Genomic DNA, 144,179 nt, shown 5'->3' on the forward strand with positions numbered 1-144,179 from the left:
TTTGGTTCAAGGCTCAGTGCACATGAGTGGAATCGAAAGGACAAGGAGAAAATCAATTTGCAGAAAGATGTTCAGGTTTATGTTCAAGACTTGAACAAGTTCGTGGTTTTGACAGCAAGGCTTTGTTGTTGGTAAGTTCACGAGGAGTAAGATATGAAGTAACACGACTTCAATGAGGAGTTGAGCTTGACACTTGGAGTGTAGCAGCTGGGTTAACAACTCAAGACAATGGATGAAGGTGATGGAAATTCAGAATGACAATGGGATTGTCACATACCCTTCATCAAGCATGATGTCTATTTTTCATTGATGGGGCTAAGTGGATTTAAGTGTTTAATCTACAGCAGTTGTGGTGTATAAGTGTAAGCTTATGCAGGTTTCAAGAAGATCATGAGAGGACTTCAAGCTAAGCTTAAGGTGGAGCTGAGAGAAGTGAGAAGAGATAAGAGAAGACATGAAGATGCAGAGGATAAGCAGATTTGCTCAAGTTTCAAGAGGTGTCGAGTACAAAGGAAGGGTTATGGACTTGGACCAGACAGGTGGAGATTTGTGAGGTTTGGTCAAGCCCATCGGACTTGTTCATCGGCTGGGCCGAGTTGCACAAGTTACGCGTGGACAACCTATGGGCCTAATCGATAAAGCCCATTAGGTTAAGTGCTGACAATACAAAGAAGGAGAGATCACGACAGAGATCTCTAAGCCAAGCTTCTGGGAGGCACGAGCCTCAAGCATCCAGGAAGGCTTCTATGGCATCTCTTAGATAGATAGAGTAAGCTAGAGATGATTTGTTGTTCTAGGCTTAGCTCTTAGCCATGTACTCTTATTATCTCTTTATACTCTCCAGGGTTTGCATACCCAGGAACAGAGAGAGAGTTATGATCTTGTAAACCACATCGGAGGTGTTTTCCGATACTTCATAGTGGATGTTATGGATCCTGGATCCACCCCAGATGTAGTATGCTGCGGCCGCGAACTGGGTGAAAAATTCTTGAGTCATGAACAAGGATTGAATCAATGGGAAAGATCAAAGGGACCAGGGGATTGTACGAATCCTATAACAAAGTTCTTGTTAGAGTTGTGATTGACTCTATAAGTGGTATCAGAAAAACCATGAATTCCGCAACACCTTATTATAATAAGCAGGATGAAATTTCTATAACACATAAATTATGAATTAATTTTTGTTCTTAAACGTTTGTTTCTTAAATTCACTGGTGTTTTCTTCTTATGTTTGCCACTTAAATATCTTAAAAATTTAATATAAATAGTTACTATTGAGAAATAGTATATTTGAAATAATTTTTATTAAGATAAAATGTTTATATTTTCTCCTAACATAAGTTTAACTGTTTATACAAATTGTGTTATTAAATTTAAAATTTAAAATTTTATTTTAAAAATTATATTATTAAAAGTAGTTTAAACTAATGGATTTTAGAGATTTATGATGATTCTAAAGTATTTTGGTACAACTTTTTATTAAAAATAAAAATTTAAAATCAGATGATTGTGTTTATAGTATTTTTACTAAATCCTACTTTTCTAGTTCATTCAAAATCATCTAAAAACTCATTAAAATCAAATATTCAGAAATACTATATTAAATACATTCTTCTCTTGATCAAAACTAAAAGACAAATAAGTTATGTTTGCCATCCAAAATAGTTCAATATGAATCATGAAAAAAGAGCAAATTTACTGAAAATTGACCAAAAGAACAAAGTGCTATGTCCACACCAATCTGTGGGAAAACATTTACAAATGAAAAATAAGACAAAAACCAAACTAAATAACAAACTTTTAAAACAAACTACCACAGAAAAATTTACATCTAATTAAAATATATAAAAATCAGGCCATGGCTAATAGAATAAAATAAATGTAATGATAATAGTAATCAGATATAATACATATAAGTTACTGATATAATATATGGAGTCGCCCTTTATGAAAACTGACATAACACACCATATACATGATTTTCATCCAATATTATAGCGAGCTTTGTAGACTCCTGTTATTGCTAGTCATTTAATCTCTTGATTTGCAAATCTTGTTCTGCTTTATCCCCTATTTGTTTCAAGATCATAAAAGTAAAATAAATATGTATATATATGATCAAAGTATTATATAATTTACATGTAACAATACTATTATATTTAACATTAATCAGGGTTTTTGGTTTATTCGGTTTGATCTATTTATATGTCAAACCATATTCATATACTGCAGTTTTAAAAACATAACATCCATTTAATTATTCGGTATTACAAAATTAAAATCACTTTCCATTTCAGTTTGATTTTAGTTGGTCTGATTTTACCAGATTGAAGCTCTAAAATTGTGTTTAAGAAAAAGAAAAGAACAATTCTAGTTTCACCAAGATTATTCATTTAAATGTAGGTCTCCTAAATTTGAAATAATTTATTTTTGTAAATAGAGAATAAACAAACTTTAATATTTCAAAAATTTTGATTACGTATTTTTTATTTCCTCTAATATATTATATTCTAATCCCAAGCTTTTGGGTAAGAAGACGAATGATTCCATATAGTTTTGAAACATTTGTGTTATATAAAGTGAGAGGAGACTGTTGTCTCGGGCCACTCCTTCCCCATCCGTTTTCGCAGTCAGTCACAGCGTTCTGGCCAACACCCGCAAGTCTGTAGGCTTCCGCAAATGATTTTTTCAGTGCATTTTCCCAAGCAGTTCGGAACCTAGCCAAAGCGATATCATAATTCTTATTGCAAACACTGATCCGTCTCCTCCCATTAGGACCACTGTATTGTCGACTGACACTGTTAATATGGGTCTTTGCGTCATTCACTTGGATAGTTGACAGTGTTATCTGATAAAATTTCCAATCATAAAACAAAGCTTTCATCTATTTATATATCGTCTATTATTATACTAGTCACTAACTAAATAAAATAAATAATATACGCAATCCTTAATTGATATGAAGACATATGAAAATATAAAACATTACCGCAATAACAAGCACGTCTCCGAGATCTCTTGCGGCTTCTATTCGTGGATCTGAATCGAGTTGGTTCACGCAGAACGCGGCATCAGTCGTCTCTCTGCACAAGTTTTGAATGTCACTTTTTGGAATCGCGTTTGTTACCGAAAACGCGGACAAAAGGAACCATGTAAGCAAACAAATGTAATTTATCTTCATTGTGGGCACGTTGAGACAAAGTGGTGTTGGGTGTGTTTTCTTGGGTTTTAGTTTCTTTTTTATTTTTTATTAAAGAAAATTGAAACTTAAAAATGATAATGATATTGTATGAATTAGATTCCTTGATAGATTAGAAAACTATGAATCATCTATCTGCTAAAAGACAGCATATATATATATATATATATATATATATATATATATACCATTGGTTTTGCTTTCTTTATTTATCATGTAACTGGTAATATGCATGGAGTGAAACACCTCAACCTACAGAGCTTTTAATGAGTTTGAATGATTTTATTCCATAAGTTTTATCATCTTTATAGTTGATTTTCTTTTAATTTTCAATTCTGTCAAGAAATTTAGTTGTTTTCCCATTTTTCCATTCTTCTCCATAATTGTTTTTTTCCTGTTTTGGCAAGGTATCTATACTATTAAAAGATAATCTGTTTCAAAAAATCTACTTAAAATAGTTGTTGCACCCTTTTATTTTTTAGTCCAACTTATATAACATATAACCAAATTTATTATAACAACCAAATGTAATACTAAGAGTAGTATCATGCGTATCTTTTTTTGTGGCGGCATGCATATCTTACGTATCTCACCAAAATCTTGCTCTAATATTTTAGGAAATATTCTTTACAAAAAAAATTTTTAGGAAATATATTAATATTCTGACTGTTATATAGTTGTTTACTTTTTAGAAAATTAATGTGACATATCTGGTCTATCATAAACATGTCTCTCTAGATATCATGGTCTAACAAGTAACGTGGAACTGAGATTTTGTGTATGTCGATATGTAACGTTTAATTTGCATTCAAATGAATCAGTCCAAATCATAAAGTTTTTTAGACTCCCTAATAATATAATTGTACAACATTATACTATATTTTCTTTTATCACACATTAGTATATTAGATATATATTTAGTTAACACATGCGGTAATATAATATTCAATATCAAATTGTGCTATCAATCAAATTTTCACTGTTTGGCTTTTCTAAAATGTTGGTTAGGTAATTTCAAATACATGAATAATAGTGGGACAATCCGTCCCGTAGACCTCACTGTCTCTTAGACACCAGGTTCATAGCACTGCACCGCACCGACCCTAATCCCTCACCGTGGGAAGAACCGTCTCCATATCCACCGGTAGGTTATTGGTGCGCTTGACGTTACTCGAACCCAAAACCTCACTCTTTAACAACTTTTCACAAGACAAGATATCACCAATTAATTGACCTGCAGTTTTGTGCGCTTAACATGAAGAGAACTCACGAAATTGGTGACAGCTTGTTTTGTGGAGAGTTGTTAAAGGATGAGGTCTTAGGTTCGAGTAACGCCAAGCGCATCAATAACCTACCGGTAGATGTTAAGGCGTTTCCTCCCACGGTGAAGGGTTATGATCGGTGCATTGCAGCGCTGTGAGCATGGAATCCATGGGACAGTGAGGTCCACGGGACAAGTTGTCACAATAAAAGTCAATTTTTTGTGACAACCTGTCCCGTGGACCTCACTGTAGCGCTGTGAACCTGGATCTAAGGGACAGTGAGGTCCACGGAACAGGTTGTCATCAAAATATTTTGAATTCTAAAACTAATTTTGATTGTGTATATTTTTATTAACCTATCCTGGATTGTTTCAGTTACAATAAAATAATAATATTTAATATATTGAAATAAACAGATGTTAAAATCAAAAATTTAAAGTTTGACTATCACCTTATATAAATATCTTATATAATACCAATTTTTATAAAAATGAAATCAGATTTCTAAAATGGTATCAAATATATATATACATATATATATATATATATATATATGTATGTATATAATGATATTTATTTAAATATTCTAAGTTTCTCAAATTTTGTAACCATAATATTTTTATACCAGAAATAGATTCAGAAATATTTATTTAATTCAAATATGTACTTATTTATCATATATACTTGAAAGAAATCAGATTTCCTAAACCATATAAATTATATAACTACTTCTTAACATACCATTAATTATTCCAATCGTACTATTGTTACTCAACATTTCATGTGATATTATTTTTCTAAAAATATTTTATCACACAACGTTATGCTCACGATAACATTGTATAACATATTTTGTGTTCAATAGTGACATATTTTATGACATAGCAGATGTTTTGCTGCTACGAAGACCGTGTCACAATTGTTCCGTAGGTTACATTCAGACTATTAAACATCGATTATTAAATTGAGTTATCATATATCATATAACATATTACTGTATACTATATCTTCTTAGATTATATGGTTCCAATTATTTACAAAATCAAATTTTATAAAAAAATAGTTTAGCGAACAATTTTTTTTAAATTATATATATTACATTAAATTATTTTTATAAAAAATATTTATAATAAAAATTGTTATTTAAGATAAGTTTAAAAACTGTAAAAATCTTATAAATATATACTATTAAATTACCTAAAACACTGTCGAGTAATTTTAAGTCTCACCAAACACAAAAAAATGTAAATTTTATAAAATGCACACAAAATATAATAAGAGAGAGTAAGTGTAGGCATTCGTTTGGGTCAGGTACCGATCAGTTTTTCTTCTGGTACAGATCTTTCGAATTCTAGACATTTAGATCTACGTAGGTGTTTGATTTTTTTTGTTTAGGTTCGTGCCGGTTTCTTTCGGGTTTGGATGAATAATTAAGATACATGTAAGCTACATGTAATTTTTGGATACCTAAAAGGTCCATATCGGTTCAGATATTAGGATCCAAAAAATATTTGAAGTATCCGAAAACTCCAAAAATACATAAACACACAAAATATCAAAATATTCAATACTCAAAATAACCCGAAATTGACCCGAAATCTGACACGATAAACCAAAAGTACCCAAATTTATCTAAATATCCAAAATATTTTTAGTTTTTTGATATTTTACTGAATACCGAAACCCAAAACTTAAAAATAATAATTATGATACGAAAATATATCTGAAATATCCAGATATATCTAATATACACAAATGTTAATTTATGTACTTTGGATATCCGATCTGGTCTCAGGTAAGATTCATACTCGAATAGAGATCCGCATATCAAAAAACTATTTAATAGATATTTTGCCTTGGATTCGGATCCAAACCAATATCAATGCATTGTTAGTCTGTTTATATCTTTTTAGTTCGATTTTAATCAGAAAACAAAATCTGCGCTTTTAAGCACGGGTCAAAATCTAGTTAACTATTTACAAAGGCACTGTTGAAAATTAAACAATAATTAAATCGTTTCAATAGAAGTAGTGTTGAATTTGGCCTTGAAACTTATATGAATAAATTAAATTCAATGTATTCAAAATGTTGAATGTATTCATAATGTTGAATGTATTCAAAATGTTGAATGTATTCATAATATTGAATGTATTGTGTGTATGTACACAAAATGTTAAATATGTTAATTAAATGTGTACGTAGGAGTAGGGCTGAGCATATCGGTTTAGTTTTGGATTCGGTTTGATTTAGTTAATTTGGATTTTATAAAACTCAATCCAATTAAAACCAAAGTAGCTTCAGTTTGGATTCGGTTTGGGTTTGGTTTGGTTTTGATTTAGTTTGGTTTACTTTATTATGGTTTAGTTTGGTTTGGTGTAGTTTGGGTATGCGAATTATAAAAGATCTAGTGTAAATATAAACTTTGTTAGCTAAAAAATCCATAACTAAAAGTAAAAAAACAATGTATCTAAAAACTAAAAGTACCAAACAATAATTTTGTTACATAATTTTACCTTTACACAATGGATATTGGAAAAGAACAAGACGACTACGATCTAGATGCTTATAGTTTTTAGGTTTTGTTTTGAGTACAATCTTTAGGTATTAAGATTAAAGAATATATACAATAACATTATTTGAATCATATTTGGAATTTTTTAAAAATATATGGAAGTTAAAAAATGGAAAACAAAACTTTAACTAAAATTTACAATAATATATATATATATATATATATTAAAAATATATTGGGTCATTGGTTTGGTTCGGTTTTTGTTCGGTTTAAACCCAAACCAAACCAAACCATTCAGGTTGAGTAGAACACGAACCAATTGGGTTATATAAATAACACGGTTTGGTTTTGGTCGGTTTAATTTCAGTTGGGTCGCTTCGGTTCGGTTCGGTTTTTGGACTTTTTCCCACTCCTACGGTAGGAGAGTGTGATGAAAAGAAATTTTTTTTTTTGCTGAAATTTTAAATTGATTATCAACAAAAGAAAAAAATTACAGACCACTGAGGTTTATGCTTTCATAATTTGAAACAGAATATTGAAGGAAACAGAGAGCTACTTATGAAGAAACAGTCCTTTGCAGCCATCGCTGCATTATGTCACTGTAGTAGGCTGGCTTTCGTTAGCGAAGAGAAGATATCCTATTCCTTATGGTCTTATCGATGAATCGGACCATCTGGGATGGACTAAGAGGATCACCCTGGTGGCGCCTATTGTTCCTCTCTCGCCATATACTGTGAATTGTAGCTTGGAGAATAAGCTTAAGGAGGCATGTATCGATCTCCTTCCTGCGTGGTGAAAGGAGCGAAGCAATAGTGATAGACCAGTCTGGATTCACTCGAGGTCCCAGCAGAAACTCTGCGAGATCATACCACACCACAAAAGAGTAAGAACAAGCGAAGAACAGATGGTCGCGAGTCTCGTCTGGTTCGCCACATAGTATGCATGGTTGGATACATTCCCAAGCTCTGGTTCTTGCTCCCGTCGCCAGTCTATCTTGAAAAGCCAGCCAAGTTATAAATGAAAACCGCGGAATGCCCTGTTTGAACCAGACCACTCTGCTCCAGTTAAGCATCAGGTGATGGGTTCGAAGCTGTTCCCATGTTTCCTTACTAGAAAAGTTCGGACTGTAATTTTCTTCCCCTTGACGCCATAGACGACGATCATCGGCTGCGTCTTCCTCTGGAGCAGGAACAGAGTTGATGCAAGCCATCATTGCCCGTAGGTGACGGCCACGACATTGACGTATGTTCCATTGTCCACCAGAAGCCGCTTCCGAGACCGTCGTATAGCGGGAAATACCTAGGACCTATGTGCCATAATCACCTGCAATGCTTAAAAGTCTTCCAACACTCAGCCAGTTATCAAACCAAAACAGAGTGTTCTTGCCATTTCCAATCTCAGACCGGAGAAAAGATGATGCTTGGTCCCTAAGCTTCAGAAGCTTCCGCCATATCCATGATCCTGCTGACTTGTCACTTACATCCCACAAGCTCCGAGAGCGAACTAAGGTAAACTCAGGTCTATGCTCTTCTGATTCAGAAAACCAAACCGGAGGCATAGAATCGACATAAAAGATAGCAGAATGGGAACATCTAGCACCTCGTGCCAGCTTGTCCACCACAAGATTATGTACCCTCAAAATATGTCGGATCTTGAAGGTAGTGAAGAAAGTCTTACTGTGCTGGAATTCCTCCAAATGTGTAGAAAAAGCTGGTCATTCTCCAGGCGATGACACCATCTTCACCAGTTGAGAATAATCAGTTGCAAAAACTAGTCTGAGAAATTGAGAGTCTTCATGCACTCCATAACCCATATCAAAGCTTCACATTCGGCATGCAAAGCATATAAGCTTCTTCGGAAATTCATAGCTCCCATAATTTTCTCGTTTGAACTATTTGTCGCGCAGAACCAAACCTATCTTGAGAACTTATGTTGTGCCTTACATGCTCCATCAACAAAACAGATTCTTGAGACCTCTGATGAAAGCCAATCAGCATGCTTGTTAATTGTCTGATGTCGATCAGGAGTCAACTGTTGGGCTTCTACCCACACCCTTGCCTCCACCTCCGCCATCCTAAGGATTTCATGCGGATCGCATGATCTGTTTGTATAAATCTTATTGTTCATATTCTTCCAGATGTACCAAAAAATCCAGGAAAAAAACCAAAATCATAATCCTTTGGTAGTTTCCAAAAAAAAAAGATAATCTATATTATAGAAAACTGAGGACCATGGAAAAAAAACCTGGGGCTGAAGGTATTTTCGACAGAGTCCATGTTTGCAGGGCCGATAGACATTCAAAAAGAACATGGTTAATTGATTCTTCCTCGGATTCAGTAGTAGTTTGTTTTGGCTTCTCAGGCATATGAGGGGAAACAAATGGGTCTACAAGGTTTCACGGTTGCAGAGGTAATGATTTGTTTGAGCAGAGGTTGAGCAGGAATTCTTTGCGTCGAAAGTCTTCTTAGCAGGTTGAGCTAAGCGGCGGGTTCTGTTGGCAACAGCAGCGGTTCAGAGAGATGTTCAAGGAAAGGTGTTCAATCAGATTGTTACAAAGAAATTCTCAGGATAAGGAGTTAGTGTCTACAGGCTGTTGAGGCTGGTTGAGGATTTTGAGTCAAAGGGCTTCTGGTGTGAGGCAGTGACGATTCAGGTTCTGCAAGAGCTTCAAGTAAGCATCGACATCAGCTAGAAATTCTGGAGAAGAAGAATCAGTAGATTTGTAGTCACAATCACATGATTATTTCAAGAGTGACGAACCAGGGATGATGCTGAAAGATAGGCATTGTCAAGGAAAGAAGCAGATGGCGTTTGTATGTGATAGGCAAAGACAACGTCAGAGACAGAGGAAGAAAGGTTCACAGTGGAAAATCTTAATGCACGTGATGGTTTCAGGTCTATGAAATCATGATGAGAGACTTGCAAGGGATGCAGTGGTTGTTGGCAAGAAAGGGAAGACTCGCGCAAGCTGCAGCAGAACAGCTGCACAGGTGGGCGTGTTCGTGATCAGAGTGTTGGAGATTGATTTGAGTCGTTTGGGATGGATGATATCTCAAGGAAATACAGACTCATCTTAAGTCAAAGCTAGGCTTATGGAGAAGGAATCAAAGGTCGTCAATCTCACAGTCACAAGGACTGATGGTTTTCAGAGATCACAAGGAATTGAGGTTATCTTTGCGAAAGATGATCAACGGATCTTGCAGCTGCACAGGTTGGTTGTCGTGTGACAACAAAGTGTCAAAACCGAGGTGATTTGTTTTGGGTCAGTTAAAGTCAGTCTCGTGGGTGCATAAGAGGCTAGATTTCTGGCTATGAGAAGAAAGTCAGAGGAGTCACCAAGTCAGGATGGCAGTAATAGGTTGTACTTCCACGAAGAAGCAACTAGAGCAAAGGCACAAAGTGTGTAAAACCCTACACAAGGGTATGTTGGAGCAAATGGTTATTTGTGGTAACAACATGTAGAAGCTTTAGTGAGGTCGTGTGAGTGACATGAAGAAACCTAAAGATAAAAGGCGATTCAAGGTTAGACTTAGCTTGAAGATTCTGGTCAAAGGCAGAGGAAAATGCGCAGGCAGAATCGGGTTGAACAGGTTGTTACGACTGGTTATAATCCTGAGGATAAAGGGTATGAGACAACAGTCATCAACACTTGTTCAAGAAGCAGAAAGTCGCTATCACAGCTAGGAGAAGCGTGTGTGAGTTATACCTTAGAGGAATCATCGAGGATGTCTGAGTCGGAAATTCAAGATGAGTAGACTCAGAGGAGAAGTCAGGGACGCTGATCTGGTGTCACGACCACAATGGTCAAGGTGGAGCTCTCAGATAAGAATTGAAGCTCAAAGGCAAAAGAAGAAATTTGCAGACTTGACGAGGTCGGAACTTCATGCTTGAACATGTTATGGTTCGAGTATAGTTACAGCTGAAGAAACTCGCCATGAGTTCGAGTTTGACACGACAACAGCTGTAAGGGAATATCTCAGGAGCATCACAGGCGTGGATGATGAGAGATATGTTTAAAGGCCGACAGGAACATTGAACAGTTGCAGAAACTTAGTTACAGAGACATGGTACTTCTAAAGGGTTATCTGATTCAGGTGGAGCCACTGAGATTATATAAGGATTGATGCATCAGGGATATATATAATCTGATTCCAGGTGGAGTGAGTCACTGGTTTAGAAGATGTCTTGATTGGTTCAGCTGAAAGGTAGAAGTTTCGGGTTAGGAACTTTGTCAGCTCAAGGGAGTAAGAGCTGAAGGGAAAGGTTATATCCATGATAAGGGGCTTGTGGATATGTTCAGAATGTCAAGGCCAGGAGTGTCAGGATCAGTTAACAAGTACAAAGCGCATCAGAAGGAGATTTGTAAGAGGAGTCTTACATAAGGGAACTTGTAGGCGAGACAAGTAAATCGGCATATGTATCAGGAATACACTGCTGTGAGGTTGATACATAGGACCACGAAATCTGAGCCGATTATGATGCAGGATAACACGTGGTGAGGTACTTGGTTAATCTGAAGGGAAGTAAATATCAAGAGATACTGAAATATTGAGCAGTGAAGATGAAGAATGGTGAGATGAAGCAGAGTAAAAATTGTTAGAAGACATTGCAGGGATTGCAGGAAAGTGTCATACAGTTTATCCATCTCAGGAAGGGTAGGACTTGTTCTCCAAAAGCAGGCTCATCTTAAGCTCAAGACATGGAACTGAAAGAAGCTTCATGAAAGTCTAAATGCAAGGAAAAGCCGATTGCATTTAAGGGAACAGAACAAGTGTAGTTCTGGATATATGGTTGCATCATAGAAGAGAGGAAGTTTCCTCAAGGAAGTCCATTGGCTAATGGCAGGTTCAATGACTAGCAGGCGTGTTCAAGTCGTTGATGGTGATGCACAGGTTTCGGCATTGGAGACATCTCAGTACAAGAAAGGTATTGAGGAAAGTAATTCACAGCTGAGTAAAGGAGGGATATCAGGCATTCTAGATAAGATATCACAGGCAGCTAGTGAGGAGAGCCAAGGCGTATCATGGTGAAGATGGTATGAAGCTCAGTTCATTTAACTAACAGTGGGGTCTAAATCTGTTAGTGGGGGTTCTGTAGTTGCAGAGCAGGTTGATCAGATGGTGGAGCAAAGATGTTTGTGTCGAAAGTCTTCCTAATCAGGTGGTGTTAGGCGGCGTGTCCTGCTTGTGCAGCGGTACAAAGTGATGCTCAAGTGCAGTCTGTTCAAGAACATCAAGGGTAAGTCAAAGACTGTTTCAGAGATATGGAGCACGAGTGACTTCAAGGGTTTGCGGTTGATTTAAGGAGGATTATGTGGTAGCAATGTTTGTTAACAACATAAAGGATGAACCAAGGTTGTGTCAAAAGTCTGTCCAGCAGTGATGGTTGGATGGCGGGTCCTGTTCAGAGTAACAGCGGTACAAAACGTGTTCAAGGCTGGAGTGTTTAAACAAGTAGAGAATCAGAGGTTGTTTCAGGTTTGAAGCATATATGGTTCGAAGGTAGTTGCACAGAATTCAGGTAATTTTGGTTCGAGGCTCAGTGCACATGAGTGGAATCGAAAGGACAAGGAGAAAATCAATTTGCAGAAAGATGTTCAGGTTTATGTTCAAGACTTGAACAAGTTCGTGGTTTTGACAGCAAGGCTTTGTTGTTGGTAAGTTCACGAGGAGTAAGATATAAAGTAACACGACTTCAATGAGGAGTTGAGCTTGACACTTGGAGTGTAGCAGCTGGGTTAACAACTCAAGACAATGGATGAAGGTGATGGAAATTCAGAATGACAATGGGATTGTCACATACCCTTCATCAAGCATGATGTCTATTTTTCATTGATGGGGCTAAGTGGATTTAAGTGTTTAATCTACAGCAGTTGTGGTGTATAAGTGTAAGCTTATGCAGGTTTCAAGAAGATCATGAGAGGACTTCAAGCTAAGCTCAAGGTGGAGCTGAGAGAAGTGAGAAGAGATAAGAGAAGACATGAAGATGCAGAGGATGAGCAGATTTGCTCAAGTTTCAAGAGGTGTCGAGTACAAAGGAAGGGTTATGGACTTGGACCAGACAGGTGGAGATTTGTGAGGTTTGGTCAAGCCCATCGGACTTATTCATCGGCTGGGCCGAGTTGCACAAGTTATGCGTGGACAACCTATGGGCCTAATCGATAAAGCCCATTAGGTTAAGTGCTGACAATACAAAGAAGGAGAGATCACGACAGAGATCTCTAAGCCAAGCTTCTGGGAGGCAAGAGCCTCAAGCATCCAGGAAGGCTTCTATGGCATCTCTTAGAGAGATAGAGTAAGCTAGAGATGATTTGTTGTTCTAGGCTTAGCTCTTAGCCATGTACTCTTATTATCTCTTTATACTCTCCAGGGTTTGCATACCCAGGAACAGAGAGAGAGTTATGATCTTGTAAACCACATCGGAGGTGTTTTCCGATACTTCATAGTGGATGTTGTGGATCCTGGATCCACCCCAGATGTAGTGTGCTGCGGCCGCGAACTGGGTGAAAAATTCTTGAGTCATGAACAAGGATTGAATCAATGGGAAAGATCAAAGGGACCAGGGGATTGTACGAATCCTACAACAAAGTTCTTGTTAGAGTTGTGATTGACTCTACAAGTGGTATCAGAAAAACCATGAATTCCGCAACACCTTATTATAATAAGCAGGATGAAATTTCTATAACACATAAATTATGAATTAATTTTTGTTCTTAAACGTTTGTTTCTTAAATTCACTGGTGTTTTCTTCTTATGTTTGCCACTTAAATATCTTAAAAATTTAATATAAATAGTTACTATTGAGAAATAGTATATTTGAAATAATTTTTATTAAGATAAAATGTTTATATTTTCTCCTAACATAAGTTTAACTGTTTATACAAATTGTGTTATTAAATTTAAAATTTAAAATTTTATTTTAAAAATTATATTATTAAAAGTAGTTTAAACTAATGGATTTTAGAGATTTATGATGATTCTAAAGTATTTTGGTACAACTTTTTATTAAAAATAAAAATTTAAAATCAGATGATTGTGTTTATAGTATTTTTACTAAATCCTACTTTTCTAGTTCATTCAAAATCATCTAAAAACTCATTAAAATCAAATATTCAGAAATACTATATTGAATACATTCTTCTCTTGATCAAAACTAAAAGACAAATAAGTTATGTTTGCCATCCAAAATAGTTCAATATGAATCATGAAAAAAGAGCAAATTTACTGAAAATTGACCAAAAGAACAAAGTGCTACGTCCACACCAATCTCTGGGAAAACATTTACAAATGAAAAATAAGACAAAAACCAAACTAAATAACAAACTTTTAAAATAAACTACCACAGAAAAATTTACATCTAATTAAAATATATAAAAATCAGGCCATGGCTAATAGAATAAAATAAATGTAATGATAATAGTAATCAGATATAATACATATAAGTTACTGATATAATATATGGAGTCGCCCTTTATGAAAACTGACATAACACACCATATACATGATTTTCATCCAATATTATAGCGAGCTTTGTAGACTCCTGTTATTGCTAGTCATTTAATCTCTTGATTTGCAAATCTTGTTCTGCTTTATCCCCTATTTGTTTCAAGATCATAAAAGTAAAATAAATATGTATATATATGATCAAAGTATTATATAATTTACATGTAACAATACTATTATATTTAACATTAATCAGGGTTTTTGGTTTATTCGGTTTGATCGATTTATATGTCAAACCATATTCATATACTGCAGTTTTAAAAACATAACATCCATTTAATTATTCGGTATTACAAAATTAAAATCACTTTCCATTTCAGTTTGATTTTAGTTGGTCTGATTTTACCAGATTGAAGCTCTAAAATTGTGTTTAAGAAAAAGAAAAGAACAATTCTAGTTTCACCAAGATTATTCATTTAAATGTAGGTCTCCTAAATTTGAAATAATTTATTTTTGTAAATAGAGAATAAACAAACTTTAATATTTCAAAAAATTTGATTACGTATTTTTTATTTCCTCTAATATATTATATTCTAATCCCAAGCTTTTGGGTAAGAAGACGAATGATTCCATATAGTTTTGAAACATTTGTGTTATATAAAGTGAGAGGAGACTGTTGTCTCGGGCCACTCCTTCCCCATCCGTTTTCGCAGTCAGTCACAGCGTTCTGGCCAACACCCGCAAGTCTGTAGGCTTCCGCAAATGATTTTTTCAGTGCATTTTCCCAAGCAGTTCGGAACCTAGCCAAAGCGATATCATAATTCTTATTGCAAACACTGATCCGTCTCCTCCCATTAGGACCACTGTATTGTCGACTGACACTGTTAATATGGGTCTTTGCGTCATTCACTTGGATAGTTGACAGTGTTATCTGATAAAATTTCCAATCATAAAACAAAGCTTTCATCTATTTATATATCGTCTATTATTATACTAGTCACTAACTAAATAAAATAAATAATATACGCAATCCTTAATTGATATGAAGACATATGAAAATATAAAACATTACCGCAATAACAAGCACGTCTCCGAGATCTCTTGCGGCTTCTATTCGTGGATCTGAATCGAGTTGGTTCACGCAGAACGCGGCATCAGTCGTCTCTCTGCACAAGTTTTGAATGTCACTTTTTGGAATCGCGTTTGTTACCGAAAACGCGGACAAAAGGAACCATGTAAGCAAACAAATGTAATTTATCTTCATTGTGGGCACGTTGAGACAAAGTGGTGTTGGGTGTGTTTTCTTGGGTTTTAGTTTCTTTTTTATTTTTTATTAAAGAAAATTGAAACTTAAAAATGATAATGATATTGTATGAATTAGATTCCTTGATAGATTAGAAAACTATGAATCATCTATCTGCTAAAAGACAGCATATATATATATATACACACCATTGGTTTTGCTTTCTTTATTTATCATGTAACTGGTAATATGCATGGAGTGAAACACCTCAACCTACAGAGCTTTTAATGAGTTTGAATGATTTTATTCCATAAGTTTTATCATCTTTATAGTTGATTTTCTTTTAATTTTCAATTCTGTCAAGAAATTTAATTGTTTTCCCATTTTTCCATTCTTTTCCATAATTGTTTTTTTCCTGTTTTGGCAAGGTATCTATACTATTAAAAGATAATCAGTTTCAAAAAATCTACTTAAAATAGTTGTTGCACCCTTTTATTTTTTAGTCCAACTTATATAACATATAACCAAATTTATTATAACAACCAAATGTAATACTACGAGTAGTATCATGCGTATCTTTTTTTGTGGCGGCATGCATATCTTACGTATCTCACCAAAATCTTGCTCTAATATTTTAGGAAATATTCTTTACAAAAAAAATTTTTTAGGAAATATATTAATAATCTGACTGTTATATAGTTGTTTACTTTTTAGAAAATTTATGTGACATATCTGGTCTATCATAAACATGTCTCTCTAGATATCATGGTCTAACAAGTAACGTGGAACTGAGATTTTGTGTATGTCGATATGTAACGTTTAATTTGCATTCAAATGAATTAGTCCTAATCATAAAGTTTTTTAGACTCCCTAATAATATAATTGTACAACATTATACTATATTTTCTTTTATCACACATTAGTATATTAGATATATATTTAGTTAACACATGCGGTAATATAATATTCAATATCAAATTGTGCTATCAATCAAATTTTCACTGTTTGGCTTTTCTAAAATGTTGGTTAGGTAATTTCAAATACATGAATAGTAGTGGGACAATCCGTCCCGTAGACCTCACTGTCTCTTAGACTCCAGGTTCATAGCACTGCACCGCACCGACCCTAATCCCTCACCGTGGGAAGAACCGTCTCCATATCCACCGGTAGGTTATTGGTGCGCTTGACGTTACTCGAACCCAAAACCTCACTCTTTAACAACTTTTCACAAGACAAGATATCACCAATTAATTGACCTGCAGTTTTGTGCGCTTAACATGAAGAGAACTCACGAAATTGGTGACAGCTTGTTTTGTGGAGAGTTGTTAAAGGATGAGGTCTTAGATTCGAGTAACGCCAAGCGCATCAATAACCTACCGGTAGATGTTGAGGCGTTTCCTCCCACGGTGAAGGGTTATGATCGGTGCATTGCAGCGCTGTGAGCATGGAATCCATGGGACAGTGAGGTCCACGGGACAAGTTGTCACAATAAAAATCAATTTTTTGTGACAACCTGACCCGTGGACCTCACTGTAGTGCTGTAAACCTGGATCTAAGGGACAGTGAGGTCCACGGAACAGGTTGTCATCAAAATATTTTGAATTCTAAAACTAATTTTGATTGTGTATATTTTATTAACCTATCCTGGAGTTTTTTCAGTTACAATAAAATAATAATATTTAATATATTGAAATAAACAGATGTTAAAATCAAAAATTTAAAGTTTGACTATCACCTTATATAAATATCTTATATAATACCAATTTTTATAAAAATGAAATCAGATTTCTAAAATGGTATCAAATATATATATACATATATATATGTATATAATGATATTTATTTAAATATTCTAAGTTTCTCAAATTTTGTAACCATAATATTTTTATACCAGAAATAGATTCAGAAATATTTATTTAATTCAAATATGTACTTATTTATCATATATACTTGAAAGAAATCAGATTTCCTAAACCATATAAATTATATAACTACTTTTTAACATACCATTAATTATTCCAATCGTACTATTGTTACTCAACATTTCATGTGATATTATTTTTCTAAAAATATTTTATCACACAACGTTATGCTCACGATAACATTGTATAACATATTTTGTGTTCAATAGTGACATATTTTATGACATAATGTAGGGTTATTACACGATAAAGTTATATAATATATTTTTATGTTCAAAAGTAACTTCAGATGTTTTGCTGCTACGAAGACCGTGTCACAATTGTTCCGTAGGTTACATTCGGACTTTTAAACATCGATTATTAAAATGAGTTATCATATATCATATAACATATTACTGTATACTATATCTTCTTAGATTATATGGTTCCAAATATTTACAAAATCAAATTTTATAAAAAAATAGTTTAGCGAACAATTTTTTTTAAAATTATATATATTACATTAAATTATTTTTATAAAAAATATTTATAATAAAAATTGTTATTTAAGATAAGTTTAAAAACTGTAAAAATCTTATAAATATATACTATTAAATTACCTAAAACACTGTCGAGTAATTTTAAGTCTCACCAAACACAATAAATGTAAATTTTATAAAATGCACACAAAATATAATAAGAGAGAGTAAGTGTAGGCATTCGTTTGGGTCAGGTACCGATCAGTTTTTCTTCTGGTACAGATCTTTCGAATTCTAGACATTTAGATCTACGTAGGTGTTTGATTTTTTTTGTTTAGGTTCGTGCCGGTTTCTTTCGGGTTTGGATGAATAATTAAGATACATGTAAGCTACATGTAATTTTTGGATACCTAAAAGGTCCATATCGGTTCAGATATTAGGATCCAAAAAATATTTGAAGTATCCGAAAACTCCAAAAATACATAAACACACAAAATATCAAAATATTCAATACTCAAAATAACCCGAAATTGACCCGAAATCTGACACGATAACCCAAAAGTACCCAAAATTTATCTAAATATCCAAAATATTTTTAGTTTTTTGATATTTTACTGAATACCGAAACCCAAAACTTAAAAATAATAATTATGATACGAAAATATATCTGAAATATCCAGATATATCTAATATACACAAATGTTAATTTATGTACTTTGGATATCCGATCTGGTCTCAGGTAAGATCCAGACTCGAATAGAGATCCGCATATCAAAAAACTATTTAATAGATATTTTGCCTTGGATTCGGATCCAAACCAATATCAATGCATTGTTAGTCTGTTTATATCTTTTTAGTTCGATTTTAATCAGAAAACAAAATCTGCGCTTTTAAGCGCGGGTAAAAATCTAGTTAACTAGTTACAAAGGCACTGTTGAAAATTAAACAATAATTAAATCGTTTCAATAGAAGTAGTGTTGAATTTGGCCTTGAAACTTATATGAATAAATTAAATTCAATGTATTCAAAATGTTGAATGTATTCATAATGTTGAATGTATTCAAAATGTTGAATGTATTCATAATATTGAATGTATTGTGTGTATGTACACAAAATGTTAAATATGTTAATTAAATGTGTACGTAGGAGTAGGGCTGAGCATATCGGTTTAGTTTTGGATTCGGTTTGATTTAGTTAATTTGGATTTTATAAAACTCAATCCAATTAAAACCAAAGTAGCTTCAGTTTGGATTCGGTTTGGGTTTGGTTTGGTTTTGATTTAGTTTGGTTTACTTTATTATGGTTTAGTTTGGTTTGGTGTAGTTTGGGTATGCGAATTATAAAAGATCTAGTGTAAATATAAAATTTGTTAGCTAAAAAATCCATAACTAAAAGTAAAAAAACAATGTATCTAAAAACTAAAAGTACCAAACAATAATTTTGTTACATAATTTTACCTTTACACAATGGATATTGGAAAAGAACAAGACAACTACGATCTAGATGCTTATAGTTTTTAGGTTTTGTTTTGAGTACAATCTTTAGGTATTAAGATTAAAGAATATATACAATAACATTATTTGAATCATATTTGGAATTTTTTAAAAATATATGGAAGTTAAAAAATGGAAAACAAAACTTTAATTAAAATTTACAATATATATATATATATATATATATATTAAAAATATATTGGGTCATTGGTTTGGTTCGGTTTTTGTTCGGTTTAAACCCAAACCAAACCAAACCATTCAGGTTGAGTAGAACACGAACCAATTGGGTTATATAAATAACACGGTTTGGTTTTGGTCGGTTTAATTTCAGTTGGGTCGCTTCGGTTCGGTTCGGTTTGGACTTTTTCCCACTCCTACGGTAGGAGAGTGTGATGAAAAGAATATTTTTTTTTGCTGAAATTTTAAATTGATTATCAACAAAAGAAAAAAATTACAGACCACTGAGGTTTATGCTTTCATAATTTGAAACAGAATATTGAAGCAAACAGAGAGCTACTTATGAAGAAACAGTCCTTTGCAGCCATCGCTGCATCATGTCACTGTAGTAGGCTGGCTTTCGGTAGCGAAGAGAAGATATCCTATTCCTTATGGTCTTATCGATGAATCGGACCATCTGGGATGGACTAAGAGGATCACCCTGGTGGCGCCTATTGTTCCTCTCTCGCCATATACTGTGAATTGTAGCTTGGAGAATAAGCTTAAGGAGGCATGTATTGATCTCCTTCCTGCGTGGTGAAAGGAGCGAAGCAATAGTGATAGACCAGTCTGGATTCACTCGAGGTCCCAGCAGAAACTCTGCGAGATCATACCACACCACAAAAGAGTAAGGACAAGCGAAGAACAGATGGTCGCGAGTCTCGTCTGGTTCGCCACATAGTATGCATGGTTGGATACATTCCCAATCTCTGGTTCTTGCTCCCGTCGCCAGTCTATCTTGAAAAGCCAGCCAAGTTATAAATGAAAACCGCGGAATGCCCTGTTTGAACCAGACCACTCTGCTCCAGTTAAGCATCAGGTGATGGGTTCGAAGCTGTTCCCATGTTTCCTTACTAGAAAAGTTCGGACTGTAATTTTCTTCCCCTTGACGCCATAGACGACGATCATCGGCTGCGTCTTCCTCTGGAGCAGGAACAGAGTTGATGCAAGCCATCATTGCCCGTAGGTGACGGCCACGACATTGACGTATGTTCCATTGTCCACCAGAAGCCGCTTCCGAGACCGTCGTATAGCGGGAAATACCTAGGACCTATGTGCCATAATCACCTGCAATGCTTAAAAGTCTTCCAACACTCAGCCAGTTATCAAACCAAAACAGAGTGTTCTTGCCATTTCCAATCTCAGACCGGAGAAAAGATGATGCTTGGTCCCTAAGCTTCAGAAGCTTCCGCCATATCCATGATCCTGCTGACTTGTCACTTACATCCCACAAGCTCCGAGAGCGAACTAAGGTAAACTCAGGTCTATGCTCTTCTGATTCAGAAAACCAAACCGGAGGCATAGAATCGACATAAAAGATAGCAGAATGGGAACATCTAGCACCTCGTGCCAGCTTGTCCACCACAAGATTATGTACCCTCAAAATATGTCGGATCTTGAAGGTAGTGAAGAAAGTCTTACTGTGCTGGAATTCCTCCAAATGTGTAGAAAAAGCTGGTCATTCTCCAGGCGATGACACCATCTTCACCAGTTGAGAATAATCAGTTGCAAAAACTAGTCTGAGAAATTGAGAGTCTTCATGCACTCCATAACCCATATCAAAGCTTCACATTCGGCATGCAAAGCATATAAGCTTCTTCGGAAATTCATAGCTCCCATAATTTTCTCGTTTGAACCATTTGTCGCGCAGAACCAAACCTATCTTGAGAACTTATGTTGTGCCTTACATGCTCCATCAACAAAACAGATTCTTGAGACCTCTGATGAAAGCCAATCAGCATGCTTGTTAACTGTCTGATGTCGATCAGGAGTCAACTGTTGGGCTTCTACCCACACCCTTGCCTCCACCTCCGCCATCCTAAGGATTTCATGCGGATCGCATGATCTGTTTGTATAAATCTTATTGTTCATATTCTTCCAGATGTACCAAAAAATCCAGGAAAAAAACCAAAATCATAATCTTTTGGTAGTTTCCAAAAAAAAAAGATAATCTATATTATAGAAAACTGAGGACCATGGAAAAAAAACCCGGGGCTGAAGGTATTTTCGACAGAGTCCATGTTTGCAGGGCCGATAGACATTCAAAAAGAACATGGTTAATTGATTCTTCCTCGGCTCCACACAAACTGCATCGTAGATCACAATCTATACCTCTTGACCGCAATTTTTTTGCAACCGGGATAATCTCCTTAATAAGTCGCCAAATAAAATGTCTCAATTTTGGGGGACTTCCAGCTTCCCGGTGAAGCTTAATAATGGATTAATATCTGGTCCCAATGTTACTTCTTGAAGGACTCTATCTGGAAATTGTGATTCCACTTTATAACCTGATTTAACAGTATATTTACCGGTATATGTAAACGCCCAGCCATAAGAATCTGGTCTGCGAGACGGCTAATTGCAAGCCCTGTAATGATAGTGACATCTTCAGGGAGAATGTATGCATTAAGCAAATCGACGTTCAAGAAAAAGTAACCAGATCAATGAAATATTCCACCTTTAGAGAATTAGGTGAGACCTGAGATTGAATTTTTGGGGTTGCTGACCTCGAGCGAGGAGCAGGAAGCCACAGATCATTCCATACTGAGATAGGTTTTCCATTTCACACTCTTTTAATTAGTTCTTTTTTAACCAGAGATCTGGCTGAGCAGATGCATCTCCAACCATAAGATGGTGAGTAAGATCTGTAAGGATCCAAAGGATCTGTATTCCTAAAATATTGACCTTTAATTTTTTTTAAAAACAAACAGTCTGGTTTGTCTATTAATCGCCATAGTTGTTTTGTTAATAATGCCATATTTAAATCTTGAAGATCTCGAAAGCTCAAACCCCCTTCATCCTTATTTTTGAACACTTTGTCCTAAGAAAGCCAATGAAGTCTTTTCTTGTTACCACTTCCGTCCCACCAAAAATGAGCAATTGCCCCTGTGGTTTTCTTTGTAACCGATTTTAATAATCGATAACAAGACATCACACGGTTTGACATTGCAGTAGCTATCATAACTTCTTTTCCTCCTTGATAAGGACTCTGACTGTCCAACTATTAATCTTTTGGTTAATCCTCTCATTCACATAACCAAAAACATGTACCTTATATCCTCCTAGACTCACCGGTATACCCAAATAGCTACCCATTCCTCTCAACGTATTGATTCCTAACTCAACTTTTATGTCTGATCTGATTCCTAACTGAGTCCTCTAGAATAAACTATTTATAGGAGAAAAATAGGTTTATATAGTTTTAAGATTCTTCATATGATGCACATCAAATAAATAATAATTAAAATAAAAAAAAAAAAAAAATTAAAATAAAAATTTACAGTTTTTTGTAAATGAAAATTCTAAAATAATCATTTAAAAATTATGTTTCGTTTATTACTTACTTTAGTTTTTTTATGTGGGTATTATTTGGTTAAATGAAAATCATATATATAATGCAACACTTTTATATGAGACTCGCATAACCAAACAAGTCTAAAAAAAATCAGATTTTGATCAGTGAAATACAAAAAACCACGTTTTGAGTGCTGTGTATTTTTTATGGCCTTCTACTGAACTCGGCATCATATAAGCGAATCCAGTTTGTACAGAAGCCCAAAGGTTATAGAATTTTTAAGTCTCTAGGACACTTTTGTCTTTAAAATTTCATGTTAGGACATTATTCCTGGTGGCACACTTCTTACTTGTGCAATATCTACATACCCTCTATATTAACTACAGTCTCTCCTAGCTCTAACATCTCACTTTCGCAACTACAAGAATTTTATGTTTTTTTCTTTTAAAAATAAATCCATAAAGCAAACATTTTTTTGAGTTTTCGAAACAGACCCTTTATTCTCTCTCCATCTTTATTTCAAAATTCAGATTCAGTTTCCACATTTCTTTCCTAACCCTAATTCTGGAACCCTAGTCTCCTTCATCTTCAATTTCGTAATATGCATGATTCCAGAGGTCTCGCCGCGAGTTTGATCTCTCTCCTAACCCTAATTCCTCTCTCATCACCTTTATCCTGCTTTCATTTTCGCCCATTTCCATCGCTCCGTGTAACGATGAAGAAATATTCCCCACCGGGAAACGATATCAGAGGTTTTGTTCTCATCTCGGGCGTAACAACAGAGAAGGGGTGGTAACGGAGAGGTTCGTGGAGCTAATGATGTCGTCTGGTTTGATCTGCAATGAGTCAGTGAGGTGGGTTACGCTCGAGAGAGCAAGAGCAACAATGGCGAAATTTGATTTGTTGCAACTGTGGTCCTTCGCGTTTTGGTTATTCACGCTTTCACCCCAAAATTCTTCAAATGTACTTTATGGCTCTCTTCATTTAGCCACAAACTTTTAATTGTATATTCAAGACCCTTTAAAATGCAAATAAACATATATATATATATATTTTTTTTTTTTTTGATCAAATTTTTTTAAAGGGGTGCAACACGAGGACTTCCCGGGAGGTCACCCATCCTAATACTACTCTCGCCCAAGCACGCTTAACAGCGGAGTTCTGATGGGATCCGGTGCATTAGTGCTGGTATGATCGCACCCAAACATATATATATATATATATGTATCCAAATTTTATGTTCATGTCTACATCCTTTTAAATGTATAATTCAATCCCTTATGCTCGTGAGAGTTAGAGCAAGAATGTCTTTTTCGTTTACAAATTTTATGTCCATGTCCACATCTTTAACATTAACACTTTTTACCATACAAATATGTCTATGCCTTTTCCATTTACACATTTATATCTATGTCCACATATCTAACGTCCACACTTTTAGCATCCATATCCATCCATTTTATTTATGGGTTGATATATAAAATATATATAGAAAATTAAATAGAACAAAATAATAAAAGTATATATAATCAAATAAATATATATATATATATATATATATCACTTTATTATAGTAAAAAATTGTCATATATATTTAAATAAAAAATAGAAAACAAAACATTAATTTAGAAAATAATAGTGTCCACATCCACAAAACACATGTCCAATAAATTATAATTTTAAAATTTAGTTAGACATTAAGGTATAAAATATATGTATATGGATATCAAAATAATAAGTAAAAAGAAACATGTTTCTATACGGTTATTATATATTTATTTACATATCAGAAATTGAATTAATGAATAAAATTAATATGATGGAGATAAATAAAGTATAGATGATTATATCTCCATGATCTCGTTTACTTTCTTTTTCCATTCAACTACATATAAATTAGTTCTTTTATAAAATTATGATAATAACTTCAAAAAGGCAATAAAAAAAAACTAGCATTGGTCCCCACAAACTAAACGGAAAAGAAACAACTTTGCTTACTTTCTCAGTATACACAAATGAAAGTTATTTCTGTTTAAAAATAGGACAAATAAGAGAAAAATGCATCGCCAGCAACATGTGCCTTAAGTTGTCAAAAAAGTCAATAAGTTGTCAAAAATGTCAAGGAAGTGTCTCATATAGTAATGCACTCAAAGTTATATTGAATCGTTTAAACTTCATGTATACACCGAAGCACACATCCTAATTGTGTATTCTTCTTTTTCTATCCCACCCAGGGTTCTCCCACTATATGACTTAACTCACACCATTAATGTTCAAAATGTTTTGTTTATATCATAGTGCAAAAGTCAAAAGTAATAACCAAAACGGAAAGATGTTCAAATAGTTTACACTTACCGGAAAGCGACAAGGCGTTACCTATATTTTTTGAAAATATTACATTTAGAGGCAGTTTATGCGCTTATTTTACACTGTGAAACAGTTTATGATACTAAAATATTTTTTTCATAACTAAACCTATTTCCTAGTTATAAACTAACTAGATAAGTTTGTAATTAATTGATATCACTCTAATTAACTTAACATCTGATTTGTGCGTACATTTAGTCACATCTCTTCTTTCAAATAAAATAAAGTGGGTCACATGTATCTTCTTTGTTCATTTCCTTTTCTTGAGTTATATATATTTTTTTTGTAAAATGAATGTTGTTTTTCGAGAACTTTTTTTCAGAAAATGTGTTTGTAGTCAGTATCTTTATTATTCAATCTATCTTTTGATATCTGTCACGCTATAATTCTGTGGTGGTTGATTCAAGCTTCGATCTTGGTATTTATGTCTTCTCGCATTGATGTACTCTCTTTTTGGGCAACATGATACTCTCTCATTATATGTCCTCTTATTTCTCAACCTTTATCTTTTTTCCATCTCTAATCCAAAGACTTTTCCATGGAAGTCGAAACTTTTCTCGGAGAGCTCCAATTCATCTCCTCCCCGATGTATTCATGCTTTGAAACTCTCATTGAACTCTTTATCTCCACCGCAGTACTCCTCTCTCACTCATGACTATCCTTCAACGTTCAAGCTCTCTCGCTCAATGGATACACCTCTGCCTCGACACGATTCAAAGCCGTGGAACTGGTTCTAAAGCTCTGGAATTGTCATTCCTTTGCTCCTTTTTGTCACAGCCATCACCTGTGAGAAGTTCGATAGCAACAATGGCCAACTTTGGCATTTTTTTAATCTGGTCCCTCATTTTGTATAATTTGTTTTGACCCAATACTTATATTCTGGCGCAACAAAAAGTAGGGTAAAAAGCATATGGTCCCACCAAAGTAGAGTAAATTTTCTCCTTTTTTTGTTGGGTGAAAACATTATCGCCATGTGATAACAAAAACATATTTACTCAAAATATGGAGTGTCCAGTGTCAAAAGTTTTACTTCAATTATCGCTCAGCTTTTACCAATCACAGTGATTATGAATTTGTTGTACATATGTACCTTTGTAAATGATATGTCCATGTGGACAGCAAAGTATGTGTACACCTATAAGAATCATTTTCACCAACACACATATCAGCCATGATCATGATGTAGTTTTCTTGTGGCATTTTTATACAATTGTGATATAATTTCTTTGAATTTTAGTAGGCGTAATAATATATACAAGTTTGTGTGAATTAGATTATTGTACATGTGCATATTTATTGCATAATGTTTACATAAGGTTAACTAAACATAGTAAAAATAGTTTTTAGAGTTTACAAAAAAAAAAATAGTTTCTAGAGTGTTCACGAGTACAAAAAAAACTGAACAAGACAGGTATACACGTGTATAACAAATATGATAGGTTTCAGGTGTACAACAAAATATGTAAATAATTTTTATGGGATCCACCACAATTATTTTATAAATATGAGAAACAACTGATTATATTCTCCGGCCATACGAAGATCACCTAGCAAAAACTCTCTCTCCTCTATCTCTCACTAAAACTCTCTCGTCCACAGATCTCTCCGGCTCAACCTCCGACGTGTGCGGTTACTTTTTGCCGTCGGAGGGTTCATCTTTCTCCCTGATCTCTTTTTTTCTTTTGCTCCCTCTACTCCCATCTCCTCTCCCTTCGATATGTCGGTTGCTCTGGCGGCAGAGCCTCACTAGTGACGGTTCCGCGGCTCGTTCCGGTGACTCGCTTGGCTTTCTGGTGTAACCACGAGTTTGGAGAGGAGGAGGCGAGTTTAGGGGGTCGGCTTTTAGAACTTTTGAAGGATTCCGTTTTCATCTAGGGTTATCCTTCTGTCGACACGGTGGCGCGTGGCGGCGATGAACCGCCCCTTCTTCCAGATCCGGCTCAAGGTCTTTCAGATCTGTTCAGGGTTGGTTTGCGTGTGGTGTGCTGTCGGACTTAGGCTCAAGGTGCTCCTCGGTGTCTTGGATACTCTTGACCTCTGTTCCGGCGCAGTGAGAGCTCCGGAGGGTTTGTCTACCTCGGAGGAGCGTGTTTAGCCGGTGGTTTTTCCAACGTGTGTTGGTGCCTCTGGTGGTTGGCGCCCTGAGATACGATGAGTTGCGGGTTGAAGTGGTCGTCTATGGCCGGTTCAGAGCAGCTCAGGCGGTCTCTCTCCCATCGGTTCTCTCTACCTTGGTTTCGGCTCCAGTCTCCATTGAATCTCAGCCGGCTTCTTCAATGGTTCAGCTCTTGTTTCTCTCAGATATGGATGTTCTGTTGTCACCAGAGGATCCTCTTAGCGTAGCAGTGTGAAGTTACCGTGTTTCGGTTCTCGAAACCGGCAAGTGGCGAGGTGGTTTAGGGTCGAGTTGTCTCCGAGCTTCATCTTCTTCGGTGACACCGCTTGGAGGCACATCACATCCCGATGTCTATGGTGGTTGTTTAACTTCCTGGACAGTGTTGTTTCTCTAATTTTGTGTAGGCTTAAGAGCTCAGACGGGTGTCGTTTCAGCTGCTGTTTCGGGTTCGACTTGTTCGTCTCGTTCGTGTTGGTGTTGTCATTTGTCGTTTGTTGTTTGTGTGTTGTCGTTCGTATGTTTGTTTTTTGTTTTGTTTTGTTGTTTTTGTGTTTTTTAGCATCCTGAGTGCTTAAGAGTAAGCAGTTACTTCTGCTAGGACGAGAGTGGGATCCAACTCCCTTACTGGATTAACCTGGAATGAAGGTAACGAGGGAAGGAACCGGAGTTGCGCCCACAACTTGGCCGTCTGTCCGATGACTCAAAGTTTTCATCACAATGGTTGTACCAATTTTGCTCAAATCCTAGTATGTCTGTAACTGCTTAATGTCCATTTGGGAAGATAAATAAAATTTAATTCAAAAAAAAAAAAAAAAAAAAAAAATATTCTCCGGCCATGCATAAAAAAGATTGGATTTTATACGAAGAGAAGGGGACGAGAATGTGAAGTTTCTCGGAAAAAATGCAAAGAAAACAAAGTGGAGACGAAGGAGAAGGGTGTGAGATTGATGTAGCAAGTTGGATTCGGTCCATGGGGCCCATTTATTATTTATCCTTTTCTGTTTTTCACCATTTTTTTTACTTTTTACCAAATAAAGATACTGTAAAAATCTTAATATAGATTTTAGTTCCCCTACGTGACAGACTAGTCAAATGAGCTGGGGTCCACCATTAATGTTTAAATAATCTCTCCGTTTCATAAAGAATGTCACTTAGACACTTTTTACACATATTAAGAAACTCATTAAAATGCATTTATGTTTTCATTAATATCACATATCTAACCAATAGTATTTTAGATAAATAGTTTTATTTATAAGATCAATCTATTTTACAATTAATTTTGAGCTGAAAGAATGTATAAATTGCATTGGTGAAATAAGAAAAATGAGCTAAAATGACACTTAATATAAAACAGAGGGAGTATTAAAAATCCAAACAAACAAAAACGGGTTGACTCCGTATAACTCCATGCAGACCCGTAGACCCTATCTATTCCTACCCATACTACACACCTCCTGACTAAACCCCATGATAGTATAAAATTCTTCACAAAACCTATATATCTTCAAAGATCCCCTTCTTTAATCGCGATTATGAACTCAATTTTTAAGATCTAAATCACGATACATGAACAGTGAGTACCCAGTAAATTCGCCCAAGCCCTACCTAATTAAACCAAACCCGATCCAAATTAATACACACAGGCAAAAGAAAAAGGAAATTGTAAATTGATTTGGGGGAAATTATAGGGTTTCTGAGGCAGAGTAATTTGGGAGACTGTGTAAGAGACGAGACTGAGAGACATGAAAGAGATACATCTGGATACCATGGAGAATAATGAGCTTCAACTTGCTCTAGAAACAGAGACAAGTGAAAATTTCAGTCCAAAAAAGGCAGAGAGAGCTGATTGAGAGAGGTGAGAGAGGTCCATCTCGGGTTCCATGGAAGAGGAGCTTCAAATTCGTCCAGAGACAGAGACAGAGGGAGGCGATGGAGAGAGGCAGTGCCGGTCTGGAATTCTTCGGCGCCTAAAGCGCAACTAAAATATTAATGCCCTTTAACAATAATAATTTTATGCTGATTTTTATATCAAACAATTTTCTTTTTAAAACCCCTGATATGTTGATCTATCATATTGATAGAATAATGATTCTAAAACGTTCACAAGCATTTAACATGTTCCTTAGACTACAGTCACTACACCTATCCCTTAGCTGATTTTTAACCCCTTCTACAAACGAATTAGTAACTAGAAAAACTTTGTGCACAATTTTTTATATCTATCTATACTATTAAAGTACAAGCACATTTGGATTTTTACTCTGTTTACCCCTATTAAAGAGACTTTCTTTTGTATTTATTAATGACATTTTGGACATTTTGCATTGGTTTCTTTTTTAATTGTTTTTGGTTTGTCATTAACCACCGGTTTCCTAATTCAATTTTGGTATGTGATTATTCCGTGTTTGATACTGCATCATTTTAATATTTTTCCAACCGGACATGTTTGAAACTGCATCGTTTTTTCTCAAACTATTTAATGGTTTGGTTTTAAACCGCTTTTTACTAAAAATAATCCCAACTATCTAACAAAAATTATTTATAAAAAATAAAAATTGTTTATTGGTTCAACCAGTGGTTCAACCAGTAACTGGATTTCGATTTTAGTAGTTTTTATTGGATTTATAAATTTTGTTTTTTTTTTCTCAAACCCGAACTGAATTTATCTTTGATCAACCGGTAATCCGTTCAACAGCAGGTCTCAATCGAATTTCAAAACACCGATCAAAACTATAAAACTGTTATGTTGATTTATATTTAAAATATCTAATTCAAAATTATAAACCTAAAAATACATGTATAATATAGTTTTACCGAACATAAATCTGGATATAAAATACATATATGAGACGGATTATATAAATACATATACAAGACGGATTATATAAATGTGATTATATAAAATTTTCACCAAAAGCGCGGGTCAAAATATAGTAATAACTTAAATTTTTTTAACACTAAAAAAAACAGAGCAATGCATTAAAAGAATAAGGAAGAAGAGAGAAGAGGAAATATGAGTATTCTCTCGTAAATGGCATCGATTTGGAAAAACAAATTAGTTGACTTTTTCTTGTTATATGACGATCATTTAATACAATATAAAAAGGATACTAATATTATCAATTAAGGAATGAAATCAATCATATTCTTTCAGTTATTATAAGAAAAGGGGAAACAATGCACACACAGGTTTTGAACCTTGCATAGTTAGTCAACTTAAAAATATTTCAAACCACTAGACCTGAAAGAGTAATACATATTAGCGCCCCTAAAATAGACATATTGTCTGGTAGCTAAAGCCCAAGCTTTATAGGCTTTACCCCAGGGCCGAGTCTGGAGAGAGGAGAAAGAGCTCCCTGTCGGGTTCCATGTCAAAGAACTTATTCTCAAGACCATGAAGAGGTCGGACTGACACAACCAACTGAAAAACTAGTTATGTGTACAAGAGGCTTTTGTGTTTTAGATTCATGTATAGTCTTTTATGCTTATGTAAGACTTTTGTGGTTTAGACAACTCTAAGACTTATTATGTATTTGTGGCTTTTGTGTTGTAGACATATTGGTCCAAATGCAAACACATCAAGATGAATTTATGTTCCAAACACACACAATACAAATTCATTATTTAAAGATAACCAAAACCGTAAAAGAAATTCATGTTCCGAACCCGTGGCAGATCTAGAAGAACTTTTAATCGGGGGCACAACTACAAACTTTTAAATTAGACGGGGGCACTATCATAGAATTTGAACTAATTATTTCAAAAAAACTCAAGATTTGAACTGAATGCTTAAACAAAATCAAAAATTAGTCGGGGCACGTGACCCCGTACGCCGTAAGCTACATCCGCCCTTGTTCCGAACACATGATATACTCAAACTCAAACACATGTTACCACTCGTCTCTTCTTCTTCAGTTAGAAGTTAGAACACAAATAGAATTGTCAAATGGTCCGTCCATAGCTGATAGCTCAACTGGGATTGTCCAATTGGACCATTTCAATTATGGGCAATATTAGGTGGTCTATATTGGACAATGGTCCAAACAAATGTCCAAGACCAATAGAGACCATGTCCATTAGACATGTCCATCAGCACCTATTAGTATTTATCAATATTTTTTTTTATTTTGAAAATACATTTTCTCTTCAAAATTACAAAATTATTTTTTTCTCGCCAAAACTATAAAACTATATTTTTCTGCCACAATCGAGAAATCATGTTTTCCCACCAAAACCGAAAAATCACGTTTTCCCACCAAAAAATAGGGGTGAATGTGAAAAGAATTGATCAAAGTTACTGGATGAAGCAGCAAAGAAGGGAGATATAGGATATCATCCAAAGTGTAAGAACATTGATCTTACACATTTATGTTTTGCTGATGATCTAATGATCTTTGCTGATGGAACAAGAAGATCGATAGAGGGGATTCTTAATGTCTTTGAGAAGTTTGATAAGATGAGTGGGCTCAAGATCAGTAGAGAAAAATCTGTTTTATTTATGGCTGGCTCGGATCAGAGAAGAGAGGATACTCTAAGGCAATTCAGCTTTGCTACTGGGAAGCTCCCTGTCCGGTACCTAGGATTACCACTTTTGACTAAGCACATGACTGTAACCGACTTTCTACCATTGGTTGAGAAGATCAGGAAAAAAAATTGGTTCATGGAGAGGTCGATTTCTTTCGTTTGCAGGTAGATTACAGCTTATAAATTCGGTCATTCGAAGCCTTACAAACTTCTGGATGGCTGCATTCAGGCTACCTAGTGGATGCATCAAAGAAATTGACAGAATCTGTTCGGCTTTCCTTTGGTCAGGACCAGATTTAAATGGAAAAAAAGCTAAAGTCTCCTGGGTAGATGTTTGCAAGATGAAACAGGAAGGAGGTTTAGGATTGAGACCGTTGAAAGAGGTTAATCAAGTGAGTTGTCTCAAGCTCATTTGGAGAATTCTATCTGCAAAATCGCTTTGGGTGAATTGGATAAAAGTCTATCTCATCAGAAAAGGATCGATTTGGATGATAAAAGACAACACTCAAAATGGGTCTTGGATGTGGAGGAAAATTCTCAAGAGTAGAGAAAGAGCAAAGGAGTTCTATAAAGTTGAGGTTCGAAATGGTAAGAAAGCTTCTTTTTGGCATGAGAAGTGGAACTCGCTAGGATGCTTGAAGGATCTGGTTCGAGAGGGAAGCCATATTGATATGGGTATCTCTATTCAAGCCACAGTGGAGGAATGCTTGAATCATAGAAAGAGAAATCACAGAGTGCAAGTGCTGAATAAAATAGAAATGGAGATTGAGAAGTTTAAAGAATGCTGTATACAAGAAGATGATATCTCGTTGTAGAGAAATGAAAAAGGCAGATTCAAGAGAAAATTCTCCACAAAAGAGACTTGGCTATGTATCAGAGAGAAGCATATTCTGTGTAGCTGGTACAAGGCTATTTGGTTTAAGCATGCGACACCAAAATTTGCTTTTGTCACTTGGATTGCTATGCGTGGGAGGTTAGCAACAGGTGATAGGATGCAGAGCTGGAGCGCAAATGTGGATGCATCCTGTATTCTGTGCAATGAGCCGTTGGAGACCATAACACACTTGTTTTTTGACTGCTCTTACTCAACACAGGTATGGGAAGCTCTTATGAAAGGGGTAATGAGGGATCAATACACGATAAGCTGGGAAAGAATTGTAAGACTTATCACGGATAATGCTAGATGGAGCAGAATACAGATGTTCATTGTGAGATATGCATTTCAACTAGTAGTCCACACAATTTGGAGGGAGCGTAATAGAAGGAGGCATGGTGAGCCTGCTATTGTTGCAACAGCTCTGATTCGAAGGTTGGATAAGATGATGAGGAACCAATTCACTGTAGTACACAGAAGAGGTGATAAGGAGCTTGGGGAGGGCATGACTAAGTGGTTTGAAACAAGAGAAACCATTTAGTGTTTTGAGAAGAAAGAATTGGGAAGGAAGAAGAAAAAAGTGCATCTTTTCTTTTTGGCTTAAGTTTTTTGTATAAAAAAATTAAAAAAGGACAATCATTGTAACAAGGTTTTTCTTTTTGAATTAAATTTAACATTCAATTCAAAAAAAAAAAAGAATTGGTCTCTGGATAGTTTGGTTAAGAGGTGGATAGTACAAGTGGGAATAGATAAGGTTTACTAGTCTACAGGGGATTATATGCAGTCAACCATACATGGGCAAATTAATCTGGACCCGAAAACCCGAATCGGAATCGATCCGAAAATATCCAACTAAAAACCGAACCGAAAATTTACAAGTACCTATTGGGGCCAAAAAAATCTCTACCTAAAAGAATCGGAACCGAAAAAACCGACTCGAATAGACCCGAAAAGAACCGATTCATATCCGACTTAAAGATATGTATATCCAAAACTATAATTTTTTGTTCTATTTTATATATTTTATTTTATGGTTTAGTTAAAATATACTTTTATTAATAATCTTTGTTATTGTTTTGTAACATTTTTAAGTAATATGAAGTTTTAAATGTAAAATTTAGAGTTAAAATTTTTTATTTTAATTATTAATAATTTATTTAAGTTATTTTGTAAAAGTTTAGATATATATGAAAAATTTGACTAAATTTAACAGAATTTGGATATTTTATGTCTTTTTAGGATCTTAAATACCCAAACCCGACCAGGACCCGATAGGGACCCAGACATTATGAGTATCTATATAAAAACTGAAGTACACATTGAGACTGTTTGGAAACATGAATAGTAGTCTAAATTAAAATTGTTTTGAAACATGGATAACAATATTACATTAATTGCATTTCCATATTTTACTTAATTTAACAATTTCATTAATTATATTACTTTAACAATAATTCACATCATTAATTATATTACCATAATAATAATAGTGCAGATTTTTATTTATTAATTAATCAATATAAACTTGTGCCAATTATAAAATCAATATAAAGTTATGTTTAGTTTGTTTTATTAAAATATTTTTTTATTTTAGTTTCAATTCATTGGAAAATTACGTAGTCAAAAACATAATTCAAAGACATGTTTTTGTGAATAAAATAATAACTTAAAATTAAAATAATAAAAATGTGTTACTTTTACTGTCACTTAAATTTTCACTCCATATAATAATTTACTAAATAAAAGAACTTTATTTCACTTAATGTAGCCAAATACATAGAAAAAGTTTTTTTTTTAATTAAAATCAGTTAGGCATGAACATTTGTTATAAATTTAGGTACAAGTTGTTCTTTTCGGGTATTGTTTTTGGATTTAAAATTAGGTCTGTTTTAATATTATAAATTTATGTAAGTATTTGAGTTGGATCCTTTTGGATCTGGATGAGTTCGGTTTTGATGTATAGAAACCTAAAAATATCTAAATAACCGATATATCTAAAACAGATTCGGATAGTGTATCAAGATAACCATATTACCCGGTTCGGTCCACGTCTTTTGAATATAATTAGTTATATTACATGACATCTTAAACATATAGCAATATTTATGAAAAATAGATAAACAAAGATGTAAGAATTAATATCCGCACTGGTGTGCGATTAATATCTAGTTATATTTGAATTTTAATTATAAATTCGAACAGATCCGGATTCGAAAAATACCGATTCGAACCCGAACCAAAAATTTACAAATATCTATATGGGTCCAAATGTCTAGGACCCAAAAAATTCAGACCTGAAATGAACCGATCCGAATCCGGCCAAAGACCCAAACGCCCAGAACTAGAGTCAACCCTAACAAAAACAGCCTAACTAAACGTTACAGTATCGATTACTTTTTTTAGGGGCATGTTAAGAATTCACACATAAACTACCCTAGTAGTACTAAATAAAATTTATAAACTGACCTGCAAGGTAAATTACTCTATTTTTTCCGCTGTCCATTACAGGGACCATCAACATTTCTTCTAATACAATAACCATGGAGTATATGATTAGGTAAGAAAACGTAGCTACAGTTTGTTCAGCCAGGAACTCGAAACTAAAGAGAGCTTTCTACAATAAGAAAAAAAAGTCCAAAGAAACAACATTAAAGTATATTATATCATTACAAATGATGATTAGAAGAATCAAGTATGTTAAAAACAACCTAGTTTTAACTAGGTTCCCTTTTTTTTATTATTTCCACTCTTTCGTCAATATCAAAATGAAGTCATTAATCAAGTTCAAGACTCTTTTTCATCGCTTCGTAGACCATATACGTAATGCTTGCAGCAGGAACAACCTTAAGAAGATTCGGTAGAAGCCCTTTGTAGAGTGCTTTGTACCCTTCTTCACTTATTGTCCTCCTGAATACTCCAGACATCGACGTCCTTGTTCGCTCCGCTTGCATTCTGCTAGACAGAAACATATATTAAATATATTGAAAAAAAAAAACACTTCAAAACGCACTCAAGAACTGATCTATGTTTCTCTATGCAGGAAAAGCAAATGGGCACTGGAATTGATTTACCTTGTTCTAACAACCTGTAAAGGATAAACACAGGTTGCTCCAAGAGCTCCTGAGATGGTTCCACATCCTAGTTGAATGAGCGGACCTGGTTCTGAAGTCCAAACCCGAGCCAAGTTTTATGAGTCTACGTTCAAGTACATTTAGACATGAATGTGAAATAAGGAGATTTACCGGCGTCCTCTTGAAGAATATAGGTCCTGGACAAATCCTTTAATTTCTCATATGCAGCAAGATCGATACCGGCATAAGGAATAATCCCGAGAAGAGAAGGGAAAAGACCTTTGTAGAAGGCACGTGGACCCTCATGAACCAAAATGTCTTTAGTGAGCGTTCCAATCCGAGGACAAGCGGCACCTGCTTGGCTAGTGCAAGTCTGCAACCTAGTTTTCACAAGATCCAGAGGGTATATAGAGGCTTGAGCCACTGCACCAGCCATACCTCCAGCAAAAAGTCTAGCGGTCGTGCCTATATCCGCTTTATCTTCACCCATGTTTTCACCAATAGCGTTCTTGAAAAGTTCATACGCATAGAACTTGATGGCACTCTCTGGGGCTACCTTCACTATATTCAAACCGTTACCACGAAAAAAACCCCGAACCCCGCCCTGATTCCATATCGTCTTTACCGCTTCTCCGATTTTAGCATCTGTTTTCTGAATTTGCAAAAGAACTTTTAAGCGATCTAGAGGTGCAGTTGCAGTCCTCGAAGCCGCACCGGCTATGCCACCTGCAATGAAGTAGTTGCTTCTCTTTACGTGTTTGCTCATTCCTTCGGGGATAACGGCTTGTTCACCAATGTCTACAAGACACACTCTTTCCCAGTGATGGTAAATATTTTCGATGGTGGCTTCGTGAGGATACAACAAAAGAAAATCTCTCCATTCCTCAAACAGTATGATTCCATCGTTGTCCTTGTCAACGTGCTCCACAAAGCGCGCGAGCTCCTCGTCATTTATCTCAATTCCTGCAATACAGAAACACTGTTGTGGCTTATAGGACGAAAACAGAGCTTAACATCTTAAAAGCTTTTATCATTGACTAAATCACTAAACCAGGCAGCCTAAGATAACGAGTACTCCCTCCGTTTCAGATTAATTATTGTTCTAGAGAAAAATAAGCGTGATTTCGATTTTCAATGCAAAATTTATTAATAAGATTCTTCTGTCTATTTTTCTATTGGCTAAAATATGGTTAGGTGTATAGGTAATTGTGTTTTTATCTTGAAAATATATAAAATTACATGTTATATTAAATCTAGAACCACAATTAAAATGAATCGGAGGGAGTAATTAACAATGAAATGTAGGGAATAAAACAGTACCGGCCTTAACGAGTGAATCCCAGAGACCCTCGGGAGAGATGCAACCATTGTGCTCAACATCAATAGCTTGAAAAATTCTATACAGCTCGAGTTCCTTATCATCCATGTACCTACGAAACTCGTGGTAATCCACACGCCCGTCTCGATTGGCATCACAAACCCTAAACAGCTCCTTGGCGTACTTGTAGCCGCTAGGGATTTGAAGCGCGACCAGCCCTTTCTCGATCTGAGCGCAATCCAAGTAGCCAGCATTCTCGGAATCGAAGAAACTGAATAGGCTGCGGATTCGCAAATCGCGCTCCTCCCTCGTCTCGCGGAGTGCTAGAAGAACGTGATCCATGGAAACGGGTCCGGGGGGTTTCTTGAAGGAGCCCTGTTTCGATTTCATTTGCGTGGGTAAACCAACGTGCTCCACCCCATGGTGACTCGACATGATTAGTAATCAAAATTGGAGGTCGTTGATGATCATATATATTCAGATCTACGACGAATGTAATGAATCTGATCTACGATCTCCAAAACGCTTACCCATTTAATAACCGTAACGCAAGGGGGAGGAGGATTATTCGATTCACTCGAATAACGAATAACGAATAACAAGATGTTACTCACCAGCTTCAGGGAGATGTAAATCGAAAGATGGAGAAAGGTAAGAGATATTGACTCAAAAGAACAATGGTGGATTTGTGCTGATGCTTACAGGTGACGCTGAAGGGAAGAAAGAAGACAGGAGAGAGAGAGAGAGAGAGAGAGAGAGAGAGAGAGAGAGAGAGAGAGAGAGAGGTGGAAATGGGAAAAAGGCCAATCTCTCTAACGGTGTGGAGTCGAGATTCGCATTGGATATTCGATTTTTTATGTGATCATTTAACCCTTTTTTTTTTGTTTATTTCATTTTTCTGATTTAAAAATGAAATCTCTTTTTGGGAAACCAAAGTTTAATTTCTTTTATATTCCATTCATAAACTTTTCTTTTATTACTGTAGATGATATAATATCTTTTGGTGATTGTTGACGGATCCAAGGATACTATATTTATCTTGACACACCTCCCGGAGCTTTTGCATTAAATCGGTTCAAATCTTATATACTAAAATAAAAGTTTGACTTATTTGATATATGATCTTTTAGTTTGGATTATTCTTTAGAAAATCATAACTTTAAATATGTGTATTTTTATTCAACTATACATTTTATTTCAAGTTAACATTAAAAAACTTAATTACTTAAAACCAGTAACTTTCTAATATTAAGAAAATCAAAAATGTGTTTAAAAGGATTTTAACAATATCTTAATTTTCAAAAATTATATGTAAATATTTTCACTAATTTTGTGAATAGCTTTGAAATATATTATACACTAATTAATATATTCAGTTATCTTTATATGTAAATTTTTTATTTTTAAGACTCAGACCCTGTTCAACTGATCCAATCACTGTTAGACGGCCGGCCTTGTGGTATTAAATGGTCTCAAATCAAATTTACCATGTTTCCTTGTGGAACAGTTTATAATAAATAAAAGATATTCAGTTATCTTTATATGTAAATTTTTTATTTTTAAGACTCAGACCCTGTTCAACTGGTCCAATCACTGTTAGACGACCGGCCCTGTGGTACTAAATGGTCTCAAATCGAATTTACCATGTTTCCTTGTGGAACAGTTTATAATAAATAAAAGATATTGTGAACAATTATCATTTCTATAGCCATGATTTTCGCAAAGATATTTTGTTTCTGAAAAAAATCAAAACTAATAAACTTGTGGAATACCGAAAGATTAAATACCAGATTTTGTGAAACATACTAACAATAAATCAATTAAATTGACATGTAAAATCGGCCAAGGCAGTTATGATATTTTCCACCGTGATTTATAAAATATTTTCACAATATATACACCTCTATTTTGAAAACTATAGATACTACTTTACAAACTGAATATTCTATTGAATAAACTGCCTACAATATATTTACTTTCTTACAAATTTTATACCTAATGTATCAATTTTTTTTTTGAAATGTTAAATTTATTTATCAACAAAGAAAAAAAAGTTTACAGTACTGAGAATCTGGTAAGATTACAAAACTTGAAAAGAACTTGGAAGAAACAGCATAAACCAGCCACTAATTTCAGTTTCTCTCCAGCCACCGAATCATCATGTTACTATAGAGGGTCACGTTCCTTGAACGTAAAGATGACACTCTGTTTCTAATGGTTTTATCCATAATTCGAATGAGTTCTGCAGTTGTACGATAGGTAGCGTTATGCTTCCTATTGTTTCGTTCGCACCACAATCCATGAATTACTGTTTGGAAAGACAATCGAAGAAGGCACAGATCAGTAACACTACGCCTAGGAGAGAGTAGAGTTGTGACCGTGATATTCCAGTCAGGTGTAGGACGTGGCAAGATGACTCTCATAAGCTCTGTCCAGATGGTATAGGAATATGGACAGGCAAAGAAAAGGTGGTCTCGAGTCTTATTCGGTTCTCCACATAGTCGAGAGGCTTGGTTTTCACCCCACACTCTCATCCGATCCCCTGTTGAAAGTCCGTTACGGAAACTAGCCACACAATGTATCAATTTTTAATATCATACTAGCTCATATTTGCCTTTTTTTAATTCAGAAAATTTATTTGCTAGATATTTTATACATAAATCTAATTATCCAAATGTTGGATTTGTTTATATGATGACCAATAAATTTCAGTCATATAATTTATTGTAGAACACAAAAATAAAATATTCAATGTAATTAAACACATTGTTATTTCTCAAAATGTTATATTACACACATTGCAAATATGTATAATACAACGAAAGATCAAAAATGAAAATTGACCGAGCAGATCCAAAAATCTAATTTGGTAATTATAAGCAAAGAAAATTTTCAATATAGCACGAAAGAAAGTAATAGCAAGAAGTTATTAAGATATGAAAAATCTTGAAAATACTGTCTTTCCTCCAGAACTCCGAGCCAGAATCTCAAGTATCTTTTGGCAATTATAGTGATATTTATGGGTTATCAGCATTACTAAAGTATATTTTTTTGGGAAAATATGAGAGCTTAGAATAAATACTTGATTGATTAAAAAAATCTGAATCTGGTACATTAATAATTCACAGTTTTTTGTATATTATAATTGAAAATTTTTAATAATGAAAAAAGATTTAAGGCAAACAAAAATATTAAGCATATACAACAACTAGTCAACTACTCTGGTGTTGCTAGATTAGATGCTTCATTGGTTAGTGAACAAAAGGAAAAGATGCTTCATTGGTTAATGGCATGCTTCAGCCAAGCTATATGCAGCCACCTATTTAAATTGGAGCTATTAATTATGAAACTAAAAGAAATTAATTTGAAGATTTGATGGACTATTGGTTTTGTCAAAGACAGGAAAAATAGAACTGTTAAATTATATCTAAAAAGGAATTACATATATTTTTTAAATTTCTCACAGTTTTTTCGAATATAATCAATATTTGTCATACTAATAAAAAAAACTAATACAAATTCTATACTAATACTAATACAAATAAATTTTATAAAATTTCTAATTTCATTAAATAATTTTTTGAAAAAAAAATATTTTTGAGCTTCGAAAACACAGTTCAATATAAAAGAATTAATAATTAATCTAACTTATAGGGTAAGGTCTAGGTTTGTAGAACAGAAGAGGTGAAATTAGAGAAACCAAAACAAAGGATTTCAAGAAAGTAAGACATTCAAGTGAGATTTATTAGAGAATATGTAGTTGTGATGATTAAAATTGATAACAATCCATGTATAGAATATGGCATCAAAAATCCTTTACATGTAAGGAATATGACATCAAAACTTCTTTGCATGTAAGAAATATCTTTAGATTTAAAACCTCTGAAATAAGCAAAAATATTTAAAAAAATGAGAAAGCAAAAATTTAGAGAAAATTGAAAAAAATAAGCAAAAACTTAAAAAATTGAAAATAATAAGAAAAAAACGAAGATTATATATTTTATATATATATGGACACCCGTCCGGTCCGGTTCTAGTTTATGTTTATAATATCAAGCTTTAAAGCAATAAAATCCAAACTGCATCAGTTCATTTCGATTTCGCTAACAGGAACTACTCGCGGGGATTTCTTCAGGCGCTTCTTGCAGCCGCAGACTATCACCCTCCATATGAATATCAGCGTGATCACGGTGATCACGCTTCCTATAATGGCCCAGCCTCCCGCGGTGATTACTCAGGAAACATTAGGTGGAGTATCATTGACCGTCATCTGATCATTTAAAAGAGCAAAGTTAGTAATTTTTTAAGAAATAAAAACAACATTTAAGATTTATATAGATTAAAAGTTTTTAGAAACAATAAAAATAAATTGTTATCTATTATTATTACGTTAACAAAAAAATCTATTATTATTGTTTACTAGGATAAAACCTGATGAGATTAAAACGACAAAATCAATATATACATATATATGTATGATTTTTAACTTACACAAAATAATAGATAAAATAATTGACTATATTTAACATGCATTATATTTAGCATGGATAATAACTTACGAAAACTATATCTAAACCCCGAGAAATTAAATTTTATCAGAAATTGTATAAAATCATGGTTGAATTTGGTTAATTTAACGATCAAATAAATGAAGCCCATATTTCATATTTAGCCTAGAAGCCTGGCCATTTTGTAAATAAATAAATACAATTCGTAATCCAGATTTCGTTCCTATGATTTTAACAGATTCGATCATACTTTCGTGTTGACATATTCATTCTACTTGTGAATGTTATGAGTTTCCTAATTTGTGATATCAATTCAACTTCCAGTCTTAGATGAACGTATTTTCATTTTCGGGGATCCTAGATCCACCATGTGGAAGCTCGATGTCCAGTAAATCTGATTATCCAAATGTTGGATTTGTTTATATAATGTCCAATAAATTTCAGTCATATAATTTATTGTAAACACACAAAAAGAAAATATTCAACGTAATTAAACACATTATGGTTTCTCAACAAATATATATAATATTTAATACAACAAAAGATAAAAAAAATGAAAATTGACCAAGCGGGTCAAAAAATCTAGTACAAGTGTTGAAAGGTCCTACGTTTCACACAATGGTTGACGTTGGTACGAATGTATAAAAAGTTCAAACAAAATCAAGGTCTGACTTGAATGATGTCGGTATGTGTTAGTGCAAGATGCAACCACAATTAAGCAATGTTAAAAATAGATCAGAAAAATAATAATACATGTTTTATTAGAAAATTTTACAATATTTTGTTTATTCAGTTTTATTGTATTAACACTCTAATATATGCTATTGAGGATTTCTAACCTATCCAACTTTGTCATTCCCTCGTCACTTACTTTTGGTAACTGTTTTAAGACGATCAAGAACACACTAAGAACTCCATCCTCTCTATAAAATGAGTTATTCTTAGGTTCATTTCTTAATGCTCACCAACCAATAGTATTTTGTTATTTTATATTTAATATTTTTTACAAAAAAACAAAATACTATCAAATTATATTATATTATTAAAATAAAAAGATAAAAATAAATAAAATAGTATATAGTTGCAAAAAAGTCAAAATAATATTCTTTAATGGTGTCAGCAGAATACTAAACTTTGAACCTAAATTCTAAACCCTAAACTCTTGCATAAATCTTAAATTAAAAACACTAAACACTAAATCTTTGATCTTAACTCTTAAACTTAGGTTTTATGGTTTATCCAAAAATTTAGAGTTTAGTGTTTAAGATTTAACTAGGTGATAACCTGCGCGTTGCGCAGGATGAAATAGCTTAACGAAATTATAATTTTAAATATATAAATATTAGAAAGGTAAAAATCATAGACACAAATATTACATATTATTTCATATTAAAAGATTCCACGAAATTTAGGATATATGTAAATAAAGTAAGCTTCAGAGTTTTTTAAATTTTGTGTTATTTGTTTTTTTGTGGTTGAAATATAGTTCGTGGAAGTGAATCTATAAGAAGAACCAAAAACTTATATAAAATTAATGAAATCCGCCATTGGTGGTTTCCTAGTGTACTTCTAATTTTGTTAATAATGATTGGAAAAAAATGATGTGGTAAGAAAATGTGTTGAAGTTGCTGTATGTTTAGGGTTTTAATGATGAAAACAAATAGCCAAAATTATAATAAATATTTACTAATTAATATTTCCAAACTTGCGGTACAATTTAGTTTAAAACTTACCTTAACACATGTTGTTATAAAAAAATGCAGCTATCAAATTACGCAAAATTTGGATCTCGAACTGTATATGGAATTTGTTTCTCAGCGACTATAATTGAGAAAAATTACCTGATCGTTTTAAAAAAATTAATTAATGAAGATTATGAATTGATTCCAAACTTGACTCCAAAATTTGAGATCTGATTGATATGTTTGTAAAATCAATCAATGAATTGAATACTTATTTTGAGTGGAAAGAAAAACATAATCAAAGATTATGCAATGTTTACGGAAATTGAATGTATTTTCCTAAATAACTGTTGATTTTAGTTTTTATTTTAACTGAGACTAATAATTTTGAACATATATGTAGTTTCAAATATTGCATAGTTTTATGATTGGTCGAATCCAAAAATTAAACCATTCCAATATAGTATTTTGTAGTAGGTACATACTTCTTTCATTAGTTTTTCGTCTCACATCGTAAAAGATGATTTATGCATATTTTGATCATGAGCTTCGAAGTATTAAAATATTAAAAAATACTTGAAAACTTGCCTTAACACATGTTGTAATAAAAAATGCAGCTTTCAAACTACGCAAAATTTGAATTTCGAAGTGTATATGGAAATTTGTTTCTCAATGACTATAATTGAGGAAAATTAATTGATTGTTTAAAAAAAATCAATTAGTGAAGATTATGAATTGATTCCAAACTTGACTCCAAAATTTTAGATCTGATTGATACGTTTGTAAAAATAATTAATGAATTGAATATATATTTTAGATAGGAAACAATTACCGTCTTTATTTCGATCAAACATATTGAATTGCATACCAAATTTAGTTTGAAAGAGATTGGGATAGAGTAAAAAATACGTAGATCACATATTATATACGAAGTTTTTATTATAACATATAGATTGATATAAAAAATTTATAATATTAAAAAATAAATTGTAACTAATGACTTTTGTAAAGAATACAATTTTACATAATATATTATATTTTTAAAAACTTACAATTAATTACTATCCAATATTGTTGTATAATAGGAAACAAACTGAGGATTTGGTCAATCTTATTAAATTTAAAAATCTATCGGTGACGATCACATTTATATTTTTAATTTGACGTGATTGACAATTCAAATTTGGTCTTTTACATGTATTAATTTTCGAAACAATACCATAATTAACATATATATATTATTAAGATCATGCATTAGGTCCCCCAAGTAAATTGTGATTGATATTTCTTTTTTTAAACAATATGATTGACAATTCATATTTGATCTTTAAACACCTAAATTAAGTGAATCAATGACCTAATTAACGTTGAAATATATTTTTCCGCTATTGCATTAACGTTGTAAAGAAAATTCATATTTCCTTTTGCCAATAAACAATCAAATAGTATATTGCATTAAGAAATATGGCATTAACAAAACATAGTTATCGATTACTAAACATAGTTATTGATTGCAAAGGAGAAGTAACTGGTATTTAAAAATAATATTGGATCGTCTTATGAATTTTTTTAAAAGTGATTCAAAAGTACAAAGGTACCATTGATAGAGAAATAATATCCCTTTAAATCAAAATACTATCATGCAACTCAATAAGCCACAATGACTCAAACATTTCTATGAAGAAATAAATTTTGGTTTCTCTATAAAAACAATTATGGTAAAGGTGAAGCAATCATTGTTTTAAAAATAATATTGGATTGTTTTATGGCAATTTAAAACAATGATTCAAAAGTACAAAGGTATCATCGATAGAGAAATAATATAATTCAAAACCATATTATAAACTCCTTGTATATATATACTATGTTGCATCTCAGTAAGCCACAATGACTCAAACATTGACAAAGAAATAAAATATGGTTTTTATATAAAAACAGGTTCCAAAGAAATAAATTAGGTTTCTCTATAAATAATAGTTACGTTTTAATACATCGTCGTGATGTAAAAAAAAAATACATCGTCGTGTGAAAACTCATTGTCATATTCGATTTCTATATAGTCCTACAATATATTCTGAAAGTACAATATACCTCAATAATTTATTATGTCTAAAACCATATAATAGACTAAGTAATAAATATATTTCCGAAAATAGTCACACTATTTCATTAATTGTAGACGTTTTAATTGTTGTTTGTCAATAATGAAGAAGATTATAGTATAATAGTCAAGTTATATTATAATGATCAATGGCAAATTTTGTAATTTGTCTAGTTAACAAAGGGTCTTTTAATATATGGTGTGAGAGAGCTTGTGGGATTGACACATAGGAAATGGCACAATTGAAAATAACACATGAACTAAAGGTTAGTTATCAAATGGTCTCCTCAAATAATAAGAAGGAGATGTTAAGTATTTAGAATTTACTATTTTGCAGACAGCATCAAAATACTTAAAAAAATTTTTTTTTAACAACTACCACTAATTCTTATTTATGATTACTTTTTTATTTCAGAAACATAATATAACTTAACCATATTTTGTTTTATTTTTTCAAAGATATTGAATATAAAATAATAAAATAGGGGTTGAACCCAAGAATAACTCTTACTCCCTCCGTTCCTAAAAGATAGTATTTCTAGTATTTTTTCACACATATTAAGAAAACACATTAAATCACTATAATAAATTTATTGTTTTTCGTGATTTTCAATTTTCAACAACTTTTAGCCAATAGTAATCCAATAAAACCAATTTTTTTTTTAAAGTTTGCAATTTTTTCATAGAAAACATAAAACAACCATCTTTTAGAAACAATTTTTTTTTTCAGAACAATTATCTTTTAAGAATGGAGAGAGTATAAAATTAGTTTATGTGTCTATGTTTCTCTATAGATAACACATAGCTGTTTTATAGTAGCTATTGTATAGTTATTCTTTACGTTTCCCAAAATCCTTGTCCAAAACAATATGGATATTGACATATTCATAACAATAAGTGCAATTTTTCTTTTGTTGAAATTATATTTGTTTCTTTTTTTTTAAGTCATAAACTTGCTCTCGAATTTCTTCATCTTTCATTTTCTCCAAGATACACACTTCCTCTCCAAGTCTACACGACTCCAGTTCAACATCTTGACTTTATATTGTCTTTCCGCTCAACACGTCATCTGCGATAGTGACTATTTCAAGGCAGACTATTGACATTTACAAACTGATGCTTGCATCTTCTATCTCCCACTTTTAGCTTTGTGTGCCGATTAAGCACAACATTCTTCTGGCTCAACAACCATGTTCCTCACCTAGAAACTTCCATACTAAATGTGTTTTTCTTTCCCACGAGATATGCACCACCCCATGCTTTTCTCCGCCGTGAGATATGCATTTTAGAACCAGAACATCACCATTCTCTCCCTGCTTGAATGCATACTAGGCTAAAACAAATGCTTAGATTTCAAGACTTATAGACACACCCGTTTGTTTCTTCATGCATAATCATGAGACTGTCCATGCTGCAACAAAATAGATTACAAGTACTGCATCAAGCTTTGACGCACCTGTCAAACTACCTTCCGACCAACTTCTGTTAAGGACATGGCTTACTACATGTGTCGTCTTCTTGATCATGAGCCCATCCACACCCACACTGAGTGCGCACTTCACTTATTACTATTGTCTTGGAGTGATTTCACTAACACCCTCCTAATAATCATCTTGTATCACTTTCTGGTGCACTTCAATCTCCTTCCCCTTTGTTCCATGAACAACTCCTTATTCTGACTCCAGACTTGATGCTTATTGATTCTCTTCAAGATCACTCATGCATCCTTTTTATGATGTCTCATCCTTGATCTCATCAAGTAAGCCACTCTTGGCTAATAACAACTCTTCAACCCTCTTGGTTTTAATGAACGTCGTGTTCACCTTCTTGGCCATGTTTCTGCTCTTCTCATGAGAAAAATAGTCCCAATTTCTTGTGTCCAACCTTCCCACAAACCAACAGCACAATCGATGTTGTTTCTTGTTTTGCTTGACACAGTTGATGATACACTGATTAGTCTCCTTCTTTGTACCGGATGCACAACCATGTTTCAGAACCTCTTGTCTAACATTCATATTGTTGCACTATGTACCACCTTTGTCTTGTTACTCGCAGCTATACGCTGTATAACTTCTTGTCGTACTCTTTGTCGTACGTCCTGATGTACTTCCCAACGCACTTCTTTGGCTCCACTTTTTGATATGCTCCTTTGCAAGAAATGTGACAGCCCCTTATGATGTACTTCCTTAGTACTCTCAGCTCGTAGATATCTCATTACCTAGTTCACCTTGGCTGGTTGTCCCATTGAGGGTATCTTATCCAAGTCCTTGGTTCCACTATTGAGCATCATGTCCGCTTGAAATTCTCAGCCGAATCATTTTCCAACATCACTGCTCTCTCTCTCGTTCACCAATGGCAACTTTCCTCAGTTTGCTAACCTCATGTTCAAGGGATGCCGCAAGTTCTTCAGACAGTTCTTCAATCAGCTCACTTTCTTTTTTGAGACACATCTTGCTCAGATGACTGCAATGAAACTTCTTTTCCCTTATTTGAGTTTGGCCATTAAAATAGTATATGTTTAACACCTCTACACTCAGACAACTTGAATTCCCTTCGTTGTGTTATATGACAGTTAACCCTCATATGACCAAAGTCTTCACACTCGTAACACTTGAGAGATTCTCTTCTTCTGTCACGACCGCCTCCCTTTAATGATCATACTGATTCCTCCCACTAGAGTGATTCATCATCTTACCAAAATTCCTAGCCAATATACCAATATCATCTTCAAGCTTCTGAAGTTTATCATTATCTTTGTCAGTTACAAGCGTTATACTCCTTGGTGTACCACTTGACGTAGAGACCGAGCTATTATTTGTCTCCATATCTTCTACCTTTAGCATACCCACAAGTTTGTCAAACTTAAGATCATCAGTGTTTGTAGTCATCTTCAAGACCGCCTTGTCAGTTACAAACTATGTTGGAACACATCGTAGGAACTTCTTTACAAGCTTCTTCTCCTTGTACTTCTTTCCAAGTACAAATGCTTCATCCGCAATAGCACTAAGTTTGGCACTGAAACTTTCCATATAATCATCATCAGACCATTTGAGATTCCCAAACTACGACCCAAGATGATCCAAACGTGTCCTCTTGACACTCTCATCTGCTTCAAACGAATTCAGCAGGATTTTTCACGCCTCTTTATATGAAGTACTCCCATGAATCAGTTGGAACTGTTCTGTTTTAACGGCTCCAAAAATCACCAAAAACGTCTTTGCATTGAACTTTGATGCATTGCGCTCTGCCTCTGAATAATCCTAATTTGGTTTGGGTTTCTTCCCATCTCATGTAACTATCGTAGGTTTCTCCTAAACCTGGGCATAAAAACTAAGAACTGAAAACCAAACCAGAACCGAACCGATAAACCAAATCTGAAACCGAACCAAAATTCAAAAACAATAGAACGGTTCCTATATTTCTATAACCAAAAAACCAAAACCGAACCGAGAACCGAATGGGTACCCAAATATCTGAAATACAATATATATACCTAAAAATATTAATTATATTTAGTATTAAAAATACCAATATTGTAAACATACTACTTATACACCGAACTATTCAGAAAATTGAAATACTCTAATTTTTTTTATCTATTGCATTTTAAATTATTAAATTATCCTAAGGAACCAAAATACCCGAATAGTTTTTATCCAAAATATTAAAATTTATCTGAATTATCCGATTTATATCCGAAAAAAATCAAAAATCTGTTTTTTACTCTGAACTATCCAAAATTAACAAAAAAATTGGAACCGAACCATAACCAAATTGGAACCAAAAATTTGTTGGATATTAATCGGTTCTTATAATTGTTAATGAACCGACCCGAAACCGAAAAGAACCAAACCGGACCCAAACCAAATTTAATAGATAACCGAACGGTTTCTATATCTCTAGAACCGAAAACCAAAACCGAAAAACCAAAACCGAAAGAACCGAACCAAAAATCAAACGCCCATGCCTAGTTCCTCCCATCCAATATCCACAGCTGTCCACGCATCTTCATTGATTCCTCAAATCAACTTCTTCATACGAGCCTTCCAATGACCATACTGTTCCACATTCAACATGATTGCCTTCTACATAGAGACAATTGTGTCCATCTTCACTTTCAGAATTATATTAATAACTTAGGTGCCCTTCTCTAATATCAATTTTTAGTGTAAGATGCAACCACAATTTAGTAATGGAGAAGATAAATCAGAGAAATAATAATACAAGCAAACACATATGCTTTATTAGAAATCATCTTTAAACAATCTTACAAGACTTTAATTTGTATTCAGCTTTATACGTCTAGTGTTAACACCCTAACACACACTAGTGAAAGATTCCTAATCTATCCAACCTTGTCTCTCCCTCGTCACGTACTTCAGCAACTACTTCGGGACAAACAAGAACACACCAATAGCTTCTCTCTCTATAAAATCAGCATTTGTGTATTTGTCTCTCTATAGACGATGACTCATAGCTATTCTATAGTTATTCTTCACGTTTCCCAAAACCATTTTATAAAATAACATGGATATAGACATCTTCCAAAACAATAAGTGCAATTTTCATTTTTGTTAGAATTGCATTTATTCTTTTTATTTAAGTCATAAACTTGTTCATCAAGTTTATTCATCTTTCATTTTCTCCAAGATACACAACTCCTCTCCAAGTTTACACGATTCCATTTCAGCATCTAAACTCCACATGGTCTTCACCACTCAACACATTATCTGTGTCAGCGACTACGTCAGCGACTATTTCAAGACAGACTATTGACATCTACAAATTGTTGTTTGCAGTAGGAACGACAGTGTTTTGGAATGGATTACAAAAGAAGATAAAAATTCGACTATATATTGAGAAGACTTAGATCAATTCACAATTACACATAAGTCGGCACAAAACTAGAGTTTACAAAACATTATTGTTCTTGTCGAGTTCATCACACCTTTACAATTTCACAGTCTTTTCTTTCTGTAATCGTTTTCGATCATACAAAAAACGTCATTCAAATAATTCGACCATCGAATTCATGTATTCACCTCATATGTATCGAATTCATATTAAAATCGCCTCACCCATGTCAATCTTTGGTATCTCAATGCCTTTTGCAACTAACTTCAACAAGCATTTCTCATCCCAGATTCCCCACTTAACAAGATATCTTATCATTCATGATATCTTACTATGTCATGTAGTTGCAGAACTTCTCCACATCATCCGTACAGTAGGCTCGTATCTCGGACTCCATCTTGGAGACACATTGGGCACAAGAGGGCCTCACACGGGTAGTTACAGTTTTAAGCATATGAAAGAGAGCCGTTTTCTCTGATTCCAATGCCACAATCTTTACCTTGGAAACCTCAATTTCCTTGGCCATAACTATTAGCTACTTTTTCGCGGCGTTCAACTCGATAAGGCTTGACTCCTTTCAATAGACACTTTCTCAGCACGTCAATCTTGTTATTCCAGAGACATAATAAATTTAACTGATGGAACCAAACCAGTGTTTTTAAAACCGAACCAGCGAGCGAACCGGAAATATTTTGGGTCAGGGGTCAATATGGTTCGACCTGGTTCGATTGAGTTCGACCGTGTTTGATGTACTAAAATGAATTTAATAATGTTTTGTATATAATATACATACTTTAACAAATAAATTTAGAAAATAGCAAACTGAAATTTAATAAAAGTAATAAAACAATCTAATAGTTCAAATCTAAATCAATAGAAAAAAATACATTTAAAGTTTACTTTTCCAGGTTTTTATCACTATAAATCTTTATCATCTTTTAAAAAAATTATATACACATTGTGACGGTTGTTGATTTTCTATGTTTGAATTTGATGGAAGTAGAATTTCTTGATCATTCTCTTCCATTGCTTAGTACACTGCAAAAATTTTGCAGAGAACATCAAAGATACAAACGTAAGTTTTCAATTATTAATTTCACCCAGAAAGACAATACCTTGAGAAGTATAAAATACCTTGTGAACGTCATAGACTTAAAAAGAAAAAAAATGTCAAAGACAAAAATACTTTGAGTTGTAGTTTGTCATAAATCCTATTTTTATTTTGAAAAGAACAAATTATTTTATTAACAAAATTTTGTTTTTTATACGAACCATGGTTTAACCGGGTTGTTGGGTCACCGGTTCACGGGTTTTTAACGGTTCAATATGGGTTTTTAATTGGTTCAGTTTTGATTGGATTTTGGTATTAACCCAACCCGGCTTGGTGTTCGGTTCGCAGTTGAACCCGGTCCTACTGCCGAATTCGGTCCTGGTTTAAAAACACTGAACCAAACCAAATACCCGAATTTCCAAACATATGATCGATGTTGATCCTTTATACATTTAAAGTTTAATCCTTTAAGCTTAAAGCTATGTTCTTGCTTCCCAACATCATTGATGTCTCTCTGTTTCTTTATTTGGTTGTTGACGGAACTGGGACGATTCTGTATGTAACAACTGCTGGTTTACAAGTTCTTCATGACAATAATACTATCCACCGTGATTCAAAACCTCAAGTGTGTCTAATTTTCATTCCTTTCACTAATCTTCTGTGCAGACTGCAGATTGTGTTATGTGACCTCTGTGTTAAATTATTTACATAAGATTTGAGTATTAAACCGTTATAGAATTACCGAAGTTATCCGAAAAAATGATCTAAAAACAAACCACTGAAGTTATGCGAAAAAACGATCTAAAAACAAACCAAACTACCATTGGCGGTTTGTATCCGGAACCAAACCAAATACCCAAATATCAAAGCCTACTTCTTTACTGTCCAACACTCGTCTCATATCGAAAAACCATCATCACCATAAGTTGAAGTAAGAGGCCAAATACAGAAAAGACAACGATTTCAACAAACAAAATCCCTTGATACCTGTATTTATATATCAAGAACTTCGACAAGCAAGATATCACTGTAATTTTCTATCTCATCCTTACGTCGAAGACGCATTATACGCTGTTACGCTTTATTCATACAATAGTAAAAAGTAACGACTACTCGGCGCGGTATCTATGTTAGATACTTTTTATATAACATATTTTCTTTTTGGAAATTCGTTATTTTCCAAGGTAGTGTTATTTTAATTTTTACTGGTTCCCTGAGATGGGAGCATCACGGCCTCTCTTGAAATCATCCCAGCCTTTGACCCAAGGTTGTCCAGCTTCTGCACGTGTCTCCGGTGCTGCATGCTTGTTCAGATTCGTCATGACTTTCTTGTGCAACGCCAAGAATACCTTTAATCATTACAACCATATGATTGATTTGAAGTCATTGGCTACTTATGCATTCTAAACATTGGAGGATATATCATGAGGGTTGAGCTTACCGGGTTTGAGCTCACTATCTCCGGAGGTTGTTCCTGACCCAGTTAACCATTTCCAAAGATCAGGGTTTTCCTGCACAGAGCCAAAACCACTATTATCAAAAAGAAAAAATTATGTTCAAGAAATTATTTCAGGCCACTATGAATCAAATCATATCATCATCTGCTATTAGCAAATCCATACTATTGTGTATGTTCTCTACAGTGATATTAATACAGTGAATCATTTAACAATTGACAAACATCATTTTTTTTTGACTAAAGGCATAAACAAACATCATTTTGAGATTATAATTATACGAAGTTACAGAAACTCTTATAACATGTATCGCAAAATAATATGCAGCTACATATATACACAAGAGAATTATATCAACAAAACCACATGGAATCAGAGATGTGAAATATCCTGATGATAAAGACATTACCAAATCGAGGACATGAATCAGGGATTTGACGGTGTTCTCGTCCATGGAATTGACATTCTCTTCAACCCAGTTCCCTAAAACAAGATCAAGTTCCAGAAACCCTCGTTGCTTGCTCCTATACAATAATCTATATTCACACACATAACAAAAAGAAAACTCAAATCACCTATACATTTATTTATTCTGAATCCAAAAAAAAAAGAAATTAAGAAGACCTGTTGATCGTAATCCTCTTCTTCTCTTCGGTAGAGAGATCTATATCAAAGTTCTGCGGACTCGACGTGTTCCCGCACAAGAATCTCGCCCCCAGTCCGACTCCATTTCTATAAAAGATCAAAGAAACATAAATATTCGGAATTCCATTTTTCTTAATTGGGTATATTAGAATACCGGAAAATAGGATGTGACTGGGTTGCAGCGGCTGGTATCACGGATCTCCGGTTAACCACCGCGGCGGAGCGGATGATACGGTGGATGTTAATTAGAGCTTTTCGGTTGGCCATTTTGTTTCTGTTATCGATCGTAAAACACTAGTTTTAATTTTGTAGCGAAGAGAATACATATGGATCCATAATGGGCCCTACACTTGCCGTGGACCATGTTTGGAAACTCGCTAGGCGCTATCTGTATGTTCGGGTTGGGCCTAGCGATTAATGAAAAAATCGGAGATTAATCGACGATTAATCGGGGATTAATTTTACGATTTTTAAAAATGTTATGTTATATATAAGTTATATGTGACATTACTGCAAATGAGTTTGCGTGGTCTAGTGGTTAGTCCTCTTAATAAGGACACAGTTGTCGCGGGTTCGAGGGTAGGGTTGGTCTTTTTTGCTGATTTTCGCTCATTTGTCATTAATGAGCGAAAAATTACCAAATTAGCCTTGTTTTTTCTTCAACCTCTGCGACTGTAAACCCTAATGGCCGCCTCTCTGTTTTTTTTTTCACGATTTTCTACTCTTTTACTTGTGTTTTTAACGATTCCTTCTCAGTTATGTTAGATTTTCATTGTGATACATGATTCTAAGCTCAAAATTCAGAAAAAACTTGACTTTTCGTTGTGCCTCCAAATCGCTACGGTGGGAGAACGATCAGCGTTTAACCGCCGAGTAACTGGTCAACACGGCCGCGTTTTTGAACATGACAACTAACCTTTTTTATTCTTTTCGACAAAAATAAAAAACGAAACCTGACCCTAAACCTTGCCTCCGCCTCCATCTCCGGTGATTACTCCGGCCAGTCGTTCGTCCATCTCGGGAACCATCTCGTTCTCGTTTCACTCAGGTTCTCTGCTCTCATCCTCGTTCCTCCTCTTCTTCTTTACTATCTCAGTCAACGGGTATTAGCGATCCTGTGTGTATGTTTGCCTCTTGCTCCTTTGAATTTTGATTTCCTCTTTGCTCCTGCTTTGTCTTTTCTCTCAAGTTTTTCGACTAGTCTCTTAACAAATATTGAAACTTTCTGTACCGATTTGAATCTGTGAGTGTTTTGTTGGTTCAGTAAAAATACTCGACACTAACGATTGGGACTTCGTAATTGTTGTTAGATATCTTTTTTTTTTTTTATTACAAATCTACTTTGTTGGGTTTGTATGTCGTGTGGAAAAGCTTGAACTCGTAGATTCTTTGCTTAGTAACATATATTTTTTTTTCTTGTCTTTGTAGTGGGTTTTCACCTTTGTGGGTGAACAAGGCATTAGAAATGAGTAGTATGTTTCTAGCACGTCGTTTGGTAACTAGATGCTTCTCCTCCCGTCCTCCTCTCCACGTCTGCATTGTTGGCAGTGGACCTGCTGGTTTCTATACTGCCGATAAGGTTCTTCATTCCCTTCCCTCTCTTTTGATTATTTCTTCTTACACTTGTGGCGTTACCACTTACTTTACTTAGGTGAATGTATATGTTTCAGTTTTTATTGATAAACACATATCAAGGTCAATATGTAAATGCTTATGCACAGATAGAGATGCGGTGAATGATTTCGTTTTCCATGTTTCTGAGTGGACAGCGTGTGTGTTTTGATTTTATTAATGCTAAGGTTGTTGGTATGGGGAAGTTCATCAATTAACCTCTGTGTGATTTGATTGGCTGGTGTAATCAGTTATTAAAGGCACACGAAGGAGCACGTATTGATATAATTGATCGATTGCCCACACCTTTCGGTCTTGTTCGGTCTGGTGTTGCCCCTGATCATCCTGAAACTAAGGTACTTCTTGCATTTCATTTCATTTCATGACTTCTTAATCTTGTTTGTTTAGAGAGATTTAGAAACAAACAACATTCTCCAGTGAGGTCATCAACATTGCTATCTTTCTTTCTTTCTTTCTATAGATTGCCATTAATCAGTTTTCTCGCGTCGCACAACACAACCGTTGCGCTTTTTATGGGAATGTAAAGCTTGGTTCCGACCTATCACTTTCTGAGCTGCGGGATTTGTATCACGTGGTAAGTCCTCGTTAAGCTATCTTCTTATGTGATGTAGATTGATCTGTCTGTCATTAATGGCCTTGTAATCAGCTAGGTCATTAGTCATAACATCTACATTCAGCAGCAATTTTATTTTATTTATGTTTCAACTTATTATTGTAAGCATGGTCTGTTCAGGTTGTACTTGCATATGGTGCTGAAAGTGACAAAAATCTTGGCATTCCAGGTGAGGTATGCCCATCAAAAATCTTTCATGTGGCGTGTTTCTGGCATAACTTACTGGGTTTTGGGTTGCTTATACTTGTTACTCATTTACTTTGGTAGAGTTTGGGTGGTATATACTCTGCAAGAGAATTCGTTTGGTGGTATAATGGGCATCCCGACTACAGCAGTTTGAAACCGGACTTGAAAAGCTCTGACACAGCTGTCATTCTTGGCCAGGTACTCTTATATAGTTTATGGTTTGCGATCCTCATTTGTCTAAAGGGGCAATCAAATTCTAAGAGTCAGATTATATTTTTTCTTGCGTGCCACATGTGTCCGAGTAAATATATTTCTCAGGACTTCTCTGACATATGAATCATTCAAATTTAAGGGTAATGTAGCTCTGGATGTTGCTCGGATTCTCTTAAGACCGACAACAGAGTTGGCGTCAACTGATATAGCTACACATGCTCTATCTGCGCTAGAAGAAAGTTCTATAAGGTCCGCAAGTTAGATACTATTGCATTCCATCTTTCTTATAGTTGAGACAACAACCTGTGTGTGGTTCATAATACAAAGTCCTAACGTCTACAGGAAGGTGTATCTTGTTGGAAGACGGGGGCCAGTTCAAGCAGCATTGACTGCTAAAGAGCTTCGAGAAATTCTAGGTATGTTACATATCTTTTGATTGTATTTTTTTTTTCGATAGATCCCACAAAAAAAAATATAACGTAGAAACCAAACTGTGTGAATGGGGAACAATTTGTAACTAATTGATTAAGTGTGGTATGGTGTGTGTGTTGCTGCTGCTTTTGTGAGCGTGTTTGAGTGGAAGTGTAGTTGCATAAAACAATCTTTGTTAGTCGTATATAATTGGAGTGTACAGTATTTTTGATAAATGAGTTCAGAGATTTACTGGTCTCTCCAAGTTGCATCCAAACTTGATATTTATGATAGAATCAGACCTTAGGTTACATTGTTTTTTCTTACACTTAGTTAAGTTAGTTTGCTCCATATTTAATGGGGATTGCTGTGGTGATTGTTTTGCAATTAACTATACATCCTTTTGTATACTAATATGAGACGGTGCATGGCAAAAATACTACTCTTTTGCTAAGGTTTTGTTTGTCTTGACCTTAGGTTATCTTCTTTATGATGTTCAATATATTGTAATGTGTTTTTTGTTGCATCTCTCTACAATGCAGGGATTAAGAACTTGCACATTCGAATAAAGGAAACTGACTTGACTGTAACTCCTGCTGATGAGGTAACCTAATGTCAACCGTTTTATTTCTTTCTGCATTTAGAGAAATTGTAATATCACTTCTATGCCTACTTTCATCGGGATTCCACAAAAATCAGTTCGATCCGTTGTGGTATTTTTATCAACCCATATGATAATTTTTTTTTTCTTCCAAAGGAAGAAATGAAAAACAGTAGAGCCAGGAAGAGGATCTATGAACTGCTGTCAAAGGCAGCAGCAGGAACATCCAAAGGAGACTGTGATCAACGAGAACTTCACTTTGTTTTCTTCCGCCAACCTGAGCGATTCTTAGAGTCAGATGAAAGCAAGGGTCGTGTTTCTGGTGTAAACTTGGAGAAAACCATCCTTGAAAGTAAGTGCACCTCAAGTTGAAACTATATCAGTATAACTTGTTTCTTTTTAGCTCAGCTGTAACGGATAAGTGATCCATATATCTCTTGGTACTTGTAGGTGGTGGAAGCGGAAAGCAAATTGCAGTTGGTACAGGGGAGTTTGAAGATATTAACTGCAGGTAATAAAATATTCATTTACGATGAAAGATTCTCAGTGAACAAATCTTGAATGAAAGCATGCTCGGTTTTTGCAGTATGGTGCTGAAAGCCATTGGTTACAAGTCGGTTCCAATCGACGGTTTACCCTTCGATCACAAGAAAGGTGGGTCTGATATGAATATTGTGTGCGATTAATGTCTATTGAGAAAGGAAAAGAACGATGTGTTCGTCTGATTTTTTTTTTTTGGTCATGTTTTAAGGCATTGTCCCGAATGTAAGAGGTCGAGTGGTTAGTGGAGACATTTCACAGACAGAGCCAGGCTTATACGTATGTGGATGGCTCAAAAGAGGACCAGTAGGCATAATTGCCACAAACCTTTACTGCGCCGAAGAAACAGTGAGCAACACTAAACTTGTCCACTGATGTTCTTAAGCTATAAGATTGGGAGGTTAAGAAAATGTGTTGCAGGTTGGTAGCATAAGCCAAGACATTGAAGAAGAAGAAGAAGGTGTTGTTGGTAAGAGCGAGAAAGCAGGAAGGAAAGGACTGGTGCAGTTGCTTGAGAACAAAATGGTGAAAAAGGTAGACTTTAGTGGGTGGGAGAAGATTGATGCCAAAGAAAAACAAATGGGTATTGAGAGAAATAAACCCAGAGAAAAATTAGTTACATGGGAGGATCTTTTAGCAGCATCATCAGCAGACAGCTAGGATTTTTTAGCATTTATCTGGCTGATTTATTGAATTATTATTTTTTGTCTACAAAATGAATAAGCGACTTAGAACCATTCGGTTAACCCAGTCGGTGGATCTTTAAAACTTGTTTCTTTTGTGTGGCCTCTTATGATTGTTATTGGCACAAGTTCTACAAAATGCTGCAGGTCAGTTACAACGGATCTTTTTATACATTTCATGGAAAAAAAATGTTCTTAGATCAAACCGTAAAGATAGAAAAAGGGAACAAACGTGTTTATTAAACGATGGAAACGGCTCCGTAACCGTCATGCTGAAAGTGATGATTACTTGACACTGTATAATGACTTGAGTTGCTGAGTGATCAACCTGCTGCTGTGAATAGCTGACTGAAGCTCTAGATTCTCCGACCACCATTGCTCTAACCCATGCGCCTCTAGGAACTTCTGCTTCCCTTTTGACATCACAAAAAGCTTTGCTGCCGCTTGAGGAATAGTGTTCACAACAGGACTCTTGTTCTCCTTGTCGTTGTCCACTCCATCCTGGTCTGTGTAGTAACAGCAGATATAGTCACTGTCGTTCACATACAAATGAGGCACCCATTTTCTCAAATCCACAGAAGATTTCTGATTCTGTCCGTAGAAACTCGGTACCCAGTTCCTAAACCCTCCAGAAACACTCCCCGGAGCAGCCTCGGCTTCTTCATTACCATGCTCGTTTCTGGGAGGAAGCATCGACATGAGTCGTTTCCAAGCAACACCAGCTTTCTCACCAATGTTCCTCAAGCTCATAGCTAAAGATATAGAAGGCGGATTAAACAAATGGGCATCAACAAACAGCCCATCTTTAGCCAACGCCTTACCAACTTGCAAAGCAAAACCAGCTCCTAAAGAATGACCAACAACGCAGACGTTACCGCTACCGTATCTCTTGGCTACCGATTCCAGCGCTTGGAGAGCAACGTTGAACCTCACGGAGCCTTTGAGACTCTCCCAAGCTAAAAAACGGAGATCGTCTTGGATGTCACGTCTCATGGTAAGGCTCTTGAGAATCGTTCCTCTCAGCGCAAGCACCGCTTTTGGTGCACCGCTCGGTCTGATGACGACTAAATCGGCCATTGCAGCAGATCTGTCCCATTCGAGAAGAGCTCCGAATATTGATCCGTCTCTCTCGTCGATCAGCGTTTGCGTTAGCTTGTACTTGAAAGGAATCCACCATTTGGGTGCGAGAGCGTTTTGGTCGTCTCGGTTCTCTTGTCTGTCGAGTTCGAGTAAGTAGGCTGCTTGGATAAAACATGCCATGACCGTCCTCTTATAGTTCGGATCCTTCCTACAGATAAATAAAAGAAGAATCGAAACAAGATCTGTAATTAAAACAGATCTAAAGAAGTATCCAAAAAAAAAAAAGAAAAATCGAGAGAGGAATGATACCAACTGGAATTGATAAGATCTCTCCAGTTAGGAGAAGCAACGTTCCTCGGTCCAGAAACGTGAAACGCGTAAGGATGATGATGATCAGCGTCATCTTCCTTCACTACCACCGTCTTCGGAGTAGTCGGCGTGGTAGCCACACCTGATTCAGATTCCGTCATCTCTTCTTCCACCGACGCACAATTCGCCATCAACATTATTATAGAAAAAAACTACACTCTTTGTTTCTTCTTCTTCTTCTGAGTAACTAGAGATTCAGATTAACTCTCTTCCCGGTGAGAAACGGATTCGAGTGATTATTTCAAGCGTTTGAACTGAGATTAGTTGTGGAAAGAGTATGAAATAAATGATTTGAAACGCCTGAGATTTGCGGATCTATCAAACGGTCATCTCCTTTTTGTTGTCGGCTTCTACGTAAATACCATTTGTACCCTCAAACGCTTCTATCGGGGAAGGTTTTCCTTAAGGGGTAGAGTAGGTATGACAATAAATTAATAGACTCCACGTTGGAGTGTGTGGGAAGCCTGAAGTGCAAGCGCGTATGTGTGCTGCTGTCAATGATTTCACCTTTAAGTAATTCTTAATTACGATCCTATTATACCAAGAAAGCTTTTCTTATAACTAGATTTTAAATTAATAATTAGTTTATGTTTTATAATAATTGTAAGTTATTTAAATAGAAATTTATTTAAATATTTTTGTGAAAATGTAGTTAAGATCTGATTTTCTGTTCTTTAATTTATGTCTTTTTTTTATCAAATTACTCTTTTAAAAATTAATTATTTTCTAGCTATTATTGTTTGAACTGACAAAAGTATAAATTATTTTTATAAATATATTTAAAAATTTTTAAATTAATATTTTTATCCTTTTAATAGTATGTAAATTTCTCGATGTATAGAAACTGGTAATACACTACTATAAATATATTTATCATATTTTTTACTTATTATGTTGCTCACTTAATATAATTACTCGTTTATTATTTTTATCGTACATTTTAACCAGACATTAAAGTTATATATCATATGATACTTGATTAATCTAGATAAGATGATGATTAAAAACTATCAATATACTGTTAAATTCATATTGCGTATGATAATATGTATGATAAAAGTAACATATAATAATTATACATTTTACCTATCTTTTTATTTGATAAATTTATTATCATCTCTATATATTATATTATCATACTGATAAAAACATATTGACCATTCTTCCTATTTTTTTTAAATTGATCCAACTTATTAAAGTGCACTTTTACATTTTATTATTACATTATTTATTATTAGCATCATTCTCTAAATAAATTTATTCAACAAAAACTTGTATGAGATCATTTTAGTTTTATGTATTATATGAAGTCCATAGTTTTATCCGTGAATTGAGTTATAGATCTATAAGAAGTTATCAATTGGTTTGCTTTATCTTAATGACATTAATATTTAAAAATATTTTGTAAAATAATTTTTCCTATGTTTGATTACAATATTTGATATCTATTATTTTTTATTTTCAAAATATTGCTTTTGAAATCGTGATATTTTTTAAATTCTGTGTAGATTTTTATATTATGTAACTTCAAATTTTGAACTATATGTGTTTAAATTTCATGTAGCTTTGATTATTAAAATTTGTATACTTAAAAAAAAAATTTAACACAAAAGTATTTATATGTTAAATTTCAAAATTAGTATATATATTAAACTTATTCTTCTAATGAGTTTTAAGATTACTTTAATTTTTCTAGAAATCTCCTATTTTGAAGTAACTATTTTGGGAAAATTGTTTCTAGAAAATAGTATATTTTTGTAATGAGTTGTCATTTTTTTGACTGGTGGTTTTAAACATGTGGACAATTAAATGTAGTTTTATATATAATTGTTTTATATCTGTTTTGAATACTCATAACTTTGGTTTTAATTTTTATTATTTTTAAAATATTATTATTTTATGTTAAATTTTCACATTAGTATATATATCCATTTAGTCTCTTTCATTTTGAAAGATATTTTTCAAGAAAGTTTGAAATCTTATAAAATAGTAAAACTTTGTAGTGATTTAACATTTGTAAATTCTGACATTTTAAAAATAGTAAACATTCTTTTATTGTTCTGATATTTGGGACTTTTGACATTTTAGAAAACAAAAAATTTGTAATAATATGACAGTTTTGATTGGTGGTTTTAAATCTGATGTACGCAATCCAGGTTTTATAACCACATTTTTTATATAATTATTTAACGATATGATGAAATTTTGACAATATTTATAAGCTCACTAATACTTTATATAATTTAAATGATATTATGAAATTTCTTATTTTATACAATGAAACTGTTTTAAATTTTTTTATACTTTAACCATTTTAACATTGATTTACCATCTTATTTTGGCATAAAATGTACTTTAGATTTATTTTTACGAAATTGCTAATGTAATACTTTTGTTAATATTGGTGTTGTCCTATTAATTTTCTATTTACTAGGTTTTTCACTCGCGCTACGCGCGAGTCTGTGTTAATAATATTTTATTCATTTTCAAAAATATAAAAATATAACTAATTTATATAAATTTTGTCTTTATGAAAATATATTAAAAAAACATTTAGTTTTTATTTTTATTTTGTCTATATAAATATACTCTTTACAATCTATATATTATTTGTGAAATAATTTTTGATTATAAGTTCTTTCCTTAAAACTATAAGTTGGACGTTCGATTTCGTTCACATGTTTATTCGGTTTTAGAGTTTTGAGATTAAATATTTAAGTTATACTCGGGTATTTATACAATTTAATTTGAGTTTTGTTCGAATTTTTTGCGGTTTAATTCAGATTATAACCCGTTTAAACTATTTTTAAAATAATTTAAATTCATATACACCTATTCCTAAACAAATTAAAATGAAAACAATATATAATATATAAATTTGAATAATTTATATCAAAATACTTAAGCTTAACATAAAATGGTTTTGGTTGAGTATTTGGATGGAGAATCAATAAAATTTTCAAATATTTGGAGATTTTGAGTATTGTTTAACTACTTTGGATATATATTTTTGATTCTTTTATATATTCTTAGGTGTTTTGGGAAATTTCAAAAAATCTTATCTATTTAGATTTGTTGATATTGAGTCTAAAAATAATTAATACATCTAAATAAATAAATGTAGATTGGATATTTTCGCATATTTGAAATATTTTGGTTGGAGTCAGATTTACTTTTGGTTCTCTATATAGCAAAGTTCTAGATCTGTTCATATTTTAGTAGTTTTGGTTTGAATTCGATATTACTTTTCAGATCGAGTGTGTCTAAGTTATTTGGTTTTAGTTTTTTTGGGTCTTATTAAAATTAGGGCAGTAAATATATTTTAAACTTATAATTATTTATTTTATTTAATATATATTTCGATTATGATTGTGTTTTTCTGATAGCTAATTACAAATCTTATAAGCAGATATCAAAAGTGATGCAAAAAGATAAGAAAAGTTTCTAAATTGGTTTAATGAATATAATTATATATATGATAACAATAGTTTTCGATAAATTTGACATTTTCTCTATTAAATTTTTAGTTTATTATTTCAAATATATTAATTGTTATCGTTCTTTTCACAACAAATGCACTTTGATCCTCTCGATCGATGAGATGATTAAGCTTAGTCAAAAAAAAATATATATATATATATATTAAAATTAATAATCTTATTAAATTTTAGATTGATAATGTCTAAATAAAATTCTTCATACCTTTTGATCAATAAGAAATAACTCCAAACCCATAAGCACATCTTTGTTGATGTTATGTGCTTTCCAAAAGTGAATCACTCTAGCAAAAACTTCATTCTTATTAAAACATTTTCTTAGATCATCAAAAACCAAAGAAGAAGCAGAAGCCACCATCGCATAAATATATCTTTTTTCTTTTCAATATCTCTATTTTTCCCAAAGTAAATCTTGAAAACCTTTGGAACTCTAGACAACTATTTATAGTCATATAATACTTCATTTATTAGAAATTTTTTTCTTTTATATATTAAGTGAATTTCCCTTTTAAATATTTTAGTTTTGTTATATATTTATGTTAATATGACATTTTTATATTCATGCTATATATTCCCCTTTTTTGTTAACTTAACTATTTTCTTTTTATTTTCCATTTTTCTATATCAGTTACCATTTATTTAAATAAGTTGTCAAATTTTAATATTTATTTTTTTAGTTTATGTTATATATATAATATTAATTTCGTTTTAAAAAAAATATTTTTGGAAATATAAACATTTTAAAAATAATAAATTAAAAATCTGAATTTTTTGTTATATATTCATGTTAATATGACATTTTTATATTCATGTTATATATTCCTTTTTTTGTTAACTTAACTATTTTCTTTTTATTTTCCATTTTTCTTTATCAGTTACCATTTATTAAAGTAAGTTTTCAAATTTTAATATTTTTGTTATATATTCATGTTAATATGACATTTTTATATTCATGTTATATATATCCTTTTTGTTAACTTTACTATTTCTTTTTATTTTCCATTTTTATATAGTATAGATTTATTAAAGTAAGTTATCAAATTTTAATATTTATTTTTCTTAGTTTATGTTATATATATACTATTAATTTCGTTTAAATTTTTTTTTGGAAGTATTAACATTTTAAAAATAATAAATTAAAAACTGAAAATGTTAATTTTTTCTAGGTTAAGTTATATATATAATATTACTTTCGTTTTAAAAAAGAATTTGGAAATATTAACATTCTAAAAAAAATTAAATATCTGATTTGTCGTATTTTGATTGGTCGTTTAAAATCCTACGTGGACGCTCTCAATGGCTTATAGCCTCAACTTTTATTCTTCAATACATTTTGATCAATAAGAAATAACTCCAAACCCATAAACACACCCTTATTGATGTTACATGCTTCCCAAAAGTGAATTAGTCTAGCAAGAACTTCATTCTTATTAAAACATTTTCTTAAATCATCAAAAACCAAAGAAGAAGCAGAAGCCACCATTGCGTAAATATATCTTTTTTCTTTTCAATATCTCTCTCTTTCTCAAAGTAAATCTTGAAAACCTTTGGAACTCTAGACAACTATTTATAGTCACATAATACTTCATTTATTAGAAAGTTTCTTCTTTTATATATTAAGTGAATTTTCTTTTTAGATGTTTTAGTTTTTGTTATATATTTATGTTAATATGAAATTTTTATATTCATGCTATATATTCCCCTTTTTTGTTAACTTAACTATTTTATTTTTATTTTCCATTTTTCTATATCAGTTACCATTTATTTAAATAAGTTGTCAAATTTTAATATTTATTTATTTTAGTTTATGTTATATATAATATTAATTTCGTTTTTTTAAAAATATTTTTGGAAATATAAACATTTTAAAAATAATAAATTAAAAATCTGATTTTTTTGTTATATATTCATGTTAATATGACATTTTTATATCCATGTTATATATTCCTTTTTTTTGTTAACTTAACTATTTTCTTTTTATTTTTCATTTTTCTATATCAGTTACCATTTATTAAAGTAAGTTGTCAAATTTTAATATTTTTGTTATATATTCATGTTAATATGACATATAAATTTATGTTATATATAATATTAATTTCGTTTTTTAAAAAAATCTTTTTGGAAATATAAACATTTTAAAAAATAATAAATTAAAAATCTGATTTTTTTGTTATATATTCATGTTAATATGACATTTTTATATTCATGTTATATATTCTTTTTTTTTGTTAACTTAACTATTTTATTTTTATTTTCCATTTTTCTATATCAGTTACCATTTATTAAAGTAAGTTGTCAAATTTTAATATTTTTGTTATACATGTTAATATGACATTTTTATATTCATGTTATATATTCCTTTTTTTGTTAACTTTACTATTTTTTTTTTTATTTTCCATTTATATAGCATAGATTTATTAAATTAAGTTGTCAAATTTTAATATTTATTTTTCTTAGTTTATGTTATATATATATAATATTAATTTCGTTTGTAATTTGTTTTGAAATATTAACATTTTAAAAATAATAAATTTAAAAAACCGAAAATGTTAATATTTTTTTAGGTTAAGTTATATATATATATATATATATATATAATATTACTTATGTTTTAAAAAAAATTGGAAATATTAACATTTAAAAAAAATTAAAAATCTTATTTGTCGTATTTTGATCGGTCGTTTTAAATCCTACGTGGACACTCTCAATGGCTTATAGCCTCAACTCTTATATAGTATAGATTATAAAAGTTAGTATCTTTAAGGAAATTTTAAAATTTTAATACTTATTTTTATTATTTTAATTATATATTATATAACAATTGCGTATTTTATTCTTTTGAAAATATTAACTTTATAAAAAAAATTCTAATAATAGATTTCCATATCTTGATTGATTGTTTTAAATCTTATGTGAACATCATCAACAATGACTTATAGCCTCAATTTTTATATATAAAGTCCAGAATTGAATATTTTGAAATTTTAGAAACATACACATTTTTAATAATTTGACATGTTTTGATTGATGGTTTAAACCTGAAGTAGACAATCTAAATGGCTTATAACATCATAATTACTTATAATCACACTAATAAATTATGTAATTGAAATTATATTAGATTATTTATTTATTTATACATAGCAAATGTTTTAGATGTTTTTGTTACTTTTAACTATTTTATGTTGATTTACTATTTTATTATTGATTTACTATTTTATTTTGACCTAGAATGTACTTTGGATTTATTATACAAACTAGAGAGTAGAGATTAACTCGCACACCCGTGCGAGTGATATGATTTTTTTTTAATAAATTAATATTTTGTTTTTATGATTAGTGTTGTATTTTTTATTTTTCATCACATAATTTTATTGTATAAAATAATTTTAGATTCATATGCATCAGAATCGAATCCGAATCAAATCGAGTGATATGATTATTTTTGGTTATATGATTATTTTTAGCTAGAGTTTAAAATATCCTAACTGAATCACTTAATAAGGCTTTTTAATACAAATATCCGAACCAGTTTCAGGTACATTAATTTTTGGATATTTTTAGATTTCTATACCTCTAAATCGAATCCATCCGGACTTGGGAGGACATACTCGAAACTCATTTAAAATTTTATGATACCCGAATAAAGCTTAATTTCAAAACCAAAAAAAAAACTGATACCCGAAAAATAACTCATACCTGAATGGATATCCGAATGTATTATCTTAAAAAATAAAAATAAAAAAAAACTCTTTGTTGACCATTTTGAATTCTTATCACAAATGGAGCAATTTCATTAAATCATGTCGAATTATTTTCTTATGGATCAAAACTTCTGTATGATAAATTAGTTTATATACTATTTAAAATCTGGTGCTATAGATTTTATACACTTCAATGTTTTTCATATTGAATTTACGTTGGGCTATTACTTATTAAAAATATATGTAAAATAATGTATTTATATATTAATTTATACATTATATAAATGATTCTTTTTATGTGATTTTTAATTTTAGTTATTACTAATAAATAACAAAAATATAACTATATGTATTTAAAACTATATTTTATTCTAAATTTATTAAGTGGATACCTAAAAGTTAAGATTACGTAATTTGATAAAAATATAATAAATGCTAAAAGTTAGGATTACATAGTTTATAAGTGGCATTATATTAATTGTTTTAATTTAAAATTAATTTAGGAAATAATTTGATAAATTAGAAAATATAAAAGATCCATAAATATAGCTTCATTTAATATATCAGTGGCATGAGAGTGTAAATATAATGAAAAACTAAGGGGTAATCTAAGTAATCATATAATTAATAATATTTTGTGCGTACTATTATATAAATAATCACATATACTATATTTTTAAAAGTTTAATGTGAAATATAATAACTATAATTTAAATTGGTATATGAAGTTGGACATTGTATTGTGTTTTTCTTATATATATTGAAAACATTTTTAATAATGGTTATTGGAAAATATTTTAGTAAAAATAAATTTTTGAATATATGCTTATTTTTGAATCGATTTTTGATATAAATCAACTTTATATTATTATTTTGATTTGAAATATGTGTATAAAGAGTAAATTTTATTTTATGATTATTTTAGATAAAAGATAATTTATATAATTAGATTAGCTCATTTTCTTCTATAATAAAGCTGACCCAAATATATAGTTTTTGATAATATAATGGACTTCCAAACTTTCTTAATAACATAAATCAATTTTTTTCTTAATATACTGTTATCCATGTTTTCAAACAACATTATATTTTGTTATATTGTTATTCATGTTTTCAAACAATTTTTTTAAACGACTATTCATGTTTCCAAACAAACCTCTTTTTTAATCTGCTATTTATGTTTTCAAACAATTTTTTTTTTAAGCTACTATCCATATTTTCAAATAAACCTCTTTTTAAATGATATTCATGTTTTCGAACAAACCTTTTTTTATCTGCTATCCATGTTTCTAAACAAATCATTTTTTAAATTACTATTCATGTTTCCAAATAAACATAATTTGTACTTCAGTTTTAATATTATACATAACATGAATATGGCCTTTTATGAGACATCGCACTTGGGTTTAGGGGAGGTCAAACCCATAACATTTAATTACCATTTGACTGATGATTCTATACAATTTTTAATACAAAAAAAATATTCTTATCATTTTACCTGTGTCATTTGACACACTCAATCTCTTAAAGCATCTCCAACCCATAACACTATTTTTGTGTCAAAATTACACTATTTTGTGTCACAATTACACTATTTTAGTGTAATTTCAACATTAAAAAAGTTCAACTCCAACCACAACAAAAAATTTAACACTAAAAGCAATTTATAATATTATATGTATTTATATTTTTATTTGTCATTTATTTATTTATGCATTTTATTAATAAAATAAGTAAATAGTGTTTTAGTAGAATGAATAATGTTTTAGTGTGGTGAATAGTGTCACACTAAATTTGGTGTGAAATTATAGTGTTGCACTAAAATGGTGTAGTTTTTAGTGTTGGGTTTGAGAAGATTTTTGTGTGAAAATCACACTAAAATAGTGTTTTGGAGTTGGGTTGGAAATGACCTTAGGCCATCTCCAATTTAACTCCAAAACACCATTTTAGTGTAGTTTTTACATCAAAATTATTTCCAACCCAACTGCAAAAATTACACTATTTTTGTCTAACACTATAATTTCGCACTAAATTTGGTGTGACACTATTCACCACACTAAAACACTATTTACTCCATTAAAATACTATTTACTTATTTTATTAATAAAATATACAATTAAATAAATGACAAATAAAAAGATAAATACATATAATATTATAAAGTAAATTTTAGTGTAAAGTTTGGTGTTGTGATTGGAGAAAATTTCATTTTAGTGCTAAAACTACACCAAAATAGTGGTGTTTGACACTAAAATAATGTTATGGGTTGGTGATGGTCTTACCCATTCGCTTTTGTTCATGACTATTTGTATTAAGATGTTTGTTTACTGTTGGTTCAAATTTTTGTGTTGGTTAGAATATGTGTTGTAGATATCTAATAATGTTCTGTTTATAAGAGATAAACATCGAATATTTTTCTATTATCTGATTAATTCTCAGATGTTAAATAGGAAAAATAAATGTACTATTTTAAAATTCAACCAAAACTAAACTAAAATTCGTATTGAAAAGCTTTTGTCTTCTTGGGTTTTGGTTAGTGAAATCTGTCAAAGGCTGAAAGGACAGGAGTTGAACTATTAGAAGCTTTGCATTTAGAGCACCCTTAACCCTATAACCCCATTTGGGTTTCTGAATGACTTATTTAATGATAAAAGTTAGTTAAAACTTTTGGTTAAGAAACTCTTAGTTTTTGTGGTACATTGGGAGTTTCCTAAGTAAGAGTTCTTAAAACAATGATCATGACATACATACAAATCAACAAGATATAACAATGATCACGACCTGCTTCACTCTTCTGCGTACAAATCAACAAGATATAACAATGATCATGACCTGCTTCACTCTTCTGCGTGACACAAGAAAACAAAATAAGTCTTTTTGTCCGTGATGTTGTGGCCAGGCCAGTCTTCTGCGTGACCTGTTGTGTCTTTTGCGTGACCTGAAAAAGAAACAAATCACACAAAAACAAACCTTTAGATTACATAACAAACTTCAGAAAATTGAGACAGAGCATGACTCCATTACACAATAACATCATACACTTAATGATCGAAGTGAGAAACTTAGCCTATGAGAGGAAACAAACGACATCACACAAGAAACACAAACTTAAATTCATTAGTAGAAATTCCATTACAACTTAACTCCATTACAGAACAACATCACACAAGAAACAAGAAACATAAATATTAAACATATTTCGAATCATAATACGAGGTTGTTAAATTCGAATCAAGGATAAAGTTTCTGACTTTACAATATATAAATTACTCTGGTTTTAACGAACTTTGGAGAAGTAAAGGAAAAGACTTTACCGTTTAGAGACGAAAGCACGCGAGAGGGAGGAGACGAAAGAAGAGACAGACACCGTTGACGGTGATTGAATGTAGGAAACGAGAGAAGAGAAAGATGTATGTCAACGACGATTGAAGGGAAGAGACGAGAGAAGAGAAACACCGTTGACGGAGAATGCGAGAGAAGAGAAGAGAAAGAAGAGAGACAAAAATACATTTGGCTCAGACAAGTGACATGTGGGTTTAGAAACCTCCTAGTTATCGTCGCGAAAGACCTCAATAAAGGATCGGTTATCTTAATTTTTTTTTGTTTTGATTTAGTTAAATGCTCACTTTTGTTTAAAAACCCTGCTTAGAAACTGCGTTAATGCTGCTCTTAGTAAACAAGAAAGCTAGACGTTTAGTTTGGTTTAGAACTAACTACTAAATTCTAACGTTGACCAATCCTTCTGCCTTCTCAATTTTTTCTCTCTTTTTAAACTCCTGAACCATTTTAAAGGGCTTTTATATTAAATTCATGAACATTACTGAATAATTTTAAAATCACCGTCTTTCGAAAACTCACGGGTCTTTGAAGAAAAATTTCTCGACAAAACGTGCATGAGTTTTGTCGTCGTCGTGGTCTTTGGTTTGGTTACTCTTTTTTCCTTTTCAGGCTCTTTGATAACACTTTTAATTTTTCTTTTGAATGATAACTAGGGTTTGAATTAGTCCAGTGGTTTGAATTCGTCGGATAATTTTACCCGGACCTCGTAGTCCAGTGGTACACCCCAGGCTTCGGTCACTGAGGGGCAACCCGAATTCGACTCGCGGGAAGGGGAGGCGTGTCCAGGGCCTTAAACGGTACAGACACAGGCTGGCGCCGGGCCTAGGTGGGTGGGTCCCGAAGGGGTCAACCAACCTGGTTAATCAAAAAAAAAAAAATAATAACTAGGGTTTGAATTAGTCTTTGTGGGAGACTTGCAATTACAACATGCTGTCCATCGTCAAAAATGTATATGACTTGCTTGCATAAATCAGTTTGAAATAGTGGAACATTCCTCGATACAAATGATTACGAAGTTGCTTTAGTATTCTCGAGTATTAATCATTAAAATAAACTGAAGTATTAATCATACTTGGTAATAAATTCTCGAGTATTAATCATTAAAATAAACTGAAGTTCAGTTTCCAGCTGTGAGGATGGAATCTTGAGGGGCTTTATTACAAGCACTTTAATTTGTGGGTTGGTTTAGACTACGTGTCAATCAGACAGCAAATGTCCTTGCTGATGTATTGAGTATTTTCTGTTATCTTTCATTTTTTCAAAGATATTTTCTATAAAATCTTAAGGACTAAATTGTATGATACATTTGTCCCAAATCATTGGTTTTATTTTGTTTGTATCCGCACACCGAAACTACGATGCTCTGTCACTTATTATTTCATGATTTAAATTTGATGTTACTCTGCCTAAACTGATATGAGATCGACAACATATTCAGTTTAGATTTCGTTTTTCTTCTCATTTTCTGGTACAGATTTTTTTTTCGGGTACAGATTAGCAGGATATTTTTCTGGCGAATCTCTAACTGAATTAGTGAAATATTCCAACAAAAAATAAACTGAGGTGGGATGAAATCAACTACATACTTAAATTGCAATGTTTTGTTTCAAGACCATCTCCAACAAGATACCAAAACATCAAATTTGATGTAATTTCATCTCCAACAAGATATTATATTTGACACCATCACACCAAATAAATACAGATTTTATTATGTTTCATTTAATAATATAGTTCAATTAGTATCAAACTGTAACTAAACATTACTCCCTCTGTTTCATAATAAATAATAAGTGTCACTCTAAGCTCATTTTCTTGTTACATAAAGAGTGTCACTTTACAATTCCAATGTAAATTATATTAACTTTCAGCTGAAAATTAATTGCAAAGTGCATTGATTTTATAAATAATTTTATTTATCTAAAATGCTATTGGTCAAAGAGGTATAATTAATTACAATTTACATATATTTCAACAACTTTCTTAATCTGTGTGAAAAATGTCACAACGACACTCTTTAAGAAACGGAGGGAGTAATATACTGTATTCTTGTATTTTTAATTTGTTTTACCTAATTAAAAAACTATTTTTTTTGAAAATGCATTACTAAATGACTATTATCGTTTATAACTTACACATAATAAAAGTATAAATAAGAATTTAAATGTGATAAAATAATTATTTATCAAGTACAAAATTACAAAAAAATAAAAATTTAATACTGAAAACATCAAATAATATATAATATTACTTTTGTGTAAAATTTGGTGTCATTGTTGGAGATGAAAAAAAATTAGTGATATCAAAACATAAAATTTGATGTAATTTTCACACCAACTTTGGTGCTATTGTTGGAGATGCTTCAATAGTAGACGAAATATTTTGAATGAACCGATTCAAATTCAAATATAATTTTAAGAGAAATATTAGTATATTTACAACAATTAAATTGTTTACATTTTGATGAAATCAACCATATTTTAAGATGATATAATAAATTTCAATATTTAAATCATATATTATATGATATTAATTCAAATGGCTAATAAAGTATTTGTATTATCTTTACACATTATAATAATGTGATAAATGCTGAAAACCAATGTTGATATTTTTAAAAATTCTGTTGTATACAGCACTGATCTTCAAATTATTTTGGTAGTTGACAAAAAGGCTGGAGTAACATTCATAATAAAATAAAAAATGAAATTTAAGTTAAAGAAAGGAACATAAAGTCAAATCTGTTTGAACTTTGAACGAAAAAGTAGAATAACTTTTGGGCTTCAAAGGTTTTTTACCAATAAGAAAGGCTTTCTCAGGCATTAATCAGGTTATATTCTTTCACAACTCTTCTAGTTACATAGATAGAAACATCTCAGAGTTAAAACTCTAAAAAGATCTTCCACGTGAAACCACCGTTAACTATTAACGGAAAACCACCAGTCTTCTTCACTCACCTACGTGCGAAAGACTCCACTGATCCAAAACTCTGTCGTTTCGGAAAATCTATATTCCCACTGTGTAAATGTATCTTTCCAAGTGAGACAAACAAAAACAAAAACAACTCACATTAAAGCTGAAACATCAGTCTAGCGGTTTGCCGTTCACGGCGGCGATAATGATAAACTAATAAAGAAAAAAGCTTTCGCCGATTCCGAAACAATGGGCTGCGTTTTCTGCAAGAAGTCCGCTCGAGGAAAACATAATCCCGACGATGAAACCAAGACGAATCATCATTTGCCTTCCACCGCCGTATCTGTACCGGAGGTCATCGAAACCGGAGAGAGCAAGAATGATTTAGGCTCGACTCAGATTCAGACGGCGAGAACGTGGCACACCGGCGACTTCTCCGCCGGCTCCTCTCGCCGCCCGTTGGGGATGAGTCTCCGTGCGCCGGAAGGATGGCCACCGTGGCTGATTTCTGCTTGCGGCGAGTCCATCAAAGACTTGACTCCACGGCGAGCCACCACATACGAGAAGCTCGAGAAGGTAATAATTAATCAAAACACTAATCATTAATCATAAAAGTGATAATATAATTAGAAAGTTTATTACTTTTTTTTTCGATTAATTAATTTTACTACTTTTTTGTTTTTAATGTTGTCATTCTATAGATTGGGCAAGGAACTTACAGCAATGTGTACAAGGCGAAGGATCTATTGACTGGAAAAATTGTAGCTTTGAAGAAAGTTAGGTTTGATAATTTGGAAGCAGAGAGTGTTAAGTTCATGGCTAGAGAGATTCTTGTGCTGCGACGCCTCAATCATCCTAATGTTATCAAGCTTCAAGGGTTAGTTGCTTCCAGGGTTTCCTGTAGTCTCTACCTTGTTTTCGAGTATATGGAGCATGATCTCACCGGCCTTGCTGCTGCTCAACGTGTCAAGTTTGATCTTTCTCAGGTTTGTGTCTTGTCACACTGATTAATGTATTAAAGTAGATTACATGATCTTTTATTACAAGGAGCAAGTTAATATGTTCATGTCTTCATGTGCAATTGTAGATAATGCTTTCCAAATATAATCTGAAGTACATTTTAATGTTTTAATGAATTGTCATTCATTTTTTTTTGTTCTTCTTTCATAATCTGAAGTACATTTTTTTTTTTGTTTTTGTTTTCTTCAGGTGAAATGTTTTATGAAGCAGCTACTATCTGGGCTAGAGCATTGCCATAGCCGAGGAGTCTTACATCGGGATATCAAAGGTTCTAATTTGCTGATAGATAATGATGGAATACTGAAGATTGCTGACTTCGGGTTGGCTACCTTTTATGATCCAAAGCAAAAGCAAACGATGACTAGTCGTGTTGTCACGCTCTGGTACCGCCCTCCTGAGCTCCTTCTTGGAGCTACCAACTATGGAACTGGCGTTGATCTCTGGAGTGCCGGTTGTATCATGGCAGAGTTACTTGCGGGCAAGCCCGTCATGCCAGGAAGAACCGAGGTAGACAGAATCAATGTTTATATCTTTATCATATACAGACACGTGTAGGCCCCCTCTTATCTTTAGTTTCATTATAGAGAGAAGTTATTGCTTCTTTGACTTGCATGATCTTGGGACCATATTAAATGCATGTTACACCCACCCAAGATTTTAATAAGACTGTTGTTTAAACTGCTAATTTTGTTCTTTTTTTAGGTGGAACAACTTCATAAGATATTTAAATTATGTGGCTCCCCTTCAGAATCGTACTGGAAGAAGTACAAATTGCCAAACGCAACCCTTTTTAAGCCCCAACATCCGTACAAACGTTGTGTGGCTGAAGCATTCAACGCCTTCGATCCGTCCACTGTGCAACTAGTCGAGACACTTCTTGCCATAGATCCTGGTGATCGAGGAACGTCTACCTCAGCCTTGAGTAGTGAAGTGAGTCATCCTTCCAACCTCTCCAAATCTTTCTATTGTTTGATATTATGGTAGTTCGTGATTTAGATGGAAAACACACATCCTGTTTGTTTGTACAGTTCTTTACGAGTGAACCTTTAGCTTGTGATCCATCAAGTCTACCAAAATATCCACCTTCCAAAGAACTGAATTTAAAGCTAAGGGACGAAGAGGCAAGAAGGTACTTCTTCTATGCGTTTTCTGGTTGCACTTGCTATTTGATTAGATTGATTTGTAATATTTGTCTTGTCTGGTGGCTGCATTTGTTTGGCTAAGGCAAAAGGGTCTTGCTGGAAAATCTAGTGGTGTTGAAGGAGCCAGAAGAATAAGGTATCGTGGGGATCGCACTGGGAGAGCTTTTCCAGCTCCAGAAGCTAATGCCGAGATTCAAGCAAACTTAGATGTGAGAAATCTCATTCATACTTATGCACACAACACAAAAGAAAGATAAACAATGTCTTCATATGAATGAACAAAGCTTTGATTAATCAGCTATGCCTATAAACGCTATAGGGTGATTTTATTAGAGAGTTGTTAAAAATGTAATATGTGACACTTTCCTAATGTGTGCTTGCAGAGATGGAGAGTGGTACCACAAACACATGGAAAGAGCAAGAGCGAGAAGTTCCCGCCTCCTCACCAGGACGGTGCTGTTGGGCACCCAGTGGAAGAAGATCAGTCAAAGAAAAGCTCAGCATTTGGTGCAAAGCCTGAGGCTTCTTTCGGGTCATCAAGATCATTGAAGGCCGGGGAAGGGGCATCAATGAGAAAGATTTCAAACAAAGAAGGAACTCGGGGGTCTTCTTCTAGAAAGTACATATGGGGGCTTAAACCTCCTCCAGCGCTTGGGCTATCTATGGACTTACTTTTCAGGAGCAGATCAGAAGTTTTTGGGAACCGGAGATAGGATAGGTAAACGAGAAACAAGTCGAAAGTTACATTAGTGCATCAGGAATAAGAGGTTGTTTCCGTTTCAGTTCAAAGAAGAGAGAGATTAGTTGAAGAAAATCATGTTCTTTGTAGCAGAATAGAATGAGCGAGATATTGCACAAATGGAAATGTGGTTCGACTCTCATGTAAAAATACAGTTAAGGTACTTTTTAGAATGTATAGATTGTTGAAATGGGTTTTGTGGTTTCAGTCATTAAGATGTTCAAAATATTTGACTTCTGTCATTTTTCAAATTTCTATCTTCAGAAATCTTAGAAACTTGGATGAATATTTGAATGATAGCGAGTAAGCAAGGTAAAATTATCAGTAGAGGGCTGAACTCAGTCATGTGACTCTGTTGATGTCTTTTGTTTGTTTGCCTCTCCTTTATTAATCATTGTTATTATGTAGTAGTTGGCGGTGGTTTCAATATGTGAAGGAAGTAGTGAACCTATTGATCTTACATTCTTACTGACCATTGGTGATTTGAAATGAAAACAGATGACAGAAAGGAAAACCAGTAACACAAACATTTCATCAATTATTTGGTGGGGGCCTTTGTTATGATCCAATCATTACACAAAGAAAAGACAGGTGCTGTGAGCTCCATTACTAAGCTTTCTCGATCGATTTATCAATTACCCCAAAAGATTTATAATTTTCAATTCGGGAAGGACAAAAAAGAAAAAGAAAACCGCAGTGAGCGAAGATTAACAAGATAAATAATAGCAAAATATCAAATAAAAATCACGAATGGTGGTTTGGTAGCAAAAGAGACATCAATTTCTCTTTTTTTTTTTCTTATTTTCCTTTCCTTTAAAAGATCAAAGAAGAAATGTGTTCTTGACGATGATCATTTTTTTTTTCATTTGGATCTGTAACAAGCTCTCTTGGCTGCTCGAACGATATCCTCTACCTGAGGAAGAGCCAATCTCTCTAGGTTAGCTGCATAAGGCATTGGTACATCAGCTCCTGCTATCCTCTCCACCGGTGCATCCAAGTATGAAAAGCTCTCCTCCACAACCGACGCACTGTTCCACCATAACAGATTACATTAATTTTGACAATGACAATTAATATATGGGTTTTATTTTTCTGAGTCGATGAAATGAAGTTTAACCAGATTTCTGCACAGACTCCATGCTGAGGGAAACCTTCTTCAACTGTTACCAATCTACTTGTTTTTCTCACTGAAGCATTGATGGTTGCTCTGTCTAGCGGACGGATTGACCGTAGATTTATTACCTATCCATTTTTATCAACAACCAAACGTTTCAGAGCTTATGTATCAGTTTAAAGCAGGAATCACAAGACAGATGACTAAAATTCTTCATACCTCAGCACTTATTCCCTCTTCTGCGAGCTTCTCAGCTGCCTGGAATCATGTACATTACGTAATCCAGAGACAGAACAAAAAGAGGTGCATGGTAGGCAGGAAACTAAAAAAATGTAGATAAGAAAGTCTCAAACCTTGAGGGCAAAACCGACCATCTTCGAGAAAGTTACTATTGTTACATCCTTTCCTTCTCGTTCAATCTGTTATAGCCATAATACAGCATTAAAGAATCCAACTTGCTAGATAGAATATCTTGGACTTTTGGCAAAAGGACGATAAATATGAGGGACAGTAGTAACCTTGGCTTTGCCTATGGGAAGACAGAAACTTGAATCAAGTGCTTCTTCTGAAATTGGAAATGATTCACCATATCTGCGTGACGGGAATCAAATTAATATGTGACTTTTGGCTCTAATCACATATCCAGAATTCAGATTAGGTGTTCTACTTACAGTAACTCGTTTTCAAGGAAGACAACAGGGTCAGGGTCTCTAATGGCAGCTTTAAGAAGACCACGAGCATCTTCAGCTGAATATGGAGCGAGAACTTTCAAACCAGGAACTGAGGCGTACCAGGCTGCATAGCACTGCAAAGTGTAGAACATAATACCTCCGTTTAACATCCAGAGGACCGGAGATACAGATACAAGGTCTCAAGCAATCGTAAGTACATATTGATCCTTGTATCATGTTTTTTAAACGTTGAATACTACAACTACAAAGACAGAGATAAATCCTAAATGCACATATCGTTAATATTAGTCATACAGTAAACATTTTAGGACCTTCCCTGAGACAGTCATAGTTCCATGTGATCATAACCAAGCTTAAGAGAACAGTTGAACAACACAGTTTTTATCAATCAGTGAAATGCACATATTTAATGAAATTTTTATCACTGTTAGAGCCAAAGCCTGTTTCCTCATTCTAAATTATCGTAATCAGTTACCTAGAAGCTCAAGGCAACGTTTGAACGAATTCAGAAGCGTTTACCTGAGAATGCTGAGCACCAACACCAGCAGCAGCACCATTGGGTCCTCTAAAGACGATGGGTACATTTATCTGTCCAGCAGACATGTAGTTTGACTTTGCAGCAGAATTAATGATATGATCAATTGCCTGAAACAAGTCCAAAAGGATGTTAGGATAGAGATAGCTGTCTGTGTACTTTAGTGTCAACAATGACGAGATGCCAAAAGAGAGAATAATAAAGTCAATGATGCCTGGTAACATATAACGCAACAATGATGCGTAATCAACTCAAGGAAGGAGGTGAAATGTAGTAGTAGGAAATAGAACAAAAAGCAACGCTAACCTGCATTGAAAAGTTAAAGGTCATAAATTCTACAACAGGCTTTAAGCCAGCATAGGCGGCACCAACTCCAATTCCAGTGAATCCAGCCTAAAAACATGGTTAAGAGATTACTGTCAGAAATCTAGAGAAACATGGACATACACGGATACACAAGAAAGAAATTCAAACCTCGGTAATAGGGGTATCATAAACTCTCTCAGGACCATATTTCTCCAAAAGTCCTTTAGTTATCTGTGCGCACACCACACGATTGAAATCCAGGATCAGAAGATAAGGATCAAACAAGAGAAATTTAACTAAAAATTCTGAGTTTTCTAACCTTGTAGGCACCTTGATATTGTCCAACCTAAAGAAGAAGAAGAAATATCAACATCTGATTATAAAGGCTTAGATGATATCAATCATGTCAGCAGCAACTAACCTCTTCACCCATGACAAATACTTTAGGATCTGCAGACATTTCCTCATCAATTGCAGAATTTAGGGCATCTCTGACTGTCATCTAAACAAGGATTAACAATATTTTAGTATACATAAAACTCTATACATATGTTGTGACTCTAAAATGGTATATACTCCTCAAAAACTCCCAATTTCAGTGAGATGAGTCACTAACAATTGTTCTATGTTTAACTATACCCTAAATCGTCTTCCCAACAAAGGTAGCTGAGAACTGGATAGAGAGACAAATACCTCTTTTGAACCAGCTGCGTAGCTCCTTGCTGAAACCAATGCGGATCGTGTCCTCCTGAGAGACTGTTCAAAATCCATTTTCAAAAAAAAAATCAGAAAATGGAGAAATCTGTAAATCCCAGAGAAGTCTCAAATCTGTAATCCTCTCTTACTTACCAAGCCTCCATCAACGACGGCTCTTTGCCTCAAGATTCCCCACATTTTCTCTCTCTCTACCTGAAACCAAAAATCAGCAATGATCAAAATTGTCATGGGGGATCTAACAATCGTAGGAGAAAAAGAAAACGAATACAGAAGTCATAATCTGGAGGAGAGAAGCAGAGTCTAACGATATTGGAGAAGGAAGAATGGATCACCTTAGCTTTGTACGATCAACCGCACCGGCGGATTCAGAAGAGGAGGAGAAGAAGAAGAAGAAGACGGCTCAAAGCTTGAGCGAAAGGGTACTTGCTCTTGTTGTAACAACAACACACAGCACACGAGATTTTTAATTGAATTATAGGAGCCGTAGATTAGTTATGATCCAATGGTTGATATTTTCGGATTATTACCTTTTCTTTTTCTCTCTTTTTTTTTTTTTAGCAACATCTTTTTCTCTCTTTTCTTTGTCAACTATATAATTATGCTTATGCCAGAAGTTTATTATAAAAAGGAGGGCAACGACCCAAATGTTCTTTTTTATATTACTATGGATTAACCCGGGCTACGCCCGGAACAATTTTGATTTTTCAAATATTTTGTATACAATTATTTCGTTGGATGTTGTATTTTGAACTATATATTTTTGTGAATTTATGAATATTTTATATTTATAGTATGCATAATAAAGAATTTGAATATTTTTTGAGTTTGAAATTATTTTATTTTGCATTGTGTAAACATTTTTGTGATAGTTTAACCTTTGAAAGTTTTGTATATATTTGAACTCTTATTTCTACTTTTTATGGGATCTAATAAATATTTTCCAACAGAAATTTATATTATATAATCAGAACATTTGATATAATATATGTTTTTTCTTTTGACTAAAATTATTTCTTTCCTATCATTTTGTTTTTGTTTTTGAAAATTGGCTTTCAAATTAGGTTTGGACGAATGAATTTGTATCCTCTAACGATCACTATCGCTAAAACCCATAATATTCCAACTAAAAACCTTCATATTTACACCAAAAGGAAGGGAAAACACTCCTTTCTGAGTTAGAGTTTCTGAGTTAGAGTCTTCTACCCAAAGCCACGGCTTGGATTCGGACTATGAATCTGAGCTCTTTTACTGTGCAAGCTGGTGGAGATCGCCATAACCCTCTTTGAAATTGAGCTCATTTTTCTTTCTCAATTGCATTAACTGCCACAGATTTTCTTCATCATCATCACTTACTTTGACATTATTTTCTGAATCTGCTGCATTGGGATGGAGTTTAGCTGAAGAAATTACAGGAATTATTTTTGGTATGCCGAAGAGCAAAGCTCCCGTCCCGGACGGATTTCCAGTAGAATTCTTTTGGGAAGCTTGGTCAGTTGTAGGCCCCAACACTATAGCTGCTATCAAGGAATTCTTCACTAGTAGCAGGATGCTAAAGGTTCAATGCCACTGACATTACACTGATACCTAAGGTCACAGGAGCAGACATGATGTCCCAGTTTCGGCCGATCTCTTTATGCTCTACTGTCTATAAAGTCATACCGATGATTTTAAAGAATCGATTAAGGCGTATCATTCCTGAGGCAGTTCAACTTAATCAAGTAGGATTTGTCCAAGGTAGGCTTTTGTGAGAGAATGTGCTCTTAGCGTCGGAGTTGGTTAATGATTATGATAAACCAGATGATACCACTCGGGGTTTTCTGAAGGTGAATTTATCAAAAGCTTATGATAATGTGCATTGGGGCTTTCTGGATAATGTGTTTTAGGCTATAGATCTTCCTCCTAATTTCATAGAATGGAACAAGGAATGTGTTATGACAGCCTCATTTAGCATTTTTATCAATGGAGAATTGGCAAGTTTTTTCGGCGGGAAGAAAGGCTTAAGGGCATCTCCAACCCTACTCCATTTTCTACTCCAAACATCAATTTGGAGTAAAATCTTCTCCAACCCCACTCTATTTTAAACCTCAAAATGGAGTAATGGCTAGGGTTACTCCATTTATGGAGTAATCTTATTCTTTTTTTTGTCATCAACATAAAAACAGATTCAAACTGACTCTGTAAACCACACTGGGAGATCTGCGTCCATGTGCACGACGAAAGACGGTTGTTTCCTGAAACTACGTGCTAGACTGTCCGCCTTTAAATTCTTCGTCCGTGGTATATAAACTATCTCTGAGCGTAAGAAGCTCTCTTTCAAGGTCTTGATATCTTCCAAGTAACTTACAAAAGCTGGCCATTTCTCTGGTTTTGAAACCATCTTCACCAACTGGGAACAATCCGTTGCAAACGTGACCTGATGTGGAGTAATCTTATTCATTACTCCATTTTGGTCTTGAACTTTTTTTTATTTATGAAATAGTCTTTTCAATTTTTAATGTTTTTATTTCTTAATTAAATAATATTTTAAAATGATACAATAACATAAACAAACAAGATATTTCATTATTTAGTAATTTTACATAAAATGCATAATATAATTAAAAAATAATAATATAAAATAAAGATAAAATAAAAGGATGTACAGTTACGTTTCGCTATTCTGAAAAGACCTGTTCAATTTTGGAAAAAATGTGTTACATGACATAATGACTACATGTATAATTTTACATAACATGATAATTGATGATGAGCGTGAATTTGATGCACCAATTAAACTTGGAGAGAAGCTCCACCTCCAGATATCAAAATTAAAGAAGATGAAAGTGTCTGATTTCAATTTGTTTTGCTCAATTTAGGAATATCAAAGATAAAGAGCTTATGTTTCATTACGAAATGCATTAGCTAATCACTTGTGAGAAAATATTCTAATGCCATTATTGAACCAACTTATATATTGTCTTTTTATTTTATTTTTATTGATTTCTTGTACTTTTTAATAATAAATGTTTAATTCAAATAAATTATATTTTAAAGAATTTTTATAAATATAAAGTAGTTGGGGTTAATTGGTAAATTTTTATAAGTATAAGGTATTATTAGCAATTATTAAAAAAAATATATTATTTTTGGAGTAGAAAATGGAATAATACATTAGAGTAAAACCTTACTCCATTTTGGTGTTGCACCATTTTGGAGTAAAATATGGAGTAATACATTGGAGATGCTCTAAGGCAAGGTGATCCTATCTCGTTGCTCTTATTTGTTCTTATATTGGATGTTCTCTCAAGCTTGTTAGATAAAGGCGCAGTGGAGAATATCTTCTTCTTCATCCTTCCTGTCAAGCTCCTTTGGTAACCCATCTCAGTTTTGCCGACGATGTGTTAGTCTTCTTCGACGGAACTGAAGAATCTCTGAGAGGAATACTGGGATTTATTGAAGATTTCTGGAAAGTTTCAGGACTCTATGAACCGGAGAAAGACAGAGTTATTAATTGATGAGGGTAGTAATACTCGGTGCAAAGAGCTGGCAGAAAGAGTGGGAATTTCTCAATGGTCAGTTCCGGTGAGATATTTGGGAGTCCCACTCTCCTCTCACAAGATGAAAAAGTCAGACTTCCAGCTGCTGGTTGACAAAGTAACCTCTCGGTTTTGATCTTGGACAGTAAAGCATTTATCTTATGCTGGCCATTTGGTTTTGGTAAAAGCAGTCATATACTCCATCATTACACTCTTGGCAACAATCTTTATTTTGCCAAGCGATTGCATAGAAGCATTAGTACGCATGTGCAATGGGTTCTTATGGAAATGGGACTACTCATCGGCAAGAGGGGCAATGGGTTCTTATGGAATGGGACTACTCATCGATAAGAGGGGAAAACGTTTCGTGGGTTTCAGTTTGCACCCTCAAGAAGTGTGGAGGTCTTGGTCTGAAGAGAATTGCTGAGTGGAACCACGTCTTTGCTGTCAAGCTGATATGGCTGATTTTTCCGAATTTTTTTTTATTTGTGAGCAGCTTGTATTTGAGTTAACATGACTGGGTCTGAGAATTTTTGGACTCTACAAGTTCATCGGCCAAGCAACTGGATCCGGAAAGCTATATGTAAACTGCGTCAAATTGCCAGACAGTTTGTGGTGTGTGAAATTGACTCACGTATTACAGCAAGCTTTGGCAAGACTCATGGACTCTGCTGGGTCCTTCGATAGAAATTATGGGTCCAGAAGGTCCACAAGTCACTGGGCTTCCCATTGATGCGACGGTTGCAGACAGTATCAGTGATGGTAACTAGTGTCTTGAGAGTATGAGAACTAGAAACCCCATTATTCAATTTCTGAAGCAGTGCTTGTCTTCTCCGGAACCTATCACAACCTCTATCTCGGATGACAAATATGCTTGGAGAGTAGCAGATCAGGTCCCTGTCCAAAAGTTTCTTACTTGGTCCTTTCTGTTCCCCCTGGGTAGGTTGTATCATGGCATAAGCATGTCAGGTTCTTAGGGCACATACCGAAGCATGCTTTCCTTACTGGGGTAAATGTTAGGCACATATTAGCGACCAGAGACAGGATGAGACAGTGGGGTGAGGTCCCTACAGAATGCGTTCTATGCTCAGCGCACAACAAGACTCGTCAGCATCTCTATTTCGACTTTCAGCTCAGCAGTCTGGTCTTATTTTATGGTGAAAAAACCTACAGCCTCCCCACTCTTTTGAGGCTATTGGGATTTTACAAGCCCATGTCCAACTATACATTGTCCGATTAGTACGATATTGTCCACTTTGGTCTCCTTCCCAAAAAGCCTCGTACTAATCAGAGTTAGACAGCTCTTTATATACTAGACATTATTTGTTTAAATTTCTAATGTGGGACTTTGTTTGCATTCACAACAAACCTCCATTCAAACTTTGTTTGTACTGCTGTAATCCCAAACAGGACTCTTCACCTAACCTTGTTACACTATTAAGATTTATCCACCTAACCTTTGCAAAATCATTAGGATATTCACCACCTAATCCTTGCAGCACCATTAGAAATATCCACCTAATCTTTGTAGTATCGTTAGGGAGAGACTTTCGATACAAATCTCCGACACCACTTAATCGCGAAGTCACCTTGAGGATTCTCCTCCCACAACCGAAGCTTCCAGGATCTTTGACTGGCCTCTGCTACGTACCCTCCCTTCCCATCGAAGGAAGCACTACTTCGAACTTGAAGGGTATTTTGGTCTTCTTGCAGATTTTCATCATCCCGGCTCTGATACCAATTGTTGGGATTGCAAGACCCCATGTCCAACTCTATATAGTCCGATTAGTACAATATTGTCTACTTTGGGTCAGAAGGCAAAGCCCTCATGGATTTGGTTTGGGCTCGTTCCCAAAAGGTTTCGTACTATTCAGAGTTTGACATCTCTTTATATATTAGACATTATTTATCTAAACTTCCAATGTGAGACTTTGCTTGCATTTACAAGAGAGGCCATCTTGAGTTGACTAGATAGACCGTCCTCCGATAATCATCTGGTTATGACTATCAGATTCATATTTGGAAGGAGCGAAACGCCAGAATTCATGCCTCCACTTCTCGTCTGCCGGAAGCAATTATCTCGGATATCAGAGACACGATTCGGCTCCGTTTAGGCCCGCTCTCAAGAGCTCTCTCCTCCTCAACTTCGTCTTCCCCCATCCCTCATGTTTCTTTATTAGGAATGTGGTTCTCCTTTTTGTATCATGGGAAGTTTCTTTAGTTTCTAGTAGAAGTGTAGGTTTTATGGCATACTTGTGTTGTAAGACCTTTTTTGCAGTTTTTTATGGTTGTATCGGTTTATATTATTAACGGAATTTAAAGTTAAAAAAATAAAATAAAATATAGTTACAAGTAAAAACATCTTCTCATTGCGCAAGTTCAATTACTTACATATTTTCCACATGAAAGTAAAAAAGGTAAAATTCGTCAAACACTAACTTATCCTGAGAGAAAGCAAAGAGACGAAGAGGTGTACAAATTCTGAAACAAGCGTCTCTCAAAACAAATAAAAGTCTAATTAAAAGGGTATTAGTGTTTTGCATGTTGGGGTGGTTTTTGAATACTCATTATAGCCTCGTACACCATTACACCACGCATCATTCTTCTTTGAACAAATCAATTTAAAGATGGCAATCATAATACTCACTGGCTCGATTTCTCTTGCACACGTCGAGTGTGAGTGTTATTGCCCATGCATCCTGCATTGGCATAGCACTGTGCAGTCACATTAGCTAAATACTTCCTTGGCAATGCTATTCCGAATCTATTTCCTTTTCTTTCTCTTTTCTCCTTTTTCACGATGCTTTCGTCCTATTGTATAACGAAGGAATGTGATTCACATTCTATTTATTGGTAATTTTTTTAAATTGTTGTAAAACGATATTCTACCTCTTTTGGCTCTATACTGATGCTTTCGGTTTCCATCGACTTTCTCGCAACTTCACCATATTTTTCTGCAAAAGACATGGATAATTTTTTTAAACGAAGTCAATTTTTAACCTTATTGTGCATCGACAATCATATTAGAAACTAAACAAAACAAATCTTACGTAATATATACATAGTTTTTTTTTTGGAAAAAAGGCTTAATAATATATACATAGTTTCATGTTATTTACAGTTTTTTGGGTACATATATATTTAAGGTTTACCTTCTTCGTCATCATCAGAAGCAACATCGATACAATAAACCCGAAAGCTTGGAGATCCAGGACATATCATCCTCTCATCTAAATTGCTCATCCTCCCTTCATCATGATCAACACCATTATATCCTTTCTTCTTAGCAATGATGACCTCATCAAGATTTATACGACCATCTTGAGCAACACCATCACCTCCTTCCTTCTTAGCAATGATGATCTCATCATGATTTATACCATCATTTCCTTCTTTCTTAACATTGACGGCATCATCATTTTTCTCATCTTGTTTCTTCACAACCTCTTCCTCCTCTTTAACCTCATCTATGGACGAAACCTTCTCATAAATAACCTCTTTTTTCTCTTCCACGTGATGTTCAGGCGCAGGAGCCACCTTAGACGATAACTTCAAGCTTTCGACGTTCTCCTCCTTCTCATCTCCGTCCTCGGAGGAATTGTGCCTTAGAAACTCCGTCTTGGATAGCGTATTGTTCCCTTTAAAGACGTTTGCATGGCTCCGTTTCTTCATCTCGTCTAATCTACGCCGGAGAAGCGGACGTATTCCCGCCGGAAGTGGCACAACGCCTCCCTCATCCGCTCTTGCCGCCGCCACACCTCCTAGCCTTGAACCACCACAACCCATATCAATACAAATATCAAAAAGATGATTTAACCGCTGCCACGAAACAGATCATACGGCGGCGGATGGGTGGCGGTAGATTCTTGAGAACAAGGAAGAGAAGAGGAGAGAAGAGAGCCAATTAATTGGGAGGGTAATGAATGGAAGATAATATTTATGAAGAAGAAGGGAGAGAATGCGAGACTGTTAAATGATTGAGATTGTGTGATGAATTAATTGGTTAGTTGCAATCTATTTGCTAAATTTGGCAACTAGTGATTTATTAAGGCAAATTTATCTAAGTGACATATTCATTCTTGTTGTCATTTTTGACTTGCAGTTAGCCTCTCCTCAATTACAGATATTTTTGATGACTAATTTACTGTAATCGTCAACGCGTTGTTCAACGTATCTTGATCTTTCACTTTGGAAGAAGCTCCGTTGTATTTACTTGTGAAGCTCTTAATTTTATGTATATGACACCAAAAGAAAAAAAAAATCTTTATTGGTTTATTGATGCACATCCTCTTTTTATTATCTGAGGAGCACTTTTAAAAATAAACCTCATCCTCATGTATGATTAATAACTTTGCCATTTTCTAGGTGTCAACACTACAATGCACCTCACATTCTTCATTGAATAACTCTTTCTTGCCTATGCTAATTACATGTCATGTCATGTCAATCCCAAAAAACCTACAAAGCCACTATCAGTGCCGGCTCTTGGCATGTGCCAGAGGAGCAATAGCACATAGTCCACTTTTTGACCAAAATTTTCCTTTATATTTAAGGTCCATTTTTAGATAAAAAAGGTCCTCAAACGTACCAACCGATGTACAGCTGATGTACAGAGTCCATCATACATATGAGCCGGGCCTGGCCACTATAGCATGTGTTTCATTTTATATGCATGGTAAAGACATTATGAATAGTGTAATTTCGTTAAATATTGCTATTATTACGATTGAACGTGGTTAACAAAATAAATCTACACTTATTATTTTATAAAATGTACCAAGACAATCATGATTACAACTTCTTTTTGGTTTTTAATATTTTATTAAGTGTATAATTTTAAACATAAAGATGAAAATATATTTAGTACAACTCCATCCATAACATCAAATAATATTTTGGTGTAATATTATATTTTTTCATCTCCGACTATAATTCTAACTTCATACAACAATATTATATAGTATTTAATTGTAAGTTTTTTTACGTTTAATTATATTACGACATTTGATTTTTATATTGTTTGCTAAATTTGTAAAATTTTATTCTTTACAAAAGTCATTAGTTACAATTTAATTTTTTTTTTCATTAAAAATATGTATATCAATCTATATGGATCATAGAAAGTTAACGACATATATAGCACGTTTCTATGTGATTTCTACTCCATCTCAATCTATTTCTGGCTAAATTTTGTATACAATTCAATATGTTTTGACCGAAATAAAGATAATATTTTTTTCCTATAATACATTACAAAACATAATCATGTCATTATGATAATGGCCAACATCGCTATAAATCATAATCATGTCATTACTTGCGTGATAATAATTCAAACTGATTGATATTACAAAGTACATAAATTCAAACAGATTTATATTGCGCTTATAAATCATAATTTACTGATATTACTCCAACCATGACATCAAATAAATGTTTTGGTGTAATATTGTATTTTTCATCTTCAACTATAATCCTAAATTCAGACAACAATATTATATAGTATTTAATTGTATGGTTTTTTAAATTTAATTATACTATTACATTTGATTTTATATATTGTTTGTTAAATTTGTAAAAGTTAACACTTTATATAGTATTTAGTTGTTATTTTTGACAGTTAGTTATATGATTACATTTGATTTTTATGTTGTTTTTTTAATATGTAAAATTGTATTCTTTACAGAAGTCATTAGTTAAAATTTAATTTTTTTAATCTTAAAAATGTGTATATCAATTTATATGGATCATAGAAATTTAAAGACCTATATATTACGTGTTCTACGTACGTGATTTCTACTTCATCTCAGTCTTTTTCTGACTAAATTCCGTATGCAATTCAATATGTTCGATCGAAATAAAGACGGATATTTTTTCCTATCATACATTACAAATCATAATCATGTCATTACGATAATGGCCATCATCGCTATAAATCAAAACCATGTCATTACTTGTGCGATATTAATTCAAACTTGATATTACGAAGTACATAAAGTCAAAACGATTGATATTGCGCTTATAAATCATAATTTATTGATATTACTTCAACATGATATCAAGTAATTTTTGGTGTGATATTGTATTTTTCATCTCCAACTATAATTCTGAATTCATACAACAATATTATACAGTATTTAATTGTATGGTTTTTTAAATTTAATTATACTATTACATTTGATTTTATATTGTTTGTTAAATTTGTACAATTTTTTTTAATATTAAAAATGTGTATATCAATGAAATAATATATTTTTTAAAACCGAAGTCATATAACTTCAATGTAATAATATATTTTTAAATATATTTTATAATATATTTGCTCCATTATAATAGTATATATTTTTAATATTAAAAATGTGTATACCAATGCAGTTATGATTTATCATCGGTGAAAAAGGATCCATGATATTAATTCAAACGGATTGATATTACGAAGTAAATAAATTCAAAAAGATTGATATTGCGCTTATAAATAATAATTTATGGATATTAAGAATCCATAAAATTTAATTAAAAAATCCATAATAAATTGATACAATCCCTTAACTTAAGCATCAAAACCTTGAATTTAGAAATCTCAATCTACTTTAATAGACTAATAATGTTACTGTATATCAATTTGAATATTCATCGAAATATCTGATTCGTGTGATGATTAAAGTAGATTTCTTTTCCAATATACAGAAATTACGAAGATATAAATGATATGATTGTTTATGGAAAGTCGAGTTTATGTACTTTTTGACATTCCCGAAGAAAATCTAACTAAACGACAAATTCAACAGTTCCTTGGTGTCAGTGACTTCATTCCGCAACTTTCGCAGTTGACAAGACCATTCCAGAAGATGCTAACAAAGAATCCACCGCAATGGACAAAAAGACAAACCGAGGCAGTCAAAAGCCTAAAAATAGGGTTGCAGAAGATACCTCCTTTAAAGATTCCTTCCACATGAACGCGCATTTTGCAAACTGATGCAAGCGACAAATATTGGGGACCCATTTTATTTGTAGAAATATATGGGAAAAGTCAAATCTGTGGATACAAAAGCGGACGCTCTAAAGTTTCCGAAATGCATTATCACTCCACGTTCAAAGAGATATTGGCAGTCAAGAAGGTTATCGAGAAGTTCGAGTTCCATCTGACAGGACATAAATTTCGAATCGAAATGGATATGTCATATTTTCCAAAGATGTTACAATTCAAGCAGAAAATAGTCCCACATCAACAATTATTGAGATGGAGCGAATGGTTTTCAGAGTACGATTTTGAATCCGTCTATTTAAAGGGCTCGAAGAACACTCTAGTTGACATGCTCAGTAGAAACCCTCCAAAAGAAATACACATGATGGAGAGCTCTTCTGCAAAGAGTTACTATAACTTCACCTCCAACATGCCTGAAGACGCCCAGGAGCTCATCAATAAAAACACTCTACATGAACGTCTCAGCAATCAATCATTCTGCCGAAGTATGGACCCGACAACCACTTTATCAGTCCTATGGGAATTAATCCTGACTTCCCGTTTGCACATCTCTACAGAATCAAAAACGCCTATATGCCAGAAGAAGTCCTTGTTTTCTTTGGTACCTTTGCTCAATCTACACCATCGGTATCACTTTTGATATTCAATAGTTGTACCAGCACATCAACCCCCATTTCTACGTCCCTCTCCTAGGAGACAATGAATGCCTCTCCACTTTCTTAACATGGTTTGCGCCATTATCTGTCTTGAACGACAAATTGAGAAAATCAGCAAAAGCCACTAGTTTTCCGTTCAAATGGTTAAGGAGCCGAGGAAGTCTCAACCCCTTCTTCAACCCTCACACAATATATTTCTTTCATCGTCTTGTCCAAGTCAACAGCAAAACAAGAAAAATCCATGTCCTACCTACCCTCATTCACCACAATGATTACCAGAGAGGTGTTACACCTGATTTCAAACTCAACGACAACAAAGCCTATGAAGACTTCCAAACTCATGCATTCCATCTCAACAGTGCCAGACAAATATTCCACATTCCTTTAACCCCAAACTTATCAAATCGATTACCAAAAGAGCCTCGACGAAAGACCTCCAATTCTATATGGAAAAACGTGCCCCTCCACCAGCCGATTTGGAACTCCCAAAGAAAAGACACATAGAAACGCAAGAAAATGAACAACCCCAAGAATGTCCTCCAGAGTACTTTCAAGATGCACAACTCTCAGACGATGAAATGAATATCGACGAAATAGGAAAAATGTTCAACATCGAAATCGACAACGGTCTCTCAAAGTTAAATGAAGAATTTGAAAAAGAATATGAGTGTCCTGACGACCACTACAGATGCTGCGAGAAGAATATCATCAAGTTTGAGATCAACCATTAAGCAAGCCATCCGTTATTAATGTATAATTATGTAAAATATGTGTGTTTAAAATAAATAAAGCGATGATGTAATCGCTATGTAAGCATGATGTAAGCGATGAGGTAAGCGCATATGTCAGCGCCTTTTCCTCATTTATAAAAAATGTGTGTACCCCTTTGTGAAATATCATCAAATAATTTCATAAAAAAACTCTTCTAAGTTTCTCTCTCCAATGTTTCTTTAAAGTTCTCAAGTTTTCCAGACCTTATCTCATATTTGATAAGCTCTGATTTCTATCTTCCATACACAAGATGCGATCCAATTATTAGCTGTAATATTTCTTGATCGGTTTTAGTCAATACGACTCTGTCAACACGACTTTCGGGGGAAGTGATTTCCTAACAGTGGTTGAGCTTGATCGAAAGGTCAGCAGTAGTGCCTATATCGCTCCCTTTATCTGGAAATCACCGAACTCATCTGTCAACACGACTTTGTCAATACAACGAGATCGGTTCATGACAGCTATCTGGTATCAACAATAGTTTTTTTTTCTAACAATTTTGATATGACAATAATAAAATTTTGATATGTGGCTCGATTATTGCTAACAATTTACTGATCAAGGGGATCACAATTTTTTATGATGTAATATTGAAGTTGTATTCTTTCAAAATTTTACAATCAATTAGAAATTGTAGACATGATTTGTGGCGTTAAAATCTTAATTAAAGAGAGAAGTTTCTTCGCCTAAACCCTAACCTCGAAAGACTATATATCTATATATATATCTTGCCTATACTAAGACTACACCGCCATCACAACCCAAAAATCGATGCTTTCAGAAAGAGGTATATCATTTCCTTTTGTAGAAAATAGTAAATAGGCGTGTTTTGTTTGGTAAACTTTTTATTTTATTTCTCTATATAGGATTGCAAATCACGAGTTTTGAAGAAAACTTTCACATGATTTGGTGCTTTATTTTTCTATTACCTATGTTGCTTTAATTATTACTAGATTTTTGACCCGCGCTTTGAAAGCGCGGGATTTTGTCCTCTTAAAAGTACTTCTAAAATGATAAATATTAGTTGAAATTTAAAAACAATTCCTAGATTTCATATTTGTTTATATCAAATATCAATAAAATTGACCTCTTTATTTATTATTATTATTTTATAAATGATTGTTTATCTTCATAAAATACTAATTAAATTAGTTAGAAGATTATAAAAGTGGTATACTTTTAATCGATAAATTAAATTATATAGTGGTTATACTATTTAGTAAGATTATTTATTTACAATTTTAACTTATAAATATATACTGTTTTATTACAGATGTAACAAACATTTACGTTTTTCATTATACATATTTTAATTGATACATATATTTTAAAATATAATAAAAATATGGTTTTAATATGAGCTTATTTTTGTTCTTAAAAACAATACACTTTCAAATGATCTTTATTTTAGTTGGGGTTCTCTTGTTAATAGTATAGATCCTTGTCTAGAATCACAAGATCCACACATGCAAAATGTTTATGTAGTGATAATCTGCTTGGTTAGGATACTATAGTAGAAAGTAGGGTGGGAAAATATCCGTAAATTTTGATTCGATCCGTTATTCGTTTCGATTCGATCCGAAAAATCCGAATATCCGTAACTTAACAAATCAAAGCAAATATTAAAATCTAATAACCGTCAAAGACGAAGCAAATCACAAATATTAATATTTTTAGAAACGGATATCCGCTCCGATCCGTTATATACATATTATGTATACATGTTTATAAAATTATATAATATATATACATTTATATCTCTATATAAGTTTTATAATGTTTTTATTAACTAAATTAATTATTTAGTTATTAGAAATTTTGAAAGCATGTAATTTTAAAAAAAATTGTAATCAAATATCATTATTTTATTTCAGATTTTCTTCTTGATTTTTTTTATTATTATTTTTTACGGTTCGAATCGGATATCCGGCAAAAATTCGGATATTCGCGAATATCCGGATATCGAAGAGTTACGGATCGGATCAAATAAAAAAAGGAATATTCGTAGGGAACGAATCGGATCACGGATATCCTTAAAACTCTGGATATCCGCTCCGTGCCCACTCCTAGTAGAAAGTGCATGTGAATCGCTAGTGTCAAGAAAATTCATATAAAGTAACGAAATGCATGTATGTCGCTAGTCCCATTTACCCCTTATTTTTTTTCATTTACCCTTTATTTATTGTTGTTTTGTTCAGAAAGAGAGCACAAGTGTGATTACAAGTTGTCTGCTCCCAGTGCAGGCATTTATGAGGCCTGTGTATATTTTTTTCTTTCTAAGAACATATATGTTTCAGCTATTATGTGTAGGTTGAGATTGCTATTCGTGAAAATACAAAGAAGCTGCATGCCATAACTGTGAACGTTGAGTTGATAGAGGTACGTAATGTTATTCATGTTTTGCATCATAAAATAGAAAGTAATGATTAGTTGATTACACTTGTATAATGGATGAAGTTGCTGGAGCTGGTTAAGAACGATGGGTTTAAGATGGTTTTTGACTTCTCCTCCTTTCCCAAGGCCTTAGATCCTTAATCGCAGGAAAATCTTATTAGAAGCCATTTATTTTTGTGTGAAATTTGTGATTTGTTTAGTAAGAAACAACGATGGATATGTATTTATAATAATGAAGTTAAGGTGTTTAAGGTTTTCGGAAAGGATCCTTTGCATATGCAAGATATTCGTATCAACCTGGTTAGTGAAAGATCTAAATATAGTATATGCCTAATATTATGGAAACATAATTATTGATCATCGGAATTTATGTTACCTTTTATAAGAGAATCGTATATATAATAAATACCTAATTATTAAATTTAAATCAGAAATATTCAACACAATATAAACATGCCATATATAGTGTTTACTCCATTATCTGCTAGATAGATTAGTTTAGATTTTCGTATCGAATGCTATTTCTTGGTAACCAAGTTTACTAATTTATTTAAAATAGCTCCGATTTTCTATATCTAGCATAATAGTGATTAATATTTAGTTTTGATATATCAAGTATATTAAGATTGGAAATTTACAACCATAAATAACAAATGAATGGTATATTATAAATGTATGGAATTATATAATAGATACAACCGTAGGTTAATATTGTAATTCGTTATATATTGATTTGTAACATCGGTATTGAATGATATAGCTAGATATATTATTATTGTTATTAGACTAAATTTGAATTTTTACGAACCCTTTATATTTATTGAATTGATAGTTTGTATGTATGTTTAAGGTTTAAGATTTGTATAGTTTATAGATTTCCATGCTTTAGGGTATGAATATATTTTTGGATATTTCATATTGTAAAGTGACATCTAAACAATTTTAATATGCTCAAAATTATAATAAACAAAATCCGTGTACATTTAAGTAATCACTAGATTTTGACCCGCACGCCCGTACGGGTATTTGTTTAACTTATATATATATAACTGAATTAACTAAAATCAAACTAAAACAAAGAAAATAGTTTGGATTTACTTATACAGAATATACAGAATGAATAATATTTCTGTAAAAAAGCACGGTATAATGATATAATGTGGTATATAAACTGACCAAACCGAATAAACCGATTAATTAAAATATAGTAGGATAATTATATGTAGATTATATAATATATTTAATAATATGTACATAATTTATTTATTTATATGATTTCATATTTAAAACATAATTTTCAATTTTTTCACAGAAAATTTTGTGTGATAATATTTTATAATAATAATATGGTATTACTAATTTTCTTATTTTATTTTATGAAATTTATTTCTGTTAGTAAATTAGTATGTTTACTAATTATTTTTAATAGTAAAATAAAACAGAAAAAGATATTCTAGTCAAAAAAATAAAAATATTTATGTTTTAGTAAAGCCAATATCTAATTTTATAACGTATAATTCACAAAATGTTATATTATAAAAATAAATATATTTATGGTTTTTGGTATAAAATCGTATAAACAAAAAACTGATATTTTTATTGTTTATATGTTGTAATTTATTTACGGTTACAAAATAGTTTATATACATATATTTTAGATATGTATATTTATATATAATAATACATATTTGTTTTAAATGACATGTTTACACATAATATTTTTATTGTTTATATGTTGTAATTATTTGTAGCTATGTGTAATGTATTTTTTTTATAACATTTGTAACAAACACACAGGAACCAAAACATGTAATTGATTTAGTGGTATACGAAAACAGTTAGATGAGAAGAATTATTTGATAATTACACGCTTGGTTAGTAATGATATATATTGGATTGGATTAATGTGGGATGTTTTATACGATTGGTTGTATAATAATAGTGTATTGAATTTTGTATAAACCGGACTTGACTATGCAGACCAACATAAACCAATATATATTTAGTACTAAAACACGTCAGTTTAACTGAAGATTTTTAAATTGATTAAGATTGATTAGTAATGTAATTAAATGATGGTATTAATAGTCAGTGGCATACCATTGTAATTTCTGAGGAAAACTCAGGACTAAGTACAAAATGTACTCCTGTTTTAATAGATTAGATTAATAACAATTTCTTGAATGTGATAGGCTATAAAAACTCATTAAATCTGATTGGTTGATAAAATGAGGCCGAATTACTTTTCTTTTGGTCAAAGGAATAAGGAACGGAAATGGATGTGATTAGTTGTAAAAATTGGTTAAATGTGATGGGTGGAATTAAAGCTAGCCGAATGATTTATTATTTTTTAGGAATATAAGACAATGGCATTAGGATGTAATTATCTCTAAAAATTAAGGGCATAATCCTAGTATAGATAATTATAATTTTATTATTAATGCAATAATTTTATTTCCTATGTTTTGTTTTTTTCTTGATTCATAATAAGTTTATATAAGTCTTTTTTTACTCTTACAGATTTTTTACATACAATATACTTCAGTGCACTTAGCCGACTATACAAACTTTTTCCAAAAAAAAAACAAATAAGCTTACATTATATTAACCTGCACATTATAGTAAGATATTTCGTTTTATCTAATATTTGTGACTTTCGAATTTCTAATATCTATAGGTTAAAAGTAATAATTTTTTTAGTCATTCACTCCGCAGAGGACACTGATTATCACATAATAAAAGTATTTAAATCATCTACTTACAAAGAATATGAGAACAATAACCTAAATTCTTTATTGGTTTTATTGTTGCACACAAAAGTATTTAAACCATCTGCTTACAAAGAATATGAAAACATTAACCTAAATTCAACTCATATATAACCTGTTGGGAGTTCTCACAGAAAAGAGAAGATAAATATTACGTTAATAATGCCATAACGTTAATTAACTGCAGTTAATTTGGAATAGCTTAATAATCAAATTACAAAATACCAAAAATATAAAGAAATAAATAACCATCCATTATTCCGATGACAAAAACAAAAAATAAAATTATAATATCTAGTAAACAATCCCTGATTGACATATGTATCATCGATCGACAGTGAAGCGCGCAACCCAACATAGTTTATATCTGACTTTCGCCTAATTTTTATGTGCTTTGCTATTGTTCTAGGCAACACACGCTTTTATACTTTCTACATTTCACACGATTTAGAGAAAATATCCAAGACTCTTTAAGAATTTGTTATTGGAACTCCAGTTTTCTTATCTTTATTCTATCTATTCAATTTATATTTATGTTTATGTTTTGCTTTGTCAGAATAATCCACCTGTTAGCTTTAGGGTTCAAATATGTTATGAAGGATTAGTCTCAAATATTGAATTGCTAGGTTGTGATATTCATCAATAAGATTGTTTTTACTGCTTGTGTTCTAGAATAGCTAACTAAAACCTTGTCCTAAAAATAACTAGGCAGAGACGACAGCTTGGTCTTCTACCTGAATAGCTTTTGGTTGAACTAGGATCGATAGAAACAAACAGCAGTTGATCTAAGAAACCTAGTGAGCACAATTCAAACCGATCACTAAAGCTTGCTAGAAAGACCATCGATCGACAATCCTATAAATTGATCGATTGACGTTCTGAAAGGTATATCGACTGACTATCCATCGATAGCATCGATCAACACTTACTCTTATCTACCAACGACAGTTAAGATCTTAGATCTAGACAGGAGATGATCTTGACAAACGAAATTGATAGATTATTATTTAGTTTAAGTTCTAACAATATCATGCACGCAACCATAGTCTCTATACTATTATAATTATGGTTACCTGAATAGAAACCCTAGATCTAGCGCTTTCTCATAATTGTCTACAAACCTCAATCCAAACAACCGAACAACTACCTTGTTCACCACTGCGATTTACAATTACATTTATTTACCTAGCTTAATTATAAACTGCTTAGATATATTGTGTGCCCTAGCTCTCTGTGGATTCGATCCATAAGTACTACAACTCGATTTCTTATTTGAGGAGTAAAAATCACTCCTTAAGGTAATTTGAGTGATATAAAATTTGGCGCCGTTGCTGTACTAAATTTAGTATAGGTTTTACTAATGTTCAAGAAAACTCATAAACTCAAGAAAACACCGCTGCTATTCTCAAATCATGCACGCTTGGAATGTATGAACCGCAAAGAAAGACGCTCCACATCGATCGACAACAAAATCGGTTCATCGACCGATACTCGCCAACAACCTTCGACCGATACTCCTCATCTGTCGACTGATACTCGGCCACCACAATCGACCGAGACTACTCTTCTGTCGACCGAAACCTTCTATCCGACATTGCTCGACACTTCACAGCAAACACCGATCGATACTCAGCCGCGAGACATGGTTGCGACTCTAATTCTCATTCAGGACGAGAATTGAAACCTGCATGACCTGGAGGATCATCTGCGTAATGCATCAGGTCAACAGATAGATGATCAAGGGGCAATCCTTGTCTTGATGCTGAAATTGCTACAGCTGCTGCTCAAGCTATAGACGAGGCTGCTCGACCCAGAACTTTGGCTGACTACAACTGTCCATATCAATACTATGCCAACAGATCTGCTATTCATCCTTTAGCTCTTCAGAGGAATGATTTCGAGCTGAAGCCCCGTACTTTACACTCGTGTGACAGACACCCTACTGTGGGTTACCACACGAGCATCATATGGACCATCTGGAGAGGTACGGAGGATTTGGTTTCTACCATTAAAGCCAATGGAGTCCTTGAGGACTATCTCATTTTCAATCTCTTCAAGTACTTACTTGTTGGAGATGCTTTTCACTGGTTTAAGCAGTTACCACCATGATCCCTTACATCCTGGGTCGACTTTAAGAACACCTTCTTGCGTAATTTTTTTGATGAGACACGCGTTGAGGACTTAAGGAGCAAGATTGCTACATTCACACAGGAGCCCACATACTCATTCAAAAGCTCTTGGATCAGATTTAAGTCCTATCAGAGAGACTGTTCACACCATAGAATCAACGAAGTGCAACTGCTTAGCACTGTCTTCAGAGGCATCGCGCTGGCATATCAGATGGCTTTAGACCCAATTAGTGAGGGAAAATTTAACACTGGGAATCTAGAGGAGGCTGTGAGACTCATTAAGAACTTGGCATCTAGAAATAACACAAAAAACACTGACATTGAGAGGAAAAAATCGGCCACTATCCTAGGAAAGGAGCAGATGGACGATGTAAAAGCTAAGCTAGATAGTGTTCACAAGCTTCTGAAGAAGCATGTTAGCTTTGCAGAGGATGTAGCTGTAGATTTCAGTAGTGATTGAGGTGAAGATGAGGATGTGAACTTCATCAGTGGCATAAGTTTTTCGTATTGAATGCTATTTCTTGGTAACCAAGTTTACTAATTTATTTAAAATAGCTCCGATTTTTTATATCTAGCATAATAATGATTAATATTTAGTTTTGATATATCAAGTATTTTAAGATTGGAAATTTACAACCATAAATAACAAATGAATGGTATATTATAAATGTATGGAATTATATAATAGATACAACCGTAGGTTAATATTGTAATTCGTTATATATTGATTTGTAACATCGGTATTGAATGATATAGCTAGATATATTATTATTGTTATTAGACTAGATTTGAATTTTTACGAACTCTTTATATTTATTGAATTGATAGTTTGTATGTATGTTTAAGGTTTAAGATTTGTATAGTTTATAGATTTCCATGCATTAGGGTATGAATATATTTTTGGATATTTCATATTGTAAAGTGACATCTAAACAATTTTAATATGCTCACAATTATAATAAACAAAATCCGTGTACATTTAAGTAATCACTAGATTTTGACCCGCACGCCCGTACGGGTATTTGTTTAACTTATATATATATATATATATTCAATCTAATAAAACTGAATTAACTAAAATCAAACTAAAACAAAGAAAATAGTTTGGATTTAGTTATACAGAATATACAGAATGAACAATATTTTTGTAAAAAAGCACGGTATAATGATATTTGTTGCAAATCAATAAAGAATAACAAGATGACTACATTAGCATCATTGTTCATTGGAATTGAAATAAATGATTCAGAGAAGAAAAAAAAAGAGAAGACTACATGTATCTTCAGATATATTTATTATATATAAGAGTCTATTTAGTATAATTACATGTTCATGGATGATTTAGAGGAAATTGCTGATTTTTGTGTATTTCTGATATAAAGAGAGTGATTGGTTCAGCTTTATCAATCTACTTTAACTTTATTTATTTTTAAAGCATTAAACTTTATCAATCATGTTGTACCTTTATTTTTGTTAGTCAAAGCCTACATCAAATTACTATTAACTTTTACCAATCATGCTTTAAATTTATTTTTAAAGCTACAGCAAAAAATCTAAAGTAAATTTTTTTCTTATGTATTTTAGGCAAGAACCCTACATCCATGTTTTATAAGGCTGTAGAAACTTTAAAATGAAAAAAAAAACTATTTATGATATCAAATAAATTAGATAATCATAATAAAAACATTTCTAAATATTTTACTTTAATTCTGGGTGTTTTCAAAACTGTTGAAATATTTAAATAATATAAAATATTATTTATATATTACATTTTAAATAACAGTAGATTGGTTCGGCTGTGGTTTTAAAAATTTAGCTGTACAAATTTAGCTGTAGATAAATTGGTTGTAGCTGTACAGTTGTTACTGTAGATTTTTTTGCAGAGACTTTTGCTGTAATTAAATTTGTTGTAGCTGTAAGTTATAGACTGTAGACAATTTAAAATAAAATATGTGAAATATTTAATGTATATATAAAATAATTAATTTTTATCAATTAAAGAATTTATATTAATTTTTTTTAATATATCAAAGTTTACTATTATTTAAAATGTGATATGTAAATAATAACGATTTTATTTAAAATATTTCAATCAATTTAAAAACACCCAAATTTATATTAAATATTTAAAGATGATTTAATTATGATTATCTAATTTACTTTATATTATAGATAGTTTTTTTATTTTATAGATTCTACAGTCTATAAAAAAGAGCTTTAGGTTTTATACTTAAAACTCATAAGAAAAAAAATTACTTAAAATGTTTTGCTGTAGCCTTAAAAATAAAGCTAAAGCACGATTGGTTAAAAATTATAGAAACTTGATGTAGGCTTTAACTACTAAAATTAAAGCTACAACATGATTGGTAAAGTCTAGTGATTTAAAAATAAATAAAGCTAAAGTAAGGAGATAAAGTCCAACCAATCACCATAAGTAAACCTTGATAATTTATAAAAATCATTAATATGAATTATTTTAGTTGATAAAAATAATTATTTTATATATACATCACATATTTTATTTTGAAATACGTAAACAAATAACTTACAACTACAACAAATTTAACTACAGCAAAGCGCGCAACATCCAGCAAAGTTCATAGCCAACTTAAACCCCATGTCCCACTCAATAAAAGAAATACCCCTGACCGACTTTAACGTAATATTTATATGCTCTGCCATTGTTCTAGGCAACACACGCTTTCATACTTTTTAATTTTCACAGCAAATATTTCTTAAGGGTTTTAGTAGATTTGAAGAGAAGATCTAAGATTTTTTCAGAGCTTGTTATTGGAACTCCAGTTTTCTTATCCTTATTCTTTATATGCAATTTATATTTATGTTATTGTTTTCCTTATCTATGTCTGAGTAATTCACATGTTAAGTTTGTGGTTCAAATAGGTTATGAAGGATTACCCCCAAATATAGAAGAAAAAATTGGCAAAATAGGCAAATAGCAAGTTTGTAATCAGACAGTTGGGCGACTTCAAGTTTAAATTAGCCAATTGGGCAACTTTTTGCATTTGCCCATGTAAACTTATGTCTAAATATCCTTTGGGACCTTTGTGAGATTCATTATTTACATCTTTTCCATTCCAATTAAAATATATCTAAAATAAAAAATTTCACACCATCCCTCTCATTTTTTTTCTCTCTCATTCTTTTTCTCTCTCCTTCTTTTTCTCTCTCCTTCTTTTCCACACCACAAACCATCATCTACGAAATCATCTCCCTCTCCTTTTTTTCCTCTCATCTTCTTTTTCTCTCTCATTCTTTTCTACACTACCACCTTTACAGTTAAATTAACTGAAGAAGAAGAAAGCATTTTCGTTAACTGAAGAATAAGAAACCATTACGCCTCTTTGCACTCCAAGCCCCTGTTTATGAAATTTATACATATGCAACTCCTAATAACACCTAAATGCGATATTTATACACTAAAATGATTAAAATGAATGCTTAATATCATACAAAAATACTATATATCATTTATTAATTATTAAAAGTATAAATACTAAAAATGTTATTAAAATTTAAAAATTGATTTCTTAAAAGTAATCTAATGGGAAAAATGATCTAGGTTAGATTTCGATTTTAGTGAAATTTATTGTAAATGTATTACATATTACATTCTCTTAATTGTTTGGTTTTAAAAAAAAAAATCTTTCATTATATTTCATTATCTTTTAGTTGTTTAAATTATATTTCATTATCTTTTAATAATTTAGTTTTTAAAAAATCTTTGAATAATACAAGATAATATAAAATGTCTGTTTTCTATTAAAACATCTTATATCCATCTAAAATTCTAGTTTGCATGGCTGTGATTTTATTGAAAAAAACTAAACAATTAATAGAAAATGTCTTTTTTCTTTTGAAAAATTACCTAGATTTTATTTTGATTCTATTGATTTTTTTTGTAACTGTATTATATATTTCATAATAAAAATATGAAGTATTTTTTTTAAAGAAATCTTTCATATTATTCCTTTTTAGATGTCTTTATGTCAATTATTTATTGTTTAAGCTTTAATTGTTTAGTTTTTTTAATTGTTTAGCTTTTTATTATAAAAAATATTTAATTGTTTAGCTTTTTTATTATAAGATGTATTTCACTTATTTATTTCAACATTTCATTTCTAAACAATCTTAAATTTTATATGAAAAATTATGTTGTCTAAATGAATGTGCTTCACATATATGAAAAAAAATTAAACTAATATGTTAATTTATTTTATTGAATTTAATGAAAATATTTTGGTATATCAGCTTTCACAAATGAAATGTTGTTATAAATTATTTGATTGTTTTTACCACCTTTTAGTTAATTAGATCATTTATAATGAGATTGACAAAATTTTAGATTATAATACCAATAGGTTATTAGCAAAATATTTAAATTTTATATAGAGTAAAATGTGAGCTCTAAATAATTAACGTATAATTGTTTTGGAGAGCACTGTGCTCACGTTGTATTCGTAGATGTATTTAAATTTTATACTTAATATGTATTTAAACTCTCCAATGCAATAAGGGATATAAACAAAAGGTATTCATAGATGTTATGTATTCGTACATCAATGTATCAGTATACCTTAAATATATGTATACTTATGTATTCGTACACCTTAAGTATTTGACGGGTTATGTTGGTATTCGTACATTTTATGTATTTGTACACCTTATGTATACTTATGTATATGTACACCTTATGTATTTGTACATCTTAAGTATTAGATGGGTTATGTTGATATCGTACACTTTATGTATTCGTACACCTTCTGTATACCTTAGATATTCGTACACCTTAGGTATTTGTACACCTAAGGTATTCGTACACCTTATGTATACTTATGTATACGTACACCTTATATATTCGTACACCTTAGATATTCGTACATCTTATGTATATGTATACTTATTTCTTGAGTTATAGTGAATTAGATTGTCTTAAACGTTAGGCATATGGTTCCGAATTTACCCAAGGGTTCCAGATTGTTTCAGATTCTGGATTTACCGAATGGTTTTGGATTTACCCAAGGGTTCCGGGTTTAGGATTCAAGGTTTAGAGTTTAGGATTTTAGGTTTAGTGTTTTGTTGATGATTTTTAATATTTAAGATAAATGTAGACAAATTTGTTCTTCCTACCATTTTGACAAAAAAATGAAAGATCCATGTAGGTTTCCAAGTTTATTAAATTTACCCAGATTTATGAAAATTACCCATAAATTTATATAATTTTATGAATAATTTATCATTTATTTGGGTAAATTTCATAAATATGAAAGTTTCTTTTATGGGTCAAAATGTATAATTTATTGGGATTCCGGATTTACCCAAGGGTTCCGGGTTTAGGATTCATGGTTTAGAGTTAAGGATTTTAGGTTTAGTGTTTTGTTGATGATTTTAAATATTTAAGATAAGAAGTTTATGCGAGAGAATTTGGTCAAACTCAGGTTGAGTCTTAACTTCTTAAGACATAAAAATCACTAGATACTTGACATGGGGACACCAAATTATCCTAAATTTTTGGGGTGAAATAGCACTATAGCAGATATCTTTTTCAATAGACTATAAGCACGGCTCTACCTATGACTAATCAAGAACTTGGGATGATTGGAAATCTGCAGGTTGTACTCAATATGGGATTATATTGGTTCTAGCAAGTAGATATGATCCTTGAAAATTAAAGCTATAAGATCACTTCATCGTGAAAGGTGTAGGATTTGTTATTTTATTAACAAATTTGTCATTTCATTAACAATTTTTGTCATTTATAAACATAAAAATTATAACGAATGCACTTTGCTGCCAGATCCCAATTGTCACTTTATTTTTGGGAAAAAATGTAGCATTTCGTGAGTGTTTCTATTTTTGGCAAAAACAAAAAGTGTGAGATCAAATTTGACCAAAAATGTAAGATTCACGTAGGTTTCCAAATTTATTAAATTTATCCAAATATATTAAAATTAAATGTAGACAAATTTGTTTTCCTGCCATTTTGGCAAAAAATGAAGGATCTATGAAGGTTTCCAAGTTTATTAAATTTACTCAAATTTATGATAATTATCCATAAATTTACATAATTTTATGAATTGTCATTTATTTGGGTAGATTTCATAAATATGAAAGTTTCTTTTATGGGTCAAAATGTATAATTTATTGGGTAACTTTCATAAATTTTAGAGTTTACATCGATTTATATTAATTCGTATAGATTTTATGTTGACTTTATATATGAAAAAACCTGTATTATATTAAAAGTAGTTGCTCATATATGATCTTTAAATATTAAATATGATCCACAAGTTTAATGAATAAATAATGTTTATGGGGTCCACAAAAGTTAGTTGTTAAAAGTTAGTGTGAAAAAAAAAATATTCTTTATAGGCAAAGTGGATTTTGGGTCCCACGAAATTACTTTTCCAACTTGTCAAGTTTAATAGGCAAAATGGTTAAAAATGTCATAAATTTATTCTCTCTCTACTAGGTTGCCCAACAACCTAATTAAAACTTGGGTTTACCCAATTTTCTAATTCAAACTTAAAAGTTGCTCAATCTCCTAATTCACCAAATATAGAATTGCTAGGTTGTGATATTCATCAAAAAGATTGTTCTTACTGCTTGTGTTCTATAATAGCTATAGAACTTTGTCCTTAGGATAATTAGGCACAAACGATAACTTGGTTTTCTACCTAATTAGATCTTGATTGAACTAGGATTGCTAAAAACAAACGACAATTGATGTAGGAAACCTTGTGAGAATACCCGATCGTTAAAATTGCAAAAAAGACAATCGATCAACAATCCTATAGATTGATCGATCGACATTCTGAACAGAGTATCGATTGACTATCCATAGATAGCATCGACCGACACTTTCTCTGATCTACCAACGACATTTGAGATCTTAGATCTAGACAATACATGATATATACAAACGAAAGTTGATAGACTATTATTTTTAATAATATCATGCATGTAACCATAGTCTTTATACTATTATAATCATGATTACCTGAATAGAAACCCTAGATCTAGCGCTTTCTCATAATTGTCTACAAACCTCAATCCAACCAACCGAACAACTACCTTGTTCACCACTGCAATTTACAATTAGATCTATTTACCTAGCTTAATCATAAACTGCTTAGATCTATTGTGTGCCCTAGCTCTCTGTGGATTCGATCTCTAAGTACTACAACTCGACCTCATATTTGAGAGAGTAAAAGTCACTCCTTAGGATAATTTGAGTGATATCAGAAAATTGGTTATGATTCTAATCACTTAAATGACCTCTTTCTCTACCATAATCACGGCCTCGACCATGAAATCCACCTCTACGTCTGCAATAACCACGACCTCCACAATACTCAAACCTTACCTTCTCTGACGATTCTCCGTTCACTTGAAAATCTTTCTATTTACCTATAAAATGTGTAGGTGTTCAAATCATTAGACTCAATGATTGCTGGAACAACATACTCAAATCGCGAATATAGACTTCTCAAGCTTATTTACAATGCTTTCGTTGGTAGGAAACTCACCATAAGCTTTCATCTTATTCACAATGGTAGAAAATCTAACCAAGTACTCCATAATAATTTCTTTCTCCTTCATAGATAGAGTTTCGAACTTTGGCGTTGGGTTTGTAACTTCACCACATGATCACCTTTTGTGCTTCCATATACTACTGCTTCAGAATCTCCCATGCTTCATGAGCTGTGTTCAATGCAGAGATTCTTGAGAGTATATCTTCATCTAATGTCAATTGGATGAAAACAAAGACTTTGTAGATTTCTTTTGTTTCTCCCGTACAGATTGATCATTTTTTTGGATTCTCATCTTTACTACCATTCCATCAAATCTCATAGTTCCTGCAATTGGAATATTGTTTTCATCTTGAGGTTCCATAAATGAGTATTGGGAAAATGCCCAATTATATGCTTGAGTTCAAGTCCAAGACAAGAAAGTCAAACAAGTGTGTAATGGAAATTTTCCTTACTCTATGTTGGCAAAACACCTACAACCAGAAAAAGGAAAATAGTCATAATGGAGATGGGTTTAGGAAAAAACCTACGAACTATACGTAGAAGTGTATAGACAATGAATAAATCATCCGATTAGAAGACAGACAAGAGCAATAAGAAATAAAGAGAGATCAAGAGAGATTAGCAATTAAGAGAGGTTTTGCTAGGGTTATTATCTTGTGATCTTTATTTTGTTCTTGAGAAACATTATTCTTTTAAGAGTGAATAAAAGATAATTTTTGGCATTAAATTATTCCAAGTTCTATAGCACAAGGTAGGTTTAAAACCTAACAAGTGGTATCAGAACACGGTTTGATTGAAAGTGCTAGCTAGAATTATGGAACCAATTCTAGGAAGATTTGAGATGGAGAAATTTGATGGTAAAGGTGACTTCGGAATGTGGAAGTACAAGATGATGGGTCAGCTGGAGATACAAGGTCTACTTTCAGTTCTTAAGGAAGACTTTCCGGTCTTGACAGAATATGCAAAAGAAGTAGAAGGATCGAATGCAAAGGTTGATCAAAAGAAGGCTGACAACGATCTTAGAGTAAGAAGTCTGTTGGGAACGTGTTTAAGTGATTCTATTCTAAGGAAGATTATGAATGAAACAACTGCATTGGAGATGTGGAAGGCCCTTGAAATGAATTATCAAACGAAGTCGCTTACCAACAAAATCTACTTGAAGAAACAATTCTCCTGCTACGAGATGGAAGAGGACAAGACGATAGAAGAAAACGTGGATATCTTTCTGAAGTTAATTGCAGACCTGGAGAGTCTCAAAGTTACTGTATCAGATGAAGATCAAGCTATTCAACTATTGTCAGGACTTCCAGAGGCGTATGAACAATTGGTTCACACACTCCAATACGGAACCGGGAAATAAACGCTGTAAACGAAGTTGAAACTTAAGCTTATTCCAAAGAAGCGGAACTTAAGAAGAAAGGTTTATATGTGGAGTCACCTGGAAGAACTCAAAAGAGATCATAGAACGGTAATGGAAACTCCAATAACTGGAGAGGAAGATCTAAAAGTAAGGAAAGGCAGAAATCTGATGAGAACGACACAAGCTGTTTTATTTGTAGAAAGGAAGGGCACTGGAAACGGGAATGTCCTGATAGGAAGAGGCCTCCGAATTCTGCAAATTTTACAAAGGAGCCTATGCAGCCATTGGTGTTAACAGTCAGCAATCGAGATACACGCAATGAATGGATCATGGACACAGGATGTTCATTCCATAGTATACATGACAAAGAAATCTTGTGTGATTTCAAGGATTACGAAGGAGGAAGTGTATTAATGGCTAATAACACTGAAGGTAGCATCAAAGGAATGGGGAAGATTCAGATTCAGAATCCAGATGGTTCTAAAGTGATACTCAAGGATGTTAAATACATACCGGACGTGAGTAGGAATCTGATATCTTATGGGATGTTAGAAAAAGCAGGCTGCAGATATGTAGGACACGACTTCAAGATTCAGTTCTACAAAGACATGAAGAAAGTAATTTCAGGAAAATACAAAGATGAGTTATACTTTCTTCAAGGAACGGTTGTGAAAAGTAAGGTGAATACTCCAAAAGCTGTACGAAAGAAGCTAAAGGTGTCTTTCAGTGAGAATCTGATTCAGGGAGCAAGTCTGTATGGTTTTGGGACAGAAAGGTTATCAGCTCAAGGTGGAGATTCGTTTCAATAGAGAAACACAAATCCAGTAAAGAAGCTGAGAACGGGAAGGTTCTAGATGATTATTGTCTCTCTAAGGATAAAGAAAAGAGTAATGATAAAATCAAAGGCTTGATGGATTCAAGAAGGATTCAGAGTTTTGCATTGAAAGTTTTCTAAGCTCAGATTATGCAACAAACTTAGACGAGGATGAATCAACTACAGGGTATGAGTTCGAAGTTAGCGATGCAGAAACCAAGTCTATCCTTACCGCACTAAAAAAAGGGAAGATGTATCAAACAAGACAGATACTACGGCTAATCATGAAGAGAGGTTGAATGAAAACGCACCTGACGAGAAGTTGCAGCACTACTGTGAACTTCCTAATATCCATTAATTGGAGGAAAGCATCACAGGTAATTTCATTATCGAGACACCGCGCACAAGAAGAAATAATGAGTAAGGAACTACTGTTATTTCTTATCGATAATGAAAAGGAGTTAGAAAGGTTACTTGTGACGGATAAGACGAGGTGGATGTTTCCGTTCAAGGTGGAGCAGCTGAAACGTTGGGAAATTGCTAATAGGTCTCAAGTAATCAGATGGAGGGTAGGAGAGGCTTTTTGAAGTGCTACCTGAGAGAACATCTTAAACATCAAGAATGGTGAACGGAGACGAGTATCTCAGGCTAGAAAAGAATTGCAACGGGTCGCCAAACAAGTAAAGGGAAGGTTGATGAGAGAACGTCTTAAACTAGTAATGGTGAAGGGAGACTAGTATCTCTGGTATATGAGAAGCACAACGGGATCATTGAACAAGCAAAAGAAAAGTCATCATTGTAGACAGGATGAAATAACTGCAAGAATCATCGAAGGTTCAACTATCAGGATCAAGAAAAAGAAAAGGCTTTTAGTGATAATCAGTTCGTAACTATAAAATAAAGAAGCTTAAAAGAAGAGGACTAGAAGAAGGTCTTACCGGAAAACTGCAGAACTCTTGTGAAACTAGTTCGTCTAATCATCCTCGAAGGAAGGGTCATCTCTTATGGTAACGACAGTCAGTAAAGAATGAGAAACCACTAGAGGATGCACATCAGTGGTTGAATCTCACGGATTAGAGCTACTGCGGAAAATATTAAAAAATCAAAGTTATGATCTGAAAAGTATTTGGTGAGATTGCCAATTATCAAAACCAAAAATCACTATATGATTGAAGAAATTATTAAAAGGAAAATTAATTTCAAAAGGCAAAGGAGTGATGACCTGTGTTGGATAGCAACAATGGTTGAGAGTAGAATTTCATCGAAGAAGTCGAAGTGTTGTTGCAGTGGGGGAGTAATGGATTATGAAGTCTAACGATGGTCAGTCTTCACATACTCGAGCTTGGATCCATGAACGGCGGAGCACACTTTGCAAAGCGTGGTGGTAAAAGTGATGCCTATAGAGATCTTGGTGGAGCTTCAGGGGTTAGAGTAATCAAGCCAAGCAGAAATTTTGCATCCTTCTCTCGTTTGGCTTTCATGCCAGTAGGGATCGCCGTGAGCCGTATGGCAATGGAGCTTCGGGAAAATCTGAACCTATACTTGACAAAGGGGTCGGAGTTGAGAGAGATTGAAGACTAGGAGCTGAGTACGAGCACAAGTATTGGTAATTACTCTTGCTAATCTTGATTCAATTCTCAGGTTAGAAGAGTGATCTATCGATTCGATTGTTTGTATGCAGGTGATCAAACACAAAAGAGAAATGCAAAGACGTTTTGTTCACCCAGACTTCGTTGCCTAATGTCCGGGGAGGGATCAGTACCCTCAACTTCACTAGAATCAGTATGGAGCTTCGGTTACAACGCGTACAACAAAGATCTAAATACAACGAAGTAGTCTCGTTGACTGTTACCTCCGAAATATACCACAGATAATCGGATCCTCGACTAGATCAACGTCGGAGACTCCTCACCACCGCCTCCTGTTGAAATAGCTACCGGTAAAGCTCGCCCTCTCTGATTCTCTTCGTGTGAAGCTTTCTCGTCTCACGTCTTCTCTCTTATCTGTTTCCAGATCTCGCGAGTGAAGAAGATGAAGACAGTTGTGGCCGTTATGTCAGTTATAACGGCCTCTCCTTACGTCGCAGCAGAGACATGGGCTTAAGTGATCACGCGCAAGTCCAGCTCGATCACTTCACGCTCAGCAGACTGAAGTCGAAGCCCATATCAGACGGCCCAACTATAGTGAAACTGAAACCCAAAGCCCACAAATCTCCACCTCTTTGGTTTCAGACCAAACCGAGAGAGCCCTAGACTTCGATTTCTGCTTTCTCTCTCTTCTCTTCGTCTGTCTGATGCGATTTCGTCGCCTCCGACGACAAACGACTCCATTTCGCCACAAACCAGCGAAATTAACCATGCTTCTCCAGGAAACCAACCTCTCTCACCCCTGTATCATCAATCCAGCTCAGTCTCCGATCTAAACTCCTCAGAAAAAACCCAGAAGAAAATTCAACAGACGCTCAAATCAGACGACTCTGCATGTGACGAACACGCACAGCTGAAGCTCAACAGATCTGAGAATACTTACTCGAGAACCCCGCAAATCTCAGCCTTTACTCCAATCGTGTAATCAGATAAGTTCCTAGAACTTCTCTTTTCCAATGAATACTGAAACTTCAGTCTTCAGATGAACACTCCTGTGTAACCGCTAGAACAAACAGAGTTGACTCTTCCTCTCTTTTGATTTACAGATTCCAAAAGACGTCTCCACCTGTAACGCTTAACCCTGAGGTCTCCTTGCCACGGCCTCTATATCTCGACAGGTAGCTCCTTCTTCGCTTCCTTTTTTTTCTTTTTCTTCAGAAAAAATATTAATATATTCTGAAGCCGTATATCACACGTAACCTCCTTTTTTTTATGTTTGTGAGACCACCATGGAGCTACCTGGAGACGATCTGTGCCTCTCAGCACACGTTCAGAACCTCACAGCCGAATTCGAGTGCCAGGTAAACACTTAGTTAGAAAATCTGCCGGGTTCTTAGATGTATGTATCTTCGCTAGGTTGACAATCTTTTTAGATACGATATCCCTGATGAAGTTGAACTGAGTATCCATATGTTTAGTCCTTTCATGATGCACTGCGTTTTTAGATAATGCAATAGCACTCTGCGAATCGCAGTGTATCCTTACACTGTCTTGCTTGTAGCCCAACTCAGTAACAAAATTCCGCAACCAAATAGCTTCCTTAACTGCTAGAGTTAAGGCCATGTACTCTGCTTCCGTAGTGGAGAGAGTGACCACTGACTGTAGTCCTGACTTCCAGGACACAGTATTCCCCCCAACCTGAAAAACAATTCCAGAGACTGACCTCCTCTTGTCTAAGTCTGCAGAGTAATCTGAATCAGAAAACCCCTCAACTCTGAAATCTCTAGACTTCTTGAATGTCAAACTCTTCTCATAAGTTCCTGCCACATAACGTAGAACCCACTTCACTGCTTCCCAATGTGCCCTGCTAGGATGAGACATGAACCGACTGATTAGCCCAACTGCAAACCCCAAATCTGGTCTTGAACCAACCATCGGATACATAAGGCTGCCAACTGCGCTTGCATATGGCACGTCCTTCATGTGTTCATACTCATCTGCCCTCTCTTTAGGATGTAAGCTCTTTAGTTTGAAACTTGAATTCTTAGGTGTAACAACTGGCCTTGAGTCAATCATACCAAACGTTCTCAACACCTTATCCAAATACTTAGACTGAGATAGCTTTAGGATTCCATTCTTTCTGTCACGGGTGATATCCATTCCTAGAATCCTCGACGCCTTTCCCAAATCTTTCATTTCAAACTGTGCACTCAAACTGTCCTTCAAAGTCTGTATAACTGACTTACTCCCTGAGGCAATTAGCATATCATCCACATAAAGCAGTAGATAAATCGCATCATCAGAATCAACGTTCTTCATGTAGACACACGAATCATATTCGCTTCTGATAAACTTCTGTTTCATCATGAAACTATCAAACTTTAGGTTCCATTGCCTTGGTGACTGTTTAAGTCCGTACAGGGACTTCCTTAGTAGGCAAACTTTATTCTCATCTCCTTTCTTTATAAACCCTTCAGGATGCTCCATGAGAATCCTCTCATCTAGATCACCATGTAGAAATGCAGTTTTAACATCCATCTGCTCAAGTTCATAATCCAAATTAACCACCAACGATAGGATAATTCAGATAGACACATGCTTCACCACCGGTGAAAAAATCTCGTTGTAATCTATTCCTTCTTTCTGGGAGTATCCCTTAGCCACCACTCGTCCTTTAAACCTTGGATCCTCAACCCCAGGAATGCCAGGTTTATACTTGAAAATCCATCGACACCCCCACAAGCTTCTGATCTTTTGGCCTTTCAATTAGATCCCAAGTTCGATTCTTATCAAGAGACACCATCTCTTCCTTAGCAGCTGCATTCCAGAACTTTCTCTTCTTAGTTCTCATAGCTTCTGCGTAAGATTTAGGTTCATCAATCTCTAGTTCCTCTGCAGCATTCAAGGCGTATGCAACTAAGTTTGCATCATCAAATCTTGATGGTGGCCTGATGTTTTGTCTTCTGTTTCTATCACGAGCTAGCACATAGTTGTCAAGTGACGGATCTCCTGAACTGACAACAATTCCTCCTCCCAAATCTGAATCATCTGACTCCTCTCCTGAGTCTAGAGAGCTCTGAGAACTCTCTTCATCTGACACTTCTGTGAAAACTCCACCTGAACCTGACGACTCTCCAATCTCAACTGTTCCTGATGAAGGTCCCTGAATCAAATCACTACTGAAAGTAACTTTCTTCTTCATCTTACCATCGCTCTTAGTTCCTTTAGTGTCAGACTCACTCTCAGCTTTCTGAACGTCTTTATACAATTCATCCTCACGAAACACGACATTTCTGCTTGTAGTACATTTTCCCTCATCCTGAAGCCAAACCCTGTAGCCTTTCACCCCAAAAGGGTAACCAACAAACACACACTTTACAGCTCTAGGACTTGTCTTCTCTTGTACTCTGTGTACATACGCTGAGCACCCGAAACGCCTTAGATGAGACAAATCCACTTTCCCACCTGTCCATCGTTCCTCTGGAATATCAAACTCAATACTTGATCCTGGAGTTCTGTTAATCAGATACACTACGGTTGAGGTTGCTTCAGCCTAGAACTCAGAACCCAAACCAGTTTCAGAGAGCATGCTTCTAACCTTGTCCTTAATCGTTCTATTCATACGCTCAGCGACTCCATTCTGCTGAGGCGTATAGGTGCATGTACGATGACGTTTAACTCCAGATTCCTTACACAGCTTGTCAAACTTGTGATTGCACAACTCTAAACCATTATCTGTTCTTAAGCACTTAAGCTTCTTCCCTGTCTGGTTTTCGACTCCCAGTTTCCATTCTTTAAAACGATCAAAAGCTTCATCCTTAGTTTTTAGGAAGTAAACCCAAACTTTCTTTGAGTAATCATCGATAAAACTCACAAAATACTTGCAACCACCAAGGCTCTCTGGTGTAGACGGAGATCCCCACAAATCTGAGTGAACGTAGTCTAGAATTCCCTCTGTTGTGTGTTTTGCTTTCTTGAAACTTTGTTTGTGTGATTTTCCAAGAACACAACTCTCACAGAAAGCTAATTCTTTGACTTCTTTGATTTGCAGGTATCCTTTCTTTATCAAGACGTTCATGTTAGCCACACTTATGTGTCCAAGCCTGGAGTGCCACAAGTCAACAGCACTTGGTTCTGCCTTCCCAATGTTAGCTTCTCCTTTAGCAACTGTTCCTTGAAGGTAATACAGCCCGTCTTGATACTTTCCTGAAATGACACGTTCACCATCTTTGAAGAACTCAACTCGGTAACCTTCACCTTTGTAGGAGCACCCAGACTTCTCAAGCATGCCATACGATATCAAATTCCTGCTCATCTGTGGCATATATCTCACATTTGCAAGTATAACTTCCACCCCATCTGAATTTAGAATTTTGATGCTTCCGATTCCTTTCACTTCACACTGTGTATTGTTTGCCATGAGAACCCTTCCTCCGTTAACTTCTTTGAAATTGAACAATACATCTCTCTGTGGTGTGATGTGAAACGAACATCCTGAATCTAGAACCCATTCTCGCTTAGAATCACAGGTGCTAACCGTCAAGACTAGAGGCTGCTTTCTTTCTGAAACTGTGTTTGCTGAATCATTAGACTCTTGTGGCTTGTTTTTTCTCTGAGGACACTCACGCTTCCAATGTCCTTCCTTTTTGCAGATAAAGCAGGCTGTCTTTCCATCTCTGTTGGCTCTCGGCTTAGACTGCGCACGTGAGCCTTGTGACTTCGATCTGCCTCTGCCAGACTGACCGTTACTGTTTCCACGACTGCCCCTCTTGCTGGACCTTCCACGAGACTCAACATACAAGCCCTCATTTGACTTCCCAGCCTTCCCAAGAAGACCCCTTTGCCTCAGCTCTATCTCTTTGGCATAGGCTGATGACACAACTTCCCTCACAGTGAGAGTGTCCTTACCCGTTCCATACTTCAGAGTATGAACAAGAGCTTCATACTGCGGAGGTAACCCGGTAAGTAACTGTATCGCCTGATCTTCATCACTCACTGTAATGTTGAGGCTAGATAAGTCGCTAATCAATTTTAGAAAGCCATCCATGTTCTCTTCAATACTCTAGACTCATCCATTTTGAAACTTGCAAACTGTTGCTTCAAATAGATCCGATTAGGTGGAGTCTTAGTCTGATAGACACGCTCTAGAGCTTTCCACATTGCATAAGCCGTAGGTTCATGCATCACCTTACGTAGAATCATATCACTTAGACAGGTTCCCATAAAAAATTTGACTCGCGTATCTTTGGCAACCTTTGTAGGATCAAGAACAGGATCAGCTCCATCTTCCAGTTTCTCTGACGTCTTGAAGAGAGTAGCTCCTTCCTCAAGAACCGAACCAAGCCCCTGAATCTCAAGCTGACCAAGGAGCTTATACTTCCACATTCCAAAGTCTCCCTTCCCGTCGAACTTATCCATCTGAAAGCGACCTCGAGTGGGATCCATCTCAACCTTATCCTTATCCTTCTCCATACGACTCTCCCTTCAATCAAACAGCTCCACCTGAATCAAGAAACCTCAAGCAAACAACCACAGCTCTGTTACCACTTGTTGGTAATTACTCTTGTTAATCTTGATTCAATTCTCATGTTAGAATAGTGATCTATCGTTTCGATTGTTTGTATGCAGGTGATCAAACACAAAAGAAAAATGCAAAGACGTTTTGTTCACCCGGACTTCGTTGCCTAATGTCCGGGGAGGGATCGGTACCCTCAACTTCACTAGAATCAGTATGGAGCTTCGGTAACAACGCATACAACAAAGATCTAAATACAACGAAGTAGTCTCGTGTACTGTTACCTCCGAAATATACCATAGATAATCGGATCCTCGACTAGATCAACGTCGGAGACTCCTCACCACCGTCTCCTGTTGAAATAGCTACCGGTAAAGCTCGCCCTCTCTGATTCTCTTCGTGTGAAGCTTTCTGGTCTCACGTCTTCTCTCTTATCTGTTTCCAGATCTCGCGAGTGAAGAAGATGAAGACCGTTGTGGCCGTTATGTCAGTTATAACGGCCTCTCCTTACGTCGCAGCAGAGACGTGGGCTTAAGTGATCACGCGCAAGCCCAGCTCGATCACTTCACTCTCAGCAGACTAAAGTCGAAGCCCATATCAGACGGCCCAACTATAGTGAAACTGAAACCCAAAGCCCACAACAAGAGTCTTCAGGACGACGGTGAAAGAGGCCACCGTCTCACTCCGTCATCATTGCCGCTGAAAAAAAAACGAGAAGAACACAAAGTTATCAACTTTGGAAACACAAGGGAAGAAGACGAGGTGATTAAATAATTGGGCCAAGGTGGAGATTATCGGGAAAATGTCCAATTATTTGCTTGAGTTCAGATCCAAAACAAGAAAGTCCAACAAATGTGTAATGGAAATTTCCTTTACTCTATATCGGCAAAACACTTACAACCAGAAAAAGGAAAATAGTCACAATGGAAATAGGTTTAGGAACAAACCTACGAACTATATAACGGTGTATAGACAAGGAATAAATCATGGGTTAATATCTTGTGATCTTTATTTTGTTCTTGAGAAACATTATTCTTTTAAGTGAATAAAAATAAGTTTTGGCATCAAATTTATTCCAAGTTTTATAGCACAAGGTAGGTTTAAAACCTAACAATGACTCTTCTCTCATTTGAAAATAGGGATAAGCACATGCATATTTGAACCACTGCCCGCCATCGTTTCTTCTTCTTCTTACGAAGAAACCAGGAAATATGGTTGCTCTAATACCATAATTTTTTTTTGAACTAAGGCTTCTCTAGTACCATAATTGATAGGAAGTTTTAGAAAAAAAAGAAACTGAATATTATGTTGATTGAAATTAGCTTAAAACAAGGTTACAAAATATCAAATATTTTAAGAAACAGATAACAATCCATTATCCATAATAACAATAAAAAACATAATAGCTAGGAAACAACCAATATTATTAAACCATAAACCGCTTACTTTTTAAATTGTAGTTACTTAATCAACTTAACTGGTTACAAAAAAAAATCAACTTAACCAACAAATTAAGAGCTGAAACTATTAGGGTTGCACTATTGTTTCAATCTTTTATTTTATTTTATTTTATTGAGTATCTCGAACTGTGATATTGTAGTAAATAATACAACAAGGATAATCATTCCCGAAAAAAATAGGAATAAATTATTATTGCCACCAAAATGTATTACTTGTGATCTACATAGTTAGTCAAAAACCTTCAATCCTTCATCAACTAACCATGAATATGTTTTTCGAAAAATAGTTGAGTATAAAGGAAAAGCTGTGTAAAATCCTCTAAAATATACATCTTAGATTCAGGAATCTAGAATTCAAGCTAAAACTACTGATGAAAGAAAAATAGATTGTTAAATACTCCCTCTGTTTTTATTTAATTGACGTTTTAAAGGATTGTACACAAATTAAGGAGACTAATCTATTGTCTATTATATCCTTACTTATCATTATTTTACATGCAACTATTCTCGATCATAACTATTAATGCAAATATAGATAAGTCAAAAATCTCTATTTTCTACATAGAAGTTTGGAAACGTCAAATAATTCGACACAAAACAAAAACTTTAAAACGTCTATTATAAAAAACGGAGGGAGTATATTTTTTGGGAGAAGATTAAGACGGGAGAGTCAAAGCCACATGTGGCTTGGCTACACATCCTCTGTTACACTCCAAAAGGCTTGGAAGACAATAAGACAAATTAAGCAGCCTCATTTTCGTCTAGATACTTCCCTTATATTCTATAAGAAGCAAGTTACTAACTAAACTCGAATGATTTGCCACTTACAACACCATTTGCTTACATATATAATATAATACATATGACATTAACATTGATCGGTCGTCACCGGCTTTGAACAACTTCTTCGCCATCTGACTCATCCGACGCCTGCTCATCCTCCTCGATCTCCTCCTCATTATCTTCCTTGACGATCACCTTCACGGCCCTCCAGTTCTCTACCTCACCCTTCACCCCCAAAACATTAACCAAAACTATCAAAACATTAAAATAACTGTTCGAATCTAATACGAGAACGAACGAGTGGACGAATGGCTTACCCAAGGCAGGGAGGACGATGACCACCTTGTAGCCCTAGAAGAAAGAAGCCGAAACTCGTACATTATCCATGGAGTTATTGTTCCTCGAGGTCTTTTCCCAATATAGAAAGCAAATGTCTTTTTCCTTCCTTCTAAATGATTACAACCACGATCTCCAGACTCCATTACTTCCTCTTCTTCAAACTCTTCCCAGTAACCGGATAACGTCTCTCTTCCCTTCTTCTCTCGGTCTTCCTTCTTCACAAAGTAATACACTTCCGTGTTCTTATCTCCTACAGCAACGTATTCGTACAATATCTTCTTTAGACAACATTAATCAATACATTTAATATGACTAGAGGAATGAGTTTGGAGCAAACCTAGCAAGTCCCAGGGATCAACATTGCAAGAACGGAGCTCAGGGAGGTCGAAGTCCATCGGACGGTGGAGGACCTTCTTGGCTAGATACTCGAAAACAAGATCTTCATCATCAGGATCGAACCGAAACCCAGGAGGTAGTCTCATACTTCTTCCGTTCATGGCAAATCTCTGCGTAGAAATGTCCATCCGTACTTATCGATTTGTTTTGTGCTTGGTTTATGTTGTTTATATACTTATATATATAAGTGTCACCTTTTTTTTTTTTTGTTCAAAGTGTCACCTTTAGTTCGGCAAAAGCGGACACTACTTTTCCTTTAAATAACTTTACAATTAATTTCAAGAGATTAAATGATAAACTATCATTACTTAACTGCCAATGCAGAGTGGGAGTTCGATTGATATTATTTTTGTATAACAAAATGCGAGGATCGCGATTAAATTGTTGTGCAGTCAACGTTATTAAGATTTTGAATACAAACGTTCTTTATCTGTAAAAAAAATAATCTAATTCTTTTTTTTTCAGTAAAGGTTCTTCTCCCAAAACAGGTTCTATATAGATCAGGGTTCGCGGGTCAAACCTCCCCACTTAATCTGCTAACCCATGGATAGATTCATTTTTTTTATTCAAAATTTCGACCGTATGACTGCGGTCTCGTGGGTGATACTTTTTTTCAAAAAAATAACCAAGCTAATATAATTTTTCTAAAAAATAATACAAATAATATATTTATAATGAAAATTTTATATATACTTTTTAAAAATTGTTAAAAAATAATTTCTTCTCCTTTTATAAAATATGCTTTTATTAAAAAAATTACGGATTGACGGATATCCGCAATTCAAAGCCCCCAACCCTCACACGCGAATTGATTTTTTCAAATCATTTGACCCAAACCCACCCGGCAGCGGGTCAAACTGGATGGGACCCGCAGATTTTGATTAAAATTCTGAGGCTTAGTTCTATAGCTCCTATACACAGTGCTATCTTTTCTTTTTCATAAAATGTTTAAAAAAATTTAACAAATTTTAAAAGAGATCACGGTAATTATACACGTATTTCTTAAAAAAATACAATAAATGAAATTAAACATCAAAAAGTTAAGGCGACAATGAATCGAAACTCAAGCTGAGCATGACCTAATCTAATAACCATGTAAGGAACAAGGGGGGGCTAAGACCTCGTGCATCTCGAGCTATTAAGAGACTTGGCCGTCCTCAAACCTAGAAACAAAGGCTCATATGCCAACCCGAGACAGAGTCACTGAAAGAATTAAAGCACGGGGCCACCAAAATACTGACTGAAGCAACCTCCGACAACATGAGAGAGAGTCTACATCCAGAAGCTTAGCAAAGGTAAAACTGAAGATTTCGTCTCCAACCAACCCACTGAGACTGTATACGCCCTTTGAACCGCAATCTCACATATAAAGAGGGGACTGAACATAGACTAACCCTTTATAGGTAACACTAGCAAGAGAAGAGCTGGACTGGGAGCCCAACTACTGCACATCCACTAGATCAAAGCCAAACCAGCCTTTGGAAAGGAGATTCCAGACGTAAATCTTATTGGGGAAGGGGATCAAGGCGTAGAGCCACACCACAGAGAATATACTCTAAGAAAAAGGCTAGGAGACACCACAGCGAACGCCAAAATAGTTACTTAAAAGCAGAGAAGCTAGAACAAAAACCACTGTCGACGCGGGTATACTCCACATGCCATCACCTCCTAAGCCCATTGCTACTACGTGCAACCACCTCCGCAACACGTTGCCACCAGAGCACACCACGTAACGGAACCGAGATTACCAACATAAAAAAGCTCACTCGCATTTACCTGAGACCACCGAGATAGTAGGAGAAAAAATTTTGATCCGCAAAAGCAAAAGCCTAAACCAACGCCGGCACCAGGAGCACACATGTACTGACATACTATTAAACATTACACATGCCACCACTCTCAAAGAAACTCACCAAAAGCAATAGAAAATCAATATCAGACAAATTTATTGGAGCATAAGAAGAACGGACCCAAAGAGTAGTAGCCGCCGTCCTCTAACACACCAGCACCAAGATCACGACCACAAACTCGTTTGAGATGCACAATCTGAACCAGGTCTGAGCTGTAAATGAGCTCAACCCCACCGAATAAGACAACTAGAGATTGAGGAGAAAAAATGAGATGAACATAGGAACAACAAGACGAGAAATAGTAGCCCATCGGTCGCACAAAGACATGGCGGCCACTGTCTGAGACAAGCACAATTACAAACTCTAGATCTGGTAGAGATAGATCAGAGGAAATAAAGAGGAGAGAAACATTTTTTTATTACTTAACTTTTTTTATACATGTTATTTGTTACCACAATACTATCAGAATGGACTTGTACAAGAACATTGCCCAAAATAAACAAACGACTGAAATGGAAACAGTTGAAGATTTTTTTTTTACAACCAATGATTTTTCTATTATTCAAACTTGAAGTGGTATGGGTAACCAGACTGTAGTAATAACCAATAAAATAAAGCTATCTATGGAAATACCTCGCAGTCCTGGCTAGAGAATCCGAAAACTGATTTTGTGCTCTTGGTATATGAATGATCTTGAACTCCGGGAAGCATATTTTTTCAGAATCTTTATCCTATTCAATTCAGTTGCAAATCTTGGCTAAGCATGCGGCTCTTTAAACATCACTATCAAATCTTTGCAATCCATCTCAAAGGTCAGACATGTCGAATGCTTATGCTTACTCTCGATCGCCCATGGTAGTGCTTCCACTTCAGAATGCAAGGCAGACTCTTGCCGTAGATTATTTCATGTCCCCATAAGTTGAACCTTCTCAAAGCTGTCCGTCCAAACTCATCCATACATGTTGAACTGTGCAGTGGATATTCAAGACCCATCTATCATGCAGATATTAGGACTTGGGGTTCCTCCATACTATGATCTTGTGGAATAAATGGCACGATTTCGTTTGCATTGAACCAGGTTTGACACTCATCTCTGCATAACAAACTAACTCCAAAAAATCCATGTCTATCCCCCTAAAGAGCTTATCATTTCTGGCCTTCAAAATATACCATACTATCCAGAGATAAAAACCGGAAAGAACTTGTTAGCGTTACTGATAAGGCCCAGACTTGTAAAGCTGGTAGGCACAGACACTTCTGGTTCTTCATATCATGGATAACAGTTATCGCATCTCATGTTACACCGTATCAGATTCCTCGGTACTTCCATGTAGCCAGTTAACAATTGCCATATAAGATTACAGTTGAAGATATTTATTTGTATATATACTTTATATTTAACTGAGATATTTTCAAAGAGATATTAAATCAAAGATCAAAAAATTAAACATAAATGTTTTTAATATATATATATATATATATATATATATATATATATATATGTGTGTAGTGTTCTAAAAACACGCTATACACGAGTCGGATTGGCTACCATCTAGAGTATATATGTATACACGAGTGTTTATATGAAATATATGTATAATATGTATATATATATATATATATAAGATAAAAAGAAACCTAATTTTCTATGGCGGCGACAATGGCGACTTCAAACTCTATTATGAGATCGTGATCTCTAGGCCTCGATCCACTCCTTGGTGGTCGAATCCTCATTATCAGATTGATCCTTGTCACCTGACGGAGAGTTTGATCCCTTTTGCACCAAGTTTCTTCGATTCTGCAATTCCGTTCTCATTACGCTTCACCTCCACGTTTCACTGGCGGTCCTCTGGTTTTGCTTCGTGAATCAGGATCAGTTCATCAAACTGTTATAATCTGTTGGGATAATAGACTCTGTGATCTCCATTGAGATTAGGGCTCTCTTATCTCGTGCCTTCCTTCCGCATCACGTTACAACGTCTTCGAGCCGGATCGCTTCTCGTTGCTCCTCGTTCAGTTGCGTCGTGCTCTGTTGAGATTGATAGCATGATTGGTTCTGGTTCATACGTTGCTCATACACTCTTTGGTGTATTGCTTCTCTTAATCACACACCTCATCGGATCATCGTTCATAAGCTTTCACCACACGACTTCTCGGACCAGCTCTGTTTCTGGTATTGATTCCGTCTCATTGGATGGGATCGATGACTACGTATCGATAAACTCACCAGGCAGATCGAAAGGGAAAGGGGATTTCTTATGATAATGATGATGATGTGCCTATTAAGCTGGTCGATCGTGAAGGCTCGTTTGTGATCAAGGAGTTCAACTTAACCTTGATAGGGAAGATACTAAACCCGAAGAAACAGAATGTTGAAAAGTTCTTACAAACAATGCCATCTCAGTGGGGGTTGTCTGATAGAATCACAGCGAATGACATTGGTAATGGGAAGTTCTTGTTAAATTTCTCGACTGAGGAAGACCTCAAATCTGTGATTCGGCAAGGTCATTTCCACTATAATTTCTGCATGTTTGTCTTGGTTCGGTGGGAGCCTATTGTCCATGATGACTATCCATGGATCATTCCGTTTTGGGTTCAGCTCGTTGGCTTCACATTACATCTATGGGCTGATGGCAACCTTAGGAACATAGGAGGAAGGCTTGGTCATGTTGATACCCTCGAGCTAACAGAGGTCGTATGCTAATTGATATTGATTCTCGCAAACCTCTAAAGTTCTCACGAAAGGTTGAATATAAAGGAGACGAGGTGACGATTAAGATTAAGTATACTATGCTCTTTAAGCATTGTACGACCTGCGGTATGCTCTCTCAAGAGAAAAGCTATTGCCCAACGACTGATGTTAGATCATGGCTCCAACTTGTCGATCGCCCTGATGTATTTACGAGGATGCAACTACCTCATGAACGGCTTCGAGATGCACCTGCAACGGATCGGCATTTCTCTCAGTCTTCGCTGAACTCGATCCAGCTGAATTCAGGTCGTAACAAAAGTTTCGTTGAGCACTCTTATCATCAGTCTTCGCTGGTGTCTCATGATATGCAATCACGACGTGTGGAAACAAACTCTAGAGGGAGCACTCTTTAGGATAGAAGCTCTTACCACCAATCTTGGGATGATAATAAACACTAGGGTCGTCATTCTGATAGGATAATCAGACGCAAGGATGAGTACTCAAGGAACAATAGGTATGGCGGAGCCCGAGCTATTTCTGTCCTTATGATCAGAAAACAGAGAGGACGTGGAGAGAAAAACAGAGAGTGGTGGAGGTTGATAGAGACAAACGGAAGATGGTGGACGGTGATACAGAAAACAGGCGGCTTGATGGTGATACTGACTCTTCGAATATGATGATGGACAAGGCTATGGCTTCTTTTGTTGAAAAACAGAGACATGAGATTGTTCCTTATGAACATGATTCCGGCTCATCGGAAGCTGTTGGCCGAAGCCCAGTCGTGAAGAAGAAAGATACGGTAAGTGCTCGTAAGCTGGCTAGTACCATAATAACCCCTTCGCGCCTGGATCACCCAATGGAAGAAAACGTAACTGTTCGGCAAAGGGGAGAGCCACTGCCGATAAACTTCTCTCCGTCGACTGATAAGGAGCCCATGAATACTGATGAAGAGATTATTGGTGCATTGGATGACATGGAGATTCTTGAGCAACAGGATGGAGAAATGATGGAAGCGGAGATTTAATGGAGATGGAAGCTGTTCAAGAAAATGACTCGGTGCTAGTAAGGAAGAGCACGAAGACTGATCCTAAACCCACGAAGAACAAGAGGCATAGCAATAAAAAGAGTGCTCCTTTGAGCATTCCAAGTCGGAAGTTTGAGATCATTCATAGGGGATCTCCTAGTCGACACATTGCATCATTTGGATCACAGGCAATGGGTGGAAAAGGAAAATCAAGGCGACACAATAGTGGTGCAAGGAAGGCACATGAAGGTTCGTCTAAACATGATGGTTTGATGAGTTCCAAAAACTCATCCCACAATCATCCATGAAGACGCTCAGTTGGAACTGTCGAGGGATAGGGAGCGACCTCACAGTTCGACGCCTTACGGAGATGTGTCAGAAGCATCGCCCAGGACTTGTGTTCCTTTCTGAAACAAAGAATAGGAGGCTGCTATTGCAAAACATTCAGGCCGACTTAGGATTTGATCGTTTGTTTACTATTGAGCCACTTGGTCTCAGCAAAGGTATAGCTCTTTTATTTATTATGATTTTCAAGTTAATGTTTTATTTTCAAATAACAGAATGATTGACATTGAGGCAGTCATTGATGGAATAAAAGTCTACATGACATTTGTTTATGGAGACCCTGTTTTAGAACGTAGAGATCAGGTTTGGGAGCGTCTTACGCGCTTTGCCACAACTAGAAATGGACCTTGGTTCATGATTGAAGACTTTAATGAAATAGTCGATCATACTGAGAAGGAAGGAGGTAGGCGGATCTCAGATAATTCTTTTTTGCCCTTTAAACAAATGCTAAGTAATTGTGGTATGCTGGAGTTTCCATTCACTGGAAACAAGCTCTCATGGGTAGGGAAAATATCTGGAAGAGCAACTGTGAGATGTCATCTAGATAGAGCAGTAGGCAATAAGGATTGGCATGAAAAATTTCCACATACATCATCGAAATATCTCAGGATTTGGGGCTCGGATCATCGTCCAGTTCTAGCAGAGATTCTCAAGAGGCTAAAGAGAAGGAAAAAAAATTTAAATTTGATAAAAGATGGCTTGATAATGAGGAGTTGAGGCAAGTCATTCTTGAAGGATGGAAGTCGGACGATCTGCCACTTGATGCAAGTATAATGGATCATATTGCTAGCTGTAGGAAAGCTTTGAGTCAATGGAGGAGAGAAAATAATGTGAACTTAGAAAAGCTGGTGGAAGAACTTAAAGAGAAGGTAGAAGATTTATACTCCGATGATAATGCTACATCTGAACATATAGATGCAGCTCTAAAGGAGCTTTCTAATGCTCTTAAGGCATAATAAATGTTCTGGAAACAAAAGAGCAGAGTATTTTGGCTAAAGAATGGAGACCGAAACACAAAAATTTTCCATGCATTTGTTAAACAGAGGAGAGCAAAGAATAGGATAACACAACTCTTAGATGCATATGAGAATATGGTCGAAGATGAAGAGGGATTAGTAGCCATTGCTACTAGTTATTTTAGGCAAATATTTGAATCATCCAACCCAGAGGACATAGCGGAAGCACTCACGGAGGTTAAGACGACTATCATTGGACAAATAAATGCTGATCTCACAGCGCCAAGAACAGATTGGGAGGTTAAACTAGCGCTCTTTGCTATGCATCCAGAAAAGGCACCGGGACCAGATGGAATGACAGCTCTTTTCTATCAGAAGTTTTGGGACATTGTGAAAGATGATCTAACTCATATGGTTAATAAATTTCTCTTTCATGGTACAATGGCGCATGGATTAAATGATACAAATATCTGTCTCATACCTAAGATGAAAAAACCGAACGAGATGACACAGTTTAGACCTATCAGTCTATGCAATGTCAGCTATAAAATAATATCTAAGGTCTTATGCCAAAGATTAAAAAGGTTCTTCCACATTTGATATCTGAGACTCAGTCGGCTTTTGTGGCAGGGAGACAAATATCAGATAATGTGATGATAGCACAAGAGCTGTTCCACCCTCTGAGAACTAAGCTAGGAGGACAAACTAAGAGAATGGCCATAAAGACAGATATGAATAAGGCTTATGATAGAATGGAGTGGTCTTTTATAGAGGCAGTGATGAGGAAGATGGGCTTCTCTGAGGTATAGATTGAATGGATTATGCGATGTGTTAACTCAGTTAAGTACCATGTTTTGATGAATGGAGAGCCTAGAGGACACATAGTTCCAGAGAGAGGTCTACGACAAGGAGATCCTTTGTCTCCTTTCATATTTATTCTATGCACAGAAGCGCTCGTTAGCCTTCTTAGTCAAGCAGAGAATCAAGGTAAGATAACGGGGATGAGAACCGCTCGTGCTAGCCCCCCGGTATCTCACCTTCTTTTTGCTGACGATAGCCTTTTCTTCTGTAAGGCGGAGCCCCGTGAATGTGAAGAAGTTATGAAAGTAGTCAGGAAATATGGGCATGCATCTGGACAATGCATAAATTTTGATAAATCTTCTTTGTTCTTTGGCAAAAGGATACCAGCAAGTGACCGTCAACAAATCAAAGATATTTTGGCCATACAAAATGAAGGAGGTATGAGGTCCTACTTAGGAATACCAGATGATATAAGTGGGTCTAAATGTAAACTATTTACATTCCTAAAGGAGAAGCTACTATACAGAGTGAACGGGTGGACTGGCAGATGGCTATCGAAAGGAGGAAAGAAAGTACTAATCAAGTCTATTCTACTTGCTCTCCCGACGTATGTGATGTCCACCTTCTTACTCCGTCTGGAAATTTGTGAGAACCTTGCTAGTGTCATTGCACAATTCTGGTGGAGTTCCAATCCGCCAAAAAAAGGGATAGACTGGTTACATGGGATAAAATGTGTAAACCTAGAGATGAAAGAGGTATTGGATTTCGCATGATACATGAATTTAATTTAGCCCTTCTAGCTAAACAAGATAGGTAGCAGTTACAATTGGAACCTAGTACGAAGAAACATGAGATGTTATAACTACTGTCCAAGATGTGGAGAACCAGAAGAAACTGCTACTAATGCAATATTTGAATGCCCACCAGCTCTTCAAACATGGACGCTATCATCAACACCATCCAATCCTCAGATTTTTCCTACCACGAGTATTTACAATAATATGGATTATTTGTTTTGGAGGAAGAATAGCATAATGGAACCAGAAAATGATAGAGACCCATACTCATGGATTATCTGGTATATATGGAAAGCTCGAAATGATAAGTTATTCAGGGAATAGACAGGGATCCAGGTGACTTAGTTAGACAAGCAGAGAGCGAATGCCAAGCTTGGCATAATGCTAGAAAGAATATGAATACGCCTCAAGCTATTCAAAAGCCTCAAGTCTTAAACTTGGGGATATATGCATGATAGATGGGTCATGGACCTCTACGGATCAGTTTAGTGAACTCGGATGGGTTTGGAAAGATAGCAGGGGAAAGATCCAGTTAATGGGGACGAGGAACGTGAGGCGGAAGGAGTCAGCTCTACATTCGGAATTGGAAGCTCTGAAATGGTCTATGGAAACAATGTTGCAACACTCAGATTGTCAGAGATTTGGTACAGACTACAAAGACCTGATTACGATGCTGACGGAACCACAAGCCTGGCCAAGCTTCTCAACTAAATTGGAGATGATTCAAACGATCAAGATGTGCTATTCGGACTTCAAGATCTGCTATGTACCAAGAACAGAAAATGTGATAGCTGATTCTTTTTTTTTATCGAACTGATAGCTGATTCATTAGCTAGGAATGCTCGTACTTTCCATAGATCATTATACTACTTTGGTTGTTCTATTCCGATCTGGTTACCCAGATCACATCAAACTTGAATAATAGAATAGCCTTTTGATGTCAAAAAGAAAAAAAAAATATATATATATATATATATATATATATATATTGATTTATCAAATAAATTATATGTTTTTAAATAATTAATATTTATAAGTTATAATTATTAAAAATATGAATAAATAGAGTAAATATAAGGTATGTTATACATTGATATCGTTCAAAATATATAATACATAAGATGTTATTATAGTAAGATTTTCTTAAATAAAGTAGTAAGAAAAACTAAATTTGTAAATTATGATTATATAGTCATCCCATAAATGCCATATTTTAATATAATTTAATATTTAATTTTGAAATATACCTTTATGGTACTGTATAGCTAAGAATATAGGTTTAATTTTCTTCGTATAAATCAGTCACGATTAGATAGAAGTGATTAATGGAAAAATAATTCCTCTAACCAAAACTTGGTAGAAAGAAATGGATAAACCACAAAAAACTGTAGCATTTTAACATTATACATTTGACTGCACACACCGTATTTTAGAACACTGCGTATATAATCATATAAGACATTTTTTTTTTTTTGAACATTAATCATATAAGACATTATGGGACAGTTTTATTTTCTTTTAATTTTCTAGCATGTGAAAGATATATATGTGTCGGAATGGCTGTTCCTGTTTAAAAGATGAATGTACAACAAAAATGTAACAGAAATTCTTTTACGTGCAAAAAGTTTGTAGATCAAGACCCCTTTTTATAAAAATTGGTGGAAAAGAAATTGTTGCCCAAAAAAGGTGGAAAAAAATGTATACACGGCTAGGCGAGGAATTGAACATATATAAAATGTAAGAATAATTCATTGTGAAATCAGACAATTCGTGGTCCATACAGTTTTCATATGCGACATAACAATGTCGAGATGAAATACGTTTTTCAACAAGAAATATGATATAAAAACATGCAGAAGCAATGATTAAGAAAATAAGAAAATTTCAAAAGTATATTCAGAAAAACAAAAGTGAAACTGAAAGAGAGTCCAAGTCGATCCCAACTTAAAGATTTGAGAGAGAGGCTGACTTAACGAGTAAGTTATGAGATGTTGGTCTGACTCAATTTTCTACTCTCACTTCTTTATTTTCAATTATTTTGGTTATGTTATTGTAATTTCTTTATCTTTGGACTGGTGGTTTTGCCTTTTAATTCTCCTTTTCTCCCTTCGAGCAATAAAGATCACAAAGTCCGCCAAACCAAAGTTGTTGTATTTTTTTGCCTTCAACTTTCCAGCATCAGATTTTGAATTTTACAAATAGCATTTATGTTTACTCCTTTTTTTATATTTATAATAATGATGTAATCTTTTATACACTAGAAATAAAGTTACACTTAGTTTCGCTTTAAAAGAAATAAAGATAATTGTTTCAACGTTAAGGAAATGCATTTATTTTCATCTGTTGGATGAGACTGTTCTGTTGAATCTGAATTTGAATGCAAGTCTATGTTTGAGAACAATATAGCTTGTGAAAAGCTCGCTTATAGTCCGGGTATTATATAAAAACAAAATATTTTTATATTTGTATTATAGTAATTTTCTACCCTTTTCTTTTTGGAAAAAAAAAACTATTCTTTAAATTCTACAAAGTTGATCTCCAGAATTTTGAGTAAAATTTATCGTAATAAGTAAAATTGATCTATAAATTTTTTAACCAAGCTTTAATTAAGTTGTTTGTTTTAGTGATGTCATAAACACAGGTTAATACTTGAAAGTATTATTATTCTATTGTACATTTGTCGTTAGTATGGCATTCCCCTTCACGAAGAAAAACTATTTGCAATTTGTATGTTAGAAGTAGAAAAGATTAAGTTTTCAAATAAGAATCTGACGCTGTACTCCCCGCGCAGCGATTCGGATTTAGTACTTTTCTTCACCTCTAAGATGTTGCCTTTTAATTTTCTTTTTACTTTTAAATTTTAAGATTTGACGACCTTGCTTAAGCAATTACATACAAGGATAAAAAGTTTCATTTCTTTATAACTTAATGTTCTCATCAGTTGATGTATGAGATGTTGATATGGTTCAGAATATGGATAAACTGTGGGAAGTTTTGAAATATTAATTCATGATTTGATAACTGAACCGATATTATAATTGTTGGGGACAAAATCAGTCTTAGCATAGTCTACAACTAGGTGTGTCAAAATGAATTAGCTCGCTAAACACAGCTTAATTCATGGCGAGTTCAGTTTTTTATGAGTTAGCTCAGCTCAGCTCATTTATTATATGGGATTCAATATACAAACTCGAACTCAGATCATCCAGATCATGAGTTAAATGAGTTAACTCGCGATCAGACATAAAAAAAATAAAAAAATTATAAAAATAATTAAAAAATAAAATATAGAATATTTTTTATAATATAATTTAAAATTTAAAAATCCAAAGTGTTAATATTTAAATACTGGATAAAACCAAGACCTATTAATATATTAAATCAAAGCTAAATCAATGATCCAAAAATATATTCTACATAAGAGTCTTGTGATGAACCATTTTCAAACTATTTATCTATTCAGATCATAAAAATATACATTTCAGATGAAAGTCTTAGGAATATTTATTTTATATTATAGTTATAAAGATATATGATATGAGGATTTATATCAATATTCTTTTACATTTTAATGTATATATTTTTTTTGTTGTCCAAAAAGAAAAAATGTATATATTTTTTATTTTTTATTACATTTTAATTATATAAGATAGATATGATTAATATAGAAACTATTTTTTCTTACATAATAAAAATAGAAGTCATCCATATATACATATACATATAAATTATAAAACAACCAAGCTTATGAGTTAGCTAATGTTCATTAAAGATCGTTCATATAACTCGTGATCTAATTTATACTCAATCATTTATTAAATAAGCCTAAAAATAGAGATCATATTCATGAAAAATCGAGTTGAGCTAAGCCAGCTCATGAGCTATAGCTCATTTTGACACCTCTATCTACAACTACAATCCTCCAAAATTTGTATAATTTGCAAAAGAAAGGTGGAAATGTCGAAAATAACAAAAACTTTTCTATCCATAAAGAAACAACAAGAAAAATATTATTTCAGAAGTTTTTTTACAAAAAAGTCACAGTTTTATGGAACAATCTTCAGAAAAATAAACTTAAGTTTGTTTGGGAAAACTTTCGTAAAACTAACAAAGAGTTATTCTGAAAGCATACAAAAGCATCAACGGACAATGGAAGCGACAAAACGAAGCATGAGGATTGGCTCATCGCCTGGGACCTCTCTCTCATGGATAATCAGCATCCCCCATCACCCGAGACCACATCACCTTCCCTCATCGCCCAGTATCCCTCCCTCATGGCTCATTTCCACTTGTGACCTCTCTCGTCGCCACTCCTCATCGCTAACACCTTCGGCATCGCCACTCCTCATTGCCAACAACTCTCTCATGGCCACTCCTGAATGCCAACACCTCTCTCATCTCCAGTCCTCATCATATCTCCCTCATCGCCATCCACATCGCCATGCTCCCTCATCGCCGGTTCACATCACCTGTGACCTCTTCCTCTCTCCTCATCGCTAGATCCTCATATACATTGTGCCTCTTGGTCTTCTTCTTCAGACATACCTTCATTGTTTTTTTTTTCATTTCTCTGTTCATCATGTTCGCTTGTGAATTATGCATGATATGTTCTTTGTTTCGTCGCAGTCCGAGTTCTTGTTGAGATTTTACATAGAAAACAACAAACACATTGTTTTCTCGTAAAATTTAGTCAAACATTGAATCAGAAACAGTTAACTTGAAAACCTGAATGTTTTCGACAATACAAAATGGTTTTTATCATTTCGTAGACAAACATCACAAAAAACCGCAACTTCGAGTGAATTGATTATTTTCCCGAGAAATAATGTAAAACGTATAAGTCAAATGGTCCAAAACGGCCTAAAAGCACAACACACCCCACTTATGACTTAGGAAATAAAGCGGCCAAATATTAATGGCAGTTTATTGTACTTGGAGAAGATAATGCAAGGATAAACTCAAATCCTGAAAAGTAAGGCCATATAAAAGGACAATGAAGATGCGAATCTGCGGGAAAATGGAAACTCGGCCGACCTTGGAGGAGTATATAAACAAAAGTGAGCCAGAGAAGAAAACAAGGAAGAAGAAATCTTAGCTACTAAAACTCTCTGCGATTGGAAATTTAGGCTTTATTTTCACCTCCCGTTACTGAGTTGCATCTCATATAGGTCCTTTTGACATTGGTAGTGATTCTAGCGAACTCGGATAGATTTTTAAAGCCTATGTTCTTTGATTTCTTTTGCAATCTCGCTTCCAAACAAATGTCTTGAACGATTCTATCTTTTGAACTCTCACACATAGATTGAGATAAAGTCTTTAGTTTTACAATTCATTTTTCGTATAGGCTTGTTATATTTTCTACATCTTTTTAATTACTAGTATTTGCCTCTACAAAAAAATTTGGACCCCGTTAAATGTTCGTTTTCTTCATTACGAACTTGATAGTGAAAATTTAGGTTCCCACATTTGATGCTAGAAGGAGGGGGTGAATTATTCTTACTCGCGGCCGCAAAAGCATGATCGAAAGGATGTCTTGAACTACGTAAGAGGAACACGCAAATCGTGTTGACGATTTATACAAAGACAATGACAACATTTAAACTCCACTAGCAGTGAACGCTCCTACGGGCAACACAAACACCACAGCGCTCGATGAAATTATAAAGCTTGTCAAGACTCTTCTCCAGAAGTCGAACGACCAAGATAAGCTCACGGTTTCCTTGTCTAAACAAGTCGAAACCCTAACAACAAGAGCTAGAGTGATCCTCCCGCTCGGAACTGTGAAAGTACAAGACAACTTGACTTTTTAGGCAAGTACTCGCTACTTTGTGTGTACTTGCTACTTGAATTGACTTGTATGAGTAATAAAATTTTTGATTTGTACTTGACTTGTTAAAAACGAGTACTTGCTATTTTGAGTACTTGATCAAAAGCGAATTACTTGTAAGTTACTTGATATTTACGAGTACTTATGACAAATTTTGAGTATTTAAGAACTACTTTCTATATAATATTCTATTTACCAGTTTTCTGAGTATTTATAAACAATTATTTAATAAATCATGTAACAAATATAAAGTAATGGAGCATCTAAGTAGAGAGGCTAATGAGGAAGAGATGGATATCTCTACAAAGAGGGTAATAAGGATCCATGTGGATGTCCCATTCGATGATGCTTGTTGGGCCCACAGACTTTGGATGTTTGCAGAGAAAGCAAGGATCTAGAAGAGGACATTGAGTGTATATTCCATCAGATCAGAGAGAAGATGAAGCAGAGGATCATACTGAAGAAAAAGAGTCATCTTGGGAAGTTTGTAGTTCCCTGCATGATTGAAGGTCACATCTACCCTAATGCACTTTGCTATATATGTTCTTTAGTCAATATCATGCGTAGAGTGATGGCAGATCAGCTGAGTATGAAGATAGAACTTTTTAGCGATTCATTCCCTTTTGTGAATTGCTCTAAAGTTAATTCATGAAAAATTGTCAGAAACCTCTAAGTACAAATCGGTGATGCCCTAGTTTCCGTAGACTTTTATGTTATGGATATTTAGATAGAATAAAATTATTTTCTACTACTTGGGAGAGCTTTCATGGCTACTGTAGGAGTTGTTTGCAACATGTAGACAAATTAGATATGCATGACACTCATAGACAAGAATGATTTCTATGATCTGGTGAGAGTTGTCAAGGGTCACACGCCCTACATTGAGATAGGAGATGATCTAGGATTCGTGGCAGTTTGTTATTCTGATTTTTGCGTAGAGCGTGAAGATGACAGCAAGGTATTGACAAACACCCAGCCAGCATCGGTCAACACTTCAGTGAGTCCAGACTTTCGAGAAAGTGTATGGTTTGAAACCACCACTCCTCCTCGAAGAAACATACGTATAGTGTCACCAAATAAGTATGGAGTTTATATAGATGAAGAAGGCAATACATATGGTAAGGATGGAAGGATCATCAATGTTTCAAAGGAGGATATTCAAACAATACTTGAGATGGAAAATATTTTGGGAGGATGTTATCTTAGTTTACCACAGTATGAAGGAAGTTTCCAGATGCCCAGAGTTCATCCTACACCCGATTTTCCGCCAGGACATGCAACATACAACATTGATCATGTCAAGGAGTTGATTATTGATGTTTCTACAGCTTACGACAGGATGATTGATGAGTTCTACAAGAATGTTGATGCAATCTATTTTTCTCTCAACAACAGTATTGCATGGTATCAAAAGTATGGAAGAGCAAGAGCTGAAAGTGGATTACACATATGAGATCATTCAAAAAAAAGCAAGAGGCCAGACCCAGAGAAGAAGAATCAATCAAAACATTTGTTGGTACCTGGTTTGGTTTGAGATGAGCAAACAAGATGCTAACACTTGTTTCCCAACAAGTACTCAATTACCTCCACAGTAAGCGCTTCATGGGAAGAAACACATTAGTAAGTTTTAATTTTTTTATTTATTTATTACTGATTTTTTCGGTATTTATTTTGTTTCGGGGTAAAAAATAAAAAATAAAAAATATAAAAGTCTGAGGAAGATATGTCTGCACACATCACCGAGCGACACTTGATCCATGTCAATCAACAAAGCAATACGAGTATTGACCGCCACTCCACTATGTCGATCAACACTCATATAAACGAGCAGGTATACCGTTTTGCTTTTGTTGAATTCTTACTTACGATTTATTTTCCCACCAATCTTAGATTGCATAACACTGGTGACAATGTCTTTTAACTCTGGGGAGGTATTACAGATATTGTGTTTTATTTTGGGTTTTAATTTATGTGTCTTTATTGAATTTTATAGAGTTAAGAAGCGAATGATGAACTTTTTCAATTTTTATTATTATCTTAAGTTCGCTTAGTTCAAACTTGACAGACAAAACCAGCGCCGATTGACGCCTCATTAACATCGATTGTTGCCCATTGGGAAAAGATGCATAAACTTCACTAAAGACAAACGTCGATCGATACTCAACTAGTGTTGGTTGACGCTCTACTCTGTCGAAGGCTACACATAGTGAAACCCAAAGTCAGTTGAGGAGAGAGTTTACAAGCCATAATTTCCATATCCTTAGGTACCAAAGAATCTGAAAAGGCCTACTAACGCATTAGAACTTGCTGGTTTCCGCAAGCGAGTGAAGAAAATACCTGAAGATATTCCATTTGAAGATGCTTACCAAGTATATCGGAAAAAAGATTTTGGGAAGTTTGTAGTTCCCTGCACCATATCGTGAGTTGAGTTTCATGATGCCCTATGCAATACTAGATCTTCGGTTAGTATCATGACTAAACACATCGCTGAGAGATTGGGTCTGACTACGTCAGCTTCTAAAATATCTCTAACTTTTTCAGACCAATCCACCAAGACTCTAGAAGGTTTTGTCAGATATCTGGGAGTAAAGGTTGGGAATTGCATTGTCCTTGAAGACTCTCAGGTGCTGGATTTGGTCAATGGTTCGGACATGCCTCTAATTCTGGGTAGAGGCCTCATGGCTACAGAAGGTGAAATAGTTGACATGGTTGAGAACAATATATCTTTTTCATACATCGATAAGAATGTGTACTACAAAGCTATCCCACCAGGAAAAGGAGTGCATATAGTTCCTTACGTTAAGGTATCTTATAAGCATGCAGCTACAACTCCGAAAAGTGCAAGTCATAAGAGGGAGAGAGCAGAAAAAGGAAAAAGAAGAAGAGCAAAACAAACAAGTCAATTTGATTAATATTGAAAATCAGCTTTGGTTCCTTCTGACTTTCTCAGCTAGCATGGATGTTATTGGCAGGTGATCCGCTTTTGTGTTTCCATTCAGTATATTCTGCAGTCAATAACCTCAATGGATGGCTCGCAGAGGGTGTTTACCGACACTAGTGTGTGCCGATTGACATTGAGCTTTTGACTAGAAAGTCGTTTTCTCTAATCATCTATTATTCTTAATTCAAGCCATTCATCATCCTCAGCAATCACAACATTAAAAATGTGTTTCTTGCTCGACTCAGCATTCCTAGAGAGGATCATTTCTTCATGCCTTTCATAATTTAATCATTTTTTTTACTTGAGAATCTAGCTACCTGACATTAGCGCTCAAAACTTTCCCATTCAAAACAGCAAACATGAATTCACCTTCCTAGCTAAATTTGCAGCCATCTTCTGTTGATCTTCTTTCGTCAATCATAGACTCCAGCCTGCTCTCTTGAGTTGATGCATGTGATGTCTGGAAAGATTGCTGAAACTGAGATTTCTCGTGGTATCTCTGAGGGCTTGTACCATCGATGCAATTCATGTTCTTCTCTTCAGCATGTTCCACCATTATATATTTGTGAACATATTTAACTTTGGATTTGACCTCAGCGATCTCATTTCCATCCATACATCCATCTGATATCATACTGCTCATAGCTGCATTCCCAGTAATGTCGTTTGACATAAAGTTCTCAATCAGTATATTGGCTTCTTCTGGACTTCTAGTCTTGAAGTTACCTTCACTTGCAAGATCCAGTGTCATTTTATAATGCATATAAATGACCATGTAGAAGAATCCCAACAGCTGAACCTCGGTGAAACCATGATGTGGACAGTCCTTTTGGTATGTTCTAAACCTGTCCCAAGAGCTCCTAAACGCTTTTGTAGGTCTCCGAGAAAATATCTATACTATTAGAAAAGAAGTACAAATACAAAATATCCCGAATCTATACTATAAAAGCAGGATCCTATTATTTTTTTTACTAAAAATACCATTTTCTTTACTAACATTGCATATGTCATTAAGGGCAATCAAGTAATATTAATAACACATCTCTATTGGGCCTTTTTTTATTCAGCCCATTGCCCACATTATTTCTTTTGGGCCATTTGGGCCATTTGGGCCGATTAAGAAATCAGATCCAATTCTTATTTTTTTTTCCAAGTTCAAATTATTTATTTTCAACCATTCTTAATATTTTGTTTAGTAAACAAAAATTAATCACTTAATTATTATGTTTTTTCTTTTTTAATATAATTTAAGCATTCATTAAAAAAATTGAATTTTTTCATTGAAAAGTATAAATCTTTACTAGAAGTATATATTTTTTTATTAAAAAAATTAACCACATAATAAAATTAATTTATCAGAGTTATACCAACTTAATTCATTAAAAAGAAAGTTTAATCTTCTAAACATAAATACTCATTAGACCTGGACGTTCGGATACCCAAATTTTTATCCAAACTATCATATTTTATCCAAAAATACTCAAAGTACCAAAAATAACTACTATATTTAACTTATAATATTAATCTAAAATATTAAAATAATTATAAATATAATTATAACATATATTTTTAGATATATATTCACATTTCGGATATCTTCGGGTACTCATGGTTCAGGTCGGGTTCGGGACCGGTTCTTCGGATATAGCAATTTAGAACTCATTCGGATATTTATCCCGGGTCTGATTCGGTTCGGGACCCTGATTTTCTGGTCGGTTTCGGGTTGGTTCTTCAGGTTCGGATATTGTGCTCAGACCTATACTCTTTTAAAATGAAACACGATAAAGAAAGATAAAAAGCTTAAGTGTTTTATAAAAAAACAAATATATGAAAATATGACATTTACTAAATATTTGTCAGTTTTTAAAAAATAAAGGAAAATAAACCCGCGCTTTGAAAGCGCGGGTCAAAATCTAGTTTTCCAACTTATTTACAATGACATGCTACTGAAGTAATTAAATGAACCTATCTTTAAAGAAATTACCTAATTTTTAAACCATTTCCTAAATCAAATTTAGCTTAATTTTCGTATTTAATATATTTCCTTAAACAAATTACCTAATTTTTAGGAAAATTCAACTTTAAAATCGATTTTAACTATATTAAACTTAGATAATGTTACCATTAATTATTTTGAACAAAAATCAAATTTAAATTGGATATTAAAAAATATTGTGAATATTCCTAAAATATATGTTTAACTTACCATTAATTATATTGAACAATAAAATTTATATATGCTTAAATTTAAACATCTTTAAACAATTTATAGAACAATATGAAATATTTGTAAAGTGAATATTATTTTTAATATAATATAATATCACCTAAGATATATATATTTCAAAACTTTCTAACATATAAGTTTAGTCATTTCGGTTACTATTAATTATTTTCAACAAGAAAATTTAAATATTTTTGTAAAACAATGTTTAATGTTTATAACCAAATATTTTTTTTCTAACATATCTAAATCTCACCATATGGTCCATATATGATCAAAATATTTAAATTCTTATTACATTTGAAAAATAATTTCATGTTAAAAGAATACTACTCAAACATATCAATAGGTCAATATTTTGTCAAAAGTGTAGTAGCGGGCACACGGATCACTATTTTCTACAGCACGTAAACTATTTGATTGTTTTATTTATAAAATATTTAAAATATGATAAATATTTAAAATATAAACAAATAAACATTTAAATAATATTTATTTATATAAAAATGAAAATAACAACCCGTACGGGTGCACTGGTCAAGCTCTAGTCCAAATTTTCTTTCTCATCATTCTAGGTAATGAGAGATCTTGGTGGTAGGCTTCTAAGCCAACTAAATGCTTTTCCAGAGAGAAAATTTGAACAGCTTGCAGAAGGAGTAGTATTCAGGCGCTCCATGCACCCTGATACTAGACACACATTCTATAAATCAGAAAATAACTAGTATATTTAAGTATGTAAATCTGATTTGTATTTATTTGGATATTCAAAATATTTTGGATTAGTTCGGATTCGTTCTGGTTATCGAGATATTAACATTTTGAATCCGTTTGGACTTTAGCCAGTTTTTGTTTGGATTTGCTACTACATTTTTGTATTGGATCTGGTTCAGTCTTTCAATTCGAGTCTTTTGTCATTATTAGGTTTCCACCAAAAAGATTTTTTTGAAAAATTAATCGATGGTATCTAAGAGAATGGTATAATAGCTTAATAAGCAAACAGCCTCCTTAGCCATCAATAAATAAATAAAAATGTTTTTTATTAATACAGCCCACTTTAAATTCTGTTTGACAAACCTTTCGAACTTTTTTTCTAAAATGACGGGTGATGTGGTAGCAGGAAAATTTAGCAAATCTGAGGTGAATCATAGAGAATGTGTTTTCTTTTATTGATATAGATATGTGTGTATCTAATCTATTAATTTATGGTCCTATTTTTTATCTACCATTTAGAAGTCATTGTAGGACTATTTAATTAATTATATAATATTTTATTATTATATTAAACAATTTAATATATAAAATTTAAACAGAAAATTAGAGAGAATATACTCTGAGATGTAAAAAATCGTTTAGATATATCCTTAACATATATTTTAGGAATATCAGTTAGTTATAATTTTTACACAATTATTTTCATTAAAAAAATCTGCAAAGATTGCCAACAAAAATCGAAACATTTGATAAATTTATCTTTACATGTAACTAACCGAAATTTGTATATATTAAGATCACATACATATTCAAATATTTTAATTATAATGTAGACTATTGTATTATAATATCTTATCATTTTAAATCTGAAAACCATAATTAATAACAGAACATATCCAATAATCTAAGCATATTCATTGATACTGTATTCAAAAATAATTATTTAACTACAACCCAAAAAAATATATTTTAATAAATCCATATAAAGATTCTTCTTAAAATATATTTAAAAGTTATGATTTTATTACATAAACTGATATTACTTCAAATCGAGATTGAAAAACATACTCGATATTTCAATATTTAAAAATATGCAAATTTCTCTTCACTTTCAACACTAAAGAAACACTATAAGTAATGCAAACAAAGTTAAATTGGTGGACTATACTTTTAATTTTCATAAATTATATTTATATAAATTTTATTTACATTTACATAACTATTTCTCAATTAAAATCTAAATATTAAAAATTAAAAATAAATGTATGGTAAAATAAAATACGTAAACAAATATTTCAATAGATATATTATTTTCAAAATGAAAGGTTGTGATAATTATTTATAAAAAATATCGCGTTTTGAAAGTACGGGTCAAGTGCAAAACTATATTTATTTTTGTACTTTTTTGTCTAATTTAAATACTTATATTTTTGGTTATACTAAATACATAATTTAAATATTAAATATATAAAACAATATTCGTTAAAATATAGTATGTATCATTATAGTTTTATCACATATAAGCATTTACAAACTATGTAATTTTGCAAAAAAAAAAACAATTTTACATAATTTAATCTAATTCATATAACAACAAATGTTAATTTTTTAATAATATATATAGTTTTATATAATATAATTGTCAAATATAATGTATCTATCTTATTAAAATATACCACTCACATCGCTAAATATGTATTTCCTTTGAAAAATCCCAAAATAAAATTTGACATTTATATACAAATTTCAAATCAAATTACCATTTTTAAATTTTTATAAAACCTAAAAGTATACTTAAAAAATTCTAATATTTTGTATGTCAATGTTTAGATTATCAAAATAAAATTAATAAAAACATACGCATTGTTTAAAAAGAAAATAGTCTCATAAATAAGAAAGACAAAAAATTAGACACATTAGAAAATGCTCAGAAATCTCAAAACTGAAAAACATATGAATCTACAATAGGAACACAAACAATTAATTTGATAACATTCTCAAAGATAAACATATAAGAATGAGAAATAAATCCATGCATTTGCGAGGATAAAAATCTAGTTTAGTTTATTCTTGGGAAATTAGCAAAGTACTGTATGTGGTATAAATTAACAAATGCCACATCACAGTGTAAGGAAGGATGCAAGTGTAATAGAACTATGAACTATTAGTCTTTGATCCGTGCGTCTGTGTAAATGTAATTCATTATAAAATAAATAATTTATATATACTTTACTATTATACATATATAACATTTACTATATAACATATACGTTTTAGATGACCAGATAGAATGACAGCTCCTTTCTATCAGAAGTTTTGGGACATTGTAAAAGATGATTTAACTCATATGGTTAATTAATTTCTCTTTCAAGGTACAATGGCGCAGGGATTAAATGACAAAAATATCTGTCTCATACCTAAGACGACAAAGCCGAACGAGATGACACATTTAGACCTATCAGTCTATGCAATGTCAGCTATAAAATAATATCTAAGGTCCTACGCCAAAGATTAAAAAAAAGTCCTTCCACATTTGATTTCTGAAACTCAGTTGGCTTTTGTGGTAGGGAGACAAATAACATATAATGTGATGATAGCACAGGAAATGTTCCATGCTTTGCAAACCAAGCCAGGAGGACGGGCTAAGAGAATGGCCATTAAGACAGACATGAGCAAGGCTTATGATAGAATGGAGTGGTCTTTTATATAGGAGGAAGTCATGAGGAAGATGGGCTTCTCTGAGGTATGGATGGAATGGATTATGAGATGTGTTACCTCGGTTAAGTACCAAGGAATACCAGAGGATATCAGTGGGTCTAAATGTAAGTTATTTGCATTCCTAAAGGAGAAGCTGCTACACAGAGTGAATGGGTGGACTGGCATATGGTTAACAAAAAGAGGAAAAGAAGTACTAATTAAGTCTATCATACTTGCTCTCCCGATGTATGTGATGTCTAGCTTCTTACTCCCTCTAGAAATTTATGAGAACCTCGCTAGTGCCATTGCAAAATTTTGGTGGATTTCAAATCCGCCAAAAAGAGGGATACACTGGGCTACATGGGATAAGATGTGTAAACCTGGAGATGAAGAAATAATTGGTTTTCGCATAATCCAAGAATTTAACTTAGCTCTTCTAGCTAAACAGCTGTGGCGTCTTGGTCAGTTCTAAGATTCATTAGTGGCAAGGGTACTAAGAGGCAAATACTATCGACTGAGTTCGCAATTGCGAATATGTTGAGTAGATTCCCCATCCTATGTGTGGACAAGTATAATAGCAGCAAGGAAGCTACTACTGTTGGGTATCAGGAATAAAGTACACTCAGGATATGAGATTAAAGTTTGGCAGGATCCATGGGTTCCATCAGTGCCAGCAAGATCGGCTCGATCCAGTGCTCCAGTGGTACACCCGAAAATGACAGTCAGTAGTCTTATTAATTTTGAGACCAAAGAGTGGTATTTACGTATGCTGGAACAGTATGTTCATCATGAAGACATACCAAGTATACAGAGTATGACCATAAGCTCAACTCATCGACCAGATACGTTTTGCTGGAATTATACCAAAAATGGGCAATAAACAGTAAAATCTGGATATTGGGTAGCCACAAACATTCTGAAGGATGACGGAGAAAAACAAGCTCTGGAACCCAGCATTACTAAACTCCAAGCCTTTGCTTCGAAGGTGAGTGCTCCACAAAAGATTCGCCATCTTCTATGACAATTGATCACAGGACAGGTAGCGGTTACGAGGAATCTAGACGAAGAAACATGCGCTGTGATAACTACTGTCCAAGATGTAGAGAACCAGAAGAAACTGCCACTCATGCAATATTTGAATGTCCACCAGCTCTACAAACATGGGCGTTATCATCAACAACATCCATGTCTCAGATTTTTCCTACAACGAGCATATACAATAATATGGATTATTTTTATTGGAGGAAAAATAGCATAACGGAGCCAGAAAATGATAGGGATCCATATCCATGGATTATCTGGTACATATGGAAGGATCGCAATGATAAGCTATTCAGAGGAATAGACAGGGATCCACTGGGGTTAGTCATGTATGCAGATAGCGAATGCCAAGCTTGGCACAATGCTAGAGAGAATATGAATACAATTCAAGTTATTCAAGAGCCTCAAGTCTTAAGCTTGAGCGATATATGCATGATAGATGGTTCATGGACCTCTACGGATCAGTTTAGGGGACTTGGATGGGTTTGGAAAGATACCAGGGGGAAGATCCAGCTAATGGGGACGAGGAACTTGAGGAGGAGGGAGTCAGTTCTACGCTCGGAATTGGAAGCTTTGAAATGGGCAATGGAAACAATATTGTAATACTCTGATTGTCAGAGATTTTGTACAGACTGCAAAGACCTGATTACAATGCTGACAGAGCCACAAGCATGGCCAAGCTTCTCAACTGAATTGGAGATGATTCAAATGCTTAAGATGTGCTACTCGGATTTCAAGATTTGTTACGTTCCAAGAACAGAAAATGTGATACCAGATTCATTAGTTAGGAATGCTCGTACTTTCCATAAATCGTTATGCTACTTTGGTTGTTCTATTACGGTCTAGTTACCCATGCCACCTCAAGTTTGAGTAATAGAATAGTCGTTTGATGTCTAAAAAACAATCTTATTCTGTATAAGTATTAATTTGAAGTGTTCCCATAATAAATTTCTGTAGTTGTTTGTTTATATGGATGTATTTGTAAATTGTAAAAATTTAGAATATAAATTAAAATAAAATATAGGAACATATATCTAAAATATTAATACTGAAGTACATTTATCTATGTCCCCTTAGTTTTCCACAAATATTACAACTCCATGCCACTGCCATCAAAACACAGTAGTTTAATCATTTAGTTTTAACATAAAAAAATCGTGGCCTTTAATGCTAATTACCCATTATTATTTTGTTTGGACTTTCTTTTTGACTCACATGGCCCAAACTTCTAAACCAATCGATGGAAATAGCTACACTACTATACCAATCAATCGAAATATCTAAATTAAACACCCAAAAACAATTAGTGTAAATTATTATTCATATTAAAACATATCTACACAAGTATATTAACATATTCTATTGCTTACGGTGGAAATTATTTTCACAGTGAAGAAACATTTTAGATTGTTTTGCTTATGATGAACTTTTGGTTTTGTTTTAGATGGTTTATATTTTGTTTTTTTGTGACAAAAAAAAATTGGTTTGCAATATAAACCCGAAACGAAACAAAATTTGGTTTGCAAATAATATCTAACCTAATTAAACTGTTTTCCTTTCACTCCACGAAACATTCCTAAATCAGTCCTA

At 33.8% G+C, this 144,179-nt stretch overlaps 11 protein-coding genes, 1 long non-coding RNA gene and 1 other non-coding gene across 16 annotated transcripts; 2 read left to right on the forward strand and 11 right to left on the reverse strand.

Moving 5' to 3' along the window:
- Positions 1-2,503: 2,503 nt before the first annotated feature.
- Positions 2,504-8,183, reverse strand: LOC130500057 (pectinesterase inhibitor 5-like). Its single transcript, XM_056994757.1, has 3 exons — positions 8,025-8,183; positions 2,990-3,235; positions 2,504-2,848 (listed from the first exon to the last, which is right to left on the reverse strand). Exons 1-3 carry the CDS (start codon positions 8,181-8,183, stop codon positions 2,504-2,506), a joined length of 750 nt encoding a protein of 249 aa, XP_056850737.1.
- A 6,818-nt stretch (positions 8,184-15,001) lies between these two features.
- LOC108824776 (pectinesterase inhibitor 5-like) lies at positions 15,002-17,113 on the reverse strand. The gene is made up of 4 exons (XM_018598165.2): positions 17,036-17,113; positions 16,796-16,879; positions 15,488-15,733; positions 15,002-15,346 (listed from the first exon to the last, which is right to left on the reverse strand). Exons 1-4 carry the CDS (start codon positions 17,111-17,113, stop codon positions 15,002-15,004), a joined length of 753 nt encoding a protein of 250 aa, XP_018453667.2.
- Positions 17,114-20,048: 2,935 nt separating this feature from the next.
- LOC108824778 (uncharacterized) lies at positions 20,049-20,702 on the reverse strand. Its single transcript, XM_018598166.2, has one exon. It carries the CDS (start codon positions 20,700-20,702, stop codon positions 20,049-20,051), a length of 654 nt encoding a protein of 217 aa, XP_018453668.2.
- A 3,423-nt stretch (positions 20,703-24,125) lies between these two features.
- Positions 24,126-24,244, reverse strand: LOC130500439 (5S ribosomal RNA). The gene has a single exon (XR_008939064.1). It is a non-coding gene; the product is annotated as a 5S ribosomal RNA (ribosomal RNA).
- An 11,302-nt stretch (positions 24,245-35,546) lies between these two features.
- LOC108823592 (calcium-dependent mitochondrial ATP-magnesium/phosphate carrier protein 2) lies at positions 35,547-38,097 on the reverse strand. Of its 2 annotated transcripts, none has more exons than XM_018596830.2 (4): positions 37,318-38,097; positions 36,169-36,960; positions 35,998-36,088; positions 35,547-35,878 (listed from the first exon to the last, which is right to left on the reverse strand). In XM_018596830.2, the coding sequence occupies exons 1-4, from the start codon at positions 37,748-37,750 to the stop codon at positions 35,701-35,703; spliced, it is 1,494 nt and encodes a 497-aa protein (XP_018452332.2). In that variant the 5' UTR covers positions 37,751-38,097; the 3' UTR covers positions 35,547-35,700. The 2 variants fall into 2 exon arrangements, with proteins under 2 accessions (XP_018452332.2, XP_018452333.2); XM_018596831.2 differs by having other exon boundaries at positions 36,169-36,976; positions 37,318-37,451.
- Positions 38,098-52,472: 14,375 nt separating this feature from the next.
- Positions 52,473-53,925, reverse strand: LOC108826189 (succinate dehydrogenase assembly factor 2, mitochondrial). The gene is given in 6 exon segments (XM_018599573.2): positions 52,473-52,860; positions 52,953-52,991; positions 52,993-53,022; positions 53,378-53,504; positions 53,593-53,700; positions 53,768-53,925. Coding segments are annotated over 6 exon segments (564 nt in total). The 5' UTR covers positions 53,881-53,925; the 3' UTR covers positions 52,473-52,713.
- A 375-nt stretch (positions 53,926-54,300) lies between these two features.
- Positions 54,301-58,579, forward strand: LOC108828206 (NADPH:adrenodoxin oxidoreductase, mitochondrial). Of its 2 annotated transcripts, XM_018601815.2 has the most exons (14): positions 54,301-54,661; positions 55,042-55,192; positions 55,476-55,580; positions 55,706-55,819; positions 55,979-56,032; positions 56,126-56,242; positions 56,397-56,506; positions 56,600-56,673; positions 57,211-57,272; positions 57,426-57,621; positions 57,720-57,780; positions 57,856-57,923; positions 58,021-58,157; positions 58,230-58,579. In XM_018601815.2, exons 2-14 carry the CDS (start codon positions 55,079-55,081, stop codon positions 58,467-58,469), a joined length of 1,452 nt encoding a protein of 483 aa, XP_018457317.2. In that variant the 5' UTR covers positions 54,301-54,661; positions 55,042-55,078; the 3' UTR covers positions 58,470-58,579. The 2 variants fall into 2 exon arrangements, with proteins under 2 accessions (XP_018457317.2, XP_018457318.2); XM_018601816.2 differs by lacking the exons at positions 54,301-54,661; positions 55,042-55,192 and having other exon boundaries at positions 55,556-55,580; positions 55,979-56,027.
- A 52-nt stretch (positions 58,580-58,631) lies between these two features.
- On the reverse strand, positions 58,632-60,279 carry LOC108828208 (GDSL esterase/lipase At4g10955). The gene is made up of 2 exons (XM_018601818.2): positions 59,882-60,279; positions 58,632-59,780 (listed from the first exon to the last, which is right to left on the reverse strand). The coding sequence occupies exons 1-2, from the start codon at positions 60,076-60,078 to the stop codon at positions 58,778-58,780; spliced, it is 1,200 nt and encodes a 399-aa protein (XP_018457320.2). The 5' UTR covers positions 60,079-60,279; the 3' UTR covers positions 58,632-58,777.
- A 13,086-nt stretch (positions 60,280-73,365) lies between these two features.
- LOC108837636 (probable serine/threonine-protein kinase At1g54610) lies at positions 73,366-76,506 on the forward strand. The gene is made up of 7 exons (XM_056994243.1): positions 73,366-73,970; positions 74,096-74,380; positions 74,604-74,921; positions 75,117-75,344; positions 75,443-75,543; positions 75,639-75,765; positions 75,940-76,506. The coding sequence occupies exons 1-7, from the start codon at positions 73,644-73,646 to the stop codon at positions 76,267-76,269; spliced, it is 1,716 nt and encodes a 571-aa protein (XP_056850223.1). The 5' UTR covers positions 73,366-73,643; the 3' UTR covers positions 76,270-76,506.
- Positions 76,507-76,992: 486 nt separating this feature from the next.
- On the reverse strand, positions 76,993-80,146 carry LOC108823477 (pyruvate dehydrogenase E1 component subunit beta-1, mitochondrial). Its single transcript, XM_018596694.2, has 14 exons — positions 79,992-80,146; positions 79,792-79,851; positions 79,636-79,698; positions 79,364-79,444; positions 79,262-79,288; positions 79,111-79,173; positions 78,943-79,029; positions 78,621-78,746; positions 78,081-78,214; positions 77,928-78,000; positions 77,763-77,828; positions 77,629-77,667; positions 77,413-77,537; positions 76,993-77,323 (listed from the first exon to the last, which is right to left on the reverse strand). The coding sequence occupies exons 2-14, from the start codon at positions 79,834-79,836 to the stop codon at positions 77,158-77,160; spliced, it is 1,095 nt and encodes a 364-aa protein (XP_018452196.2). The 5' UTR covers positions 79,837-79,851; positions 79,992-80,146; the 3' UTR covers positions 76,993-77,157.
- Positions 80,147-85,523: 5,377 nt separating this feature from the next.
- Positions 85,524-87,116, reverse strand: LOC108831613 (uncharacterized). Its single transcript, XM_056993860.1, has 3 exons — positions 86,327-87,116; positions 86,064-86,128; positions 85,524-85,985 (listed from the first exon to the last, which is right to left on the reverse strand). Exons 1-3 carry the CDS (start codon positions 86,958-86,960, stop codon positions 85,818-85,820), a joined length of 867 nt encoding a protein of 288 aa, XP_056849840.1. The 5' UTR covers positions 86,961-87,116; the 3' UTR covers positions 85,524-85,817.
- An 18,729-nt stretch (positions 87,117-105,845) lies between these two features.
- Positions 105,846-110,199, reverse strand: LOC108830103 (uncharacterized). Of its 2 annotated transcripts, XR_008938740.1 has the most exons (6): positions 109,827-110,199; positions 109,543-109,686; positions 109,200-109,420; positions 108,916-109,125; positions 106,425-106,754; positions 105,846-106,305 (listed from the first exon to the last, which is right to left on the reverse strand). It is a non-coding gene; the product is annotated as an uncharacterized LOC108830103 (long non-coding RNA). The 2 variants fall into 2 exon arrangements; XR_008938739.1 differs by lacking the exon at positions 105,846-106,305 and having other exon boundaries at positions 106,318-106,754.
- A 7,588-nt stretch (positions 110,200-117,787) lies between these two features.
- On the reverse strand, positions 117,788-118,822 carry LOC108826235 (NAC domain-containing protein 41). The gene is made up of 3 exons (XM_018599620.2): positions 118,625-118,822; positions 118,266-118,537; positions 117,788-118,173 (listed from the first exon to the last, which is right to left on the reverse strand). The coding sequence occupies exons 1-3, from the start codon at positions 118,809-118,811 to the stop codon at positions 118,051-118,053; spliced, it is 582 nt and encodes a 193-aa protein (XP_018455122.1). The 5' UTR covers positions 118,812-118,822; the 3' UTR covers positions 117,788-118,050.
- Between the last annotated feature and the right edge of the window lie 25,357 nt (positions 118,823-144,179).

This window comes from Raphanus sativus, chromosome 9, assembly GCF_000801105.2.
Source record: "Raphanus sativus cultivar WK10039 chromosome 9, ASM80110v3, whole genome shotgun sequence".
Classification (NCBI taxonomy): Eukaryota; Viridiplantae; Streptophyta; class Magnoliopsida; order Brassicales; family Brassicaceae; genus Raphanus; species Raphanus sativus.

Coding starts and splice junctions, on each gene's coding strand:
- LOC130500057 (XM_056994757.1), bottom strand. CDS start 8,183: ATGGCTTGCATCAACTCTGTTCCTGCTCCAGAGGAAGACGCAGCCGAT. Junction 3,236..8,024: donor TGCTTAACTGGAGCAGAGTG/GTCTGGTTCAAA, acceptor AAAATAAAAAAG/AAACTAAAACCCAAGAAAAC. Junction 2,849..2,989: donor GAGACGTGCTTGTTATTGCG/GTAATGTTTTAT, acceptor AAATTTTATCAG/ATAACACTGTCAACTATCCA.
- LOC108824776 (XM_018598165.2), bottom strand. CDS start 17,113: ATGGATTCCATGCTCACAGCGCTGCAATGCACCGATCATAACCCTTCA. Junction 15,734..16,795: donor TGGAGACGGTTCTTCCCACG/GTGAGGGATTAG, acceptor AAAATAAAAAAG/AAACTAAAACCCAAGAAAAC. Junction 15,347..15,487: donor GAGACGTGCTTGTTATTGCG/GTAATGTTTTAT, acceptor AAATTTTATCAG/ATAACACTGTCAACTATCCA.
- LOC108824778 (XM_018598166.2), bottom strand. CDS start 20,702: ATGGCTTGCATCAACTCTGTTCCTGCTCCAGAGGAAGACGCAGCCGAT.
- LOC108823592 (XM_018596830.2), bottom strand. CDS start 37,750: ATGTCGAGTCACCATGGGGTGGAGCACGTTGGTTTACCCACGCAAATG. Junction 36,961..37,317: donor GGATTCACTCGTTAAGGCCG/GTACTGTTTTAT, acceptor TCTGTATTGCAG/GAATTGAGATAAATGACGAG. Junction 35,879..35,997: donor TTACAGGTTGTTAGAACAAG/GTAAATCAATTC, acceptor TCTGTCTAGCAG/AATGCAAGCGGAGCGAACAA.
- LOC108828206 (XM_018601815.2), top strand. CDS start 55,079: ATGAGTAGTATGTTTCTAGCACGTCGTTTGGTAACTAGATGCTTCTCC. Junction 56,243..56,396: donor CAGCTGTCATTCTTGGCCAG/GTACTCTTATAT, acceptor TTCAAATTTAAG/GGTAATGTAGCTCTGGATGT. Junction 56,507..56,599: donor CTAGAAGAAAGTTCTATAAG/GTCCGCAAGTTA, acceptor TAACGTCTACAG/GAAGGTGTATCTTGTTGGAA.
- LOC108828208 (XM_018601818.2), bottom strand. CDS start 60,078: ATGTTGATGGCGAATTGTGCGTCGGTGGAAGAAGAGATGACGGAATCT. Junction 59,781..59,881: donor GATCTTATCAATTCCAGTTG/GTATCATTCCTC, acceptor ATTTATCTGTAG/GAAGGATCCGAACTATAAGA.
- LOC108837636 (XM_056994243.1), top strand. CDS start 73,644: ATGGGCTGCGTTTTCTGCAAGAAGTCCGCTCGAGGAAAACATAATCCC. Junction 73,971..74,095: donor CATACGAGAAGCTCGAGAAG/GTAATAATTAAT, acceptor GTCATTCTATAG/ATTGGGCAAGGAACTTACAG. Junction 75,766..75,939: donor AGATTCAAGCAAACTTAGAT/GTGAGAAATCTC, acceptor GTGTGCTTGCAG/AGATGGAGAGTGGTACCACA.
- LOC108823477 (XM_018596694.2), bottom strand. CDS start 79,836: ATGTGGGGAATCTTGAGGCAAAGAGCCGTCGTTGATGGAGGCTTG. Junction 78,001..78,080: donor TTCCTTGAAAACGAGTTACT/GTAAGTAGAACA, acceptor CCCGTCACGCAG/ATATGGTGAATCATTTCCAA. Junction 77,324..77,412: donor GGAGTCTGTGCAGAAATCTG/GTTAAACTTCAT, acceptor ATGGTGGAACAG/TGCGTCGGTTGTGGAGGAGA.
- LOC108831613 (XM_056993860.1), bottom strand. CDS start 86,960: ATGGGTTGTGGTGGTTCAAGGCTAGGAGGTGTGGCGGCGGCAAGAGCG. Junction 86,129..86,326: donor TTCTGATGATGACGAAGAAG/GTAAACCTTAAA, acceptor TGTCTTTTGCAG/AAAAATATGGTGAAGTTGCG. Junction 85,986..86,063: donor TCAGTATAGAGCCAAAAGAG/GTAGAATATCGT, acceptor GTTATACAATAG/GACGAAAGCATCGTGAAAAA.
- LOC108826235 (XM_018599620.2), bottom strand. CDS start 118,811: ATGGACATTTCTACGCAGAGATTTGCCATGAACGGAAGAAGTATGAGA. Junction 118,538..118,624: donor TGATCCCTGGGACTTGCTAG/GTTTGCTCCAAA, acceptor ACGTTGCTGTAG/GAGATAAGAACACGGAAGTG. Junction 118,174..118,265: donor CATCGTCCTCCCTGCCTTGG/GTAAGCCATTCG, acceptor TTGGGGGTGAAG/GGTGAGGTAGAGAACTGGAG.